Source organism: Pan troglodytes, chromosome 16 (genome assembly GCF_028858775.2).
Source record: "Pan troglodytes isolate AG18354 chromosome 16, NHGRI_mPanTro3-v2.0_pri, whole genome shotgun sequence".
NCBI lineage: Eukaryota > Metazoa > Chordata > Mammalia > Primates > Hominidae > Pan > Pan troglodytes.
The window spans coordinates 62,656,113-62,800,291 of NC_072414.2; the positions used below are offsets into that span (position 1 = coordinate 62,656,113).

The window sequence follows — 144,179 nt, forward strand, 5'->3', positions numbered from 1 at the left end:
ACTCCTGCAAGCAGGCACTGATGTATCTAGTCACCATGAACACCAAAAATTAACTAGAAACTCTTCCCTTTTTTACTTTGAAACGAGTCGGTCAAAGACATGAACATTCAGGTAGGGTAACAAGCACATGTGTGAGAACAGTTTTTAGGTCCTTGTCAGAGGAAAGCTGATAACACTGGAGAAAAAAAAATGCTCATGTTCTAAAGCTACAAGATTTTTAAAGCAGCAATGAGCCAATGCATTTATAGGAAGAGTAGAAAATTGTAAACTATAAAATTTGGTTAGGGTCAAGAGAAAAGGTTCGACTAAAAAGCCATAAAAAAGACAAAGCTAAATTCATCTGGAATTCTAGAACAATGCTGATACAGTTAAGTGATTATAGTCACCATAATATTAAAGATTTAAGATGTTCAATGCATGAATATTTGATTTTATTTCAAAAGACAATTATTTATAACACTGACCCTCTATCAAAAAGAATATGCTTTTCTGATGGGGAAGTGACAAAAAAAAAAAAAAAACTACACAGAACAAGAGTAATAAAGTTCTCAAGTAAGGATTGCACTCCAATAGGAATTGAGTGATTCTCTCAGAGAGCACTCATTACATCTTAGACAACGTCACTCTTCTTTCCTCTTGGCCATATGTTCAGGTCTCATAGTCTTTCTGAACACAGAATGGCAGTGGCCAGCATTGTCCATTATCTATGTTCCGCTTGTTTACTAATTAAAAAGCTTTGGTCTTCAGTGTTGTAAACGCAATTTCTGCTTTAGATATCAAAAGGTGAGTGAATGAGACAAGATTAGCTGAAGGAAGTACTTGATATTTTACTCCAGATAGCTGAATGAAAATGGGTATTCTCCCTTGTACTTTGGAGTCCATCGTTTCCTACTCCCAATGCTCTCACAGACAGTAAATATAATAGTTTAACTCGCAAATCTTTTACAAGGATGTTCAAAACAATATTCTAGAGAAAACTTTATTGATGGTTGAAAACAAAATAAAATACACATAAGGTTCCCTTCCCATCTCTAATATGGAAAATAAAACACTTAATATGAATACTCAGTTTTAAACTTTGCTCTAAGTTTTATTTTATTTTATTTTGAGATGGAGTCTTGCTATTGCCCAAGCTGGAGTGCAGTGGCGAGATCTTGGCTCACTGCAACCTCCGCCTCCCAGGTTCAAGCGATTCTCCTGTCTCAGCCTCCCGAGTACCTGGGACTACAGGCACCTGCCACCATGCAGGGCTAATTTTTGTATTTTTAGTAGAGATGGGGCTTCACCATTTTGGTAAGGCTGGTCTCGAATTCCTGACCTCAGGTGATCTACCTCCCTCAGCCTCCCAAAGTGCTGGGATTACAGGCATGAGCCACCACCCCCGGCAACTTTTTTAATTTATATTTTATTTTTTATTGAAATAGGTGGCCCAAAACTTGTGAAAGAGAACTCATGCTGAAGGACGACATTAATCATAATAATTAAAGAGACAGATATTGCTTATGTAAACCGTATAAAGAATTAAAAACAAATCCAATTCTGACTTTCAATGTTGTTTCAACACTGAAAAAATATGATGGCTTATTCTTTGGTATGAGAAGTCATTTTGATGGTATTTTTACCCTATTAAACAAAAATGGGATTTAAAAATCTGGTTCGGGATGTTCAAAGATAATTGCTAAGGCAAATTTTGCAATTTGAGAAAACCTAACTGCAATGATCCATTTATTCAGTTATTTGTTAATACTCAAATTAGTAATTTTCACTCTGAATGGTAAATAAAATGTTAATAAAAAATAACAAGACATATAAACTTTCCCTAATGAGATGCAGTTAATAAAAATGGTTGTTTACTTCAGAGTATTTACTATAAACATGTCCACTTATGTTATTTTATTGCTATCTATATACTCTTTCAGTTTACTGTATTACTGTACTTTTCTCTAAAACTTTAAAAATCTGTTATCTAAAATCAATTCTCTAATGCTAATTTTGCAGGAAAACTGTATTTCACATTATTAATCTCATTAATATAACTTTCCTATAAATAAGCATGAAACATTTGGAGGATGCATATATAATGAGTGCTTGGTTACTATAGTAGCAAATGTCAAACTAATTGCTAAAAAAAGTCTAAAGGTTTTCACACTTTGAAAAATCTAGTATATCATCTATCATTATTCTCCAACACTGTGGCAAGAATAGTCACCGCAAGTAAAAATTAAGATACTGTTGTAGAGATTAAGGCAATTTTATTATAAATTCCTGATATATTCCACCCCTGCCTGTTCTTAATCTAAATGTAATTTAGCACTGCAAACCATTTATGAAAATAAATTTATTTTAAAAGGCATAAAAGTTATTAGTGTAAAAAGAAAAAATATCTATACCTACAAAAAAGGCCAAAGACACTAATGAAGTTACCTCAGTAAAGATACTGTAACATGTAACTTGGCCAGCCAAGTTACAACACATTCCTCACAACTGTATTATGTCTCAAGGTTCTGAGGATCTGAAAGGTCTTTTGATCCACCTAAAAGTGGCCACCAACCAAATTAATTTCTCTGAAAGATATCTTTAAGCAATTATTTCAGCCTAACCTCGCTTCATATGGACTCACTCAGATGGCTCATGTTTTATTAGGGACTTGAAGGTTTAAAAATATGTAGTCAATCCAGGGCAAAGTTATGTTGTTTGCCTATTTGTAAAATTAACACATACAGAAAATAAGATTCAAACTGATATTGAAAAAGACTAACATATTCATCTAATTTTAAAAAAAAACCTACCAATAGAACAAAATATATTTTATTTTAATTATACCAGCACAGTAAGGCCCAGAAAGACCATGGAGTTGCACAAAGAATGTTCAGCACCAGCAAGATAAAACAGATACTGGCAGTCAGTGCTAACTGCTAGCACACAAGCCCCTGCCGCATTTGTATGATCTGGAGCAGAGCCTCCTGAACATCTTCATCCATGTGACCCTTCGGAGAAAGAAGAAAGAGGAGCATTATTTTATGTCATCTTTGTTTACATAAGAATTCTAAAGATAAAGCTTTTACAGAGCATAACTAGTCATTGATTCATCAAATGCTAAAACCTCATCATTGTGATTTCTAAAGGAATTACTGGAAAAGGGAGTACGGCCCTATCATGAAAATAAGATCAATTAATAAGGAGTGCACGGCCGGGCGTGGTGGCTCACGCCTGCAATCCCAGCACTTTGGGAGGCCGAGGTGGGTGGATCATTTGAGGTCAGGAGTTCAAGACCAGCCTGGCCAACATGGCGAAACCCCATCTCTGGTAAAAATATAAAAATTAGACGGGTGTAATCCCAGCTACTCGGGAGGCTGAGACAGGAGAATCGCTGGAAGCTGGGAGGCAGAGGTTGCAGCGAACCAAGACTGTGGCACTGCACTCCAGCCTGGGTGACATGGCGAGACCCCATCTGAAAAAACAAAAAGACTAGTGCACAACAGCTGCTCTAACTTCCTTTACCAGAAAACAAATGGATAAACCTCCCTCTTTCTCTTTTTTAATAACAGCCTTGGATGATAGGGGCAGCATAAGTTATAAATGAACAAAGTAAACTACAAGGAAATCTGTTGTTGTTGCTGCTGAGGTTTTTTGTTTGTTTGTTTAGAAAACTAACTGATGGCTGAACATGGTGGCTCACACCTGCAATCCCAGCATTTTGGGAGGCCAAGGTGGGAGGATCACTTGAGGCCAGGAGTTTAAGACCAGCCTAGACAATACAGTGGAGACTGTCGCGAAAACTTAAAAAAAAAAAAAAAATTAGCTGGGTGTGGTGGCATGTGCCTGTAGTCCCAGCTACTTGGGAGGTTGAGGGAGGATGATCACTTGAACCCAGGAGTTGAGGCTGTATGAGCTATGATTGTGCCACTGCACTCCAGCCTGGATGGCAGAGCAAGAATCTGTCTCCTAAAAAAATTTAAAATTTAAGTAATCGATTTAAAAAACCCATATTTATGTTTTTACGTAAATAAGATTATATAACACATACTATTTTGTAACTTGTTTTTTTATGTAGTGTCACAGAAATCTTTCCCTTGAGCTACCCAATTATTTTAAATTATTGTATAATATCCACTGCATGGACATATTACATTTCTTTACCCATTCCCCTAACGATGGACATTTAAGGTATTTCCAATCTTAATGGAAAGATTACTAGAGAAGAAATTGCTGGGTCAAAAAGCAGTCTCAATTTTTAATTCTGTTAAGTACTACAAAATTTCCCTCTACAGAGATTATAACAATCTGTACACTACCATCAATGGAGTAAAAATGCCCATTTCCCATACACTCTGGCTAACACGATAGACTATAATCTTGTGTAATATTGCCAGTCCCACAGGTGAAAAATGGTATGTTCTTATTCATTTGCATCTCCCCCATTACTGATGAAACCAAGTATCTTTTTTACATGCATGTTAGCCATTTATATTTTTTAAAAATACTTTAAACTTAAAATGGTGGCATGAGTTGATTAAATGCAACTCAATATGGTGGGCTTATTAAAATACTGCACCCCCTCCCAACACACACATTTTTTTTTTCCTGGAGTACTTAAATAGGTTTCAGCACAACACTTCCTATTAATATGAAAAGTTTTGCTTCCAAAATCTGTTTCTATAACAGCAGGATGTTTACATTTCAAACATTAGCCATAGTTGACTGAACTGAATTTCTCAGTTAACTTTATGACGCCAGAAGGCAAGACTATTTCTGATGTCAATTGCTTTTGTTATGTTTCATTAGGACACAGTAGAAAATAATTTCAAATTCCGGAAGTGCATATTATACAAAGTGGAAAGGCTTGTTAGTTTGCTGTATTTTTCATTAGGAGCAACCTCTTCCTCTCATGGCCAATACTAGTGAGTTTCTCAGCCTCTCTAATACAGATTTTCTGCTATTTCCCCACTTGAACTTCCTATTCACTGTCCCTCAATAATCTTCTCTAATAATTGCAATAAACTTTAAGATTCTAGTTTATCTCTGATTTGCTCAAAAGAGAGTAACTAAGATCCCTTGTTCTATCATATCATTCATTCTTTTTCATTAGTTTCCCCTCCATTTCCTATAGAAAAGGCAGGTCTGTTGATTTTAAGAATTTGATATCATAAAGTATCTTTCTTTTTATTATTTTATCTAGTTCTCTTTTTAAAATTGATCTTTTTTTGAAACTTTCTCTCAACATCCATCTTTCCCTTCTTCATTTTTTGTTTGTTTTTTTTTTTTTTTGCTTGTTTTTACAGTGTGGCCTAACACACTTCAAATACAAATAATTCCCAGGATCTCTGTCATTCTAAAATTTGTTTCTTTTAGTACATTTTCTTCCTGAAAAAAAATCTATTCTGAGAATTTTGAAGATGCTGCTCAATTTTGAAGATGTTTCTACAGGAAATTAAGCATAGTATCCTTTATATGTTAGTAATTTCTTAGTATGATTTTAACAATAACTTTCTCAGTACACCCCTGAAAAAGGGAATTCATAATGTTATTCCTTAATTAATCCTTGGCTTTACCAAGCCAAGTTAAGGCTTGGTAAAACAGATCATTTTTAATTACTACAATCCTATACACATAACACCCTGCTTGTCACTTTTGTACTTTTCTAGTATTCAAAGCCATTCCCACTCTCCTCTTAGATGACAGCCACACGTGGATGTCAAGGCATTATCTCCAGCTAGCAACACCATTAACGTGTGCTACCATCACATGTTACCAAACTGTCTATAAACTGAGTGACAAGCAGATGGAGATGACACTAAATTTAAGATGTTGTGTTGCCATATAGCTTTGTAAATTTTTCTGGGAGATCCACAAACAATGATTAAAAGAAACATAATTATTTTTAAATAAGCATAGGGGGTGCAGCTACTTTAAACATCAATTACTTTCACATAAATTTATTTGAAAATAAAAAATTATTATCTCTAAAGCAATATTCTTTCCAAAGGAGAAGTAGTTCTTTACCTGTGCAGCACTAAGAAGGTGTGTCCGATAAATTGCAATTACTTCTTGGTGCTGTCTGTCAGCATCCTAGAAATGTGGAAAGATGGACAGATGTGACTATCAGCATTCACATTTCCAAACTTTGGACAATGCTCAGGCTTCATGCTACAAAACTATTATTATTATTAAGGCGATCCTGCTACTTCTAACAACAAACTACCTTGGACCTACCAGATGCAGAATTCCAAAACGTAACAATATAAACTTCTGTAAAGAATGTGTGGCTAATGACAGTAATGCTACTTTCCCTAAGCAACATCAAATTATTGCTTTAGTTCATATCTAGTGCCATGAACTTCTGAAGACACTTATCACATGTCTGGATTATTGCAAACGCTTCCCATCCTGTCTTACTATCTCCACACTATATTCCTTACCATGCCTCTGAGACTAAGGTACCTATTTCCTCACATCACTTTTGGCTCAAAAACCTTGAGTGACACTTCTTTACATACATGAGAGAATCCAAATGCATCAGTTTGGTTCTCAATGACTTCCACAGTTTGGCTTCAAACATTAACTTTCAAATACAGCAGTCCCCTCTTATTGGCAGTTTTGCGATGAGCAGTTTCACTTTCTCTATTTCTGTTGCCCATGGTATAATACAATAAGATATTTTGAGATATAGAGAGAGACCACATTCACATAACTTTTATTACAACATATTGTTATAATTGTTCTATTTTATTATGTTGTTATTACTCTCTTACTGTGCCCAATTTATAAATTACTCTTTATCACAGGTATGTATATCTGGGGGGAAAACATAGCTTATATAGGGTTCATTCAGCAGGTCCTATCCATGGTTTCAGGCATCCACTGGGGATCTTGGAACATACCCTCAGTGGATAAGAGAGGGACTACTCTACAGGCAGGGCTTTTACTGCCCTCTGGCCATGCCACTTGTATTCCATCTCCACGCTTCTTTTACACTATTTTCTTTAGATGGAAGAGCCTCTACTTTCCTTTCACCTACCAAAATAGCATCTACGTTACAAGTTCAAGCCAGGTACTCCCTTCTTTAAAAACTAGCTTCTACCACACCACTAATCTTTCCTTCCTGGAAACCCCTATCACTTAGAATCTGCATTCTCAATTCTACATTTGACATCTCTCATCTTGTGATTTTTACTTTTTATGAATCTGTATTTTGCCTCTCTAACTACCCAGAACTCCTTGGGGACAGGAATGGCATACTTTCTTTATCCCACTTAGCACAGGGTCATGAACATAATAAACAATAAACAAATATTTCCAATTATTAAAGGGACACTATACTCTTTGGATAAGATCCAAATCCACAATTTGCCATCCTTAATCTGTAGGCCTACAGTGTTAAAAAATAAACACTAAAAAAAAAACAAAACAAAAAACCTTTCTTTGATTAAAAAATAACTCAAACAATTCTATGAAATAGGGAAACATCAGCAACAATTTACATGTGACTGGGCCGTTTTACTTAGCATTTCAATGTGTATTAGTGCATAATTAAAAGCATAGTCCCAGATACTCAGGAAGCTGAGGCAGTAGGATCACTTGAGCCCAGGAGATCAGCCTATAGCAAGATCCCATTGGAGACAAGCCTAAGCCACATAGAAGACCCCATCTTTTGACAAAATTCAACAACCTTTCATGCTAAAACTCTCAATAAATTAGGTATTGATGGGATGTATCTCAAAATAATAAGAGCTATCTATGACAAACCCACAGCCAATATCATACTGAATGGGCAAAAACTGGAAGCATTCCCTTTGAAAACTGGCACAAGACAGGGATGCCCTCTCTCGCCACTCCTATTCAACATAGTATTGGAAGTTCTGGCCAGGGCAATCAGGCAGGAGAAGGAAATAAAAGGTATTCAATTAGGAAAAGAGGAAGTCAAATTGTCCCTGTTTGCAGATGACATCATTGTATATCTAGAAAACCCCATCATCTCAGCCCAAAATCTTCTTAAGCTGATAAGCAACTTGAGCAAAGTCTCAGGGTACAAAATCAATGTGCAAAAATCACAAGCATTCTTATACACCAATAACAGACAAACAGAGAGCCAAATCATGAGTGAACTCCCATTCACGATTGCTTCAAAGAGAATAAAATACCTAGGAATCCAACTTACAAGAGATGTGAAGGACTTCTTCATGGCGAACTACAAACCACTGCTCAACGAAATAAAAGAGGATACAAACAAATGGGAGAACATTCCATGCTCATGGGTAGGAAGAATCAATGTCATGAAAATGGCTATACTGCCCAAGGTAATTTACAGATTCAATGCCATCCCCATCAAGCTACCAATGACTTTCTTCACAGAATTGGAAAAAACTACTTTAAAGTTCATATGGAACCAAAAAAGAGCCCGCATCGCCAAGTCAATCCTAAGCCAAAAGAACAAAGCTGGAGGCATCATGCTACCTAACTTCAAACTATACTACAAGGCTACAGTAACCAAAACAGCATGCTACTGGTATCAAAACAGAGATACAGACCAATGGAACAGAACAGAGCCCTCAGAAATAATGCCACATATCTACAACTATCTGATCTTTGACAAACCTGACAAAAACAAGAAATGGGGAAACCATTCCCTATTTAATAAATGGTGCTGGGAAAACTGGCTAGCCATATGCAGAGAGCTGAAACTGGATCCCTTCCTTACACCTTATATAAAAATTAATTCAAGATGGATTAAAGACTTAAACGTTAGACCTAAAACCATAAAAACCCTAGAAGAAAACCTAGGCAATACCATTCAGGACATAGGCATGGGCAAGGACTTCATGTCTAAAACACAAAAAGCAATGGCAACAAAAGCCAAAATTGACAAATGGGATCTAATTAAACTCAAGAGCTTCTGCACAGCAAAAGAAACTACCATCAGAGTGAACAGGCAACCTACAGAATGGGAGAACATTTTTGCAATCCACTCATCTGACAAAGGGCTAATATCCAGAATCTACAATGAACTCAAACACATTTACAAGAAAAAAACAACCCCATCAACAAGTGGGCGAAGGATATGAACAGACACTTCTCAAAAGAAGACATTTATGCAGCCAAAAGACACATGAAAAAATGCTCATCATCACTGGCCGTCAAGAGAAATGCAAATCAAAACCACAGTGAGATACCATCTCACACCAGTTAGAATGGCGATCATTAAAAAGTCAGGAAACAACAGGTGCTAGAGAGGATGTGGAGAAATAGGAACACTTACACTGTTGGTGGGACTGTAAACTAGTTCAACTATTGTGGAAGTCAGTGTGGCGATTCCTCAGGGATCTCAAAGTAGAAATACCATTTGACCCAGCCATCCCATTACTGGGTATATACCCAAAGGATTATAGATCATGCTGCTAATAAAGACACATGCTGCTATAAAGACACATATGTTTATTGCGGCACTGTTCACAATAGCAAGGACTTGGAACCAACCCAAATGTCCAACAATGATAGACTGGATTAAGAAAATGTGGCACATATACACCATGGAATACTATGCAGCCATAAAAAAGGATGAGTTCATGTCCTTTGTAGGGACATGGATGAAGCTGGAAACCATCATTCTCAGCAAACTATCGCAACGACAAAAAACCAAACACTGCATGTTCTCACTCATAGGTGGGAACTGAACAGTGAGAACACATGGACACAGGAAGGGGAACATCACACACTGGGGCCTGTTGTGGGGTGGGGGGAGGGGGGAGGGATAGCATTAGGTGATATATCTAATGTTAAATGACGAGTTAATGGGTGCAGCACACCAACATGGTACATGTATACATATGTAACAAACCTGCACATTGTGCACATGTACCCTAGAACTTAAAGTATAATAAAAATAATAAATGTAAACAAGTAATCAGTTATTATTCTATTTTCTTGATGAGAAAACCAAGAGCTAAAGGGAATGTTCCTTGCCACTTCCTTGTAAGTGGCAGGACTTAGACCAGACCTTCCAACATTAGCTTCTAAATCCAGGCACTTATCCTTCTATATAAGGTATAAAACCATAGGAATGCCTCTTTATTCACAAAGATAAAAGATTATTTTAAAACCTCCTTTAGTTTAGTGGACCAATATTTTAGAGAGCACCTTGCAATGAGAAAGATGCTGGATTTGGAGTCAGCCAGTTCCAGGTTTATACCCCAGCTGAATGACCCCAGGCATCAAATATGTTATTCTTTGTTTCCTTAAGAATTAAATGGAGGGAATAAACCTGCTTTGTGAGATCATGATGAAGATAAAGTTTATAGATAAAGTACATAAAATGTTTAATATGGTGCCTGGTGTATAGTAGGCATCAAATAAGTATTATTACACCACCAGTATAGGTAACTTTTCGTATATAAAAATAATCATATTCTTGGATCCGAACATAGCTACAGATCACTTTAATTTCTAAATGAGCCTTACAAACTAACTACAGGGAGCCAGCACATATTCCTGCAAAGCCCCGTGTGCCTGGTTACTCACGGCCAGCTGTTGCTCCAGAGATTTCACTTGGTGCTGCAGAGTGTCAATCAGCTGGCTCTGCCTCTTGGTGGGGTTCCCACTTGTGTAGGTGAGTTGGGAAAGGCCATTGAGTGCCTGTTTTAATCTTTCCACATCATTAAGCAGTTCAGTTATCTTTAAAAAAAAGTTGTAGGAGAAATATATTATTCACTTATCATGTACAATGAACATCTTTGTACAGAAATCATTCCTTTTTGGAGACAGAAGCTTTATCTTTATACACCAGAAAATTGAGGTATGAATATTGCCAAGACTGTTACCAAGGATGTATACAATATGTAATTTATAATTAAATCCCTCTCCAGAAATTATTTACAAAAGCAATACCAAATTAAGAATAAATATTACATATATCCTAAGATGTGAGTATAAACATAGTCTTACTTTTAGCTAACATATAAGCATCTACGAAGGCACATGAACTATCTTCCAGGTAACATACGGAACACAGGAAGGGAAGGGGGATTCCCAGCAACAAAGTGTGAAAAGTAAAAGGGTGTGGCCCGTGTAAGTCTAGGATTAACATATGTTCCTTTTTCCTTTCAAGAGTTGTATTATTTAAGACCACTTTGTTGTAGAGAGAAAAAAAACAAGGCGGCTTGTTTATAGGAATAGGAAGTGCCTAGAAACATAGCATTTTTCCACCCTGCTTTAAAGTCAGACAGAGTCAACTTGTATGAGCTTGGCTAATTTACTTTTCTGAGCCCTAGATTCCACATTGGTGAAAGGTGGACAATCGTTCAGAGTTAAGAAAATCAGGTTGGGCACAGTGGCTCACACCTATAGTCCCAACACTTTGGGAGGCTGAGGCAGGAAGATTGTTTAAACTCAGGAATTCAAGACCAGCCTGGGCAATATAGCAAGACATCACCTCCTCCCCCACAACATTTTTTATTGAAAAATAATAATAGAAAAAAAACAAAGAAAATGAAATGCAATTACATGCACCCGCTCAATAAATGGCAACAAGTAGATATTAATAATTAACTCTTATCTATTACTATATATATTCATAGGTACCTTCTGAACAAGCTTAGAGCATTTAAATTCTCTATCACAGAGATGGTGTGCCAGAGGACAGTATGTACAAGTACTTTCCACTGGGGAGGGCAGTCTGTGTCTGTGTTTACTCCACTGTATCCCCAGCACATGACATGCAGAAGGCATTTAATCATTACATGTTGAATGGATAAAACTGCAGCCAATCTTTATATGTCATATCCATAGTAAAAACTTTATGCAACATCAGTGTCAAAAATATTGTTGAGTACCTATTCTGTAAATTGTACCATGAGAATTAAAGATAAGATGGAAAGTTAAGTTATAAACCCTGCTAATAAAAACTGATTGGGAAGATCAACTACATAATTCTAACAAGGTAATATAAATGTTTTAAATGGATGGCAAAGCCACAGTAAAACATCCACCTTAGAGGAGGAACTGTTTACTATAGACTAGATTGGACAGTGAGGGCTTTAAGAAGGAGGATAGCATGTTAATGAATGTATAGGATTCAACTCAGTAGAAAGGAGGGAAAGGACATTCTGGGTGAGGGGATGTAGACTTTCTAGTCTGTAGAAAGACATGAGCAACAGAACATAAAATGAATTGGAGGGCTCAGTTTACTACTATGGGTGAGTACCGAGATCAACTCTAGATGCTCCCCAGTGTTCTTGGTTTCTTGCAGCCCAGAAAGAGAGCTTCCCCACCACCCTCTTCCCCATCTTTCACATGCCACAAACCCACTGGCTTTTGACTCTTCATGTATGAGACAAGTGAGCCTTAAGTCTCCCCATCGTTCCTGAATTCTTGGCTAGAACAGCTAAAGAAACAGAAGGAAAAATGCTTTTGACTTTTGTGTTACTTCACTTTTTTTTTCAATTCGGAATTTTTGCACACAAGTTGCTCAACTGGAAAGGGTCACTTTGTTAATACCTGTGTCTACTTTCCTGTAAGATTCTGTGGTAAAGAGCACTGCTCTGAGGTTTCCAACACATGGCCATGCAGACTACTTTGTACCTACCTTATTATCTTTTGCTTCTATTTGTTTAGCAGATTCTTGTATTCTTCTTTGTAACTCTGTGATTGTTGTTAAGGACTTATCACATCGTTCCTTCTGATCCTTAATTTCTTGCTCAATGCTGAAATGCAGTAATTCCTTCTCATCTTTTGCAGATATTTCCTTCTTTTTGGCATGCAAAACTTCCTCACATACTTCCTCATACTTTCTATTCAGATTGGCCAATTTTTCATTTAAGCTAGAAATCTGTGTCTCCAAATCACTTTTTGTTGCTTTATATTTAGACAAGTCAACTACCTCTCTAGTCTCTAATTTTTTTAATGCTTGTTTAGTATTCTGAACCTCAGACTGAAGTTTGGAGACTTCTTCCATTTTGTTTTGGCTTTCTTCTTCCTTTTCTCTCAAGCTGGCTTTTATGATTCCAACTTCTTTCTCAAATGCTTCTTTAATCTGCAAATGCTCTGCCAGGGGTACAGAAGAGTTCTTTTGATTCTCCAACAATTGATGCAGTTTGGTCACTGTCTGCTGCTCTTTCTCGTAACACCTTTGCATACTCTTCAGTTCTTCCTTTAGATTTTCAATTGTGCCATTAAGAGATTTTTTCAGAGCCTCAACCTGTTCCAATGGAACATGTTGTTTTTGCAAAAGATTTTGCACTGCAAGTATCTCAGAAGTCTGTTTGGCATTTTCTGCTACTAGCTTCTCTTTCACATTCTTTACTTCCGTGTATTTCTGTGACAAGTCTTTTAACTGTTTGTTTAGCTCGTCTGTTTTTCTGCTTAATGCTCTTTCCATTTCATGAGACTTCTCAATGAGAACTGTCTTATCCCTCAAATCTTTCTGAAGGGTAAAAATCTCCTTCTTTAACTTGTCATTCTCTTGCTTGTTTTTCTTGACTTCTTCTTCACTGACACTATACTTTCGTGTCTGCTCTGATAACTGGTCTTTTAGTTCTTTCTCTGTTGCTTTAAATTTTCTCTCGCACTCCTCAAAGCTGACAATTGGGGCGTATTTTACCTTAATGCATTCTTGTATTGTGTCGAGCTCCTTCTTCTGGGCTTTAATTTCGGCATGCAGTGTCACAATCTCTTCTTGGCCTTTTCTGTAGTTGGCCAAGATTTCAGCATTACTATCCTGCACCTTTCTCATGCTCTGACTTAGCGAGCTCATCTTTGCCTCGTGCTCTGCCAGGCTGATGTACTCAGCTTTTATTTGGTTCTGAGTGTTTTCCAGGTTTCTTTTTAATATTTCATTCTTATCTTTTATTTTTACAAATTCCTGATTTATATCTTCAAATTTTTTCTTCACATCTAATAATTCTCTGTTAGTTTTGGCTAACGTGTCATTCAGTGTCATTTTAACCTCTTCATGGGTTTTAACTGGCACATACTGATTACTCATCATCTTCTTCAAGTTAGTGTTTTCAGATGTGAGAGCGTGTATTTTCTCCTGGTCTTCACCACATTTTTTCTTAAGTTCAGACAGCTGTTTCTTAAGTTCAACAATATTGGATTTCAGAGCTGTTATCTCTTTTTCATGTTTCTCAGGAGGTACAAACACAGTTTCTAGGCGGCTTACATCCTTACTTAAGCTGTCATTTTCCAGTAGCAATTTCTCCATTTCCAACTTCTTTTCTGTATATTTTTGTGTTACATCTAAAAGCTTTCTATTAAGATCATCAATAATTGCATCATGTGACTTTTTCATGTCTTCACTTACTTTTAAAGGAACATAATGATTTTTCATTTCAATTGTTAAGTTATGTGCTTGCTCCTTGAGGAGCTTATTATCCAAATAAACTTTTTCAATTTCCTTTTGTAGTGTCTGATTTTTCAATGTTAACTCAGTGATCTTCTTCCCAAGTTCTCCTGATTTCTGTTCTAATCTGCTCTTAACCTGTTCATGTTCCTCTGGTTTGACGTGCTGAGCAAGCTTGGCCTTAACATTCTCAAGTTCTCTCTTTAACTGTCTAATTTCACTAAGTGATTTTTCATGTTCTCTTTCCATTTCTACTAATTTTTTTGCTTTCTCATTCACTTCATTTGATAATGAGCTCTTCATGTTTTCAAATTTTTCAGCTGGAATGGAAAGGGCCAACTTCGCTAACAATTCTTTTGCCTGGCCTTCCATCTCTGTGACCTTTCTTCCTTTCTTCTCTCGCTCCATTTCACACACACTAAGTTCCTTCTGTAATCGCTGATTTTCTTCTATCAGCTTGCCTTCATCCCTCTTAAACTCTTCTACTATCATCTCATTTTGTTTGATTTGGTTTCTTAATTTCCCCACTTCTGCTGAAGCACCTTCATATTTTACTTTCAAGTCTTTCAACTGATCCTTCAGTTCCTCGGTTAGTCTGTGATTCCCTGAGGCTGCTTCACTTGTTAAGTGTTCTTTAAGGGCAAGAAAATGGGTCTGCATTTGTTTAACTTTACCTTCTGACTCATACATCCTCTTCTGCACATCTTTTAATGCATCTTCTAATTGCTTTATCTGTTCATCTGAATCCTCCTTGACCCTTTCACATTCTAATGCTAAAGCTTTGCATTCTGCCACTTTGTGTGCCAGTTCATTTTGGAGCTTCAGTCGGTCTTGTTTTGCTGACTCACAGAAAGTTCGCATTGCTTCTAACTCTTTCTTTAAAATTTCATTTTCAGAGTATGACGTTTGACTGGGTAAAGATAGTTCCAGAGGTCTTAACATAGATCTGCTTTGCATATGGGCTGGTATACCTGGGGAAGTACACTGAAAAGAAAAAAAAAAAAAAGACATCAATCACAAAAGCCTAAATGAGACATTTACTATACTTATTTGCCAAACTTAGAGAAAGTTAGCACATCATCAGGAATCAAAGGGTTTTCAGATTAGGCAGTAAGATGGAAAAAAAATCACAATGCTGATTTTTGTGGTAAGGAAACAGTTCTGGATATGATTTCCTTAATACATTCACAACATTTTGAGAGTTCTGTTCACGTAAGTCTATTTCTGGCAGAACAAGGGAAAATGGCCATGGCTACTGGGTGCTATTTTGTCTTTCTTCCCCCATTCATTAACACCTACCCACAATTGAATATCATCAACTTTATCAAAACATATTTATTATTTCTATGTTTTATGGCACATAATGTGCTTAGAACTTTAAATTCTGAAGAAAACCATCGTATCCTTGAATAAAAACAAGTACTGCGATTTTAAATTTGCAGATAATTTCATAGAATTATAGATTTAACTAATAAGATTTTTGACTTCTGCGTACCTTCACTGTTAATCCAACAGAATATTCTCTGAATTATAAAAATACCACGAAAATAGACCCAGCTAGTTATCAGAGTTGTCAAGAGAATGATTGGTCACAGCCAGCACCAGGGAAAGAGAGTCTCCCAATAGACAGAAAACACCTGGAGCTGGTGACAGCAGCTTCCTGATAAGATCTCCGGAGCTGGGTGAGCAGGCTCAAGCATGCGCACTAAGAGGCAAAATGGTGGATGTATGACCTTCTTCAGGGAGCATTTGACTGGTAAAGGAAAATAGCCCCTAGAGAGCAGGTGCACAACCTTAGTAAAGGCACTACACATGTGGCCCCTCCTAAGTGCTGACAGGCCACTATGCATGCAGATAGCCTGCCCCCAAGAGAAGAATCAAGGGAGGAGAAATGCAAACCCCAAAACCAAGCCAGTGCATAAAAATCCCAAGCCAAGGGCTGAACAGGGTACTGGGATCTCTCAAGCCGCCCACTTGGCCTTCTTCCAAGTGTACTTTGCTTCCTTTCGTTCCTGCTCTAACACTTTTTAATAAACTCACTCCTGCCCTAAAACTTCCCTTGGTCTCTCCCTCTGCCTTAAACCTACTTCTGCCCCTCAGCCGAATCCTTTCCTCTGAAGAGGCAAGGATAGAGCTTGCTGCAGACCCCTACAGATTTACTGTTAGTTAAATCTGAACTGCCTTTCCCCTGGATCAAGAGGAAAAAAAAAAACCAAAAAATTATATTTTGAATTATTCATATCTGTCTTCCCCTTTATATGGGCAAATATGAAGAGTTAACTAATCACTGTTAATGAACAGAAACTTAGCATCAAATGCAATGAAACTATAATTCAAATCTCTTATTATAACCACTATCATCAAAAACACTCTAGAGGGCACCAGAAACAGCAATATCTGCTTTTATTAAACTCAAGAAAGCAGGACCAACTTGTCTTTGATAATGAAAACCTCACTCTATGTATATATACTTAATGTACAATGCCGCTTTCTCCTCTCTTTATAAAGGCACAAAAATTTTCTTTAAATGTTTTTTAAAATTAAAAAAAAAAACAGTTATTACCTGTGAGTCTGCCATATACATCTGACCTTGTTTAAGAAGCATATCTTCTTTTCCTAAATAAACACAAATAAATGACATTTTAACTTCAATATCCATACTGAAGTAGGCTAAACATTAATTTGATGTTATTTCCTTTATTATTCAAATAAAAGAGAAGCAAGAGGTACAACACAAAAGTATCCTCATTCTAAAATACCCATTTTCCCCTTATTATTTCTATAAACAGAAGTACCTACAATCTACTGAACAACAGATACTAGGTTGGTTTTATTTTTTTCTTATTTTTTTCTATGCTCTCTCTCAGCAGAATCACTAAAACTTTAGAAACATTGAGGACTCTTAAACTAGGCTACATGATAATAAAACATATATCTTATAATCAATCAAAACAAAAATGATGATTTAAATTTATAGCATAAATATTACTGTTGTAGGAGAGAATAGTTTAATAGTCACTAGGAAACAAACAAAAACAGATTTTCTAGAGAAACTGTTTAACATTGCAGAATAAAAACGATTATGTAGGGTCTAAAAATAATTCATAAATGTAATTTTAAAATGCCTACTTGCATTAAGACCGATTTCTCCAAATTAGAAAACTATGTTTATGTTCTTTCCATAAAAAAATGAACCCTAAATATCACAAGACAAATGTCTATGTCTACTAATCAACAAGGCAAATTTGGTAATTCATACAATATACAATTTTAAAATACAGGTAGCTAAGGAGAATCAGAGCTTCAGTAATTATCAGAATATGTTAGAAGTTACAATAGTCATCTTAACGTCTTCCTAGTTCCATGTGTTGATGAAGTTTAGCAGCAGGAATATCTTGTACAGTTATTCCTGTATAGTTAAACAAGTAAGAATAAACATTCTTCTTTGCTTGAACTAGGTGAACTGTAATGATGATCCATACTTTTATACTTACGGTTACTGAAATGACTTCCTGATCCTAAATGATCACTCTGAAATCAGAAGCATAAAATATTTTAGGGTGAATGCTGCCTCATTTTGTTAAATTCTGTATCTATTTTAGCTCTAAATCATGCAGTCATTAAAACTACATTTTTGACATTCTTGTTTCTCCAGAGCATTATTCTACTCAAACCCACAAAAAGAAACAACACTAGCAACACTTAGAGAGATCAGCTGGGAATAAAGTACTTCACTAAGCATTTTAATAAAAGCAGCCAAGTGTTTTAAGAAAAAACTTTATTGCTCAAAAGAAAAAAAAAAGTGAGCCCTAAATGAACTGAAACAACTTTCAAAGACTACTGTTTGCTACTGCTTTACCTCAAAAGGAAGGAAGTGGCCACATTCATGTCAATAACTCATTTTACTTTACCACTGTAGGAAGCAGAAACCCTACCTCATTGACTATGAAATATCAACATAACCCCTTCTTCCAGAGTTTATAAAATACCAAGTACTTTGAAAGTAAAAGGAGAGAGAGAGCAGGAAATGAAACTGAGGCAGAGACCTACACATAGTAATAAATCCATCAATCCATTAGTTAGGAAATAATAGAGAACTCTAGCTACAGTGAATCAAAATATACTGGGTTGCTCCTTTTCCCAAGTAAGCCAAATACAAAGAATCTAATATATAAATTAAAATACTACACTTCAAGGGTAAGAATAGGCCAGGCGCAGTGGCTCACACCTGTAATCCCAGCACTTTGGAAGGCTGAGACAGGCAGATCACTTGAGCCCAGGAGTTCAAGACCAGCCTAGGCAACGTGGTGAGACCTCATCCTTACAAAAAAATACAAGAACAAGCTGGGTGCGGTGGCTCATGCCTGTAATCCCAGCACTTCAGGAGGCTGAGGCAGGTGGATTGCCTGAGGTCAGGAGTTCAAGACCAGCTTGGCCAACATAGTGAAACCCCGTCTCTACTAAAAATACAAAAAATTAGCTGGGTGTGGTGGCGGGCACCTGTAATCCCAGCTAGTAGGGAGGCTGAGCCAGGAGAACTGCTTGAACCTGGGAGGCGGAGGTTGCAGTGAGCCGAGATCGTGCCATTGCACTCCAGCCTGGGCAACAAGAGTGAAACTTCGTCTCAAAAATAAATAAATAAATAACAACAAACACACACAAAAACATTAGCTGGGCAGGGTAACCCAAGGTACTCAGGAGGCTGAGGTGGGAGGATCACCTGAGCCCGGGGAGGTCAAGGCTACAGTGAGTGGTGATTGCACCACTGCACTCCAGCCTGGGTGACAGAGTGAGATCCTGTCTCAAAAACAAAACAAAACAAAACAAAAAACCCCAGAGTGAAATGAAGAGTAAGGACAGGCAGATGTAGTTCATATTTGTATATTTAGGTGTATCAGTCCTAAAAGCTACATACCAAACTCTGAAGTAGTTGACCATGATAAAACAGTCCACAATTCCATGACTAAATTAATGCTACCTCCATTAATCATTAGTGCCCCCACAGTATGAAAAAATACCTATAAGCTTAGTTAAGCTCTTTGTTCTATGGAATATTTAATACTAAAGTTTACAATAACTACTAAATGGCCTCATACATGTATTAGGGGGTGCTATGCACATAAGGAGTTCAAAAAACTTAATTTGGTCTTATTATCTCTATTACTCAAATGAAAACAAATATAAAAGTTGTAACATCAAATCAGTCTCATTCTAAAATATCCATTTTCCCCATATTTTTATACATACAAGGGAAATAGCTACATGTTAAGTTATTATACATAACTCATAACAGTAATTCCTTTGACAGTTAAGCTTTTTTAAGCATGTGAGATAATACAGCAGTAGATATTCAATGTTTGTAAATGATGAATTCTTAGTAGTTTGTTGGTTGGTTGGTTGGTTGGTTGGTTGGTTGGTTTTGAGACAGGGTCTCACTCTGTTACTCAAGCTGGAGTGCAGAGGCATGATCTCGGCTCATTGCAGCCTCCACCTCCTGGGTTCAAGTGATTCTCCTTCCTCAGCCACCCAAGTAGCTGGGATTATAGGCATGCACCACCTCGCCCAGCTAATTTTTATGTTTTTGGTAGAGATGGGATTTCACCATGTTGCCCAGGCTGGTCTCGAACAACTGAGCTCAAGTGATCCAATTGCCTCGGCCTTCCAAAGTGTTGGGATTACAGGCTGAGACACCACACCCAGGCAAATTCTTAGTAGTTTTTAATGGTTGCTGTTATAAATACTGGGTCACATACAAAGTGGGACCTGTAATTTTCTGTTTGAAAGTAAAAAATCATATCTAGCATAAAATTTCATCACAATGAATACGTAGTGACTGAGGAAAATGTCCCCATCATACTGAATGGGAACAGTTACAAAACAGGATGTACTATATGATCCCACCTGTAGAATGAGTATATAACACACAAATTATGTACAAATGTCTGAAAGGATTTCAGTCAGGTGCTAGCAGAGTTAAGATTATAGGTGTCTTTTGCATCTGCTTTCAGTTTAAATACACTTTCTTATTTTTCTAAAGTAAATAAGTATTTTTATAAGAAAAATAAGTTACTTTTATGACTATTGTAAGTTATAGACTTGACATTTTAGACAAATTGTTTGTCTAAAGCTACAGAAAAACATCTTTTTTTTTTCTTCCCCTTGAGACAGAGTCTCACTCTGTCACCCAGGCTGGAGTGCAGTGGCGTGATCTCACTCATTGCAACCTCCACCTCCCAGATTCAAGCAATTCTCCTGCTTCAGCCTCCTGAGTAGCTGGTATTACAGGCATGTGCCACCACGCCCTGCTAATTTTTGTATTTTTGGTAAAGACGGAGTTTTGCCATGTTGGCCAGGCTGGTTTCAAACTCCTGATCTTAAGTGATCCACCCACCTTGGCCTCCCAAAAGTGCGGGGATTACAGGCGTGAGACACTGCGCCTGGCCTATACCTTACACTTAAGACATGCGAAAGTCTAGCTCCTAGAAGAAATACATACATAAATAGTACCGAAATTATATTATACTTTGATTAATACTTAAAAGGCCCTGTATATACTCCTAAATTTTCTCATTCAAGTAATTCTAAGTGTAAAACTAGCATTGTAGTTAAAAGCACAACAGATGCTTGGGTTCAAGTCCTGACTCTGTCACTTATTATTTGTGAAACCCCTCATGGGTAAACCTCTCTGTGCCTCAACCTCCCTACCTGTGAAGTCAGGTAACAATAAAACTTATCACATAGAGTTGATTTCTTTTTTGATGTACGACAAGAATGCAAAGTACATGGTCAGTGCTATTAAAATATTAGCAATCACCAGTTTCACAATTAACCTAAAAAAGAGTCTTCAAATGTGAAGAAGATAGAAGCCACTACAGCTAGATCATTCTTTGGGTTATAAAATGGTGTTTCTGAATAATCTTGAAAATTCAGTCACATAAATATGTACACATATTAAGTGTGTATAATACAATGAATTTTTGCATATGCATACCTTTTGTAATTATACACAACCCAGATTAAGATATAAAACACTTCCAGGACACCAAAAGTTTCTTCACACACCTTACTCAGTAACCCCTCACCAAACGGCGGTCTCTATTCTAATCTCTAACATCATAGATTAGTTTTATCTGCTTTTGAACTTCATAAAAATAGAATCGTGCAGTATGTACTCTTTGTGTCTGACTTATCTCTTGCAACACTGTGAGATTCATACATGTTTTATATTATTTTTCATAATGCACACATAGTTTTTTATTTACAAAGAAGAATATTATTTTTGCTATGGTCTGAATGTCTGCCAAAATGTGTTGAAACTTAATTCCCACTGTGGTGGTATTAAGAGGTGGGGCCTTTTGGAAACTGACTAAGTCACGAGGGCTTCACTTAGGCTCCTTTTTGCCCTTTCGCCTTCTGCCAGGTGAGGATGCAGCAAAAGGCCCTCACCAGTCATGAACGCCAGAGCCTTGATCTTGGACTTTCCAGCCTCCAGAAATGGGAGAAATAAATTTGTTCTTTATAAATTTTCTTTATTTTGTTACAGCAGCACGAACGGACTAAGGCACTTTTTTAGTGTACTTTGGGGCTGCATTCACCAACAAAGACAAAAGATTCATGCTGAATCAGCTGCCTTCAGTGATGCCCAGTGATGAATCCTTTCTGAGATAATCCTGGACATATCATCATTCATTTATATGAATGCTTTTTATTATCATTATACTCACTGCAAATTTACAGGTAGAAATATGATGTTTTAAAAAGGTAAGGATGGACAATGAAGAGAAACTAGAATGACACTAAATGTCAATTACATGCTAGTCAATTTAAATGATCTCACTTAACCTTTATAACTATGTGGAGAAAGAGACAGTCACCTCAGTTTTGCCAAAGAGGCAACAAGTTTGAAGACTTTAAATAAGCAGCCCAAGGTCACACTATAAATAAGAGATTTATAATTCAAATTCAAGTCTGATGCCAAGAGCCTTACCATTACCCATTATGAATTACAGGAAATAATTTAACCTTTCTATACCTCAAAATATTTAAATCTATTTTTCAGAGCCTCAATAGTCCTTAAGCTTTCTTCATGTTGCTTTTCTTTAGCTGCCAAAAGGGACTTCAGCTTTTCTCTCTGAAATGAAACAGAATAAATAGAGTAAAATCACCCTGTGCTTGGAACTGGATTAAAAATGTGTTTTAGAAAACGTGAATTGGAATTACATTGAGGACTGGAGTTAATGAATTCTCCAACCTGGTGAACTTTAACTACTAATAGAGTTGATAATTTCTACAAATATACTAATGAAACATACAATATCTATAAACAAAATCATAAAAAATTCAAATCTCTGTTTTCAATCTTAATGTTTTCAGACATTTTCTTTATGTTTAGAATTTTATATTATTTTCAGGACAAGTTTCACAGAAAGTAAGACTTTCAGAGGCAATAACAACAAAATGCCTACAATAATCTATGCCACTACATTCAAAACATCCTTTTTTAGTCATGTATAGATTTTGAATTTCCCTTTAATAACCAGAAATAGAATCCTGGTCTCTATCTCAATTCAGGACTTAAACTTTTACTACTATATCATCTTCAATTCCTAAAACAATTTTAATGGTTTAAAATAAAATGTCATCCTACCTCGCTTTCCAGATCATCAGCAACCATAACTTCCTAAATTTAAAAAGAACACAAAATATTTTAATTCTTAAAAGCCTATTTTAAAAGGCATGAACTTGGCAAAGATATTTTAAAAAGATTGGCAGATGTCTTTAAGACTAGGGCCAAGGATATGAGAAGAAAATTATGTACAATTCTGTTGTATGAGTTGTCATTCATTCTTCTCACTATCCAAATTCAGAAGCACTTTTGATTCTCTTGAGAACCTATCAACCACCAAGTCCTACTTGTTCTTCGTCCTCATATCTTCGGTCTACTTTTTCCTCTCCAATCCCATGGCCCTAACTATAGTTCAGCCTTTTGCTTTTGCATATGTTCAATTTTAGGAAAATCTAACATAGATAGCAAGATATTAAAGTGATACGGAAAATTAGAATCACAAGGACACAGCTGTACCAATCACGCAGTTACTTCTTACTTTTGAAATGCAAATATCACATAAGATTTCACCTGTGGTAAGTCCTGTACCTAATAAAATGTATATTTAAAGAGCAAACTGATGATACTAGATTTCATATATATTCTACTTTCCCTCTAAAAAATGATTTATGGATATTTCTTGTATTTCCAATTTTTTTACACAACAAGGAATATATTACAGGTCACTGTTTCTGTGATTTTGCTCATCACAGTGTTCTCTGGAATGCCCTCTGATTCCCTCTTACTTCCTTCAAAATTCACCAGAAGTACCATCTCCCACAGGAAGTGCCCCCCTCAGAAGCGGCAGCCCACAGTGATCTCTCCTCACTTCCCTGAACATTCTTTACACTGTCCTTACTTGTTAGCTTATGGTACTTTAAATGTAAAATTTCATGTAAAAATCCTGGTCCCCAGTAAGATTTAACTCCTCTAAAGTGCAATGAGCTAATTTTACCTTCTTTAGCACAATCATTAACAATTTGCTATTGGTATAGTAAGACAGTTTTTTTATTTTTCTATTATGCAGATTTATTTACCTCATTCAGCTGTAACTGTAAACCATTGACTTTATCCAAAAGTATTCTTTGTTCTTGCTGAATTTTTCTCAACCTCTCTTTCAAATCTTCATTTTCAATCTCCAAATCCTTAAATAATAAAGACAACAAGGTGCCAGGCCAATCTTAAAAGAGCAAATTCTTAAAGGAGAAATTTTTAAAAGCAGTTCACTACCATACAGGTACATACATATGTAAAACACTAAGTACAAAAGATACAATAATTTCAATGATATGCCAATGATTTAAAATCTACAGATCAAAAATAAAATAGAAAATTACTATCCTATAATAGCTAATAAATACAAGTATATACTACAAGAGGGCAAATCATCCTAATTCCAATAAAGAAAAAATAAAAAGCATCTAGACACAGAAAAGAGCAAAAGAATATGCCATTTTAACTTTTGCTTAAGACCTCCCAAATTTATGAGACTCTTCTAATCCTTTTGTTGAAATAATCATCATTTTCAGTGCTCTGGTAAAAGATAAAGGCTCGAATTTAAGAACATAGTTCATTTTCTTACACTACATAGTAAAATAAGAAAACCCAAATAAAATGCTTTTATTATACTGAAACAGCTATTCAATTTATCATTTAATGGTGTTTCAGTCATAAAATTAATTATGGGTCCTTCCTCTAAAATAATCCTCATAATATTCTTTGGAAACTTTGACCAATATAAAAGCTAAAAAGTACTGTGTGGTTAGTTTAACAAAATTATTTTTCTCAATCAAAATAGAAAATACTTTAAGAAAAAAATCAGATTTAATTTACATTAATGATCATTTTTAATACTATAATTTTCTAAAATAAACACAAATGTATGGTTTACATCACAAAACAAACACATTTAAATCAAACAGTTATATAAAGTTGCTTTTTCTAATATATATTAAAACAATGCTTTCTACACCATACTTCTAGCGTTATATAATTAAATTTTATAATACTGGACTCAAACATTGATAACAAAAGTCAATTCTTAAAGAAGAGATTAGGCAGCCGGGTGTGGTGGCTCACGCTTGTAATCCCAACACTTTGGGAGGCTGAGGCGGGTGGATCACCTGAGGTCAGGAGTTCAAGACCAGCCTGGCCAACATGGTGAAACCCCCGTCTCAACTAAAAATACAAAAATTAGCCAGGCATGGTGGCACATGCCTGTAATCCCAGCTACTAGAAGGGCTGAGGCAGGAGGATCACTTGAACCTGGGAGGCAGAGGTTGCAGTGAGCTGAGATCATGCCACTGCACTCCAGCCTGGGCAACAGAGCCAGACCCCATCTCTAAATAAATAAATAAATAAATAAATAAATAAATAAATAGAAGAGATTAGGCAAAAAAAAGAGAATCACAAACAATTTTAACGAGCTTCCCTTTCTTTGCCCCACTCATTTCACCCATTCTCTTGCTTCCTCTCTTCTCTCTCAATCCCACTACAAATACTGGAATTGTTTTTAAAGGAAGATACCATTATTTTTTTCTTTTTACCTGAATATTTTGATGCTCCCTCTGATGTGACTTCGCATTTACTTCATCTTGCATGTGTGTCAAATTTCGCTTTGGTAAAACATAAGAAAACACGGGTCAGCAAGTTTAAGAATACAGAAAAGTATATTTTCCTCAATTGGCAATACACCCAGTTAGTGATTTTCAGTTTATCCAACATTAGCTGCACATAACACAAGGTGGCAGTGTTTCTATTTAAAACTCCAAAATGGAAAGGACCTTTAAGACTATGTTTTAAATAAATCAAGTATAACTTATTTAAAAATACTAAATAATAACAAATTTTAAAATATTATTAAGGATTTATTTTAACTAAAGTCACAAAATTTTAAAAAGAATTTGTAATAAATGCATAACAAAAGTTGGGCTATAAAGCACTGCATTGCCAACTACTCCTAAAAGAGCTCAATTTAAAAAAAAAAAAAAGGAAGAGGAAGGGGAAGTCACATTAATTTGTAAAGACAATACGGAAATTATTTACTTCTCCGAGCACCACCAAAATAAAATATCAAGAGGTATGGTAAGGAAGAGACAGACAGTCCCTCTGACCTGAGCAATATAAAAAGGTCTTTAAATAACTTGGTTGGGTGTATGTTCTGTTTTTGTAACTTACTGCTTTGAAACTTTATTCCAGCTTAGAGATTTGCTTTAACAAAAACACAACATAATTATTAAACAAGAGAATAACCCCCCTTTTAAAAAAACCAAAATGATCTTTAAATCTCCACAATAACTAATGTAGAAAGCTATTTATTTCTTCCTAATTAGGTTAAAAAAAAAAACTACTGTTTTAATTCTTCGAGATGATTTTCTCATGTTTTCTATTATTTGTTTACCTTTGCTTGATCAAGTTTTTAAACTATCATTCAAATGAGTTTGGATCTAGAACTAGAGGAACAACTCCCATTTAAAAAATATTCTATATCCACAATTTGGCCCTAACTATGTTTACAGCCTCATTCCTTCTACCAAAGGACTGTTCTTCAAGTGGAATCTGACATCTTCTCACAGCTCACCTGATCATACCACTTTCATTCTCAGCCTTCACTTCAGCATCCTCACCCACTGCCTCCACTATATCCTAACTCAGACATACTAAATCAACCGCATCCTTTAATTAAGATCCATCTTCCTGACAAGCCTTGTTATTAGCACACTAAAAGAACCTCTCTTGCACCTCTGGCTCCACTTAGCAGCGATCTGATCACGTGCACCACTGATTGGGGTGCACACGTCCTGCCTTCCGCCATCTGGTAGTCACTGGTGGGTACATATCCATAGTCCTTATCATACAAGGTCCTTCTTAATCTAGCCCTTTGTTACTTTAGCAGCCTCTTCTGCTCCCTCCACGATGGGTACATCGCTCCTGTCACACTTGTCTGCTGCTGCCCGCCCCATGAACATGTCTAACCTGCTCCCTCATCAGGGGCTGGGCACCTGCCCTTCCCTCAGCCTGTGAGGCTTCTCCCACAGACCTCCACCCACTCCCTCTTCATCCCTTAATTCTGTTTTGTTTTTCTTCACAGCATCTGCTATGATACTAAATATTCCTTTGCTTATTGTTCATCTCTCACTAAGCTAGGAGTTCCATAAGGGCAGAGACTTCGTACACTACAATATTCCCAGCACTTAGAACAGTAGTTGGCATGTCGTAGATGTTCAGCAGATATCTGTGAACAAACAACTGAGTGAGTCTTACATTTGCAACTATACTGTAGGCTTCTTGAAAACAGAGATTACATGTGCCTTAGTATTAAAAAAAAAAAAAAGTCCTATTTACAGCGTATATTTAGTAAGTGTATTCAATAAATGACGGAAACACAGTAATTAGGAGCAGTGCGTCTTTCTGTTCCTAGTAGAATATTAACTCCTTGTATTCACTTCCATATTTCCTAGAGCACTGAGCAGAGAACAATTCCCATGTTAATATTCAATAATTCTTTTTATTTTAAATATCTATATATTTCAGAAATCATTTTTCTCTGATTCTGTGTGAGATGGCTAGTACAGTCATAGCGGTGTACATTTTTTTTCACTCTACTCACACTTAGGTTATATGAGGCACAGGGAAGAAGGCTGGAACAGTTGCTCCAGATGGAAAAGTGTCAACAGACATGACCCATATATGAACATATTAATTCAGATGGATTGAAAAGGAAAACAAGCTTCAATATAACTTTCATGATAAGTGCAGCAAACCACCACGGCACATGTATACCTATGTAACAAACTGGCACATTCAGCACATGTATCTCAGAACTTAAAGCAAAATTTTTTTTAAATGTAGCTTTCAGATTCAGGTGACAGGTACAAAAATGACACAGGATGATGATCAGAATTGCTCAAGGTACCTGATTACTTTCTCTTCAGGGTTTGCAAATGCTTAGGTTCCTCTCACTAGAGAAAAGCTGAAAGCCTGGAAGGGAACAGTCAGCAGGAGAGGAAAGCTGCCTACACTAGCTTTTGAGCCACGGTACTGTAAACCAACCCTGCTTACTTTAACACAAATAGATTAGCAGAAAACATAAGACATTTCACAAACCGGGATATCAAAACAGGGTTAAATAGTAATTTAATAATAAATGTAGTGCAAAGCATGAATTATTTCAAGTGTTGTTATTCCGTAAAGTCCTCAATTAAATACACACAGAAAAAAAGACTGAAGAAGAAATAAAAACGCTAACAGTGGCATTGAAATCACAATATATAATCAGTTTAGAACTCTGTTTTCTTCATTTCTTAATTACACTGGAAGAATTTTCCCATAACAGTCAATATTTTGTCCTGTTATTAAGGGAGACTGGGGGAAACTGTCTATGATCTGCCAAGCTAAAGTTCATCATTTAGCAAGTCACAATGTCTCCTACTTGAAAAAACTGAATGCTCACGGCCCCAATCAGGAGGCTATCTCTTTCCCACTGGATACCTTCATTGAAACTGAGATCTAATGTGTCTCCAGCTAAGTGATAGTATCTTGATAGGACCTCATGATCTAAGTATCCAGAATCTACACGGGCTTGATTAACTGAGAAGAGAGATAGAACGCATTCAAACTCAGAATAGTTATGCTAACTATTAACTAGTTTTACTAAGCACTTTAAACTATACAATACATATAATTATTTAAAATTAAAATTAATATCTACCTGTTGCAAAGATGGCCCTTTCTTCCAAAGTTCTCTCCCTAAGATTTAGAGAAAAAGAGAAACAACAAAATGGCAGGTTAACTTGGGGTAGGTACGCATTCCCTAACTATACAATTGAGTCAATATTAAATAAATAAACTTTAGAGTTTCCTCTAAAGCTTACAACTTTTTAGTTTTATTTCTAAAATGTATGCTTGAAACAATAATGACATCTCACTTTTGCCTATCAAATTAGCAAAATTTTTATAACAATATTCAAGTGGGTAAGATTAAAGACTAAGGATGGGAGGCAGGTAAAAAATGGGAAATTTATTTAGGCTGGGTATGGTGGCTCACACCTGTAATCCCAGCACTTTGGGAGGCTGGGGCAGGAGGATCACTTGAGGCTAGGAGTTCAAGACCAGCCTGGGCAACATAGCAAGACCCCATCTCTACAAAAAAAATATAAAAAATTAGCTGGCCATGGTGGTACATGCCTGTAGTCCCAGCTACTCATGAGGCTGAGGCGGGAAGATAGCTTGAGCCCAGGAGTTTGAGATTGCAGTGAGCTATGATGGCACCACTATACTCTAGCCTGGGCAACAAAGGGAGACCCCATATCTAAAAAAAAGGAGGGGAAGAAAATTTAAAAAGCTCCTAAATTGGAAGGCAATTTGCCAACATAGACCACAGGCTTAAAGAAATGTGCATGCCCTGAAACTCAGTGATTCAATTTCTAGGAACCGACCCTAAAGGGTAATAAAAATATACTAAAATATTTATGCATAAGGACAGTCACAACCTTTGTGTATTAATGAATAATTATAAATAGCTTAAACACTACATGTAGAAAACTGCTTTATTAAATGAAACTTAAATAAATGGAATCTCATACACCAATAAAAATCATACTATAGAAAAACTATTTTTGAGGGAAAGGCCTTCAAAATAGGTTACATAAAAAAGTAAGCTACAATTCAGATTTACAGGTGAATTCAATTTAATGGGAAAAGACTAGAAGGATATTTCTCAAAATGTTAACAGAGGCTTCTCAGTGGTAATGAGTGACTATTCATTGTGCTTTTCTGTATGTTCCTGTTTTTTTAAAAAAAAAACATAAAAAATCATGGCATAGGCATTTGGTAAATATCAGCTGACTATTTTACATACATGTTTAAACAATGATTCTTTAAAACTTCGTAAGTATAAAAAGTTGGGAGGTTCACCCCTTTTCATCAAAAAAAAAAAAAAAAAGTTAGTAAAACACTTGACTCTTCCTTCTCAGTTCTGAAGTTATTCCAGTGTCTTAGTGTTCACTGGATAAACTAGATTATATATGCAACACACACTGCCTCAAAGCAAGTGACCATAATGTAAGTAAGCAAATCCATGTTGTAGAGGGAGATGAACCAATACTGTTTATCAGTAAGGAATGTTTTGCTTCTTATAAACTGTAGTTCTACTACCTAAGTCTTTTAAAAAGTGGCTCTTTGTTAATGTGGACTTTTCTAGTTACAGAAAACTGCTGATACCTTTGTTGGTATTTTCCGATGCAGTCTTCAACAAGGTTAGAATGTCCAGATTGTCACCAATTCTTGCATAGTAAGAACTATCATGGCCAAGCGCATCCAGCAAGCTTATATCAGCACCATTTTTAATTAAGACTTCTACTGCATCTCTGCAACCATATTCGCAACCTAGCATGAGGGCAGTTCTAAATGGAAAAATGGAAGAGCAAAAGACTGAGAAAACTCCAAGGAAATATTGCAGAAATATTCTGCCCTATTGTTGAACACTGTCTTAGTGTTCACTGGATAAACTAGATTATATATGCAACACACACTGCCTCAAAGCAAGTGACTATAATGTAAGTAAGCAAATCCATGTTGTAGAGGGAGATGAACCAATACTGTTTATCAGTAAGGAATGTTTTGCTTCTTATAAACTGTAGTTCTACTTGAACACTAAGACATGCTCCCTTATTGAAGAATAGACACTACTTTAAGAAGTCATGCCTGTTACAGATATAGATTTTACTTTATATTCATTGCATTTATAAAAACATTTGCTTTGTCTTCTATATCCTTATATCCTTTAATTACTTCTACTACCAAACCAACCTCATTTATTCCACTTCTTCAATGCCCTACACGTAAATAATCACCACAAAAATTTTCCACAACTGATACTGTCACCCCATGTGATCAAAACCCAACTTTTTCAGTCCCTTCATGAACTGAACCACATCATGCAAACCTCCCCTAAGAATCCCTTCTCCTCCAAGAGAAGTATCAGATTCCATTCCTGATGTTCCTGCTTAGAAGAACCTTGATTCTTCTACCTGGAGACCTTCACATCTTCAGACTACAACTAACGCCATGCAACATGGATCATTGCTTTATTCTATTGCAATAGAACCACTGGCACTCAAACATCTCACAGTACATCAGCAAATACTAATCATGCAACAAAATAATTGTCATGAAAATCTAGAAGGACCCTAGAAATTATTTTGTCTAATCCTCTATTTTTTAGGATGGGGCTAACCAACACGTAATGAAATGAAATGACATATCCTATATTTAACTCTGTCTTCAATTGTGAATATTGGATCTCTTAAGGAAACTGACTCTTGCCTTTTCTCTGCTATGTATGCTGTGTTTCTCATATTCAAGCCTTGTCCCCCAACTCCCCTGTAGTTGCTGATAAAGAAATTCTGTACAAAACAAGCATTAACAATGTTTTTGTTATTTAAAAAATGCTACATATAAAACAGGAAAAAAAGAAATATAAAGTATTAGAAACTAAGGTTATAAATTATGTTGAAAACCATCTGCTATTTAGTCTATACAATATACACTGCCCTGCTTCATTGGCTTTTTGTGAATGCCCAATGAAAAAACATAGATAAAGTGCTTTGAAAAATGTGAGAGCTATAAAAAATATAAAGCACTGTATGTAGATCAACCAGATTATCCCTCTGTGATCCTAAAATTAAATTTAACTTTTTTTTTTTTTTGAGACAAGAGTCTCGCTCTGTTGCCAGCGCAGTGGCATGATCTCAGCTCACTGCAACCTCCGCCTCCTGGGTTCAAGGAATTCTCCTGCCTCAGCCTCCTGAGTAGCTGGGATTACAGGCACGCACCACCACATCTAGCTAATTTTTGTATTTTTGGTAGAGATGTGGTTTCGCCATGTTGGCCAGGCTGGTCTTGAACTGCTGACCTCAAGTGATCCACGCCCAGCTGTAAAATTTAATTTTAAAATCCAATTTTCTTCATCATGCTTGGAATCAGATGATAGTATCCACAAAAACAAAGTAATATTAAAAAGCCACTTCTTAATCACGTCTTTTTTTTTTTTTTAAATATTTAAAGAGGTTTATTCTGAGACAAATGTTAGCAACCATGGCCCATGACACAGCCTCAGGAGGTCCTGAGAATGGGTGCCGGAGGTGGTTGAGTTACAACTTGGTTTTATACTTTTTAGGGAGACAAAAGTTACAGGCAAAGGTATAAATCAATACATATAAGGTATACATTGGTTTAGCTCAGAATGTCAGGACATTTCGAAGTAGGGGCTTCCAAGTCAAAGATTTCCTGATTGGGAATTGATTGAAAGCATTAAGCTTTGTCTGGAGAATTGAAGTCAATATAAAGAAATGCTTGAGTTAAGATAAGGGGAGTTGTAGAAGCCAGGGTTCTTTTTTTTTTTTTTTTTTTTTATACTTTAAGTTTTAGGGTACATGTGCACAATGTGCAGGTTAGTTACATATGTATACATGCGTCATGCTGGTGTGCTGCACCCATTAACTCGTCATTTAGCATTAGGTACAGAATTTCCTCCTTTGAGATGCATAAAGAAAACAATTACAGCTATAAAATCTGACAACTAAAGACTATTTTTTATACTTTTATACTTCTAATAAACTACAAACAATAGAATACATGTTTGGAAGAATAAAATTAAGTCAAAAGAAACCAAAATTTTTTACTAGTAACTACAAAAATCCCAGAAATTTTAGTTTAATTTATTTTAATACTTGAATTAAATGGAAGGGGTGTGTTTCAGATACTTTGTGACCATAAACTTCAGAATTGTAATACAACAAGCACCATGATACATTAGACCTACAGACAGAGATAGGGAGAATTCTGGATAGAAATTATTAGAGCACACCAACTAAAATAGTATCAAATACAGAAGCAAAAATAAAGCAAGGGACCTCTGCAGTACAGAAATGGACAGGTTCAGAGTAGGAGATGGCACTGTACCCTGGCAGAGTAAGGAGAGAAAACACCTTGAGAAAATCTATACTGACACATGTCAAGTTCCAGGACACTCAAGAACCACTTTACTCAAAAGATTCACTAATGAAGAAGTAACTACAGATGTACTTTTTAAATTCTTCTCCTATGTATCTTACTTGCACCCATTTCATTAAAGAGTTTTTTAAGCTTAAAGCACCTGGGATGTAATTCCTCTCTCCTTCAGTTCTTTGATCCAAACATAAGGCCTAATCACTGCTTTTATTCACATTAACCCTGTCATCTTCCTCTATTTCCCTCTCCTTCTTTCTTCAGCAGACTCTGAAGAAAACTGACAAGTAGATGTTAATTCCAAGGAAAAGCAAGCCAGGGAAGGGGAGAACCCACAGGAAAGAAAGGCCAAGTCAGAGAACAGAGCTGCTGCTTTGACTTGGCCTTTCCATCCCTGTGTATCCAGCTGGTATCTGGGAGCCATGATAAAAGAATTACCTGTTTTGTTTGTCTCTGGAATTAACATCCGCTCCTCTATCTATCAGCAGTTGACATATTGTTGGCCTACTCATCTGAGTAGCCAGAACAAGTGGTGTCCGCCCGTCCTAAGCAACAGGAAAAATAAAACAGCATTAAGACAACAGATCTCCCAAAATGTAGAAGTTAGAATGCATGAGTTGAAATGAGAATAAACATAAACTAACTTACTACATCTTTGGCATTCACAGAGGCCCCATGGTCACAAAGCAGCTGTATGCTAGAAGGACAATCTGCCATTGCTTTAAGGAACAAAAGAAAATGATAAATGGTGAACATCTGTTGGTAAGACACATGGTGTTTTTCTAGGTCCATATAAGGAATAAGTTCTTCAATTTCTAAATTACCAAGCTTCACATCCTTCACTCTTAGTTTAGCATTATAAGCATCAATTTTTCATCTGAAAATGGATTAGACAAGATTATAAATTGTCTACAATTTATTAGGACCAAGGAATAACGTCAACCTTGTAGAAGACAAGAACACACTACTATTCTAAGGATAAGCACAGACAATAAAAATCAAAGCTAAATTTTGTACTTACAGTATATTTTTAAACATGGCTATAACTGACTTGATCCTTGAAGTGTTGGCTCAGTTTTTTTAAAGAATCATATCCATTTTTTATAGAATAGTCACAGTAAGTAAAGTATGAATCATACAATTCATATTTCTCATAAAAGCAGAGATTGCAATGTCTACCTTTATGCAAAGTAAGGTCATTTTGCTAATAATTATAAAATCACATTATGCTTCTTTGACTAACACTATAGTTCATATTTATATTAGGAAAAATTATTGTTAAATTCATAAAGTAGGATTATGTTTACAATCCCCATGAATTTTTTAAGCCTTATGAGTTGACATAAATTATAAGCACAAAAAGTACTGACAAAGTGAGCATTCTTTTCTTATTGGTGAAATAATAGAATTAAACCAAACATAAGAAAATCAAGTGAATTTTCACTTTTCGTCTCTAATCCAGCAAATCTTTTATATAAAATGTATCATCAGCTTTAAGAAAAAGATAAACTGAACCTGAATACATTAATTCAGGAACTGTAAAATTAGCGACCCTTTAGGTCCAATTATAAATGAGAATTTAAAAATGTAAAGCATAATAAATTCCAGAGTTTACAGATTACTAGATCATGAAGAACCGCTTAAAGCCAAAAAGAGAAAACTGCATACCACCCAGAAATCCTAGACTTTGAGCTAGATGAAGTAAATGAGTTTGTTTATATATCCTCTCCTTTGGGAGTATGTGGGAAGTAGGGGCTTTGGAGATATTTGGAAGGCCAGAGAGTTGAACTGTAGCAGAAAATGCAGTATTTTACCAAAATTTGTTCTCCTCTTCTTCTACTATAGAGTAGGTTTCGGAATATGACTAGTCACCTAGAGAATTTATTTCTGAGCCTCCCTTGCAGATAAATATAGCCAATTGATTTTGCTCCTATCAGTAGAATATGAATGGAGAATAATCTACTACTTCCAAGTCTGAGTTCTAGACTTTGGGCATGTATTCCACTAGGCTCTCTCCTCCTTCCTGCTAGCTAGAATACGGCTACGACCACAACTCTGCTTCGACCTTGCAGTTAAGGAAGATACTCACAGGTAAGTGGAGAAACAAGATAGAAAGAATTCAGTTTTAAAATGACCATGAGTGACCTGTCAATATATATCACTCAACAATTTTTTTAATAAGCAGCTGATATTGGAGTTCTTTTGTTATAGCAACTTAGTTTCCATCCTAGCTAATGCATCTAACTAATAAGTATAAAGATTTCAATTGGTCAAGTTGTACCAGTTTTCAAAGCAGGGATAATAAAATATATGGTTAACTTACAGGGGTCATTGTGAGGCTCAAATGATAATGGAAAAATGCTTTGCAAATACAGTAATACCCTTCTATATTAAAAAAAAGAAATGCATTGTGCGAGAAATTATCATACAAATAAAATACAAAAAGCAAAATTTTTAAAAATTAAGGTATAAAATTTTGAAGGAAATTTGAAGTGTAATATGTCTTCAGTGCAGACCACCTTAATCTACTGCATATATTCCATATACATGAAAAGAGAAAGTAGACTGTTTTTTTTCCTTTGGCCTTATAGTTAAATGTAGGAACATCAGACTTAGCAAGAGGTCAGGCTATCTTACATTCCAAAAATACCTAAATATATAACTTTTTTCAAAGTACTTTCTTTAAGACACGTAAAGAATAATGCAAATAAATTTAGACACACAAGTATAATAAAATCTCTAAAAATCAGTATAAATCTCTTTTAAAATATAGCACATTACAGTGATATGAAATTCAGCACTGACATCTCTAAAGGAAAACAACTACCACCATTAATTAAGAAATTATTATGTGCCAGGCACTACTTATGATTTGATTATATTTATTAATACTACTTATTGCAGTAGTATTATTAACTTCATTTTGCAAATGAGAAAAAAGAGGTTCAGACATGTTAATTAGGTAAACATAGTTTAAGGAAAGTCTTCTTCCCATTTCTCCAATTCCCAAAGATATGAAACACACACACGCACACACATTCTCTCTCTGTTTCTCTCTCTCTCTCTCTCTCACACACACACACACACAGCTTGGAGCTCCTTGTGAGCAGGATTATAGTTTATCTACCTTTGTACCTTTAGTATCTAGCAAGCTGACTGGCCTGTAAATACTGACTGAATGAATCTTTTTAAGCGGTATAATCTAATAAATCTCTAATTTGTGCAAACAGGTTTTTAATATTCTTTGTTTCTCCATGAATTATATAAATATCTATGTGTTAAAACCCTGAAATTAATTCAAATGACTAGACATTTTAACAAATATTTGTATCCAAGGGAAACCACTGCTCACCTGCATCGTGAAGTGCAGTTCTTCCCTGCAGGTCTGCATGCTCAGTGGGACAATTGTACTGTTAAAGTAAAGAAAACTTAGTAAAGTAGGAGAGTTTTATTTTAAAATTAGATATCCAGACTCAGATGAACAGCTGTTATTTAATCTTAAAATATTCCACTTATCAAAGAAGCTAAAGACTATCAGACAATCCATGAAATATTCTGACATGGAACAAATACAGTAACATTATATAACTAAATTAACAATATTTCACCAAACAGGAAACATATGGTACATTATAATGAATGGCATGAAATACAGGAAAATATGTATTGTTTGGGGTTTTTTTTTCCACCAAGAATTAAAACTTGAGATACTGAATCAGAAAAGCAGGTGAGTTCTGCTATGAAACTTAGTGAATATGTTTATAAAAATGTATGACTGAAATATTTGATGGGAACTTTAGCCAACTAGTTAGAATTTTGTGGTTATCTGATTAAAAATGTAATAATATTATGTAGTATAAGTTATCTGTGTTTGAATAGAAATATACAGGTCCTATGTTGTATTACTTTATCTTCCACGATAGTCTAGACAACAGAAAATTCCAACCTTCAGCTATGTCAACAGGAAGGTCAAGCCTTTGTTATTTATTTTTAATACACTGAGTTATGCAACTCAATTCCCTCAGTTTTTGCTCTTTATTGTTCACATTCCTTCACAAATGATGGAAAAAATATGTAAGCTCATAGTCAAAGTTAGTTTACTATTCTCTTTGATCTAAAATTCCAAAAACACATTAAAAGTACATCTATGATTTGTTGTCAAAATAATAAAGCTAAAGTATTAACCACTTCCACTACCTGTAGAAGTTTTTGTAGGCACAATGCATGTCCATACTTAGCAGCCAGGTGAAGAGCATTTCTCCCTATAAATAATTTAAGATACATGTGAAGGATTATTTTCTTCATATGTAAATTGAGGACTTTTATAGAAATATGATTCTTTTTTCCCAAAACTAGTTGACAACATACTTAATCTGTAAGTATACTTTCAGTTTCCAAAGATGTTTCATCTAGCTTGATATTTTAGTAAGAGATGATATACGTACCAAAACAATGAAGGTAGAAAGAAAAACTAATTATAGAAATCTATAACAAGCAGGAACTTTGTTGTATTCACTACTACATCCCCAGCATGTAGAACAGTCCCTAAAACACAGCAGATAATTAAATACTGGCACAGAGAAAAGGGAAAGGAGAGAAAGACAATGAGGAAAGAAGAGAGAGAAAGAAATACCAAGATTTCACATTACATATCCAAATAGGCAGTGTGGACACTGAAAAATTGAGAAAGTTAAGAAGCGTAAGGCATAGAAAGGGTATTCCTTAACTGATTTTTCATGCTTTGGCTAAAATTCAAAGTTTATTATGTAATTCTATCTCTGAAAATCAGACAACTCATGCAAATATAATTTGTATAAAATGTGCGTTTTAAAGGAAATGCCAAAGGGGGTAGGGAGGAGAGGTTACCAGGTAATCTGAAAGGTTAATTCTGAATACCAGAAAAGAAACTTGTAGGAACTATCTACCTCCAAACCCTATTTTTCCTAATTATATTTCTTTATACAAACACCTCTTGGATGGTGAAAGATATAAGGATTTAACCAGGCTATTCCAACTTCTAACATTTAATGCTCTTAATTTCCCTCTAATCTCACAAACTTCTTTTCTTTTCAATTTATTCTTTTAGAGACAAGGTTTCACTCTGTCACGCAGGCTAGTGTGCAGCCTCATAGCTCAGTACAGCCTCGAATGCCTGGGCTCAAGCGATCCTCACAGCTCAGCTTCCAGAGTAACAGGGACGGACTATAGGCTCGTGCCACCATGTGGAGCTAATTTGTTTAATTTTGTGTAGAGACAGGGTCTCACTGTATTGCCCAAAGTGGTCTTGAACGCCTGGCCTCAAGCAATCCTGCTGCTTTGGTCTCCCAAAGTAATAGGATTACAAGCATGAGACATCACACCTGGCCACAAACTTCTTAAAATATAATTTGGGGGCCGGACACTGTGGCTCACATCTGTAATCCCAGCACTTTGAGAGGCCTAGGCAGGTGTATTGCTTGAGCCTGGGAGTTGAGACCAGCGTGGGCAACATAGTGAAATCCCATCTCTACAAAACATATAAAAATTAGTCAGGTGTGGTGGTGTATGCCTGTAGTCCCAGCTACTCAAGAAGGCTGAGGGTAGAGGATCACTTAAGCACAGGAGGTCAAGGCTGCAGTAGCCATGATTATGCCACCACACTCTAGCCTAAGTGACAGAGCGAAATCCTGTCAGAAAAAAACAAAAACAAAAACACCATAATTTGATTTCACAAGTAGACCTTTTTGCTAGAAGAGTAATTTATGTTTTATTCATCTTGGAGGGATAAATAAATTGGCTTTCAACTCTCTGGTCACTTCCATGTAGCTGACTAACCAGGTTGCAGAACAAAACATAGTGAGTCCAGGTCTTTCAGGTTTTTCAATAAGTACAGATACAATACATTCAACCACACCCAAACATCCTCTAATTACAAGTCAATCAGATGTGATCATTTCAAATTTCAATTTGCTCCTGTTCATGGACAAGTGTCCCAGAAACATTTCACATTGTGAAAAGTGACTAAAATAACTGTCATTTACATGTAAAGTAAGAGATAGCATGGAGTGGAGATGGTAGGGTTAGGCACAGTGGCAACAGTACCTGGTGTTCAACAAAATGCTACAGAAACTTGGTCACATAAAAATGTCAGATCAGGGATAAGGAAATATCAAATCTAGCCACTTGAGATACGGCAGCAAAAAATCAAGGAAACACCAGATCTAAAGCATACCAACATAAATTACAACACAGGTGCATACCTGGTAAGACCTAAGTAACAAATATCTCAAAACTGCACTAATTTGAAATCTGGTCATTTTAAATACACTTTAATATTAAACAGCACTTAAGATAATACACATAAAGATGTGTATTCACATTGTTCAAATATCTACATCTGGATTATAACAGACATTATAGCAATTGAGAAAAGACCCTTGTATTCAATAAAGGACAACTCTAGGGACAAACATTATAAAACCTATCAAATGAAAATATAAATAGCAGCAAAAACAAAAGACAGAAGAGTTAAACACGGTATGTTGGGGTGCAATATATGAAATAATGTCTGCTGAGCTTGGGGAAGCATTTGAGCTTGATCTGCAAAGAAAGAAGGCAAGCAGAAGTCACTAGATTAGCCACTAGGCAAAATGTCCAGAGCAGAAAGAATACAGACAAAAACAAGAAAGATACCGGTTTGAATTGGAATCCACACAATAAATAAAGTCTTAAGAGCTCTGAAGAGGTAAGGTTAGTCCAAAATTTCTAAAAATAAATATTCTTCTACATCAATGGAAAGCATATATAAGCAATAAACACATTTCTTTGTTCACTCAAAGGTAGCAGATAAATTGAATTTGGTCTTCTTAGAATCTGATGTATTCTTAAGTAAAGATTTACCTCACTAATTCAATTGTGATCTGTCTCCCTCTCCCTCCCTTCCATTTCTAAACACAATGCTGGGTAAAAGTAATGTATTTATTTGCCCCTACATGGAATCACAGGATAAAAAACTGTAAAAACTAACAAACAAAAGCCTTTTAGTTCTGGGTCAACTCCTGTATTTAATAGAAAAACAAAGTATAACTGCAAACAACTAAGCTGTCAACAGTCCCAGAGAAGTGAGAATGTTTATCCTGATAGATAGAAAACTAGCACTCTCATGGAACAAAAGAGATAGTTATATTCAAATACTTAAAGGTCTACATTTGATGTACAAACTTCTTTGATGTACAAACCTTTGTTGTAAGATTTTAAAGGACAGACAAAGGTACAAATAAGTGTAAGCAGAAAACTGAGTGAGAAATATATTTCAATTCTCTATAAAAAATGATTTTTTTATAAATATAGCTAGGCACAGAATGGGTTCCTTATGAGGCATAATGGTTAAGAATACAGATTCTGACTGCGACTTAGCTACTGAAGGGCCTTGGGCCAAATTATTTAACAGCTCAGGGCCTCAGAACTTCTCTGGGTTCTGAGAGAATAAAATGAATGAGAATAAAATGAATGGGTAAAGTGCTTAGAAGAATAGCTATTAAATGTTATATACATGTCAGCTATTCTTGTTATTATTGTTGTCCTTGATGATAATGCTGTTAGGTGGCAGTTAGTTCTCCATCACAAGAAACATCCAACCAAATGCCAAATGGTCCCTAATGGTTCTTCAAAATCTGAGATTCTAGGATTCTGTAACACTACTAGGACCTGCACTAGAATTCAGGTCTCCAACTGCTCGTCAGTAAAGCAATCCTTTCTCCTAAATTCCCTATACTTGACCTCTCCCACAATACCTCAGAAGTAAACTCTTTCTCAACTATTTTAAAAACAGAAAATTGAGGACATCTCTCTTTATATCACATTTAGGTCTGAATAAAAATGTTAGCAGTGGACAATGTTTGTTTTCGCTTTATGTTTTATAATTAACTATGGAGGCAAACATACCTGCAGTGTCACTGGTTGTAATATCAACTCCATGTATAAGGATGACATTCAAACACTCAAGATTCCCCTTTGAGGCCACAACATGGAAGCTAAACAAAAAAAAAAATATATTTGTTGTGCTAAGGAAACAACCAAAGGTCACCTTAAATGCTACATTAATGTCACCCTTTTTCAACACACACACACGCACACAAACACACACACATTTTAAAGGCTACATTAGAACACCTATATATTTAATTAAAGTTAAAAAAAGAAACCTATCTCATTTACATAAGGGGCCAATACTTTCTAAAAAATACCTGCTTAGAACCAATGAAATATACTAATGTGCAAAAGCCTTAATAAGAGAAAATTTATACTATAATATCATTAACTCTAAAGTTTATAGCAAAAGCATTGCTGCTTGGATCTTAATAAATGCACTGAAAATTTTCTATCAGATTATTTTATTTAGTTTCAAATAGTTTCATTATTTTATTTAGTTCAGCAGAATGCTGAGGCCAAAGACAGATCCAAACACTTACCTCTTCTCTTTAGAATTATCAAACTAAACCTGCTTAGAAAAGCCTTCAAAACAGCAAGCTAAACTACCCTTAAAATCACAAAAGAATCAGCGCCTTCTTCCCAAACATTACCAACTACCAACTAATTCTTCCTTTTGTTCAAAGGCCTGGGCTTGTATGATTGGCTGAAGTTTCACATGAACAGGAATAACTGAGTAAGTTTCCTAATAAGGCAAGTTAAAGTTAAAAAACTAACTTTAAGCCATCAAGTATTCAAAATGCTAGTTAACAATATTTCATTATTTATTTAGTCATCTAATATTTTATTAATCAACAAACATTATAGAAATATTTTGTGTGCAATGAGAACTGACATTCTGTAAACCTATGAATTATGCTGAGTTTAACAAAAAGAACTGCCACTGACATTGAATATTACTCTACAAATCCAAACAGGTAAATACAATAGTTGCTGGCAAAGGATGTCGAACTCAAGTAGAAATAGAACTGAGGCCTTAAGTAAGTGCAATAACCATTCTAGAGATGCCAGGAAACAAAAAATGTGAAAGTGCTCAGCAGGTGCCAGGATACAGATACACTCTTGTAGCCCACTCTCAGCAGAGGTCTTCCCTGACCACACCATTAAAATTTTTTACATTTTCCCATTCACCAAAACCTTAGTACTCCTAGTTCCCCCAATCCCTGCCTTTATTATTCTATATAGGATTTAATATTTTGTAATAGAATAAATTCATTACTTTATTCTTTATAGTCTATCAATCTCTTCCCACTCAACTACAAACTCAATGAAAGCAGGGATTTTTGTCTAGTTTTGCTTCCTATTACATCCCCCGAACCAATAACAGTGCCAGTCAAATGACAAACCCTCAAATATTTGAATATCTGCATGCTTGGAGACAAAATCTGAAGATAGCTTACAAATTCGTTTCCAGATATTACAAGACTCAGTCTTGCGACGCTATTAGTATTACGATGGATATAAATGCAAACTATAGACAAAGCACTACCAAGTAAAGCAGGTTTGTGTACAATCCGAATTAGAAAGCTGTTTCTGGTAAAAGGAATATAGTATTCTTAAGAGTCAGGTAAGTTCTCCTTCTACTAAATTAAATCGCTATAAGGCTGAGTATCTCTGCCTTATAATCTCTCTGCCACAATGAAACTGGGAATTATACTATGCAATGCACCATTAGAACCTTTTGAAGAATGCTAATTTCCTTTAGCAAAGGTAGTCTCCCAACAATCTTAGAGATATCATTGTTTTGTTGTTTGCTTGTTTTCATTTCTTAGCTCACAAAATGTGGAAGACCTCTTTCTTCAAAAGAGGTCAACATTATAATGATGATGTACAAAAGGGCAGAAATCACAACAAATCTACAATGCATTAGTAATGCTGATGTGCTATAAATAGATGTGCTTTGGAAAGAAGATACATCAATCATTAAAACATGCAAAGAATTGTATAGGAAATATGAAAAATTGCTTTATAAAAAATACTATTTTGCAATTTAAAAATCAACTCTATGTTTTCTTCCTTTAAAAACAAGACATGGACTTCTATAACAGGAGATATATGTAACCTGGACAAATGTTACTACTGAGGACAACTAGAAAAGCTGCAAAAAATATGAGACATATGCTTAAAGGTGTCAGTGAGCTAACAAAATAGTAAAAAGTTACTAGGCCAAGATGCAAGGTAGGAAGAAGGCCCAGAGAAGTGAGCTTAGTATTTCAGGCCACTTTTTCCCTGGGAACATTTGCTGATTCCAGAGAAACAGGAGACTGAACAGCACTTTGACAGCCTTGAGGAAATGGGGAGACACAAACTGGAGTCCACTGTTCTCCAAGTAGCAATGGAATCCTTGGTGAACCTTCCCCAACTTGGATTGGGCCCTGGAAGGGCTGTACCTTAGGAGAGAGGCGAACGGAAAGAAAACAGATCCTTGTGGTAACTATGGCTAGGCTTCAAATATTTCATTTTTGAAACCAAATTGAGCTCAAGAAGCACATGTTCTTTTGTCTTAAATTTAGAAATAAATTTCAAAATTAAAAACAATCATTTGAAACAAATTGTTTTTGTAATTGTAAATACAGAAAATAATTTGTAACATGTCCCACACTTGACTAAATACAACATGCTTTAATTAAGAATACAGTTTGTGTGTGAGTAAAAAAAGGGAAATACTTTATTCTATGAATCCTAGAAAGAATTCTACTCTTGGCTGGGCACAGTGGGTCACGCCTGTAATCCCAGTACTTTGGGAGGCTGAGGTGGGCAGATCACCAGAGGTTGGGAGTCCAAGACCAGCCTGACCAACATGAAGAAACCCCGTTTCTGCTAAAAATACAAAATTAGCCAGGGGTGGTGGTGCATTCCTGCAATCCCAGCTACTCAGGAGGCTGAGGCAGGAGAATCGCTTGAACCCGGGAGACAGAGGTTGCAGTGAGCCAAGATTGTGCCATTGCACAACCAGCCTGGGCAACAAGAGCGAAACTCTGTCTCAAAAAAAAAAAAAAAAAAATCTACTCTCTATGATGAAAACTTCAAGACTAACACTCCTCAAATAGTTCAAAAACTAAAGTTCACAGTTCATCAAATTACACCATTATAACTGACTATTTAATGTCACTCAAAATTGAACCTTATATCAAGAACTCCAAACAAAAACTCAAGCCACCAGTCACTCAAAACATTCAAAGTATGAATGGGCAGAACTGATTTCAGTGATATAGGTTTCACTGAAAAGTTCCATCCCAAAAAAGATTCACTTCATCTTTTAACATCTTAGCATTTGAGAAAAAAGAAACATGAAGAGCAATATCACTTTTGGATATTAAATTTTCACAATTTATGCTGTGAGCCCTATAAATAGCTTAAAATTCAGTAATGGGGCAAGATTCAAAATAACCAGTGTTTCCATAGCTATCAAACTGCTACTTGATAAAAGTGAAACATTATGAACTTGAAACCTTTCCAACTTTATTGCTCTTAAAAACTACTTAATTTATAGTCCTGCTGTTATCTTTACTATATTTAATATCTAAGCATTCCAAGGCAGTGACCCATATCACACATTAACTATTCACTTCCTAATATTCATTTCTATATTTAGTATCTGGTTTCCAGTTATAATATTCTGAATAAATTCATGCAAGTAAAGACTGAGAAGAATTTTAGGAAATGAGACTTTTCACCTCTAACTTTGAAAGGGTTCCCAGATAAGGTTTTAAATGCTATAAGTATAGAGGGTCATAACAGGGACTAGATCTACCCTTTAACCCAACTGCTCCCCACCTACAACAAGGAGGAAAATAATGAAGATTTGAGACGGGGAAGGGGAGAAGACAGACACATCGTTCATAAGCATATATACAAGCCAACAGTTCTCCTCAGTAACAAAAAAACAAAAGGGTGGGATTATTACCTGTATCTCCCTAAGCCACGGTAGTTATCCTGCCTCCTTTCTGCTCTAAGCATTCTCATTTAAGTGAATTACCCAAGTATAAAAATGGATTGGGGGTTGGGAGAAAAGACAGGGTAATTTACAGAACTCTTCGAAGACACAAAGCTTGGGTTCACATTCCAGCTCTGTGACTTTACCTGAAATGAGACCAAAGTATTTAACCTCTGTAAACTTTTTCCCACTTCTTTTATCAGGCTGCTTCAAAGAGCAAATATGATAAGGAATATAAAAAGGCTTATAATGAAAATGCACCAAATAACCACAGGCTGTGGTTTGCCACTGGGCCTAAACAATTCTAGACCACTGGATAGTATTCTAGTGTTCTCTCTCTAGACTGGAAATATTTTAAATTGAGAACAATTATTAGTTTGTTTGAAAGATTTTATAGTGCAGGTTTTGGCAGAATTTCTTAATAAGTAAGTTGATAACTACAATTCACAAGTTTCATTTGTATCCCAAGACTATCCAAATTCCCTTCAGACATGCTTTTATCATCAATAATACTTACACAGATCTGCCTTCCACATCTAGTTTGCCTGGATTGACCCCCTTTTTAGCAAGGATTGAGGACACTTTTTCTACATCCCCCCTTTCTGCTGCTTTCATCAATCGGTCATCATATTTATTCCAATCTGCTGCATGCTACAAAAAGGAAAAAAAAAGTAAATATGGCATACTACATTAGTTAAGATTTTCTAAAGAAAGAAAAAAGAGAGAAAGGAAAGCAGTACTGCATAATACATCACTTATTTTCCAGTTGCATTCCAAATTTCCTTCTCCCTTCTGTGCTAACTTCATTAGGAGAGCAGAGTTATAAAATCTTCCCAAAACACATGATATACAAGAAACATTTAAAATTATACTTTTGAGGGAAAGCATGTTTCTTTTGTTCTCTGTCCAGTTCTCTTTGCCTTTGAGGCAAAAAAGGAAATCAATAACTACTGAACACCTACCCTGTACCAGGCACTAAAGTCCCAATCAACCCTAGTAAACTAAAATTATCATCTCCATTTAGCAGATAAGAAAAGCCAAGGCCCCAGAGACAGTAAATGTCTTAAGTGTTCAAAAGCCCAACCATGACTTCTATAGTTCCAAAATCAGTGTGCTTTTCCCATACCCTTTCAGATTTCAAATCACACTTTTAGATTTGGCTCTGGTTACATAGCTCCTAGGACTCTTAGATGCAGTGGAATTCTACATACATTTTAAGAAACTACCCACCCCCCAACACAGACATTTATTTAAAAAGTACTGTTGGAAATATATTTATTGAGGCAAATTTTATATATATATATATATACACACACACACACACACATTCTATAGAGAAAGCAATTCATTATGTTTATATATTAGAATAAAATTAAACTTTTACATAGAAAAAACTAAAAATGACAGACTCTAAAGTATTAACTGCTTAACATCTAAAAATATTAAGATTACAGGTTACTTTCATTTTCTCCCTTTTTACATTCCACATGTATTGTTTTTATAAAAAATAGGTTTTTTATTTTAATAAAAATTCTGTGTATGTGTATTTAGATTAAAGGTGGGGGTTTTAAGAAGGATGTCTCATATAACATACATTTTAATCGTATCAAGGTTACCTCTAACTTTAGAGAAAATACATTCAAGGTATTCTGAAGCCAATAACCTAGATCTTTTCTCAATAAGCATAAATGTCAGAAGATAGAACTAAAATACATGTTACTTAAACAGGTGAGATTTTAGCCTTTTAAAATATTATACCAATTTACTAGTAAATTCTGTGCTAAATCCAGTATTATTTCTAGAACAAAAAAAAATCTGGATATTTTTCACTTAACTTACAAAATGAATCCTATGGCCACAAATACCCTAACAAATCTGAGAAAAAAACTGAATCACCTGTATATCCTCTAAATGTTTGATCAATATAATTTTATATCTACTATTCCCTATAAACCAAAAAAGAAAAGTTAAAAAAAAATCACCATCACTAACTTTCTTGTTAAACAAGTAATGTAAAATTAAATACTTGATGTAGAAAATGAATATGAAAACTGAATATGAAAAAAAGACAAATACATTAAAATTTTAACTCACTTCTGAAATTTAATATTTTAATGGAACCTGGTTCAAGTACCTACACAGATTTCAGAATTGTCTCTAAATTACTTAAATTTGGTGATGAACCTACTTCCTCCTAACTTCAAAAGTTTAAACTGCCAACTATGAGTACAGAATAACCCTACCTATGGGCTCCAAGTCTAAGCTACATTTTACGCGTCACCTTTCTTAAGCTTTAAAACAAAAACAAAACAGTTTACTGACTCTAATTTGGGGAGTGGTCGTGGACATAAGCTTACAAGACATTGTGTTTTCAAATGCCTAAAGGATTAAATCATGTTTAACACACAAATGCTTGTTCTAGATTTGATTAGTCTATCCTTACAATTAAAACAATCTCCAGTTTATTTCCAAGTAAACTTGCTGGTGGAAAAAAGAGCCATTTAAATCACCACAAAGTTGTAAAAATCAAAAAATAAGGCTTTCTTTAAAGATAATTAAATGTGATTAAAGTCTCACATTATCATATGATTTTCAGTTCTACACCAAGCACCATTTTCAGCTCTGATTCACTGTCAGTTAACAGTAACACTGTACAATTATTAAGATTTTATCATGTGCTTTTTAAACCCAGAGAAAGAAAGAACTTTTGTTTACTATTACTAACCCCAATCTGCTAATCAACTTAATCAAGAAGAAAATAATAAAGCAAACCAAATTAATAAAACAGTAGTGCATTTTAAAAGAACACAGTTCAGAAAGTCTAACCAAGAATCTTTTGTTACACTAGACTACTGGGATACCTACTCTGTTCTTAGGAGTACAAGAAAACCAACAGTTCATCATAGACAGGATTTAGTTTCTTGTTGCTAATGGCAAACTACTTTGCATTAAGTTACAAATCTCTGTAAGCTCACAAAGCAAACTCTCAGACAAACTCCTGACAAGTGACTCAGTCCCTCACATGCTGTGCTACACTTAGCTTGGATCTCTAACGATATTTTCTTCGTCTTCAGGATCCTTCTCCGCCTTCATAACGCTCGAATATTATCTTCCTTGCAATGCAGAACTTAAGAGCAGCCCCAAGTCAGGTACAGTAACTCTATCTATTTCTTATTCTTTAGAAGCTAGCTATCTTTCAAAGTTGTCCCTTTGAGGGACCCCACTGGAAAACTTGAACAGCACTCTGCATCCTGCTGCCTCAACACTGCAACACAGACGCTGCAGTGCATGATAAAACTGTCCACATCCGAATTGTCCGGTAAACAGCGTGGAGCCTGTCTCCCATTGGTTGAGTTCTATTTTAGATTCCATAGGACTTGACAGCTGAATGATAGAAAGGAGCAGCTAAGAATATATTGTAAATGCATGCTTTTCCTCTGAGTAATAAATTTCAGGTCTACTGGGGAAAATGACTCAAACATATTGTAAAACATGCTTATTATATAAAAACAAATTGTGTGACATAATGACAACATTTTAAGAGACAAATTTGGTTATTCCACAGAACAATATTTAAAACCAGTTTCAGTCTTAGGATCATCTAACATGAAGTTATAATAGCCCTGACAAACAGAATATAAAATTCTATTTTAAGCAAACGTGTCACATTTTAATTTAAGGAAACGCACACACAGTAACACTTTCAAATTTTCTCCATTTTATTTTGTACCCCTATCAGTCTCTCTGCATACAACCAGGTTTCAGCTTACAACTGCTGCCAGTCTGTCTCCTAGCATGTTAAATGAGAAGAGCCAGAGGCACTGCCAAAACATTAAATAGAATACATCGTGATGAATACTTTTCAACAAATTTTAAATTTAACTCTGTACTTTTAGTTTCCAAGTTTAGCACCCTGCCTAATATAACAAGTAAATATTTTATCAGTGAAAAGTCAAATTACCTGGATTCACTGGATTAAAAAAAAAAACTGGTTAAACACTAAAGGAGGCAAATACACATTAAACAACGAGCTAGACTATTAAAAAAATATCCATTTGGGGACAAAGCAGATAACTTCTCTGCATTCTCTACAATAGCATACTTGTATCAACATTTCTTACATTACCAAGGCCGGTGCAAATTCAGGGTGGTTTTTTTGTGGTGGTGGTTGTTGTTGTTTTTTAACCATGTTCTCATTACCACAATAGCATGAGAATAATTTACACTTCCTCTAAAAAGACACATTTGTGAAAATTGTTTCATGGGAATGCAAAACATTCCAACACAAGTGTTTACAGGAAGGAAGTAGCTGCTATATTATAGATCATGCTGCCAGTTAAAAATTCTGCTATGTACCTCCACAAGAAATCTGTTTCCTACTAAATTTACAACATTAGGCCCATATTCTAATTATAAAATATATAAGGGTCATATACCATATCTCATTTTTGAAACAATGATTATTTTTTCCCCCAAACCACGAGATATCACAATGGATTCATTTGGCTAAACCCAGAGACTCCGCCCAGTCTATGTCACCATTCTTTGAGGAAATCTGTGTTAGAACTCAGACCTTGTCCTTTGGGTAACAAAGCAAGCACATTCTTTCTAGAAATAGGACAGCAAAGGTGAAGGAAGAGGGAAAACAGTAACAAATAACTAAAGCCATATAAGGAGCGGCCCATGCTCAGGAGATAGGATTGTGTGTCCTAGTATTATGGATGTCCTGAGCTGCCTGCCACCTCCCCAGCCTCTGTGGCTTAATCTTCTGTGCCTGCTTTCACACCTTCCTTCATAGCTATTTCCCAAGAGCCCTACGCAAATTCCCACCTTTGCTGTCCCCTGTACCTATAAGGTTCTTCCCTCCCCTACTTTCAGCTTCTTCTCCAATGTCACTTCCTCAGAGAGGGCTTCTCAGACCTCTGCATCTAAACGGCCCCGTGTCCCACTCTACCCCACCACTCTTTATCCTTGCACCGTTTTACTTTTCTGCAGGGAGCTCATCAGTATCTGCCATTACATCAGATGTTTATCTGTTTATTAGCTTACTGCCTGTCTCCTCAGCTCCCCTCTAATTTGACTATATCTAAGGTTTCTTCTGTGTCTGGTTTGAAACTATAAAACTAATTTTTCAATAAGTAACTTGGTAGTCAGTCACTAGATTCTCACCCATCTTAAGAACCAGAATCCACATCTGCTTCATGAATCCTCTTTCCTCTTGGACTAAATTGTTAAATAGGCTAGATCTGTAACACATATTTACCAGCAACATTGTTCCCCAGTAAACTATCCACATTCAGATAACAAATATCTATTGACCTGAGATGAGGGCAGTTAGCCCATGAGTGGTTCAGCTGATTGCAACTGAGCAAACAGATCCTACTGCTCATGGTCGATAAAAGATCCTTCTTCACACATACTCCTGCATATCCCACACCGCAAGTCTTTCTTTACCAGCCTACAAATCCACTGGACTCCTCAAAAAGCACTTTAGTTAAAACACATGTTCTTCAGAATTTTGCCTGACTCAAAAGTCTACCTGCTGTATGTATACTAGTGGGATAATTTATTTATACTTTCTAGGCACCAGTGCTCTCAACTACAAAGCAAGGATAACAATAGAGAACCTATATGTGTAAAATCAAATAGCTAATAGATATGAATGATCTCAGCACCATGCATGGTAGATGTTTATGCCCAAAAATGGTAGGCACTGGCGAGAGTCACAGGTGCTCCTGCTCCTGGGTCAGAGTTACTCTTAAAAGAAAAACTTCAGCTGAATTAAATTTAAAGTTGTTTAATTGAGCAATGAACCATTCAGAAATCAGGCAGCCCACAAAATCACAGCAGATTCAGAGAGACCCCAGGGATGCCTTGTGGTCAGAACAAATTTATAGATTAAAAAGGGAAGTGATGTGTAGAAATCAGAAGGGAGGTACAGAAATAGCTGGATTGGTTACAGGATGGCGTTTGTCGTATTTAAATACAGTTTGAACACTCAGCAGTGTATGAGTGGTTGAAGTATGTGACTGCTGGGATTGGCCAAGACTCAGCTATTGTTACGGGCGCATACTCCTAAATTAGGTTTTCAATCTTGCCTACCTATTAAGTTAGGTTATGGTTCATCCACAAGGACTCAAATATAGAAGTACAGAGTCCTTCTCAAGGCATATTTAGTTTGCTTTAATATCACTAATCAGAAAAACACTCTTTAAAAAATTAACAAAGAAGTGGCCGGGTGCGGTGGCTCACGTCTGTAATCCCAGAACTTTGAGAGGCCAAGGCAGGCGGATCACCTGAGGTCAGGAGCTCGAGACCAGCCTGACCAATGGGGTTTAGTAGAGAAACCCTGTCTCTATTAAAAACACAAAATTAGCCAGGCATGGTGATGCATGCCTGTAATCCCAGCTACTCCAGAGGCTGAGGAAGGAAAATCGCTTGAACCCGGCAGGCGGAGGTTGCAGTGAGCCAAGATCGCAGCATTGCACCCCAACTTGGGCAACAAGAGCGAAACTCCATCTCAAAAAAATAAAATAAAATAAAAAAATAAAAATCCAACCAAACCTCTAGAAGTAACAATTTACAAGAAATACAGGGGACAGAGAAATATAATAAACTATATCACAAAGATTGCATCACAGGATGCAAACAGAAAGATCTACCATCGAGTAAACCATGGTTTCTTAAGCAAAATACGGCAAGATTAAAAAGACAGAATTTAACCTATAAATTAAAAGTGACTTCAGAAACCTATCAAGCAATCATAAGTCACAGAACTTAAGTACCCTGATTAAACAAACTATATTTATAAAAATAAAACAATTGAGAAAATATGACTACTGACTGGATATTGGATGGCATTAAAGAATTATAGTAAACTGAGATTTCTGATGTGATAATCTTATAATTATTTCTGAAAATCCCCATGTTTTAAAAATACATACTGAAATATTTTTAGATCAAATGAATCAAGTGATAAGATGCCTGGTATTTGCTTGAAAAATCATCAAAACAATCAGAGGGCAAACCTAATCTAATAGCACATTTAAAAGATTATACACCATGATCAACTGTATAATCTTTATTCCTGGAATGCAAGGACGTTTCAATATATGAAATTCATTGTAATATACCACCTTAATAGAATAAAGGACAAAAATCACAATGATCATATAAGTTGATATAGAAAAAGCATTTGACAAGACTCAACATCCTTTCATGGTAAAAATACCCAAAAAACTGTGACTAGAAGGAAACTGCCTCAACACAATAAAGACCATATATGAAAAGCCCACTGCTAACATTATACTCAACTATGGAAAACTGAAAGCTTTTCCTCTAAGATCAGGCAGAAGACAAAGATGCTGCTCTGGCCATTTCTATTTAGCATAGAACTGGAAGGCCTACTCAGAGAAATTAGGCAGGAAAAAGAAATAAAAGACATCCAAACCAGAAAGGAAGAAGTTGAAATCATCTCTGTTCTCAAATGCAATGATCTTATTTGTTAAAAAAAAAAAAAAAAACTCTAAAGATTACAGATACAAACATACTCATACACACAAACAAAACAAAAACCTGTTAGAATAAATTCAGCAAAGGTGTGGGAGAGAGTACACAAAAATCTGTTGCATTTCTATATAATAACAATGAACAATCCAAGACAAAATTAAACAATTCCATTTACAATACCTTCAAAAATAATAAAATACTTAGGAATAAGCCTAGTCAATTAGGTGAAAAATTTGTACACTAAAAATGACAAAACATTTTTGAAATTAAAGAAGTGACAAATCTAAAGACATCCCAGGTTCACAAATTTGGAAAACTGAATACCGTTAAGATGTCAATACCACCCAAGGCAATCCAGAGATCAGTGCAATCCCTATCAAAATCCCAATGGCATTTTTGCAGAAATAGAAAAGTAAATCCTAACATTCATATGGAATCTCAAGGGACTTCAAATAGGCAGTCTTGAAAAGGAAGAAGAAAGTTGAAGACCTCACACTTCCTGATTTCAAAGCATATTATGAAGCTATAGTAATCAAAACGTGTCATAATGGCATAAAGACAGACATATAGACCAGTGGAATAAAGTAAACAGCCCACAGATAAACCCTCATGTACTAGTCAAATGATCTTCAACAAGGTGCCAAGAGCACTCAATAGAGAAAGAACAATCTCCTCAACAGTGTTGGGAAAACTGGATAGCCACATGCAAAAGAACAAAGTTGGACCTTTATCTTACATCAGATGCAAAAAATGACTCAAAATTGATTGAAGACCTAAACATAAGACCCCAAACTATAAAACTCCTAGAAGAAAACACAGGAGAAAACTTCGTAAATTGGATTTGGCAATGATTTCCTGGATGTGACACCAAAAGCTCAGCTACAAAAGCAAAAATAGATCAATGAAACTATATCAAACTTCTGTGCAGCAAAAGAAACAATCAACAGAATAAAAAGGCAACCTACAGAATGCGCAGAAATATTTGCAAATCATATATCTAATAAGGGGCTAATACATAAATTACATTTTTAAATTACTATGACTCAACAACAACAAAGATTTTAAAATGGGCAAAGGACTTGAATAGAAATTTCTACAAAGATAATACACAAATAGCCAACAGGCATAAAAAGATATGTTCAATGTCACTAATCATTAAAAAAAAAAGCAAATCAAAACCACAGTGAGATATAACCTCACACTCATTACGAATGCTAACATCCCAAAATAAGGAATAAGAAAAGAACAAGTGTTAGCAAGAATGTGTAGAAATTAGAACCCTTGTGCACTGTGGGGATTGTAAAATAGTGCAACTACGATGGAACACATATGGTGATTCCTCGAAAAATTATAAATAGAACTACCATATGATCCAGCCATCCTACTTCTGGGTATATATCCAAATGAGTTGAAAGCAGGGTCTCCTAGAGATATCTGCATATCCATATTCATAGTAGCATTATTTATAATAGCCAAGAAGTGGAAATAATCCAGATGTCCATTGATGGCTGAATGGATAAACAAAATGTGGCATATGCATACAATGGAATACTATTTAGCCTTAAAAAGGAAGGAAATCCTGTCACATGCTACAACATAGATGAATCTTAAAGACATTATGCTAAATGAAATTAGCCAGTCAAAAAAAGACAAATACTGTATGATTTACTTACATGAGGTACCTAAAGTAGGCAAATTTACAGAGACAGAAAACAATGGTGGATATCAGGGCTGTGGCAGGAGCAGAGGTGGGGAGCTATTGTTTAATGGGTATAGAGTTTCAATTTTGCAAGATAAAGTTTTAAAGATCAGTTGCATAACAATGTGAACATACTTAACACATGAATTTAAAATGGTTGACAGTAAATTTTTATGTTTTCAGTATAATTAAAAATAATAATAAAAACATAAGTGCAATCTCTCACAATACCATCTTTTTTTTTTTTTTTTTTTGAGACGGAGTTTGTTCTGTCACCCAGGCTGGACTGCAATGGCACAATATCAGCTCACTGCAGCCTGCAACCTCCACCACCCAGGTTCAAGCTATTCTCCTGGTTCAGCCTCCCGAGTAGCTGGGATTACAGGTGCACACCACCCACACCCGGCTAATTTTTTTGTATTTTTAGTAGAGACAGGATTTTGCCATGTTGGCCAGGCTAGTCTTGAACTGCTGACCTCAAGTGATCTGCCCACGTCGGCCTCCCAAAGTGCTAGGATTACAGGTGTGAGCCACTGTGCCCGGCCAGCCTATTGCATGATTAATACTAACAAATATTAATTTTTTAAAATCAATCAGGGGTTTGTGAGTATAGATAAAACAAGATTGGCCACAGGTTAATAACTGTTAAAGCTGAGTTACAGGTTCATGAGAGTTCATTATAGTAAACTATTCTCTCAAGTTCTGTAATTTCATTCACCGTTAATAAAATGGCTGATGTATACATATTTAAACTGCAAAACATCGTTATCACCAATGCCTTTCACTGAGTCATCAATGTGGCAGGAAAAGCAGCACGTCCTTTCCACTCTAATCCTTTAACAAAAGATATCTCTCTGCTTCAAAAGAAAGTATTAACATATCAACATATCTTGGTGAGTCCACAGTCATATACTTACAAGGCAAGCCCCATAATATCAAATGAAAGCCTTCTAAAAAGAAGCAGTAAAATTTTTGAGGGGTATTAATGTTTACCATATATTATAACAAGTACATTTCTACAGTCAGTTATTATGTTGGTTTGAAAAAGAGACATTCATCCCATTCAGAAAGCAGCAAGCCAAAGTATCTATGGTAAAAGACAAAATATAGTTGTTTCTAGAGAACAAACATTTTAACACAAATCAGTTATTTCACTTGGTAGATCTAACTGGATAACGTTAAACTCTAAATCAACATAAAAGAAATCACAAGTTTTGACATTGACTCTCATATTAATATCAATTAGAAATTTGTAACTATTCCAGATATATAAAATTTGAATTTGCAAAGTAATGTATGTTTAGTGTAGAAAGCCTAGAATACATTTAAGTGTATAAATGAAAACAGAGATACCCCATAATTCCACCATGCAGAAATAACCATTATTAAAAACTTTACATCTAGACTCTTTTCTGTTAAAAAGTCTAAACAAGATTTATTTAAGCCTATGAGTCCAATACTGAATATTAATTTATTCAATATTTAAGACAGAAAGTCTCCTAAGAAATTTGTAGATGCAAATAAGTAAGTAGACTTTTAACATATATGCAAATCCATATGAAATACCTTATACTGTTTAATGGCTAGTCAACAAATCATAGCTAAAATGATTAGGTAACTAGTTTTAGCCTAAAGGTAATTTATATAGGATGATAGCAAAACTTTGATAAAAAAACTGCTTAAAGCCAAGAGGAGTCATCCCGAACAAACGTATCTAATTCACTGATCTTAATAATTTTGGTGTCATGGATCCCTTTAAAAATCTAATGAGGCAGGGTGTGGTGGCTCTCGCCTATAACCCCAGCACTTTGGGATCACTTGAGCCCAAGAGTTGAGACCAGCCTGGGCAACATGACGAAACTCTCTCTCTACAAAAAACACAAAAAAATTAGGTATGGTGGCACACACCTCTAGTCCCAACTATTTGGGAGGCTGAGGTGGGAGAATCACCTAGTCCTGGGAAGTCGGGGCTGCAGTGAGCCAAGTTTGTGCCACTATATTCCAGCCTGTCTGTTACAGCAAGACCCTGTCTCCAAAAAATAAATAAGAATAAGTAAATAATAAATCTGAGGAAAGCAATGGACCCTCTTTTTATTTATAATTGCATATAAGCACTCTGTGAGATAGGAAAAACCAAACTTTTCCCAACTCTCACACTCACCACAAAATACTTCCGTGACCAAATGCAGAGAGGTTTTCCCCACTTACAGAGCAATTCTCCAGCACACAACATCTGGGTCTCCTACAATTTAACTCATTTTTGACACTAGCTACCTGGAGATAGTGTCAGATCGCACAGACCTACAGACTCAGTCCCATAAGACTGTCACTCCCACCCTTCAGATGCCAACTGCAAGCCCCAGCTTGTGACCTGTGCTTCTGACCAACTGCCTGTAAATCAGGGTTCCCATGACCCATGATTAAGTTGCTAGAGCAGCTCACAGGACTCAGGGAAACACTTTACCTATGCTTACTCATTTATTGTAAAGGATGTTACCAAGCTTGCAGATCGAAGCGATGCAAAAGGCAAAGAATGTGGGAAGGCGTGAAGGGCTTTCTTGACCTCTCCTGGTTCACCATCCTCCAGGTGCCTCCACATGTTCAGCAACCAGGAAGCTCTCTGAACCCTGTCCTTTTGGGGCTTTCACGGAGGCTACATTGCATAGGCATGACTTTTTACATCACTGGCCATTGGTGATCAACTCAACCATCAGCCCCTTTCCCCGCCCCTGAGGCTGGAGTGGGCTGAAAGTTCCAACCCTCTAATCATGGCTTGGTCTTTCTGGAAGACCAGTCCCCATCCTGAAACTATCTAGGGGCTCCCAGTCATCTCATTAGCATACAAAAGGCACTCTTATCTCTCTGGAGATTCCAAGGGTTTTAGCAGTTGTTTGCCAGAAACCAGAAACAGGGATCAAATATATCTTTCTTGTTACATCATAATATCAAAAGCACATATTCAGAAAAATTTATATTTATTTTCAAAGGGTTCATTGACCTCCTTTGCACAATATAGAATCCATAAACCCCCAAAATAAAGTTTTAAACCCTAATATAAGGAGAGGCAGCAAAAAAATGTGTATTTTACATAATGTTTATAAAATAAGTACCAAAGAACTGCCAGAAGCCTGGATAATTCATTTGTTCAATAAAAATTAGGCCGGGCACGGTGGCTCACACCTGTAATCCTACCACTTTGGGAGGCCAAGGCGGGCAGATCACTTGAGGTCAGGAGGACAAGACCAGCCTGACCAACATGGCAAAACCGTCTCTACTAAAAAAAAAAAAAAAAATTACAACAACAAAATAATTACTAAACACCTATGCGCAAAGGGATATAAATATTTCACTCAACATTCAAATATGTATGATCAGTTGATAGTGCCAAGCCCCATTTACAGTGCTAGATATACCAGGGGAAAGAAAATAGACATGATACCTGGCCTCAAGCAGGTGACAGGAATTAAACCCAGTTACTTTCTTCAACTGATCTCAAAGTATAATAAGGCAGACAAGACAGATACATATATAAACATGCACAAAACAATTACAGTATACTATAACACCACCACAATAATTATGTGTGAAATACTGAAATAGTTCAAAAGAGGGAAAGTCAGAAAAGTTCTATAGAGATGACTAACCTATCTATTAAAAGGTAAGCAGAAAATCACCAGGTTTGAAATATCATCACAAATTTAGGAAACGACAAACACAACGTATGGCCTTTTATGGTCTACAAAGCACTTTATATTCATGATATATGTATCAATTAAAAGCTACATGCAAATGACTCAGAAACACATCTGCAACCCAGGCTCCTCTAAGCTCCAGGCATATATATATATATATCTCTCTCCATATACCTTCTTCATGATTCTTCTTGAGTGTTTTAAAAGCACCTACATGTCCCAAACCAAAAACATGCTCTTCCTCCTGAATTCTGATCCTACTCCAAGTTTCATTAATACAGCAAAGACACCAGAATCCATCTGGTTGTGTGTAGACAGAAACCTAGATATTAATCTTGACACCTTCCTTTCCTTGGTCCCCATCACCAAATCCTGCTGATTTTACCTCCCCATCTTACTGAAATCCATCTGCTCATCTCCATGTCCATCAAAGTTACCCTATTCCAAGTTAGTACCATCCCTCACCAGGATGGCTGCATTTATCTCCTAAATGGTTTGTTCTCGTTCATTCTAGCCCCTTTCCTTGTGTTCTCCACACTGCGGTCAGTAATTTTTCTAAAGAGGAAACCTAATCATACCACCACCACCACTTCCCTATATCCTGTCTCACCTCAGTTAAAATCCTTTCAGTAGCTTTCTATTGCTTGTAGGATAAATACAAAGCTCTTTAATGGAGCCCAAAAATCCCTGCACAGTGCTGCCCTCACTTGCCTCCTTATATCATACGGAAAGTTAACCCTGTTTCTCATTTTATACATGCAGAAATGGAGTCACTAGGAGATTAGGGGATTTGGTCTGCTATAAGGCAACTGTAATTAGTTGCAGAATGATTAAAGAATCCTGTTGTTTTGACTTCTTGTCCAGTGCTCTTTGTACTAGTTAAGCTATTTCCATTTCTCTAATCATCTGGAAAAAAATCTTCAATGTAAAAGTACCTTTTTAAAATTTCCACATAATAAACTTAGATATCCTTTATAGCAAAAAGGATGAAAACTTCCATATTTGCATATGCAAACTTTTATGAAGCATCTACTACTGTCAGGCACGGAAGACAGCCCAAGTCTCTCTTCCCATGGAACTTGATGTTCTAATGAAGGAAGATAAGTAAGCAACCAAGGAAAACAAACTATCACGTAAGAATAGGGAAGGAGAGCCGGGCGCAGTGGCTCACGCCTGTAATCCCAGCGCTTTGGGAGGCCGAGGCGGGCGGATCATGAGGTCAGGAGATCGAGACCATCCTGGCTAACACAGTGAAACCCCGTCTCTACTAAAAGTACAAAAAATTAGCCGCGCGCGGTGGCCGGCGCCTGTAGTCCCAGCTACTCGGGAGGCTGAGGCAGAATGGCGTGAACCCAGGAGGCAGAGCCTGCAGTGAGCCGAGATCGCGCCACTGCACTCCAGCCTGGGCGACAGAGCGAGAAAGAATAGGGAAGGAGATGTGATGAAAATGCTGAGAGTTGACTGTTAGGTTGGGTAACTGAAAAAGGCTGTTGTAAGAATGTGATCTTGACGGTGATAGCCGAGTGACAAGGAATTTACATCCCAGACAGTGGGAACAACTAGTGAAAGGAGCTTGGATGTCTGAAAGAAGGCCAATGTAGCTGATGCATAATGAGTAAGACAATCCCAGGATGAGATAAGAAGGCAGACACCACCAGATCTATAATATGGGATTCCTCAGTTTTATCATAAACATTTTTCAAAAGGGACTTCTTGAAGGATTAAGGCAACTGTAGTTTCATGAAGTTCTTTTGGTCACTTTGGAATCAAGTCTACAAAAATAACTCATCCTGACATACTATTTTTTTTCACTTCCAAGAATTTATATTGAGCAATATTACCAGCTGAATCTTAACTTGCTTTGAAATGTTTATAAGATGAATCAATTACCTTAATATAATAGATATCTTATATACCTCACCCACTTCAAACCTAGAAATCTAAATAAACTTTACAATGAACCATGCTAAAAAAACTACCATAAAAATAGCACTCCCCAAAACAGAGTTTCATAAAGTCACCATCCTCCAGATAAGGCTCCAAGAAAAGAAAGTCTTCTCCAATGGGAAAAATATATATCCTAAATAAAACTAAACATCACTGATGTTTAGGCAAATTCCCCCAAAACACCTGATTAAAAAAGTACACAGGCTTCTATAGTACCCTATAATTACCAACATTCTCTGTTACACAAGCTCTATCACAATTCAAAACAGCAGACAGCAAAGCTTACGAAGCATAAACATTCCTTGAAGATTAGGCTGCACAATTAAGAACTGTTCTACAGTTCACTGGATTGATGATGGCTAGAAATATTTCCCCCATTCCATTTAGTCCAAAGGTTATTTATTACTCCCACTTACATAACAGCAAATTAGAGCTTATGTAATAGAAAAGGAAAAGAATGTTAAAATATACCGGGGAAACAAAAGCTGTACAGCCAGCTTCTTTCTCCCTGACCCCTGACTCTCTTCTCTTTATTATTTCCCTTATCCTTAGTTAATTATGCCTCATTCACTTCTGTTATCCTTCCACTGTATGATTTGAAAGTATGTAGTTTGGACTCAATGGAACAAACAGAAGAAAGGGAAAATTATATCCTATCAATCATTTTCCTGACCAAGGCAAGAACAGGCTTAATCTCACTTTACCGGATTCTTCTACATAAAAATATAAAGGACAAAAAAGATGATGATGTTTTAAATAATAAATCTAACCTCTTCAGCATCTAAGGTGGCCATGAAATCTGAAAAAAAAAATTGAAGAACTGGAGTCAGAAAGACTCAGAAACCACTGCTTTGCCAAGATTTCCTAACCACCCGGTTTGATTCTATTCTAGTCTGTTGTACAAATACCAGACTGTCTACCCCTCCCTAATGCAGGTATTTGTTACTTTATTAGAACTGTCTGGGCACTTAAAACAGTTTATGTAAAATATAGACAAGATGTGGCTTCTCCACGTTTAACAGTTATCATTTGTACTGTAATATTACTTATTTTACCCTTCCTCAAGAGGAGATGCATTAAATTACTAAGTAAATATATACATAGATCTTAAACAGAACAAATTATAATGTGTATCATACAAGAATGAAGCTTTCAGGCTGGATAAGATTTTGTTTAATATTCCCTTAAAAATACTACACAATTGGTTATTTGGAAAAAAAAAATTTTTGTTCCTTGGTGTTTTTTGAAAAGTGTATTCAACAAGAGTTCTTAAAAAGCCTAAATGTCGTAAGTAAAATTTTTTAAATATAAAGCTAAAAACCAAGGAGGGTCACTGTGCCTTCTATCCCTATATATACCAATGAACACAGTAATAGTTACGGTGAATTTTAACAAATATTTTTGCCAATGTTTGATATGTATCTCAAAACAGGAGAGTTTTAGAAAGCTATGTTTATTCTCAACAAAGTAAAAGGCAAAATAGATACACTTATTAAAGAGCCTCTGATGGGGTTTGATTACAATAAAAACAAACAAAAGATATTTTTGTACCTTTGGCTTTGTAAAGAAATATTAATTAAACAAAAATAGGTTCGCTACAACTCAAAAGACTCTTCAAGTACTAAACTGAAAACAAACATTACACTATTAGCCAATATTTTTATAATGTAAAATGGGAATTATAAGGTTATATATATAAAAGCAGAGGGTTACAGGAAAGCATATGTTTTTGTAAACATATTAAAAGTTAGCTGCTCTTCCTTTTATTTATTAAATGAATAATACTTCTGCACCAATGCGTAACTTTCCCCCAAACGCAGCTATTTCACACAGGATTTCCTTCCAGTGAGTCTTAATATATGTCTCCCATATTAAAAATACATGGCCAAATTAATAATGAGAAAGAACGTTTGTTCTCATATTTAGATCTATAATAAAAACACAGCATTATAAATAAGGATTATATTTCAAAATTGTTTAGAAAAAACCTCTTAAGTGTTGTATATACACAATTCTTAAACTTGAAGAACCCTTCAAGTTAAGTCAATCTGTTATTTCTACTTTCCAAATGGGATATAAAGGAACTAATTTAAGGCGGTGGATGATGCAGTGGATGATGCAGCCACTATCCATTTCTTTCACTGCTATAAGCCCAGCCCTTTGCAATGTGATTGTGCCACTCCTGTCATCAAGAAATGACATTTATTTCCTCATCCGTTGAATCCTTGAATCCGGCCTGGACTTGTAACTTAATTTGACAAATACAATGTGGCAGAAGTGACCTTTGTAGCAGATCCTGCTGCTTCTGCTCTACTCTGGGAATGCTGCTAGCACACTGTGAACAAGCTAGCCCCCTTGAGGGTAGGAGAGCATGACAGAAAAAGAGCCCAGCCACCCAGCCACGCCAGCAAGCATCATGTGCCAGACATTATCAGTGCTGCCATTTTAGACCATCCAGTCCTCGTGCAGCCACCAGACGACTGCAGCCACATGAGTGACCCCAGACAGACCAGACCGGCAGAACAACCATGTAGCAGAGTCCAGCCCAAATTGCTGACCTACGAAGTCATCAGCAAATAAAATAGTTGTTATAAGCCACTAAATTTAAACCTAGGACTGCCTGAATCTAGAGCCTAGATTCTCTCCACTAACTACAGCTGCAAGTATTCTTTGGTTTAGAAATACAAACATCTTACCTCTTGTAGTCTAATTCAATTTTATAGATATAAGAGCAGCCAAATTGAGAAATAATAGTTTATAATTTTTTTATCCATTATCTAAAAATAGGGGATGAGCTGGGAACAGAAATGTCTTTTTACCCTCCTAAAAGAAGGAAAATAGATACAATATTAATAATATTATGCTGATAAAATTTTATTAGAAAAAGTACTTTTTCCTCTTTCTCAAAGATATGCAAGTATTCATTTAAAACCTAACAGTATTCATCTATGTTTTATCAATAAAAGCTGAACTCAGCATCTGATCTAAAAGACAATCTGAATGGCCATGCAATAGAAACTAAGAAGTTAATAATTTTTATTAATAAATTTGTGGCTTCAAACAACGAAACATGGCTGGGCACAGTGGCTTATGCTTGTAATCCTAGCATTCTGGGAGGCCAAGGCGGGCAGATCACCTGAGGTCAGGAGTTTGAGACCAGTCTAACCAATATGGAGAAATCCCGTCTCTATCAAAAATACAAAATTAGCCAGATGTGGTGGCGCATGCCTGTAATCCCAGCTACTTGGGAGGCTGAGGCAGGGGAATTGCTTGAACCCAGGAGGCGGAGGTTGCGGTAAGCCGAGATCACACTATTGCACTCCAACCTGAGCAACAAGAGCAAAACTCTGTCTAAAAAACAAACAAACAATGAAACACTGCTACTACTGTAATGTCTAATCAGTATACATTCACACTTGAATGGAAACACTAAACTAGGCATGGACCATAACAGAGCAAGAACCATAAGAGCCTTCTCTATGTGTAACCTTTAGAGTTGGCAAACTTTTTCAGTAAAAGATTACATAGTAAGTATTTTAGACTTTGCAGGCCATGTGGTTTCTGTTTTAACTATTCAACTCTGCCACTGTAAACTAAAACAGCCATAGGCAATATGTAATGAATAAGCATGGCTGTTTTCCACTAAAGCTTTATTTATAAAAATGGGCAGTAGGCCACAGTTTGCCAACCCTTGTTTCAGGTACTCACTGAACTTTGGCAAGAAGACACTTAGTTTATTGGCTCTGATCAAGCTAATCTGCATGCTGCCTTCTCATAAAACCTACCAGAAAGTACTCTCCATACTCATATTTTACTATCTGCAAAATTGCACAATGTATATGTGATGGTTAAATTTTGTGTCAGTTTGGTTCTGCTATGGTGCCCAGCTGTTTGGACAGATACAAGCACAGATGTAACTGTGAAGGTATTTTGTAGATGTGATTAACATCTATAATCAGTTGACCTGAAGTAAAGGAGATTACCCTCTATAATGTAGATAGGCCTCAATCCCTTAAAGGGCTTAAGGGCAAAAACAGGATTCCCAGAGAAGAAGCAATTCTACCTCAAGACTGTAACATGAAAATCCTGCCTGACTTCCCTGCCTGCTCTACAAATTTCAGATTTGCCAGTACCATAATCACATCAGCCAATTCCTTAAAATAAATTTCTTTATACACACACACACACACACACACACACACAAACACACACACATATATATCCTATTAGTTTTATTTCTCTGGATAACCCTGATTTACATACTAGGTTAGTATATCCTTACATTTAAAAAGGGATATACTCTGATTTTTTGGTACATCAACAGAAAGTTATGATATATTGTATTACTATTTGAAATTGTTTATTCTCCTGCTTCCTTACAAGGTGAGAGAGAGAGACAGAGGAACGGGGGGGAGGGAGGGAGAGGAGGGGGAGAGAGGGAGAGAGGGAGAGAGGAAGGGAGAGAGGGAGAGAGAGAGAGAGAATATGTGTGTGTGTGTGTGTGTGTGTGTGTGTGTGTGTGTGTGTGTGTGTTAGGAGTTGACATCCCTAGGTTATTGCTTTGGGGATCAGCCATGTGATATGTTTGGCCAATAGAATGTGAATAGAAGTGAGGTACAATGCATGTTACCAAAAGCTTTAAGCAGCAATCTGAGTTACAGCCAGCCTTCTTGCTGTAGTACTTTGTGAAGAGACTGGCACATATCTTACGAGGGCTGTTCCTTCAGCCTTGGTTCCCAAATGAGAAAAAGTCTGGAGCAGAGCCACAGGTCAGGGCAGAACTGAAGTTGAATCACGGTCTATAATATAAAGTTAGTGGGAAATATAAGTTTGTTATCTTGAGAAGCCACTTAAATTTGGAGGTAATTACTATAACATGGCTGAACACTGCAAAATTTGGTACCAAAAGTGGGGTGCTACCTTAACAACAGCTACCACCAAAAATAATTTTAAAATATGTGATATAGGCTTTGAAACCAGGTGGCAGAAAGCAAGAAAACTGTTACTGGAGAATGGAAAAATAGCAACCCACATAAAGTGGTGGTAAATAAAACTGTCACATAAAAAATTGAATAACTTGGCAAAAAGATTATAAAAGCTGAACTTCAGTTGTCATTAAGTAGATTTAATAAAGTACCATTAGATTAGCTCATTAAAGGAAAAAGAAATCCCCCAGTCATAGGAAGGAGGAAGGAAGGGAGGAAGGAAGGGTAGAAGGAAGGGAGGAAGGAAAGAGGGAGGAAGGAAGAAAGAGAAAGAGAAGATGAAGAGAAGGAGAAGGAGAAGGAGAAGAGAAGAGAAGAGAACAGAAGAGAAGAGAAGAGGCTCAGAAAAGGGGCCTATGTGCAAGTAAGGATAAAAAAAGAGAGAACCTGAAATTCCTGGACTTGCAAGGTAGAAACTCCCAACTATTTCCCATTTCCAACAAGTAAAAAGTGTTTACAAAGGCCAATTATGACATAAACCCAGGGCAAAGACCAAATCATAAGTGTAGCCATCATAGTGTCTAAGACCTTTGAATTAATGCTGCCCCCAGTAAATCCACTCAGTGGAACAAAATGGCTTGGTGGGGGATTCCCCCGACAGGCAGCCTAAGAATGTGGACCCACGGAAGCTCAATAAGCTCAAGATACCTGTACTGAAAACCAAAGTAAAATGCACATCTCAACGAGTTGAGGATGTAGCTACTGGCACATGGCTCTGACTGAAATCAAATAGATAAAAAGAAAAAATACAACCACCAAAACATCATTCTGTTTGAATTAAGGAAACATTATTCTTCTAGATTACCTTTGGGCCCTTGATTTTCTATAGGCAAGAAGTGGGTTGAGAAAGGTGTTCAACCCTTATAACACTCCCTGACCAAGAAGAGCATATCCTCCAATACTCCGTTCAAAAGTAGACAAGAATGATATATTAAAGGAAACACCTTACAGAGTACCCACCCAAGAATCATGGAAAACAACAAACTGGGTGAATAATCGAGGAAAATCCCCTAGGGCCAAGAAAAGTTACCCTTGCTACATTTATCCAGTAAGATTTTCATTGCTAAGGACCCACAATTGTTATGTGCTTCCTTTCTTCCCCCTTATTTATTTATAAATTGTTTGAGATACAGGGTGATATGGTTTGGATCAGTGTCCCCACCCAAATCTCATGTTGAATTGTAATCCCCAATGTTGGAGGTGGGCCTGATGAGAGGTGACTGGATCATGGAGGCAGATTTCTCCCTTTGGTGCTGTTCTCATGAGATCTGGTTGTTTAAAGCATGCAGCACCTCCCCTCTTTCTCTTCCTCCTGCTCCAGCCATGTAAGATATGCCTGCTTCCCTTTCTCCTTCTGCCCTGATTGTAGTTTACTGAGGCCTCTCCAGAAGCAAATGCCACTACGTTTCCTGTCCAGCCTGCAGAACAGTGAGCCAATTAAACCTCTTTTCTTTATAAATTACCCATTCTCTGGTATTTCTTTATAGCAATGTGTGAATGGACTAATACACAGTGTCTTGCTTTGTTGCCCAAGCTGGAGGGCAGTTGTATGATCATGACTAACTGCAGCCTCAAACTCCTGGGCTCAAGTGATCTTCCCACCTCAGCCTCCCAAAGTGCTACTACAGGCATGAGCCACCATGCCCCACCCATTCTTCCCCTTTCTTAACAGGAATGTTTATTGTGGATATCCTGTCTCTGTTCCACTACTGGGAGAGATGGATGGCAGAACTGGTATTTTAGTTCATTGATCTCTGGATCAAGAAAATCTACATAGATAAAAGACGTAGAAATCCTAAAGAGGTTTAGACTTCAAGACTAATGTTATTGAAGGAAATTCTTAGAGTATTTTCCTTGAGGAAGAGATAAATATATTTTGTATGCCGAAGCAAAGAAAGTCAATATTTGTGATCAAGAGGACAAACTGTGGTAGATTATATTACTGTTTGGTATTTACCAGCCCTGTCTTTGAAGAATATGCGCCCCTGCACCTCACTGACTCTGCACCTGACCATGTGACATGCTTTGGCAGTCATGAAGTACTCCACTCCTGAGCAGAAGATTTAACAGTATCACAAGTTACAGCCAGCCCTGAATTCTGCTCACTACCATGAAAATGGCAGGTAGAGACAGAGGATGCTCCATCATTCTGGATCTTAGGATGAAAATGTGGAGTGCAGCCACTTGCACAGTCAGCCCAAAGCCTACATGTGCCATAATGCTGACAAACCACCAAGATTTGGAGATTGTTTCTGCAGTGAAGTTGATTAATACCGAAATCAAATGAAACAAAAGGTTAAAGGGGGAGGAATGGCGTTACATACAAGTATAATTCTGGTAGTTGAATATAGTGTGAGATGCCTTAGGTGGCAAAATGAGTACAGTTAGTGAAGTAAAGAACGCCCACTCCCATTCTGTTTCTAGAATGGCTATGGGTGTGGGTAAATATAGATTCTTTAAAGGATAAATCAGTTCAGTTTGGTTGTTGGATGTGATGGGTGGCAAAATATAAAACTACAGTTGCGGCTGGGCGCGGTGGCTCACGCCTGTAATCCCAGCACTCTGGGAGGCCGAGGTGGGCGGATCACAAGGTCAGGAGATCGAGACCATCCTGGCTAACATGGTGAAACCCCGTCTCTACTGAAAAATACAAAAAAATTAGCCAGGTGTGGTGGCGGGTGCCTGTAGTTCCAGCTACTCGGGAGGCTGAGGCAGGAGAATGGCGTGAACCCGGGAGGCAGAGCTTGCAGTGAGCCGAGATCGCGCCACTGAACTCCAGCCTGGGCAACAGAGCGAGACTCCGTCTTAAAAAAAAAAAAAAAATTACAGTTGCAACCCTAATAAATAAACTTTTTTTAACCCAGCGCTTTGCACAGTCCTCAACTATAATCAACACAGGCTTTGATTACCATCTTCATAAAAAGAAAAGAAACTTAGAGTAAGTTCAGTCACCTGCCAACATTACACAGTTACCAAGGAATAGTTAAAACTCAAACCTGAGATTATCTAATTCTAAACTTTAAATTTTTTCTATACCATGCTGTCAAAAAACAAGGGTACAGATTATCTGGTAAACATTCAGTTAAAGTGGTTACCTGATTTTATACCATTTGCCCATTAGATGCAAAAGAAAGGTGATTCCATGAACTCAGTTCTAAGTCTGAATCCTATTTAAAAACATTCTGTATCTCTATTCAGTAAGTTCTCTTAAATTTAGACTATACTAATTCAGAATTCTGAAAACTCAGATAAGGGATGGCCTATATTTACCTTTTCGATATGAAAAATATTTCCCAGGCAAATTAATAATGCATTCAAATGATGGGTGATGCAGTTTGGGCATTTTAAACACTTTATAAACCCCTTAACGGCCTTCAAACTCCTTATATTTACTATAAATGTCATTTTTATTATACAATAACATATAGTAGAAAAATAATACTAATACAAACTCAAAAAAAGAGGAAAGGAAGGCAAGAGGGAAGAAAGAGGGAAAAGACAATCTAGCAAAATCACTTTTTTTTTTTTGAGACAGGATCTCACTGTGTTGCCCAGTCTGGAGTGCTATGGCACCACAGTAGCTCATAGTGGCCTCGATCGCCTAGGCTCAAATGAGCCTCTCACCTCAGCCTCCTGAGTAGCTGGGACTACAGACATGTGCCACCACACTGAGCTAATTTTTTTATTTTTAGTAAAGAAGAGGTCTTGCTATGTGGCCCAGACTGGTCCTGAACTACTGAGCTCAAGCAATCCTCCTGGCCTCCCAAAGTGCTGGGATCTGGCCTGCAAAACCACCATTAAAACAGTAACTTTATTTTTTGTTGTATGTCTTTTCAAACTTCTTTTCAATATCTAGACATACATTAAACTTTTAAGTCAAAATGAGAACATACTATACACATATTCCACTTTAAGGAATATTCTTAATATGAGTTCACTGGAATTGCTTACTGATGAATATTCCTGACTGAGCATTTCAAAGCTCATTAAAATCTCAATCTTTCTGGCTCCCTCTGGTGGCAACTAAGAGAAGCTATTTTTTTTCTTCAATTCAGTTTGAAAAAAATTAAGGTGGCACCACTCAGAAGCACTAACTTATCATTACTAAAAACATCTTTAAGAACCTATCTGAATATGGAATTTGTCCAGAAAGAAAAAAATGGACAATTTTTGAGTGAATTTCTATTAACCAACAGGGATTTGACATCAGAAAAACCTGGACAGAGTTCCTGACTTGACATTTGTTTGCTAGTTGACCTTGATCAAGTTACTTAGTCCCCCTGAGCGTCAGTTTCCTCATTTTAAAAATAATGCTAATAAAAACCACTTCATTTGTTATTAGAGTTAGGGTTAATATATGTGTACTCTGAAAATGCTCCACAGTACTGACACAGAAAAACAGTAAACAGCAGGTGCAGCGGCTCACGCCTGTAATCCTAAACTTTGGAAGGCCTAGAATGGAGGGTCGCTGGAGCTCAGGCATTTGAGACCAGCCTGGGCAACACAGTAGACTTTGTCTTCACAAAAAATTAGCCAGGCGTGGTGGTACACATCGGTAGTCCCAGCTACTCAGGGATACTCTTATAATAGACTTATTGTTCTTAAGACCAAAGTCCTTAATGACGTCTAAGATCCTCCATGGTCTCGCCCCTCCTTACCTCTAAAGTATAATCTTGAAATGGGTACTTTCCCTCTAGCCTCCAATCTCTTTTCATAGCGAAGTTCTTCAAAATTACCAAGTTCCCTCACAGAGTACCAAGGTACAGTGCTACTCCCTTTGTGCTTCTTAATCCTAACTCATTTTTCAGATCTCATCTCAACTTTTTCCTTTTTTTTTTTTTTTGAGATGGAGTCTCGCTCTGTCGCCCAGGCTGGAGTGCAGTGGCGTGATCTCGGCTCACTGCAAGTTCCGCCTCCCAGGTTCACGCCATTCTCCTGCCTCAGCCTCCCGGGTAGCTGGGACTACAGGTGCCCTCCACCACACCCGGCTAATTTTTTGTATTTTTAGTAGAGACGGGGTTTCATCGTGTTGGCCTGGGTGGTCTCGATCTCCTGACCTCATGATCCACCCGCCTCGGCCTCCCAAAGTGCTGGGATTACAGGCGTGAGCCACCACACCCGGCCTTGAACTTTTTCAAAGAAACTTCCTCTGACTCCCCAGATTTTGTCAGGACCTCCCTGTTATATATTCTGGTATATCTCTACTTCGTACACTTATTACATAGAGCTGTAGCTTTATATTTTAAGTGTGTTAGCTTTCTAATCCTGTCTCCCCCCACTTTTCTGTCTACAAATTTCTCAAGAGCAAGGAGTACATGTTCGAGCTTAGCACTCTATTTGTCTACATAGAGTAGGCACTTAAGTATCTGTTGAGCAACTGAATAAACTGAAATTAACAAATACTGCAATTAAAGAATTCTTTCTAAACCTACTTCACATAAAAGATGGTCATGGAAATGTAAAATAATATTCCAAATACTATGCTCCATATTTCTTCTCAGGCTATCTAGTGTTCATAAAGGCTGATAGAAAATAATACTCAGAAATATATTTAACCCATACTCACAGAAAAAGTTACACCCTTCAGAGAAGAAACTTTAAGAGCACAGAACCTAAATATATAGATAGTCCTTTAAACATCTCAGTTTTAATTTTTTTTCAAATTTTAGTACATATGTGGTTTGCTTTCTGTAGCAAATATCTAACTGAAAATGTGTCTGAAAATGGAGTGTTTTTAACTGTACTACACAGTTTTACTTTTCAAGGAAAACTGGTGAATGAACTAGTACAGCTAACAATCACTCGCTAAAAGGTGTGCTTCATGGCTTCCTTGGAAGGTATGCACTGAACTATTTTAAACCAAGGCACACTTATAATTGCCTCAAAGAGTGTGACCTTTTTATAGATTAAACTCTTTCTCTATATAGTAGGCATCCCCAAGCACATAGTAAATTTTCATCCCAAATGGCTTTGTTCTCTATTCATCTGCACCAAGCCAGAAAAAAAAAGATATCTAGAAATCCCCAACCAAAGAAAGTTACAAAGTTTGCAATACTCTTGCCCAGAAGTTTGAGACCAGCCTCAGCAACATAGCAAGACTCTGTCTCTACCAAAAAAAAAAAAAAAAAAAAAAAAAAAAAAATTTAACTAGCCAGGTATGGTGGCAAGCACCTTGTAGTCCTAGCTACACCAGAGGCTAAGTTGGGAGGATCACTTAAGCAAAGAAGGTTATGGCTGCAGTGAGCCATCACCATGCTGCTGCACTCTAGCCTGGGCAACACAGCAAGATCTCAAAAAAAAAAAAATCTTCGTTTGATGGAATATTTGATAGATTTATCTGATAGATTTTTGGTAAATCCTATGACTCCAAAACAGCAATTATTTTTCCCCAAAAGCTGCATAATGATATAAAAAATCTAAAAATTAATTTCTTCCCCTGTTAGGTTAAAGGAAAATAGAGTTTAAAATATAGCTCATATTTATAATAGAATAAAATCCTTGAGGATCATCTTGTCCAGGAAAAGTAAATATTGGTACTATATGTGGCCTCCCTCCCATGGTGAATATGGATAAATCAAGCTTAGCACTCTTTCCTCTGACCAAGAATGTCCACAGACCTCCCAGGTTCTTTAGGATATGGCACTACTCAGTAATATAAGAAAAGCATAGTCATTTTAATTGTCAGAGGGAACATTTGCCATCAATGGTTGTGAAAGGAAGTAGCCAATACTTTAGGAAAACTTCCCTTCTCCCTGTCTGAAAAGAAAATCTTTCAACTTTCACAGTGTCCTTCTAACCTTAAGGAGGACCTCTCACGGTGGATCTCTTAATTCTCCAGTCTCTAGGAAGGCAGATAGAACTGTGATCTTATTAATAATATGTTTCCTATGTTATCATTGAACCAAAAAATAAAAACCAAGAGTGGGGATACAAATGTACCTGAGTGAAAGTAGAGGTATATTAAGAAGGAAGGTTTTCAAGAATTCTGGCACTGGCCATGCAGAAACAATCCAAGGAAGATGAAGGCGACACCAAGTCATCAAGATAACTTTGCTAGAAGAAAGAACCTGAAATGTACCCAACACATAGAAATGATAAACACTGAGGTGATGGATACCCTAAATATCCTGACTTGATCATTACCCACTCCATGAATGTAACAAAATTTCACAGGTACCCCATAAATATATACAAATATAATGTATCCAAATAAATAAATAAATAAATAAATAAAAATAGGATGACTTTAAACATCTGAATCTTATTCATTCCCACTGTTCTGCTTGCATCTTCTCTAAGCAAGCTTCCGACAAACTTGCTTTCCTACAGGAAGTGACTGGATGGAAGTATCCAGCCCCTCAACCAGCTATTTAGTTCTCATTATACATTAATAAAATGATTTAATACATCAGTGAACTTTCAGGGTAACTCAGCACCCCCAAATCCAATCAAGATTGAGTTTCTGCTTAAATAAGCCTAAGGTAAATTTACCAAGATGACAAAAGGCCTTCACCTGGCAACAAAGGATTGGCTCTTCCCCAACAAAACTTCTCAAACTTTTACAAGATGTATATCTGAGCAGCATGGAGGAAACTGTTTAAAAAAAAATGTAAACAGCACTGATTTTCTCATTAGCTTAGAATTAGAAGCATATTCTTTGCTATTCGTGTATAAAACTAAATCTCTCTAAAATACAGATCTTAAAAATATGTATTCACGACTTTCTCCACTTATTTTCATTTCATTTGGCTTTACTTTTTCTTCTGAAATAGAAATAAGATCACAAAGCTCAGCATCCTGAAAAGGTTTTAAGATCACATGTTAAGAAATAAACACTCAGAAAACTAATGAAAGGGAATAGCCGAAAAATTAACAGCTATGGGATGTGGTATTAGAGAAGACATTTTTTCTTTATATGTTCGGTACCTTCTAAATTTTCTACAATAAATATTGTTCTGTTCAGCCTCCTTTATTTGGAAGGAACAAGTACCCGTCCAATTTATTTGTGATTTATCACAAAGTTATACAAAGAATCACAAAGGAAATCTCACAGAAAATAATGGGAACCACAACTGAGCTGAGCCCTATAAAGTCAGGAGCTGGAGGGTGGCCTGGGAGTCAATTCTGTTCTGGGAATCTCAAGCAGAGGATGAGTGGTGATGTGGCCAGTGCTCAGCCATGCACGCTGCTCAGAGCTCTAATCCACATGCTCTTCCACTCTCACTATCAGCTGGAAACATTCTTTTTTGCCTCCATCTTAAACTCTAAATTCCTTTCATTTTAAGTATAAGGCTGTAGTATAAGAAGGTTAGAAAAACATGCAGTTTTTTCTTAAGGGTTAAATTTAATGCTTTTTAGATTATATAAGGAATACATAATCACAGCTTTTAAAAAGATCCAACAGTATAAAGAAGGGTATATAAAAAGGAAAACCTCCTTCCGCCCATTCCTCTTCCCTGGCATATTTTGGGGAGAAGAGAAAGTAATCTATGACAGAAAAATTTATAATTAATGCATGTTTCCAAAAATCACAAAAATATTATTTAATAAACCACAATATCCTATAACTTTTTTCTCATTTTATTAAATTAAAAATTGCTGTATAACCAGAAAATAATCAAAAAGCAAAAATAGTTCACTTTAAAATTACTTGATACTGCATACTGCATAAAAAATAAGAAGCACTTTAAAATTGATTGGTTCTATTTTAAATAGACATTTTTATTAACTTTACTGTCCATGGAGTAGATATGTTTACATTAACAACCTATTTATAAATTATATAAAATGCCTCATCATTGTAGAAATATTTCAATTCCTATTAAACTTTTTATTTGTCTCGTTCAGGTTTAATTGGTTAAAATTAAAATAATTGTGAAACTGTTCTCAAAAACTAAAAACACCAAATAAACATAAGGCAGTGATGTTTAATGTATTAATTACTAAATATCTTAAACTGTTCTAGAACTTCTACTTAATATAGCCAGTAATCAGTGGTTTTCAAACCTTTCTAATTTTAAAAATTTTCTTAAAAGCCTTGAAATGAAGAAAGAAAGAAGGGTGGCTCTGTTTGAAAGTAGGGCCTCTTCACTGCCTATATTCTTTCCCTGAACCACCTAAGGCTCTTCACAGAGCAGCTCAAAGTGTAGTAGACAAACCGTTTTCATCAAAATAACCTGGTGCATAACACTAACCAAACTAACCAAAACAGCATTGATACTGGTACAAAAACAGACACACAGACTAATGGGGAACAGAAGATAGAACCCAGAAATAAAGCCACACTCCTATAAACATCTGATCTTTGACAAGGCTGACAAAAATAAGCAACAGGGAAAGGACTTCCTATTCATTAAATACTACTGGGATAACTGGCTAGCCATATGTAGAAGAATGAAACTAGACCCCTACCTTTCACCATGTACAAAAATGAACTCAAGATGGATTAAAGACTTAAATGTAAGATCTAAAACTATAAAAATCATAGAAGAGGCCAGGCGCAGCGGCTCACGCCTGTAATCCCAGCACTTTGGGAGGCCAAGGCAGGCAGATCACCTGAGATCGGGAGTTCGAGACCAGCCTGACCAACATGGAGAAACCCCATCTCTACTAAAAATACAAAATTAGCCAGGCATGGTGGTGCATGCCTGTAACCCCAGCTACTCAGGAGGCTGAGGCAGGAGAATCCCTTGAACCCAGGAGGCGGAGGTTGCGGTGAGCCGAGATTGCACCACTGCACTCCAGCCTGGGAAACAAGAGCGAAACCCCATCTCAAAAAAAAAAAAAAAAAAACATAGAAAAAAAACCTAGGAAATACCATTCTGGAAATCAGCCTCGGCAAAACATTTACAACTAAGTCCTCAAAGGCAACTGCAAAGAAAGCGAAAATTGAAAAGTGGGACCTAATTAAGCTAAAGAGCTTCCACACAGTAAAATAAACTCAAGAGAGTAAACACACAACCTACAGAACAGGAGAAAATAGTCACAAACTATGTATCCAACAAAGGTTTAATATACTAAATCTATATGTAACTTAATGCAACAAGCAAAAAACAAATAACCCTATTAAAAAGTGGGCAGAGAACATGAACCGACACCTCTCAAAAGAACACATACAAGTGGCCACCAAGCATATGAAAAAATGCTCAGCAACACTAATCAGAGAAATGCAAATCAAAAACTGCAATGAGTTACCATCTCACACCAATCAGAATGGCTATTATTATAAAGTTAAAAAATAACAGATATTGGTAAGGCTATGGAGAAAAGGTAATTCATATATACTGCTGGTGGGAATGTAAATTAGTTCAGCCACTGTGGAAAGCAGTTTGGAGATTTCTCAAAGAACTGAAAATAGAACTACCATTCAACCCAGCAATCCCATTACTGGGTATATACTCAAAGGAAAATAAATCGTTCCACCCAAAAGACACCATACTTGTATGTTCACTGCAGCACTATTCACAATAGCAAAAACATGGAAGCAACTTAGGTCCCATCAAGAGTGGACTGGAAAAAGAAAATGTGGTACATATATACCATGGAATACTACTTAGCCATAAAAAAAGAATGAAACCATGTCTTTGCTGCAGCTTGGATGCAATCAGAGGCCACTATCCCACGCAAATTAATGCAGAAACAGAAAACCAAATCCCACATGTTCCTGCTTACCAGTGGGAACTAAACACTGAGTACACATGGACATAAAGATGGGAACAAAAGACACTAGAGGGCAGACAGAGGGATGGGGGGAAGGGCTGAAAAACTGCATACTGGGTACTATGCTCAATACCTGGGTGACAAGATCAATCATACCACAAACCTCGGCAACACACAATACACCCAAGTAACAAACATGCATATGTACCCCTGAATCTAAAAGTTGAATTTTTTAATGCAGATTCATAAACAAACACCATTCTAAATCTAAATCCATCTCTAAAAGTGTTGTCTAGGAATATATCTGAGAACCTAACATTCCTAAACCCCTTAAATATAGGAAACTATTTTAAAGAGTCTGAAGAATTGATGTTTACTCTCAATTAAAAAAAAAATCACCACTAACCAAACTGGGATTATACTAATAGTCCTCCAGCTTGCTTCTTTTTACATATTTTGACATCTTGGCATGTCACATATATGTAAATATGGACAATTTGCACATTCCAAATAATAATTTACAATTTCCTACAACTAGAGAAAACAATGTATTTTTGTTTGTTTGTTTTTGAGACAGGGTCTTGCTCTGTCACCCAAGCTGGAGCAGTGGTGCAATCATGACTCTCTGCAGCCTCGACCTCCCAGGCTCAAGCGATCCTCCCACTGCAGCCTCCCAAGTAGCTAGGACTACAGGTGTAAGACACCAAGCCCAGCTAATTTTTTAATTTTCTGTAGAGACAGGGTCTTGTTATGTTGCCAAGGCTGGTCTCAAACTCCTGTGCTCAAGTGATCCTCCCACCTCAGCCTCCCAAAGTGTTGCGATTACAGATGCAAGCCACTGTGCCCAGCTGAAAACAAAGATTTTTAAAAAAGAAATGAATAACAAAGGTTTTTTTTATACTTTTGTAATTTCAAGATCTTTTAATTGATTTTCGAACTTAATGTTGGGATTATAATAGTAATATTATACTGATAGATGTCTTTAAGGGAAACACCTCTGGTGTGGAAACTGAAAGTTAATGGCCAGATTTCTAAATGGGTTTAATTTTCATGTTTTAGAAATAGTAACACTTAAAAACAAGTTTGAATGTTTCACATCATATTTTACATCAGTCAAGTAGCTGTATATAAAGAATAATTTGAATTTGGCACAAGTAAGTAGTTTCCATACTTCTTAGCATGCTTCAAGTATTTACGTTTATAGTCAGATTCTTTATAGCAAACTACTCTAAAAATTATATTTTATTATACTACACAATTGGGATAAAATATGTTATACTGATTTTAATAGAATGCTTAAGTATTCAACATGCTTTTTTTGGGGGGTGGGATGGAGTCTCACTCTGCGGCCCAGGCTAGAGTACAGCTGCGCGATCTTGGCTCACTCTAACCTGCACCTCCCAGGTTCAAGCAATTTTCCTGCCTCAGCCTCCCGAATAGCAGGGATTACAAGCACTCACCACCACGCCCGGCTATTTTTTATATATATATTTTTAGTAGAGAGGGGCTTTCACCATGTTGGCCAGGCTGGTCTCGAACTCCTGACCTCAAATGATTTGCCCACCTCAGCCTCCCAAAGTGCTGGGTACAGGCGTGAGCCACTGCACCCAGCCTCAACCTGGTTTTAAATAATATTTTCTGTATTTGAGAAATTATGGAACTTAAAGTTCAACAACTTTATCATTTTAATGTAAGCCTGCAGTCATCTATATTGACGTGTTTATTCTAATTGTAGTAAATAAATGCTTATACTTGTAAGCTCTTGGCTGATGGTGACAGAGCTCATGACCTTTGCTTATGGCAGGGCTTGGCATTTTATGTAACCGGAGTTTCAGTTTACTAGTTATCAAATGCTAACTCAGGACACTCTTTGGTTATAAAAGGTATGAGGGTGTCTCGTATCCATCCTATTATTTTTTTGAATTTCAAGGATATTGAAAATGTTTAATAATGAGCAGATCTGAGATCCAAAACAGTTATAATGCTTTAAAACCATTACTGTTCTGAGCTGATAACTTAATTTGAATAGGTGGCCATCGGGGCTGAGTGTTTGAAACCAAATGTCTTAGGAAATTTCTGTCCCTTTTAAGTGTAACAGTACCCTACTTGGGAACTATTCCTGTATTCTCAACAGATTAAAGAGTGGGCAACTTCATCCGTAGTATTATAAATGTGTACATTAAAGAATAAAAGATTGTGTTGTTTTTCTTGAAGTCTAAGTCTTAAATTTTATATTAAATTCTAACAAGTTTTATTCAGTTCTAAATTTGCACAGTATTTTTTCCATATTTAAAAACTTGGCTGGGCACAGTGGCTCAGGCCTGTAATTCCAGCACTTTGGGAGACCATGGTAGGTGGATCACCTGAGGTCAGGAGTTCAAGACCAGCCTGGTCAACACAGTGAAACCCCATCTCTATTAAAAATACAAAAAATTAGCCAGGCATGGTGTCGGGCACCTGTAGCCCCAGCTACTCGGAAGGCTGAGGCAGGAGAATCGCTTGAACCAAGGAGGCAGAGGCTGCAGTGAGCTGAGATCGCGCCACTGTACTTTAACCTGGGTGGAAGAGTGAAACTCCATCTCAAAAACTAAAATAAAATAAAATAAAATAAAAACACTTGTTAGTCTATTTGCTTATATTCATACAATATAACTATTGCTATATATAAGACATTTGGATTTTTTGAATGTCATCTGTACCTCAAGCATAGCCTTTTACTTCAAGTAGAAGTGAAGCATCAGCCACAGTACTTACACAGACACCAAACCACATTTCCAGGCCCACTCTACAATTCAATAATTTGCTTGCTTAGACTTTTCCAATAATAGAGACAACACAGCCTTACACATTTTTGCAACTTGTGATTCCCTCCCTACATCTTTCCGGGACTTCCCATTAATGTTTTGAGGGGAAGATGAATTTTTAAATAGACCCATAAGTATATTATTTTTTAAAAACCAATTTTTCTATTTTATTATTTCTTAAGTAAAAGACTATAGAAAAAGGCAAAAGAACATTTTTTAAATATCCTGGAATAAACTTCATTTATATTAATCAGTAAAAATCAGAATTACAATCACTTATTTTTCTTCCGGTTTCTGCATCCTGGACTATTATAATAATCTATTAATTGGTCTCCCTGCTTCTGCTTGTACCCTTGCCTCCCCCTACAGTTTATTCTCCACACAGTTGTCAGAATATTCTTTTAGACCATGTCAGATCATGTTACTCCTTTGTTTTAAAACCCTCCAGTAGTCAGTATTCTTGCCATAAATGTTTAACCTAAACCTAATAACTAGTAAGTAATCAAACCCAAATTGTAGGAAGTTCTTTTAAAACAAAACAAAACACACCTGGCCTGGATTATTTAGATTGGCATTCAAACACAATCCAAAATCTTCACCTATACATGATCCAGACCCCTAAGAGATCACTGACAATAATCTCCTTCTACTTTCTCCCTCTTGCTCACTTTAATTTTCATGGCTTTAAAACATGGTTTTAAAACATGAAGACAAATAAAATCTCATCTCGGGATCTTTTAACATGCTATTCCCTCTATCTGGAATTATTATTTATTAGAGGAAAAAGCAGAAACATTTATCCAAAAAAAAGTATTCTATGTCTATTGCTGCAAAACTGAAACAGTGATTTAAAATAGCTATGATTTATTATTGCTCATGACTCTGCAGGTCAACTGAGCAGTTCTGCTGGGCTGGGCCAGGTATAGTAATCTCGGCTGGTTCATCTCATGCATTCATGCTTGTGTCTACAGTCAACTAGTAAACAGGTTGGAGGTTAGATGGCCCAGCATGGGCTTGTTCCCAAGAAAGAATGGAAACCTGAAAGACTTTTTGAGATGCAGGTTCAACATCACTTCTAACACATTCTATTATTCAAAGCAAGTCATGAATCCAACCCATATTCAAGAGGTAGGGAAACAAAGTCACATTGCAAAGACTATGGATCCAGGCAAGGGTAGAGAAATAGGGCCATTTTGTAATCAATCTACCATCTCTTAAGAGGACTATTTTAAAACAGTGGTTCATCTAAGATGGGAGAAAATGAAATGCACAAAGGATAAAAACTATACTTTATAAATCCTATAAGGCAGGGTTTCTCAATCTTGGCACTACTGACATTTTGGGCCAGGTAATTCTTTATTGTGAAGAGGTTGTCCTGCACATTGTAGGATGTGCAGCAATATCCATGGCACCTCCCTACTAGATACTAGCAATACTCCTCAAGCTTAACAACCAAAAACATCTCCAGACATTGCCAAATGTCTCTTAAGGAACAAAATCACCCCTAGTTGAGAACCACTGTTATAAAGGGATGAATAAAGGGATGAATTAAGGGAAAGACAACTCGGTCTTACAAACTGGCTTTATATTGGCAAGAATATAATTGCTTTAAAAGGCTGTTAAAATGATTCTAAAGTGCAAACTTTATTTACAGGCATGTATGATATATACCAAATTTTCAATAGCTGACATATTAAAAATTCAAAGTTTTATTGACAATTCCTAGGCCACTCTCAATTCATATAATTTAATAAAAAACATTACCATACTCTTGAAGTCAATATAAAAGAAGATAATGGTGTCAGATGTTAAACTAAATTAATACTCCTGGCTCTAGATTTTGATATGTGGTGTATATATAAGCCCCAGATTGCAATAAACAGAGTTGTTTCTCTCTAACTGCCAAATATAAAATTCTGTCTTACAACTCTATCTCATCTCCAACCCTTCTCTTCCCAGTTCATGCATGACCCTGGCAATTTGCCTCCCAAATCCACTTCTCATTCTTATCATCAATAACAAATGTAAAACACAGCACAGAAAACTGCTGTAAAAAACAACAGCAGTAGAAAGTATTAATTTTTTAGTAAGTACAACAAATCAAAATATACCTTAGAGAACTTTTTTAAGTCAAAAAGTTAGAAAACCTAGAGTAAAAAGCAACCAAGAAATATTTGTTAATCTAAATTGTTTCCACAATACTTATGTTGTTATGAAACTCTATATATAAATCAAACTACTTTAAATACATAATACTGTGAATCTTATAATATTGTAAATTGTAATCTTGTAATTTGTGAATATTATAAACCAAATATTCTCTAACATGTGCAAATCTGTGATAGCACTGGCCAAGTAAAGTCATATATACAAGAACCAATTTAAAAACTTTCTTTTGGGCCAGGCACAGTGGCTCACACCTGTAATCCCAGAACTTTGGGAGGCCAAGGTGGGAGGATCACTTGAGCCCAGGAATTCGAGATCAGCCTAGGCAACGAAATGAGGCCTTGTCTCTATTAAAAAAAAAAAAAAATTCAATCTATCAATCAAAAAATCAGCTGGGCATGCTGGTGTGCACCTGTGGTCCCAGCTACACGGGAGGCTGAGGCAGGAGGATCGTTTGAGCCCAGGAGGTCAAGGCTACAGTGAGCCATGTTTCCTGCCACTGCACTCCAGCCTGGGTGACAAAGCAAGACCCTGTCTCAAAAAAAAAAAAAAAAAGCCCTTCATTATGGAGTTTTAGGGCAAAAATAATAGTTTCTCCCTTAGAGAAAATAAAATGGGGTAACTTGCTAACACAGTAATACACAAAAGAGCTGGGCTGGCCGGGCGTGGTGGCTCACATCTGTAATCCCAGCACTTTAGGAGGCCCAGGCGGGCAGATCACAAAGTCAGGAGTTTGAGACCACCTGGCCAACATGGTGAAACCCCGTCTCTACCAGAAGTACAAAAATTAGCCAGGCGTGGTGGTGGGCACCTGTAGCCCCAGCTACTCAGGAGGCTGAGGCAGGAGAATCGCTTGAACCTGGGAGGCAGAGGTTGCAGTGAGCCAAGATCACACCACTGCACTGCAGCCTGGGCAAAAGTGCTCAAAAAAATAAAAATAAAAATAAAATAAAATAAAAATAAAAAGGGGGGGCTGGGCTGAGAGTAGGGAGAGGAAAGTGCCTACGGTGCAAAATATATAAGGAGGGACTCACTGTCAAGGCCAGGCAATAAGCCAAAATGTGAGGCAAGAGCCTGCTGTTCTCACTTCACCTCCAGTCCAGCAGGAACTGCACTTAACAGCAGGCAAATAACACAGCAGGCTGATTTCTGCACTCCCAAGGTCTGTCCTGTACTAAGCCTCACCACTTACATCTTACTCTTCACTATCTCTGTGTCCCTTCAAAGAACCACAAGGCCTATCTACATGTGCTAGATCAAACAGGGATCTGGGGCATGTGCTGATTCCCTGTTTGATACATGTGCTAGTACCAAACAAGGAACTGGGGAGCCCAGCAGAAAGAAAGGGTCATCAACAAGCATACAACTGGGATACTTGCCAAAGTTTTGAAACTATGAAGGTGGAAAAGAGGGGCATTCCAGGAAGTTTCCAAAACTCTGTCCTTTATAAAGTTGGCTTTGTGTTTAAAAGTAGTTTCTAATTTAAGCATGTGTATTCACAATTTCAATGAAAATGTTAATCATTTTTTTCTAATTATTGCTATTTAACTGAATCAATGTTATTACCCATGAACAATGAAAAGCAATAGTATACTATGTGATTAAAACGTTAGTTTTAATAAGTCAGTAAATGCAAAAATGACTACAGAATAGGGTTTCATCCTCACAATGCAAAAGTATTCCTTCACTACTTTTGGTCCTCTTTCAGGAGTATCTTCAATACTAGCAGTTAGAAGCAACCACAAGAAATTTCACCTTACAGGTTAGAATGAACAACAAAAACCTACCTGATAGCCTCCATGCATTAAATGAGATAATTTGTCCTAGGATACACACAAACACACCACCACACCCAAAAGTGTTTACAATGGATCATAAGTGTAGTTCCTTCCTCTTTTGTGACTCACCCTTTTCCAGGATGTCAAAACAGTTCAACAGCAGGAATGTAATTAGATATGAGCAATTAGAAAACTTGCTGATCTATTTTCTCAATGTGCATACAAAAAAAGTTCTGATTAATACAGCCTAACTTACAGAACTCCCTGCAATACGGTTCTTTCATTAAGGCTAAATTACTTAACATGATTATAAGTAATAATAGGCACAAATCCTTTCACATCTTCATTTTAAAGGCCATACATAACATAAGCAACTTGAAACCCATCTTTCCAACTGCCACTTCTACTACCTCCACACATAATCTATTTTCAAAAGCTATTTCCTCAGCAAACTAGTCAACTGGTGAGTGTCAAGGAATGTAGGATTTTTAGTTTATTACCTACAGGTTTTAAATAACATTTATCTTACTGACATATTTAGTAATTACATAAAATTAAGGAAAACACGTTTTTCACATCTAACACTTGACAGCAAGAGTCTTTTAGGTACATGAATTTGCATGTTCCCAGTAATAAATTCCCAAATAAAATTAAGTTCTTAGTTTTACATAAATGTTTATTATAAGTTGCATTAATATATTTTAATTATAAAAAGGAGTATCATAACCAAAAAATGAAAAATAAAAAACATTTCATAATTCTACCATAACTCCATAACTATGATCTTTGTATATCCCCTGCAGGTCTTTTCCCATGTGAATGTTTCATATGACTATTATCAGGTTGTACCTATAATTTTTATTTTGTTTTTTTCACTCATGAGATTTCCATTTCTTCCATAGCATTTATTCACATGGTTGCCAAGTGGCCTTGCATATCAATTTTCTATCGCCATATAACAAACCACTACCAACTTAGAGGCTAAAAAAACAACATTTATTTAAAATTTTTCAGTTCTGTAGGTCAGAAGTTTAGGTGGAGCTGACTGGGTTCTCTGCTTGGGGTCTGATCTCTCAAGGCCAAAATCAAGGTGCCAGCCAGGCTGGGTTCTTGTCTGGAAAAGAATCTGCTTACAGGCTCGTTTGGTTGTTGGCAGAATTCAGTTCCCTTAAGGTATAGGACTGAGGTCCCCGTTTCTGATGGGTTGTTAACCACAAGCCTCTCTTAGTTCAAGACCTCTCACATTTCTTCTCACATGGCCCCGTCCATCTTCAAGCCAGCAACAGGAAAAGTCCTTCTCATCTTTCAAATTGCTCTGACTTGCAGTTCTGCTTTGAGCCAGAGAAAACTTTATGTTTTTAAAACAGCACATGTAATTAGAATAGGCACACCTAGGTCTCCTTTTTAAACTAAAGTCAAATGATTAGTAACTTAATTACATCTGCAAAATGTCATTTGCTATGTAACATAATATAATCATGGGCATATTTCCTCATCATATTCAAAGTCCTGGGGATTCAGGTGGAAAATTAAGGCCATTTTTAAAATTCTGCTTACCACATCTCTGGATGTGTATTTTTCACTGCGCGTTGCAGTCAAAAAGCTTAAAGAGCATCTAGCCACTGGACTAGAAAACTTTAAGGTCACTTCCAGTCCTAAAATTCTAAAAATCTAACATGTAAAGCTATTTTTTTAATTGGAAAGGAAAAACAATTATGCAAATTTCAAAGTTAGTTAAATCAAAAAGGGTGCTGAAGATTTTCTTTTCCTAGTTTAAAATAAAAAGGATATGTTTTAACAAAATTGTCATTTTGGGAGGGCCAATTTCTAGTCCCAGTAAGAGGCTGAACATCTAGAGAAGAATACAGCATGAAAGTGAAAATAAAAGTTGGTGCCAAATCATAATGCCTAGAAAAGCCAAAAGCAAAAGACTCTGAACCAGTGGCAATTTCCACACTACAAAACTCCAGTTTCATTTTAAGTATAAAGATTAGAAAAGGTAAATAGGCCAAATGAAAAACTAGGTCATAAACAGACTGTTCCACCCAAGGTTCATTAACAAAAACTAGGACGGCAGGGCACGGTGGCTCACGCCTGTAATTCTAGCACTTTGGGAGGCCGAGACGGGTGGATCACGAGGTCAGCAGATCGAGACCATCCTGGCTAACACGGTGAAACCCCGTCTCTACTACAAATACAAAAAAAGTAGCCAGGCACAGTGGCGGGCGCCTGTAGTCCCAGCTACTGGAGAGGCTGAGGCAGGAGAATGAATGGCGTGAACCCGGGAGGCGGAGTTTGCAGTGAGTTGAGATTACGCCACTGCATTCCAGCCTGGGCGACAGAGCAAGACTCTGTCTCAAAAAAAAGAAAAGAAAAAAAGAAAAACTAGGATGAATGATACAAACCTTAGGCTGTTGGGTCTCTTAACATACAGGGATCCAGCTGACTGCCTTTGGTATAAGACAGTCCCCATCCCTACCACATAAATCTAGCGGAAGGAAGGAGGGAGGGAGAGAAAAAAGTACCTCACATATACCCGATGCCTCATAAATATTTGTTGAGTAAAGTTATAAGATAATAGACTATAAACTTATTAGCCTTCAGAAACTTCACCTCCCTAGCCAAAGAGAACTATTTCTAAATTTCAGCTATTAATGGAATAAAAGCTACCTATACCAAGCAAGGCTGACACTGAATCAAAGGTAAGACAGTCTGCAAGAGGGCTGGATAATGGTCCTCAGGGGTGACAGAAGAAAATGGGAGCAGGCAGTGTTAAGACCAAAAAACAGTCTTAACAAATATTAGTAGAATTGAATTTTGCTGAAATTTTTAGCTTCAAAGTAATTACAACTTATATAATGGCAAATATACAAGTAGATACAGTGTCCTCAACAGAATTCCCAAGACTTGTTCTCAGCAAAATTAGTCAGGATTCTGCCTACTGGTATTAACCAGTAGAAAGAACACTTTGATAGCTATGAGTGATACCATAGAATGAGAACCTCATAACAGCCATACAGAGAATACTAACCATAGCTCCAACTCTCCATCAAATACACAAGTGTAATGTTTTCCATAGCTTACAAAACACTCTTAAGTCTAGAGTTCTCATTCATTGCTCTACTCTATAATAAAAATTTACTGGGGAAAAATATGTATTTTGACCTAGGAATACAACTTACAAGGGATGTGAAGGACCTCTTCAAGGAGAACTACAAACCACTGCTGAAGGAAATAAGAGAGGACACAAACAGGCCAGGTGCAGTGGCTCACACCTGTAATCCCAGCACTTTGGGACGCCGAGGCAGGCGGACCATGAGGTCAGGAGATCAAGACCATCCTAGCTAACATGGTGAAACCCCTTCTTTACTAAAAAAAAAATACAAAAAATTAGCCGGGCGTGGTGGTGGGCACCTGTAGTCCCAGCTACTTGGGAGGCTGAGGCAGGAGAGTGGCGTGAACCCGGGAGGCGGAGCTTGCAGTGAGCCGAGATCGTGCGTGCCACTGCACTCCAGCCTGGGCAGCAAGACTCTGTCTCAAAAAAGAAAAAGGGAAAGAAAAAAAAAGAGAGGACATAAACAAATGGAAAAACATTAGTCATACACAGGAAGAATCAATATCATGAAAATAGCCATACAGTCCAAAGTAATTTACAGATTCAATGCTAGTCCCATGAAGCTACCACTGACTTTCTTCATAGAATTAGAAAAAACTACTTTAAATTTCATATGGAACCAAAAAAGAGCCTACATTGCCAAGACAATCCTAAGCAAAAAGAACAAAGCTGCAGCCATCATGCTACCTGACTTCAAACTATAACATAAGGCTACAGTAACCAAAATAGCACGGTACTGGTACCAAAACAGGTATATAGACCAATGGAACAGAACAGAGGCCTCTGAAATAACACCACACATCTACAACCATCTGATCTTTGACAAACCTGACAAAAACAGGCAGTGGGAAAGGATTCCCTACTTAATAAATGGTGTTGGGAAAACTGGCTAGCCATATGTGGCAAACTGGCTAGCCATATGCAAAAAACTGAAACTGGACCCCTTCCTTACAACTTATACAAAAATTAAATCAAGATGAATAAAAGATTTAAACGTAAGACCTAAAACCATAAAAACCCTAGAAGAGAATCTAAGCAATACCATTCAAGATATAGGCATGGGAAAAGACTTCATGACTAAAACACCAAAAGCAATGGCAACAAAAGCCAAAACTGACAAATGGGATCTAATTAAACTAAAGAGCTTCTACACAGCAAAAGAAACTATCATCAGAGTGAACAGGCAACATACAGAATGGGAGAAAATTTTTGCAATCTATCCATCTGACAAAGGGCTAATATCCAGAATCTACAAGGAACTTAAACAAATTTACAAGAAAAAAACAAACAACCCCATCAAAAAGTGGGCAAAGGGTAAGAACAGACACTTTTCAAAAGAAGACATTTATGCAGCCATCAAACATCTGAAAAAAAAGCTCATCATCACTGGTCATTAGAGAAATGCAAATCAAAACCACAATGAGATACCATCTCATGACAGTTAGAATGGCAATCATTAAAAAGTCAGGAAACCAAACAGATGCTGGAGAGGACATGGAGAAATAGGAATGCTTTTACACTGTTGGTGGGAGTGTAAATTAGTTCAACCATTGTGGAAGAGAGTGTGGCAATTCCTCAAGGATCTAGAACTAGAAATACCATTTGACCCATCAATCCCATTACTGAGTATATACCCAAATGATTATAAATCATTCCACTATAAAGACACATGCACACATATGTTTACTGCAGCACTATTCACAATAGCAAAGACTTGGTACCAACCCAAATGCCCATCAATTTTAGGCTGGATAAAGAAAATGTGGCACATATTCACCATGGAATACTATGCAGCCATAAAAAAGAATGAGTTCATGTCCTTCACAGGGACATGGATGAAGCTAGAAACCATCATTCTCAGCAAAGTAACACAAGAACAGAAAACCAAACACCACATGTTCTCACTCATAAGTAGGAGTTGAACAATGAGAACATATGGGCACAGGGAGGGGAACATCATACACTGGGGCCTGTCAGGGGGTGGCAGGCAAGGGGAAGGCTAGCATTAGGAGAAACACTTAATGTAGATGATGGGTTGATGTGTGCAGCAAACCACTATGCACATGTATACCTGTGTAACAAATCTGTATGTTCTGCACATGTATCCCAGAACTTAAAGTATAATTTTCAAAAAAAATGTATTTTGTCACCTTTACACTGTTCCATCTCACTTGTGCTGTATTCAGCTATTCAACTCAAAATTACTTTGTGCAGAAACGAATGGTGTTTGTTTTTTCGGTTTTTTTTTTTTTTTTTTTTAGATGGAGTCTTGCTCTGCTGCCAGGCTGGAGTGCAGTGGCGTTATCTTGGCTCACTACAACCTCCGCCTCCCAGGTTCAAGCAATTCCCCCGCCTCAGCCTCCCTTTTAGGGGTTATTTTTGGGAGACAAGGTCTTGCTCTATTGCCCAGGCTGGAGTACACTGTCATGATCATGGCTCACTTCAGCCTCAACCTCCTAAACTCAAGGGATTCTCCTGCCTCAGCCTCCCAAGTAGCGGGGACTACAAATGTGCACCACCACACCTGGCTAATTTTTTTTAAGATGGGGTACATTTCCATTTATATTGTTCTAAAGCTTTCAAATATTTCCATTCTTCCTAGTAGCTACAATCTCTGGTAGGGTAGAAAAGCAAGTGGTATTGGCCCCATCTTGTAAGAGAAATAATTGAAACTTATTGAGATAAAGTGATTAGACCAAAGTTTTTCAGTAGCAGTGCCTGGACTGAAACCAAAATTTTCTGACATCCTGTCATCCTTGATCTTTCTGCCTATTGAATATCTCTACTTAAATAGTATTGACACTAAAATGAAAGATGACATTTTTTAAATTGCATCAAATTTCTTTTTATTTATATAGAAAAAAATAAAATAGAATAATTTATGTCCCAGAGAAACACTAATCTTATCTTAAAAATCTGACTGAAATAATATATTCTTAAATACAAGTCCAGGTGATTCAGTTTAGAGAAAATGAATTCTCTAATTCATATAATTCTCAAATATTCACGAATATATGCTGAATTTTTTGTTTACGCTTTTTATGCAACCTAGTGCCTGGCATAGTACTGTATGTATACACCTACACCAAGCTAGGCTGACACTGGACCCAAGGTGGGGCAGTCTGCAAGGGGGCTGGATAATGGTCCTCAAGAGTGACAGAAGAAAATGGGGGCAATTTAAATGGCTTAATATTTAATTAAGAACTTCAATAAATTTCAATTCTTAGCTGTAAAGAAAAGTCAAAAAAAAATTCAACCCACAAACAGGAAAGTATTTACTTAGCAGCAGAATACAGAAATTGAGCATCTCTCTAAGTGTAGTCTATACACCACTATGCACGTGACCCTCCTGCTGGCACAAGGACAAACATGGGTGACACAGTCTTCTGGCAGTTCCTTCTACAGTTCCAGAGTGTTCTGCATCAGTCTGCAGCAGGGACAGATGCAGCAGTGAAGCCTGGGGCATGAAGTTAGAAATTAAAAAGGAATAAAAGCCCAACAGAAGCCAGCTCCAAAGCTCCGGTACTTGGCTCACCCTAATGACAGGACAAATTTATAGAGTGCAGGTCCTTGCATACAGCCTGCAGTCACATGCCTGCACACCAACATTCTCTTCCTACCTGCCCCTACCCCTCTCTTTCCCTGTTCATTCTACCCCTCCCTTTCCCTGTTCATTCCCTAGAGATGCTCATCATAGAAATGCTCTCTGTAGCTCAGAGGAACACTAGGCTCCGACTTCATACACTGTCCTGCATACAGTTTCCTTTCTAAATAAATGTACTGATATTTAAGTGTTTATAAGTGAGATATTTAAAAGAATATTCCAATTATTAATAGCACCAGTATTTCATGGATGTGACAAAAAATCAAGATAATGCCTTAATATTAATGAAGTTTGTAAAAAAAATTATTTCTTCCAGCTCTGCTTCATCTTCACAAGTCCTATTACCCTTAAGTTTCCTCTTAAAACTAACTTTAAAAGTTAGTTTCAAATATCACTCCTATTGTAGATACATGCTATAGTATTTAATGGTAAAATATCATTCTACAACTTCCTTCCAAATGGTTCAGTGAAAGATATGAGTGAGTGTGCATTTATTATGCTTTTATTATACATATATAGAGTGAATGCACCAAAATGTTAACTTTCGGATCTAAGTAGCATGCAGGTGGATCCTAGTTCATTGTGCTATTCTTTCAAATGTTATGTATGTTTCAATTTTTTCATAACAAAAAGTTGGAGAAAACAGGGCCGGGCGCGGTGGCTCACGCCTGTAATCCCAGCACTTTGGGAGGCTGAGGTGGGCGGATCACCAGGTCAGGAGATCAAGACCATCCTGGCTAATATGGTGAAACCCCGTCTCTACTAAAAATACAAAAAATTAGCCGGGCGCGGTGGCGGGCGCCTGTAGTCCCAGCTACTTGGGAGGCTGAGGCAGGAGAATGACGTGAACCCGGGAGGCGGAGTTTGCAATGAGCCGAGATCACGCCACCGCACTCTGGCCTGGGTGATAAGCAAGACTCCGTCTCAAAAAAACAAAAACAAAAAATTAGCCAGGCGTAGTGGTGGGCACCTGTAGTCCCAGCTACTCAGGAGGCTGAGGCAGGAGAATGGCGTGAACCCAGGAGGCGGAGCTTGCAGTGAGCAGAGATCGCACCACTGCACTCCAGCCTGGGCGACAGCGCAAGACTCCGTCTCAAAAAAAAAAAAAAAAAAAAAGTTGGAGAAAATAAATTAGCTACCTGCTAAAAATCTGTGCTTATAAAGATTATTAGCATAGTAAGTTAAACTTTCAAGGGTATTTATCAAACATCATCATCAGAACATTGAGCTATTCACCCGAACTGAATATAAATATGTGCACTTCAAAAAAAATAAAATAAAAACACTAAATTGCTAACATACAGGAAGATATGGACAGTGCTCTCTCTCTCCCTCTTACAGCGTAATTACCATTCAATCAGGGACTGAACAGTGCATCAAACCCAGGACATTTGGAAATCACAAGGGGCTAGCAGGCTGGGTTTCTGACCACGTGTCTGTTGACTGTGACTTTGTAAGTCACAACTTCTTCAGGGTTTCAGGTGGCCTGTGTTTCTCCAACTTGGGCCCTCCTCTCCATCCCTTCCAGCATTGTAATGATGCAGGCCCTCACTAATTCTTGCCTATAATATTTCAGCAGCTTCATAACCAATCCACCTGTCTCCAGGCTAGACCCTCTCAAATCCATCCTCAACAGAGCTACCACAGTAATCCATCCAAAACACGTTTGATTTTGGAATTTCCCACTTCTGGAACCACAGGAAAAAGTCCCAACAACTCTTGAAAATGGCCATTTTTAAAGCTATTCCAAGATCTATCCCCAAACCTCCTCTACTTCCTACTTCCCACCCAATCCCCTTGCTATTGTTCTAGGATCCTCCCTTGCTATTTTTCTAGTATCCAATTTCCCCCTCACCCAGCTCTGAGCTCCGTGATATTTCCTCTTCTCTATGCCTTTGCTCTTGTTGTTAACTCTGAAAGAAATTTAACCTTTCCTAGATCACTCCTATCCACTTCTTTCAAATCTCAAGAAGCTCACCCTGGCCAGGTGCGGTGGCTCACTCCTATAATCCCAACACTTCAAGAGGCTGAGATGGGAGGATCGCTTGAGCCCTCAGGCATTCGAGACCAGCCTGGGCAACACAGTGAGACCCCTGTCTCTACAAAAAATAAACAAAATTAGTCAGGCATGGTGGCGTATGCCTGTAGTCCCAGCTACTCACTTGCTGCAATGAGTCAAGACTGTGCCACTGCACTCTAGTCTGAGTGACAGAGCAAGGTCCGGTCTCAAAAAAAAAGGTCACCCTGCAGATTGGTGTCTCAGGAGCTAGAGAAGAGTAGGTGGAAAGCAGTTGCTTAATGGATACAGAATTTTCTTCTAGAGTGATGAAAATGTTTTGGAAGTACGTAAAGATGGTGGTTACACAACAATGTGAATGTATTAAATGTCATTGAATCGTTCACTTTAATATGACTTATTTTATGTTTTGACAATCTCATCTCAATTTTTAAAAGACAGCAGCAGCAGCAGCTTATCCTACAAAAAAAAACCCTCAATGACTCCCCACTCTTCTGCCCCAGACTAGATCAGTACCTTGTACAGTCCTCTATCACAGCACTTATTACCTTATATTATCTGCTCATGGAGGTCCCCCACAAAACTATGAGCCTTTTCTTATCTTCCTCATCTTCTCACCCTGCAGTGCTTAGCCCAAGTGCTCAATAAATTTTTTTCATAATTGAAAAATAGAGATACCACTTATCTCCCTCAGGAAAAGGGCTAAAGCAGATGGACTTTTGAAGATCTAGGCTATATAAAAGCCTATTAATTGGAAAGGAAAAGATTAGGAAGATTGCTGTCAATCTGGTTATAAAGGACAACAATGGCATGACTTCTGGTAAGACTTTTCAGTTAGCAATATAAACATGTATTGAGTTACCTATATAAAGCACCGTATTAATATACAAGCCTTTAATATGCCTTGTATCATTTAATGCTCACAACTACTCTATGAAATAAGTATAACGATTAATCCTATTTTCCAAATGAAGAAACAAACATATTTAAGTAACTTGCCTAAGGTCACAAAGCTGGTTACCAGGAGTGGCAAGGCTCACACCCAAGACGTGCAGGCTGCAGAGTTTGACCCTGTATCATCAATGTGCTAACCTGCACCTTCATGCTGCTCCAGGTATGGTTTCAAGAGCTATGAATGGACATTCTCTGGCCCACAATTTGTCTTTTCTAAGACTGAGAAACACTTCATTTTCTTTGTTTACCTACTTATACATGGCCATGAATGCTATTTATATTTCATAAAGTGCTTTTTTAAAATATAAAATGTTAATTTTTAAAAAAAAACAAAGAGAAGAATCATTTAAAAAGGATTTGTCATTTAAAAACCTCTAACGTGGCCAGGCACAGTGGCTTATGCCTGTGGGAGCCAGCACTTTGGGAGGCCGAGGCGGGTGGATCACCTGAGGTCAGGAGTTCAAGACAGGCCTGACCAACATGGAGAAACCCTATCTCTACTAAAAATACAAAAAATTAGCTGGGTGTGGTGGCGCGTGCCCATAATCCCAGCTACTCGGGAGGCTGAGGCAGGAGAATTGCTTGAACCCGGGAGGCAGAGGTTGCGGTGAGCCAAGATCACGCCATTGCACTCCAGCCTGGGGCAACGAGAGCAAAACTCCATCAAAAAAAAAAAAAAAAAAAAAACTTCTCACGTGTAAATCAGGAAGTGTTTGTGGGCTATTCTTATACACGGCTGAAAAGATCAGAGTGTACTGGCTTTACTACAACCACACCCACAGGGCCTCCCCACTGGGACTCATTTTCAAAGTACCTCAACATCTGCACAAAGTAGGCACCCTGCTAATGCGAAAACCATATGAAATAACAGCATGCTGGAAGAAAAGTTAAACACTCCTACTTTTTTAAAAGTTTAGAAAGCATGATGTATTATATGTGTTCTTGTTCTCTCTCCCCTCCCCCCCACCACTTATCTCTCTCTCTCTCTCTAGAGCTCTCTTGGAATGTCTCTCTCTAGTAAAGAGAAAATGTCACAATCTGGTAAGAAGAAAATTAACCAAGAGTCAATGAGAAGTTTTTTTTTTTAAATGATTTGTGCATCTGCAAGGGAAAACCTTACTACAGAGGTAATATAAAAAACCTTGACAATATATAAATATGGTCAATATTAAAAACGCATCATCTCCTCAAAAGTGTACACAGTTGTAGATACACACACACACACCCCTCCAGATAAAACCAAGGATGACAGTATAATATACTGGGTAAGTATACATGCATACAAAGCAAAATGACAGAAGGGGCAGTGTGACAGTATTAATATCTAACAATGTAGAATTCAAAACAAAAGTTATAATGCAACAAATTAGAGGCTTTTATACGACAAGTTACACTCTACAATGAATATAAAATAGCCAAGAACCTTAATGTATCAATTATCACAAAATTAAATACATGAAACAAAAACTGTTTTAAATATCAGGGAAGGTAACAGAAGCACAGCTATAGTGAGACAGACATTACTCTAAAGCGACGGCTGGCCAAGTAGCAAAAATAAGGATGTATAAAGCTCTTACAGATCAACATGAACAGGGCATCAGCAGAAAAAATGGTCAAAGAAAATGAACAAACAATTCCTAAAACAAGAAATGAACGCAGCCAATAAGCACAGAAATATGTTCACCCTCCCTGGAAATCAAAAACATGGATTAAGCCAAACTATTTTTTTCTATCACATTTAAAAATGTTTTAAATAACAGAATCTATTATTGGAAGGATATCAGGAATGCAACAATTCCACGTATCTCTGGAGGGAACACAGATTGGTTTTGGAATTTCCCATAAAATGCCTCCTTTCTCCCCTTCTCCAATTTTTTTGTATATATGGCTTAAGGTGTAAATCCCATAGCATTAAATTTGAAACATCAGTTCACAATGGTAAGGACATGGGTTCCAAAGCCAGGCTACCTAACTCTTCACTTATTAGCTATAGTGTCTTGGGCAGGTAAATTATTTAACTTGCATCTGAAATGATGGCAATAGTACCTACTTCTTACGGTTGCGGTGAGGATTGAGTTACTAGCACTTAGAACAATGCCTGGGAAATACATGCTCAATAAATCTTGGCTATCAGCACATGGATTTCTCACAAGCAGTTTCTTTCTAAGTAACTCACTAGCATTTACTGAGTACTTCTAATTGGGACATTTGTATGTGCTCAAATAATTTCAAATTACTTATAATTTTTTTTGTTGCTGTTGAGACAGAGCCTCGCTCCGTCGCCCAGGCTGGAGTGCAGTGGCGCGATCTCGGTTCAATGCAAATTCCGCCTCCCAGGTTCACGCCATTGTCCTGCCTCAGCCTCCCGAGTAGCTGAGACTACAGGTGCCCACCACCACGCCCGGCTAATTTTTTTGTAGTTTTTAGTGGAGACGGGGTTTCACCGTGTTAGCCAGGATTGTCTCGATCTCCTGACCTCGTGATCCGCCCACCTCGGCCTCCCAAAGTGCTGGGATTACAGGCGTGAGCCACCGCTCCCAGCCCATAATTTTTAAGTACAAAGTTTATTAGAACAAAATATAATTCAAAAAATTATACATATATCAGCCAGGCATGATAGCTCACGCCTGTAATCTTAGCACTTTGGAGACCAAGGTGGCCAGATTGCTTGAGCCCAGGAGTTCAAGACCAGCCCAGGCAACAGGGCAAAATCTGTGTCTACAAAAAATACAAAAATTAGCCAGGCATGGTAGCATGTGCTTATAGCCCCAGCTAGTCAGGAGGCTGAGGTGGGAGGATCACCTGAGCCCAAGGAGGTCAAGCCCACAGGGAGCCGTGATTGTGGCACTGCACTCCAGCCTGGGCGGCAGAGTGAAACCCCCATCTCAAAAAAAAAAAAAAAGTAGACATATATCATTGCTATAGAATCAAGACAAATAAATGCAGAGTGAATAACAAAGAGAGAGCATGGTATATTTATCTATTTATTTATCTTGAGACAGGGTGTAGCTCTGTCACCCAGGCTGGAGTAGGTAGGTGCTACAGTGGCACAACTGCACCTCACCATAGCCTCAACCTTCTGGGCTCAAGTGATCCTCCTGCCTCAGCCCCCTAAGTAGCTGTGACTACAAGTGTGCACCACCATGCCTGGCTATTTTTTTGGGGGTGGGGTGGGGGGTAGAGACAGGGTCTTACTATGTTGCCCAGGCTGGTCTCAAACCCCCAGGTTCAAGTGATCCTCCCACCTTGGCCTCATAAGTGCTGGGATTACAGGCATGAGCCTGTACAGCATTTTAAAAAAGAGAATCAGTGGTTTATGGCATAGTTAATGGGGCGATTGGTTCTATTTGGTTCTAGTTATCAACTATATTTGGTTTTCTTTTTGGAGGTGGAGGGGGGAGATGGAGTCTCACTCTGTCACCCAGGCTGGAGTGCAGAGTGCAATGGCTCAATCTCAGCTGACTGCAAACTCTGCCTCCCAGGTTCAAGCAATTCTCCTGCCTCAGCCTCCCGAGTAGGTGGGATTACAGGCACGCGCCACCATGCCTGGCTAATTTTTGTATTTTTAGTGGAGACAGGGTTTCATCATGTTGCCCAGGCTGGTTTCGAACTCCTGACCCCAAGTGATCCGCCCACCTCGGCCTTCCAAAGTGCTGGGATTACAGGCGTGAGCCACTACGCCCAGCCTATATTTGGTTTTCTACAATGAACATGTATGACTTTTGTGGGACAGTCATTTATCCTAACTGGTTGAGACATTCACCTGCGCTCTCTCAAGGATACCTGGCCAGGTCCCATTCAATTACAGACAGTCCCCAACTTATGATGGTTAGACTTAGGATTTTTTGACTTTACAACAGTACAAAAGCTACATGCATTCAGCAGAAACTGTACATACTTTGAGTACCCATACAACTATTCTGTTTTTTCACTTTCAATAGAGTATTCAGTATTGAATTCATGAGATATTCAATACTTTCTTATAAAATAGGCTTTGTGTTAGATGATTTTGCCCAACTGGAGGCTAAGTGTTCTGAGCATGTTTAAAGAAGGTTAGGCTAAGCTATGATGTTGTGTAGGTTAGGTGTCTTAAATGCATTTCAACTTACAATATTTTCAACTTAAACTGGGTTTACCAAGACATAACCCCATAATAAGTCAAGGAGCATCTGTATAAAAATACAACTCATCGATCCTTTGCCAGTGCCTTTGGTCACTCAGCTACATCAGTTCATCTTCTGCATATCATCTTGGAGACTGTATCATTTGAAAATAAGTCAATGTCAACAATATTTAGGATTTCTGACAATAAAACAAAGCCAACAGACAAAACTGTTTGTGTGACTACAAACAATCCAATTTATTCTTGTGTTTTGGGGCTACATTTTTAAGCCTGGAAGAGACATTATCTTTTCTAACGATATAAAAGCTATATAAAGCTTTTAATTGTATTATGATTAAGGAAAATAAGGCAATGAGTATTATATCCTATTGTTCCATTTATAATTTCAGGCAGCGCATTTCAACCATCCATTTTTAGGCAAATTCCCCACAGAAATCAATTTGACTTCCTTTGCATAAATAAGCACGTGCAGGTGGAAATTTCAATAATATGCTGTATCCTTTAGGTGGCAGGACAAACATTTGCAAAACTGTAACAGGACAGTAAAAGTTTCCATATGATAGTGATGAAACAATACATGTTATAACGTTCAAATCTATTATTCTTGGATCTAGTTTACCAAAGATACAAACATAAGTTAAATAGGGCTGATAAAATCAAAATTTTGCTGGCTATTAGCTAATTCAAGAGAGGAAGGGAGAAGCAGAAAGATGAACTTATAAACTCACTAATAGGATAATTTCTGAAGATGAAATTTTCATGACTAGTCAGTTCTCTCTAAACAGTGATTTAAACTTGTCAAGTAATTTAAATTTTAATTCAAGGTTAAAAAAAAAAATGAATGAGGCCGGGGGCAGTGGCTCACGCCTGTAATCTCAACAATTAGGGAGGCCGAGGTGGGTGGATCGCCCGAGGTCAGGAGTACAAGACCAGCCTGGCAAACATGGTGAAACCCCATCTCTACTAAAAACACAAAACTTAGCCAGGCATGGTGACAAGAGCCTGTAGTACCAGCTACTCGGGAGGCTGAGGCAAGAGAATCGCTTGAACCCGAGAGGCAGAGGTTGCAGTGGGCCAAGATTGCGCCACTGCACTCCAGCCTGAGCGACAAGAGGGAGACTTATTCTCAAAAATAAAAAAAAAAAAAAGAATGAATGAAAACCTTCCTTTACCACAATCCCCAAGCTGCACGCCCTCTAACTCCCTATTTTCAATAGAATTCTTATTTGAAGATTTGTCTATGCCTCATCTGTGCCATCCTCTACCATAAAACCAGAATTAGTTTCCAAATCTGATGCTCCCTCAGCTGTATAATTTCACAGCTCCATACCACTGCATTTGCTCTTCTTTTGCTTGGAAAGCCACTGAAATTGTCTTTCTGGCCCAAGCTCACACTCTACCTTTCAACCTTTTTATGGGCTCACTCTACACTCTTTGTGCCCCCACAGCAATTTATACCGACTTCTATTATAACTCTTAACATGCCATATTCATTTATTTTTTATATCTAGCTCTTAAAATTCTTGAAGGCTGTGACTAGCTCTTTCTAATTACAGTACAGAAATTTTAGGACATACGCTAAATACAACAGTATCACAAAAGTGAATAAGCATCATGAACCACCCAGCCGCAATTTTTTTTTTTTTTTTTGAGATGGAGTCTTGCTCTGTTGCCCAGGTTGGAGTGCAATGGCATGATCTCAGCTCACTGCAACCTCCGCCTCCCAGGTTCAAGCAATTCTCCTGCCTCAGCCTCCCAAGTAGCTGAGACTACAAATGACCATGCCCAGCTAATTTTTGTACTTTTAGTAGAGACAAGGTTTTACCATGTTGGCCAGGCTGGTCTCGAACTCCTGACCTCAAGTGATCTGCCCACCTCGGCCTCCCAAAGTGCTGAGATTACAGGCATGAGCCACTGTACCCAGCCCCAAATGCAGTTACTAACTCAAGACCAATCCTATTGCAACTATACCCCCAACTTACTATCCCCACCCACCCAAAGATTATTTTGAAGGAAATCCCAGACTCCAAAATATTTCTTTGAAAGATAAAGACTCAGCCGGGCGAGGTGGCTCATGCCTGTAATCCCAGCACGTTGGGAGGCCAAGGCAGGTGGATCACCTGAGGTCAGGAGTTCAACACCAGCCTGGCCAACATGGCAAAACCCTGTCTCTACCAAAAATACAAAACTTAGCCAGGCATGGTGGCGGGCAGCTGTAATCCCAACTACTCGGTAGGCTGAGCCAGGAGAATCACTTGAACCCGGGAGGCGGAGGTTGCAGTGAGCAGAGATCACACCACTGCACTCCAGCCGGGGCAACAGAGTGAGACTCCATCTCCAAAAAATAAAATAAAGAAGGATAAAGACTCTTTATAAACACAGCCACATTACTACCACTGTCACATTTAAATGTTTCAAATAATGCGATATCATCAAGTATCCAGCTGATGATTATATTTCCTCGATTGTTTCATAAACTTTTACTTTTTACAAGTAGTTAATCAGGATCTAAATAAAGTCCATCACGGCAATTGGCTAGTATGTATTTTAATCTCTTAAATCTCTTGTAATCCACAGGTTTCTCCTCTTTTTCCTTTTCTTACAATTTATAATTTTTAAGAAACCATTTCATTTTTCCATAGATTTCCACAATCAGAATTTTGCTGATTGCATCCCTATCTTCCTTTGTTCCCTGTATGACAATAATCAAAATCATGGTTATAGCTAAAGGGTGATTATTTTGGCAAGACTATTAATAGGTGGTAATAAGTATTTCCACCACAAGATATATTATGCCAGCTTGTCTTTCTTTTTGAGACATTAGTAGCCTCTGATAATCATGTCTATAGACTCTAGATTCATTAATTCATTAGGAGCTGTAAAGTTATGATATACTAACTCTATCACCCCTTCTTCATATATTAGCTGGGACAGAATACATGATATACTAATTACATCATCCCTTCTTCATCTATTAGTGGCAGTAAAGTACACCTAAAACAGACACTTCCTCTTATCAGCTATTTGGCTACCTTGAGATACAGTTCTCACAGGAAATGCACAATAAATGTTTTATTATTTCCCTTTATTTTCCTGATCTTGAAAGAATGCATCACTTTCCTAGCATCCTCCAAAAGTCAAGAGTTGTTTTTATTTTTTTGGTCATCATTACAAACTCATGGATTTAAGGATTTCAGTGCACTACAGTTGCTATTCTTACTGATGATCAAACTGTCCCATCTTTGGGCAACTGAGAGCCTCTTGGAGTTGGCTCCAGAGTCCTAATCTTTGACAGCCTCTTTACACTCCAGCATGACAAGGGGACTCCAAGTTCATCCTTCACACTTTCTGCTTTCAACTTGGAATTATCCATTTCTTCGAAGAGGACCTAATTAATCCATTATTGAGCCTATGTGTTCCATAAATGTTTTCCAAACTAAATAAGGCAACTGCTGAGCAAAGTCTACTTCCTGAACTAATCATTTTTAATTTGAACAATGCATATGATGCACCATAAGTATATATAATCATTACACCATCCTTATTAAAAAACTAATTAAAATCCTTTACTCATCACCTAAAGTTCCTGGACTCATTATGCACCAAAAGACCCACCAAACCACTCTGCTTTGGTATTACAATAAAATTCAGCAATTCAAATCAACATAATGTTCTGAATAAACTTGCTGCAGGGTGAGGGTTGAAATCAAAAACTATAAAAGGAGGGTTTCTTTATTGTAATCCTCCTTCAAGAAGCACAAGAAATTCAACGCAGGGATAACCATAGGAAGTTGTCTGAATACAGCTTTAATTAAGGTAAGCATTTTTAATTTAAGGTTGGAATAGTTAATGACAATGAGTAAACAGTGCTTAAGTATCATGAGTTTAAACTAAACATAACAATTTCTTATCTTATTTACATTTCCCAAAAGTCGCTGTTATGAGAATAACATTAAGATCTTTTCAAATGCACCCAAATCCCTCAGTGGAAAACATAAAGCCCTCATTCTCAAAATCAACAACTAAAACAAAATCATGTTTAATCCTTTATGCTTTCTAAACATCTCAAACTAATGTTATTAGTGGAAACAGAAAATGTTTTTGAAGATTTTTTTCAGTTGCTATATTTGTAACTCTAAATTCTTTTAGAAATACCAGTATTTTTTCGCAGTGCTGAGGCATTATAGCAAGATGCTTTAAAACATATTTAGTTCTGATTTATAAAATTCACTGCCCCATTTTAAGAGCAGCCTAGAGAAAAGGCAGCAAAAATAATCACTACAGAACCTCTCAGGTCAGAGATTACTTCTACAATCAAAGTACTCTGCTACGACTTTTTGTTTGTTTGTTTTTGGAGACAGGGTTTCCCTCTATCACCCAGGCTGGAGTCACAGTTCACTGCAGCCTTGACCTCCTGGGCCCAAGTGATCCCCTCACCTCAGCCTCCCAGGCAGCTAGGACCACAGGCATGCACCATCACGTCGGGCTAATCTTGTATTTTTTGTGGAGATAGGATTTCACCACGTTGCCCAGGCGGGTCTCGAACTCCTGGGCTCAAGCAATCCAATTTAAAGTGGAATCCCCTTCTAAAATGTCTGCTTACAATATTTGTTTGCAGCACTTCTACTACTTCTGGAATTACAGTCCCTTAATTTATATTAAATTTCCTAAACTAGGTGAAAATGGAACAAGCATATTCTCACTATACATATAACTGAACACACAATTAACCAGATCTGGTACAGTATTTATAGTCATCTAATTATCCCTTTTAGAAATCCAAAGCTCCAACTTAATAAGTGATTAAAAATAAATGTAACAGGCTGGGCACGGTGGCTCATGCTTGTAATCCCAGCACTTTGGGAGGCCAAGGTGGGCGGATCACCTGAGGTCAGAAGTTTGAGACCAGCCTGGCCAATGTGGTGAAACCACCTCTCTACTAAAATACAAAATGAGCCGGGCATGGTGGCAAGTGCCTGTAATCCCAGCTACTTGGGAGGCTGAGGCAGGAGAATTGCTTGAACCTGGGAGGCAGAGGTTGCAGTGAGCCGATATCACGTCATTGCACTGCTGCCTGGGCAACAAGAGTGAAACTCCATCTCGAAAAATAAATAAATAAATAATAAATGTAACAATAAAAACACTCTTCATTTATGGTTAACAGATGCAGCCATCTCCAGATTTGCTAGTAAAGGACTAATCCACAAATGTAGTTTATCCAGAATTTGTAATTGTGAACTACATTTATATGTGTACAAACATTCCCATTTAGTAAACTCTAAATTCATTGGCATATTTATAACAATAGTACTATTCAGAATATTTAAAATTACTACTTTTGCCCATAATCTGCACATAATTCTAATTTAGCATGCTAAGCTAATATGCTGTATTCCACATATTATGTAATAAAATATTGCATATGTCACATACCTCAGTCTACTGCTGTGTCTTCTTCAGATAATAAGCTTAAATACACAAAGGAAATTATTTATGAAATAAACATTTTAAAATTTTATCTCAAATCAAAGTTGTGCAAAGTAAATAGTGACTATTTCCAAAATAATTAAATGAACAGTTTAAGACCCAAATTAAGTACCCATAGAGGAAAGAGAAGAAAGATGTACTTTACACCATAACAAGTATCTTATGTATCAAAGACTTAAATGTAAAAAAAGAAAAAAAACTAGAAGAAAGTTGGGGAGGGGGGTTGTTTAATATTAAATATCGCAGAGCGGAAAGGCCAAGATATTACATAAACCTAAAAATCATAAAAGGTTATAAATTCAATTGTATAAAAATAACCACCTTCTCTGCACAGCAAATGCCACCATAAAAATGTCTTAAGACAAATAGCCAATTAAGAAATATTATTATTCATATGAAAAGGGCTAATTTCCCTGATATAAAGTATATACAAATGAATAGGGAAAAATATCGACAACCCAATAGAAAAATGGAAAGGATAGGCCAGGCGCAGTGGCTCACGCCTGTAATCCCAGCACTTTGGGAGGCCGAGGCGGGTGGATCACAAGGTCAAGAGATTGAGACCATCCTGGACAACATGGTGAAACCCTGTCTCTACTAAAAATACAAAAATTAGCCGGGCATGGTGGTGCACGCCTGTAGTCCCAGCTACTCAGGAGGCTGAGGCAGGAGAATCACTTGAACCTGGGAGGCGGAGGTTGCAATGAGCCGAGATGGTCCCATTGCACTCCAGCCTGGCGACAGAGCGAGACTCCGTCTCAAAAAAAAAAAAAAAAAAACAGAAAAAGAAAAATGGAAAGGATAAACTGTTCTTACCTATCAGGCTAGCAAAGGTCAAAAACTTTGAACAGACTTCTATTAAAAGCTTGGAAAACATTTCTCATATGTTGGTTCCATGATGCATGAAAGGAAACTTGACAATATCCTTCAAAATTACAAATGCACATATCCTTTAACCCAGCAATTCACTTTTAGGAATTAATCCTACAGGTACAGACACACACTTGAAATATGAATATTAATCACAGAATTGTACATTACAGCAAAAGATATGAATGGGGAGGCTCTATTTACAGTTTTAAAAAAAAAAGGCCAAGATATGAAACAGCAGCTACAGTGTGCTAGCATTTCTATAAAGGGTGACTATATTCATATTTGCTTGTATATGCTAAGCTCTCTCTGGAGGAACATGCAAGCAACTGTATCATCAGTGGCCTCAGGAAGTGGGGGCAGGGTGGCTGAAGCAGGGGTTAGGGAAACACGGTGTCGATATTTTGTTGTAAATATTTTTATTCCTTTCCAATATTAAACCATGTGCTATATTACCTATTCAAAAAATAACTGTTTTTAAAGGCAAAAAGAAAAAAAAGAGTGGCCCAATCATACAATAAATACATATACATGTGACCAAATCTGGGATTATGGTTTATAGATTGAAAAGCAGAAAGGATCTATTTCTCCTGTACATGTGTTTTATTCTATCAATGCTTGGTTTGGTTTTATTCATCACTACAGTTTTATTTTAAAATTTTACAGAATTCATTCTAAGTTTTATTCCTCATTACGCTTTTATTTTTAAATTGTACAGAATTTATTCTAATATTTAAACAGAAATGTTTGCTTTTTCTACATAAATAGGTTAATATCATGTTTATCTTTATTATGTCATTTTGAGAAAAATAGAACGCTCAATTGAGTGCTAAAGATTTAAGCTTAGAGATATGCACTTTATGTTCCAAATGCATAAAATGCAAACTATCATGCTGATAATACCTACTAAATACTCTGCATTTCTAGAAAACTGGATAAAATTAAGGCATATAAACCTCCAAGTGGGATGTACATCCTTAGTGCAAATCAAACACAACCAGGGAAAACAAAGCTAATAAATCTAGAAACTTGTATCTTCTATAAGGCTAAAAACACAACTTGCATTACAGAAGTAGAATCTTAACTGTAATGAACTCCAATATCACTAAATGACATTTCTGCCTGTTACTTTTTAAAAAAAAAAAAGTGAAACAAAGTAATCTGTTTTCTATGAGCTTATAAAACGACTTCATACTTTATCAAAGAACATCGATTATGTCATCTGAATCTACTCTCTTTTTTTGAAATAGGAATTTAAGTCTAGTTAGTTCCTCCACAATTTCCTTTATGTCCAAGTAAAATAATCCTCGATATAGGTGGAGAGAAAGGCACAACTCTGAATTAACTCAAAAAAGCAGAAGCAGATTAATTAGTATTCTGATAAAAAGAATATAATCCTTTGGTAAAATCTGCGTTGAATTGTAAAGGTTCATTTTAATTACCCCAACTAGGTAACTGTGCAGTTGGAGCATAACAACTCCTTTACGTTCGACTCTTCCAAGACTTTGTAAGTGGCACTTATTTTAATGATATAGAATTTTGATGATATCGCCATTCTTGTAACGTGACAAATTATCTAAATCACAACATCTGCGGTCAGGCTGTTTTTCAAGATTTCTGTTCTCCTGCCAACTAAAGAGGCCCTGACTACTCCTTGGCGCGCACACTGAGGCCGCGCTGCAGGTCAGCACCGAAAGCGCCCCGCACGGATCCCGCCCCACAGGTGCGATTTACACAACCCACATCACCACCACCCCTCCCAACTTCACCACCTCTAGGGTCACCACCCTGTGGGGTTTTGTCTTTACGACTAAGCCGATTCCCTCTGCCTCGCTGGGGAATCAAACTTCCCAGTGACAACGACAGCGGCCAGCACGGGACGTCCACCAGCCCGGCAGGGCTTGACGCTGTCTCAGACCCGGGGAAGGTCCGGAGTCCGGGCACGGTGGCGCGGGGTGCGCAGCCCTGCCCACCTGCCCTACCTGGTGCGAGCCCCGGCCCCGGGGACTGGGGAGCCAACACGGCCGAGCGGGCGTGGGCAGCAGGGCGAGCGCCGGGAGAGGAGAGCGACGAGGGGGGTCAACGGAAAGAGCGGAGTAGGGGTGCCAATTGAGGAACTTTGGATTTAGGAGGAGGGGGCCAGAACCGCCGCACTGAGGTTTCTTCCAGAAGTTCGGAGGCTTGGGAGAAAGGGGTGGGGAAGAGACCCGTAGAGGCTCGGGTGCGGCGGCGGGGAGGATCCCCGGGGTCTCTGGGCTGACGGAGTCTCCGGCCTCAGAGAGGAGTCGCCAGGGCCGCCGAAGCCGAACTGGCAGAGGAAAAGCAGAGGAAGGCGGCGCGCTAACTCGCCAGCAAAGGAGGGCTGCGCTGCTCCCGGAGCGGAGCGCCTCGCAGCCCGGGCCGCGGGACTCACCGCGCTGGCGGCGGCGGCGCCAGACGACGCGGGGCCGGGCACGTCCTGCCTCCTCAGGCGGGACTTGAGGCTCTTCATGGCTAACTCCTGCCTGGCCCCTGCGCGAACCTTAAAGGCTGCAGAGTGCCAGCGCGCAAGGAGTAGACAGCAGCGGCTGCAGCAGAGGCGGCGCGGGCTGTACCAGCCCCACCTGCCCGCCACCTGGGGGCCCCGGGCAGCAGACGTCGACGGGCCTGAGGCGGGGCTCCCCTCCCGTAGCCAATCGACCCGCTGCCCTGGCGGGGGCGTGGCAAACCGCGACCAATCGGAATGCGGGAATGGGGCGGGACTTCCCTTTTAAACTGAGTAACACCCTTCCTCTCCCCGCTGGAGGAAAAGTTTGGGAACTTTAGCCCGGGAAGGGGCGGAGGAGGTGGGCGGCCAGAGGCGTGGAGATGCGCGCAGGCCGGGCTCCAGGCCACCGGCGCCCGCCCACCCGGAGCTTAAGATCTAGAGAGAGCACGGGGTCCCGCCTTTGCCACCTCTCATCTTCCCGGACTCCCCTCCTCTTTCCACCCACGCGCTCTTTACCAAGTAAAGTTCCTTCCCTTCCGTCTGGTCTTAGAAATGACTCTTGGTTACCTGCACATAGAACAGCTTTCAGGAGCAACTTCTTTTCAGTCTCTTGTTTTACTACCAAATCCTGGTGCCTGGAAACCACCACACGCATCAAAAATTCCAGAAATAAACAGTCTCTAAGAAATAAGGTGCTGATTGTGCAGAAAAACGTACAGTTAAGAAAGACCTTGAAAGACGTTATAGTAAGTTACAGTACAAGTTACGTGCTCGATTATTTGTTGAGTGAAGAATTCGCCGTATTGGAAGCAAAGGGACGGAATGGGGGCGGGGCGGGAGGGAGGAGAAGAGGTGCCATCAATTAAAAATGACTCCCACAGCCAGTGATTTAAGTTGTCAAAAAAAGTTACGCCCTTTTTTCTTCAAAAAGGTTTTTTGTTTTCTGTAGAAACACATTACATGTAAACGTATACGATGAAGTTAAATCATCTTACCTAGAAATCTGGGTTAGTAAAAATTACTTAAGAGGATGAAGAAACAGGAAGGTGCTCAGCACCCAATAATTTGCTGTTCGTGTGACATCTTCAAAAGTCTTCTTTGGAGTCATTTTTCCCCCCAGCAAAACGTTTATCGTAGCATGCATCCATTTGAAAAGACAAACGGTCCACATTTTCTGACTAACAAAGGACTCTTTTTTGTCTGAAAGGTCAGTTGCTCTCTTTAGAGTTTCTTTATAGTAATGCAAGGTTTTCTTCAAATACTGTAAGAAAGTTTTCAGAATTTCTTGGAGAGACAGCATTCAAAGACTGTGTTAACCCTATACAACAAGTAAATAACAACTAACTACCCAAAAATATTATTAAATTTCATCTTGATTAGATCTTTGGAAGAAAATTTTCTTTGATTCCTCCCCCTTCCTCTAGATCTCCAGTCATTTAGTTCTTGTTGGCTCTTTAAAGTGTCTGTGTATGGTCAGTTATTCTGTTCTCACTGCCACTGCAGAGCCAAAATTACCTCATACCCGGACTATTATTACAGAAGCTTCCTAGCCAGTCTCTCAACCTTCAGTCTCTTAATTGTCCCATCACCAATAAATTATCAGCCATCATCAATAAGTCTTACAAAAATAATCCTCTTGCTCAAAAGCCTTCAGCAGCTAATGAATAAAATCTAATTCTTGGCATTTAAAGCTGTATAACGTGGACGCGACCCTGTTCTCTAGCCAACACCGCAAGCGAATTACTCTTCAGCCCATTCTCCAAACATGGGTCATGGCTTTCAATTTCCACATCTTTATGCATACTGATCCCTCCCCCAATAATCTTCTGTCTGTCTACATTCGTCTCAGAAAATCCTACTCCCCCAAGAGTGATTGGTAGGGGATGTCGGGGGCTTCTGGAATACTGTACTATTCTCTGTGGGTGCTGGTTACATATCTAGTGTTTTCAGATTGTGAAAATTCAATGAGCCTGTACTGTATGCAATATATTCTCTTTTATGTGTGTGTTATGCTTTAACAAAAAGTTTGTTTTTAAGTGTATGTCCCTTCCAAGTGCCCTCCTCTCTATAGAACCTTCCCTGATCAAGTAACTGGAAGTGATCTCTCCATCCTCCAAATAGTTACAGCAATTATACCTCTCATATGATACTAACACATATGAGCTGAGCAAACCTTATTTCATTACTGGACTTCAATTTACTTAAAATTAGGGAATAACTGACATATATTTGAATTCCCTAGAATGCTTAGCATGTTATAGGTGTTTAATAAATATTTCTGAATGAATTGATGCATTCTTATTGACTACTATAGCAAATTATGGTTGTTTGTTCTATGTATTTATGTGACACAGGATTGGGATTCCCCCTATTGTGAACACAGATGGAATGATCTGAGGCTATGGTCCTGCTCAAATATTTGTGTCTCAATCAACTCCTTTCTCTGGGCTTAAGATAAGCACCCATTTACCATCTAGTCCTCTGACTGAATCTTAAATGTTAATTGCTTACAAGAGCACTGTCTCAATAATTGGCTCTTGAGTTATTAATTGCAGTGTTATGTTGTACTGGTTGTCTCCTGTAACATCCAAGTTATCATAGTCCTGGTGACTGGCCTCCTTTTCTGTTGTTACTGGATAAAGCAAAGGAAACAGACAGAACCACAAGTATAGTTTGCATCAGGTTCCAAAAATGTTGGGCAAGTTATTTTTATGAACTGTCTGGATGATGTCCCCATGGTGTCCGTGTCCAGTGGCCTTTATGGATTTTTCCAGCCTAGAAATTTGCTAGCTGATGTCTGCTTATTCCCATTTGAGAGCAGCTAAGTAAATAGCACTGGTCTGAATATTCAGTAAAGCTTTTTTACATTGATCTGGAAGCTGCCTATATGAAGTAAAGTCACTATTATTAGCATTCAACCAGACAGGTTGGGTTTTATTTTGTTAACTCTTATCACTATTATTTATTTTTATCTTCCCTTCAGAGCAAAGGGCACTTATCAAACCTAGATGACCTTTTGTTTGTTATCACACTGAGCCTATATAAAATACTTTTTTTTGTTTTACTTCTTATTTTTTCCAATATTTATTTATTTACAATATATACCAGGAAGGGTAATGCATTTTTTAAAATTACTTTACTAGATTATATATACACATGGTAATCTCAAATAATACAAATGGAGCAAGTTGATCTGCTTACCACCCCTGTTTTGATCCCTGCTGTCAAGGAACTTGTGTTCTGGATTAGATAACAAATGTGTAAGCTGTATGCTAACACATACAGTTTAACTGGACAACCGCTTACTGAATTGTGTAGTAAGATTGCAGATGGTATTTAGGGAAGGAAAAGATCAACAGATAAGTTTGCCTGAAGGGAGGCTATCCAAGGTTGAGTATCCATTCAATGAATACCAACAGGTGAGAAGTAATACCAGATAGGCAGAGGATACCCAGGGGACCTGCCAGAACAGGGAAGAGAACACAGTCGACAGATGCTTACTGATAACTCAGATGATGATAACGGCAAAAACGATGACAAATATGATTTCTCAGAAAAAGAATAAAGAATCCACACACAGGGCCGGGCACACTGGCTCACGCCTGTAATCCCAGCACTTTGGAAGGCCGAGGCGGGTGGATCACAGGGTCAGGAGATCGAGACAATCCTGGCTAATATGGTGAAACCCCGTCTCCACTAAAAGTACAAAAAATTAGCCAGGCGTGGTGGCAGGCACCTGTAGTCCCAGCTACTCAGGAGGCTGAGGCAGGAGAATGGCGTGAACCTGGGAGGTGGAGCTTGCAGTGAGCCGAGATGGCGCCACTGCACTCCAGCCTGAGTGACAGAGCAAGACTCCATCTCAAAAAAAAACAAAAACAAAAACAAAAACAACAACAATAAAAAAAAGAATCCACACACAGGCCTGGCATGGTGGCTCACACCTGTAATTCCAGGACTTTGGGAGGCCAAAGTGGACAGATCACTTGAGGTCAGGAGTTCGAGACCAGCCTGGTGAACATGGTGAAACCCCATCTCTACTAAAATACAAAAATTAGCTGGGCGTGGTGGTGGAAGCCTGTAATCCCAGCTACTGGGGAGGCTGAGGCAGGAGAATCGCTTGAACCCAGGAGGCAGAGATTGCAGCGAGCCAGGATAACGCCACTGCACTCCAGCCTGGGTGATAGAGCAAGACTTCATCTCAAAAAAAAAAAAAGAATTGACATACAAAGTCTAAAATTTACACATAAAATGAGTCCTTTTCAAACATAAAGATCTCCTTCCAGACAAGCTTTAGTTATGAATTCTATATCCAATGACTTCCCTCTTCATTTTCAGAACTTCTTGCTGTGCCGAGTAGCCCTGGGGACCCAGTGAACAAAGCCAGTGAATAATTTCATGAAGGGGCCCATGACATCAGTCATTCTCTCAGATGCCAAAGCAAATGGCTGGCAGAACCACGTGTGGCCACAGAGTCATGAGGAAAGGCACTTCTACCCAGAAGTCATAGGCAGCCCAGGAAATGAGAGACCTGAGGCAGTTCTCACACCCTCTTCTCTTGCCACATTGAAAACTAAAACATTGCATAAAAGAGCTTTAAAAAAATAAATAGGTCATCTTCGGCACTAACTTTAAAAGAATCTGTATTTTTAGTAAGCTCACCAAAGGCTGCATCTTAGAAAACTAGAATGAGAAGAAGAAAAAGGGAAAGAAGATGGTGTCTGCTCCACACTCATGTAAGTTTTCTTAGTTACTCAGCACTAAAATTTCAAGTGGTATCAATTCCTTCTTACAGAAACAACTTCTTTCATCTCCCCTGTTGAGGATTGTTATGCGTTTAGCTATAGCAATCTTGAGTTTACCACTTATCTTCCAAAGAAGGCTGCTTTCTACCTCTCTCTGTCTTCCTTGGCATTTACAGACTGTCATTCACTTATGACATATCGAGTGTGCCATTAGTTTCGATACTGAAAGAAAAATTGAAAAAACAGGAAGGATCATGGTTAGGAACAAAACTAGACTTCCCCAGCATAATTGACCTTATACCTAAAAGCAGTTGAGATAACCACTGTGTTTTCTTCAGATTCAGGTTTAACATCAAGTCTTGATTACACACAATCCAGAAGTACCCTTAGCTTCACTTTAATGATAAGACTGATGGCCCTGAGTGCTTATGGTTGAAAGGCAAAAAAAACCTCTTGATTGCCTCTTTTAAAACAGGCTACTCAGCCTGGAGCCCAGATAAACACCAGGAATTTGGTTCTGGGATCAGTAACCATCTGACTCCATAGTAAACTTTCCTGGACCTTGGAGTTTTCTTATCTTGGCCAGGATACCAGGATATGTGCAATGAGCCGAAAAACTTTCAAAACTTCAGCACTGTCAAATAAGTTGGATAGAAAAGTTCCTTGCTTTTAAACTTAAAATATGGCAGATAAAGGCTATCTCTATAGATTTTAAATGATGGTTTTACTTGTCCTGCTTGTATTTTTTCCCCTCCAGATTTCCAAGGAGACTTTAAAAATTCTGGCAAGGTGTTCGATACTCTTAACTGAATGATCAGTTACGAGTAAATTACATGGCTGGTTCAATACCACCAGTTACTCCATCACAACCTTTGCTACTCATCCTAACAGAAGAACACGGCAGACAGAATAAGTTAAGATAAATCTCACTTTCGGGCCCAGCACGGTGGCTCACGCCTGTAATCCCAGCACTTTGGGAGGCCGAGGCGGGCAGGTCACGAAGTCAGGAGATCAAGACCATCCTGGCTAACACGGTGAAACCCCATCTCTACTAAAAATACAAAAAATTAGCCGGGCGTGATAGCTACTCAGGAGGCTAAGGCAAGAGAATGGCGTGAACCCAGGAGGCGGAGCTTGCAGTGAGCCGAGATGACACCACTGCACTCCAGCCTGGCCGACAGAGCGAGACTCCGACTCAAAAAAAAAAAAAAAAAAAAAGATAAATCTCACTTTCAAATGTACTTGGGAAATGACCCGAGCTTTATGGTAGATGATGAACAATGACTTTACAGTCATTTAAATTGAAATTGCTATTGACTACATTGGTTTCAGTTATGGGAAAGGGAAAGGGAAGGTCATAGGTAAAATCTGGATATAGAAATGTTATAATAAAGTTATATATAAACATTTTTATTATATTTTATATCATATAAAATTATCAATAATATATGTTTCAAATGTGCTATTTGGAATTCTTTCATCAAATATCCTTATAAATTAATACATCTTTAAGTAAATCCTGATTTTTACATTAAAAAGGAACCCATATAAGTGTAGATAAAATGTGTATTTTAGGCCAGGCACGGTCACGTCTGTAATCCCAGCATTTTGGGAGGCTGTGTCAGGTGGATCATTTGAGATCAGGAGTTCAAGACAAGCCTGGCCAATATGGTGAAACCCCATCTCTACTAAAAATACAAAAATTGGCTGGGTGTGGTGGTGGGCGCCTGTAATCCCAGCCACTCAGGTGGCTGAGGCAGGAGGATTGCTTGAGCCTGGGAGGCAGAGGTTGCCGTGAGCAGAGATTGCGCCATTGCACTCCAGCCTGGGCAACACAGCGAGACTCCCTCTCAAAAATAAGTAAATAAAAAAGAAAAGTGTATTTTAAAAGGTTAATTTAAAAAAATACTTACTGCATGATATAATACATGGTTGATTGATTGATTGTTTTTTTTAACATTTGATTACCAAAAGAACCATTCCCTTCCCTTTCTGGAAGGAAATAGTTCGTGAAAATTATTTTCTGCATGCTCCTTCTTCAAAACTACTTGAATCAATGTTTGTTTTCATTAAAAATTAAAATATAATTTTGTACCCAATTGTTAAGTAATACTTAACTCCAACATTTATTTGGCAGAAATATTTAAATTAAGGTGCAATTCTTATATACAGTAGCATTATTCTGCATTGCATTTAGGCCATCAGGACTATTTTAATAGCATATTTTATTCAAAGAGATTTGTCCACTCTTATGTCTTCATGGATTAACCAGGTATATATATTCTTTACATCATCTATATCTATTTAGTACAAATATCAAAAAATATTTGATAATAATGAATCAGTGTATGCTTTCCCTCTTGCTGTTTTATGAATGTTGTTGCCACAAACAAAATATTTAAAGTAGCCAATAAATTAAAATACCAACACATGCTGAACTTCAAAAGAGCAACATTTTAATTTTGCCAGGCTAGGGAGAAGCATGTTTTATGCTCCATAAACTTCAAAACCCTCCCTGGACCTAAACAATAATTAAGAACAGTTCCTTTGAACCTTAGAAGGGTGTAGTCCATGAATTTACTTGAGATCAAGACATCGCATTTTAAGGCTAAACTAAAAGGCGTATTTCTTCTACTACTGAGACATTGAGCTCTAGGAGAACAATAAACTCTCAAGATCCATGAACTTTTTGGCTCATAACTCTGAAGTGACACTCATCAAGTCAACAAATACAAAAAAGCCTAAAACCCCTAACACCCAGAGGGTTGAGCTCTTTTTAGGCAAGTCAAACCCCAGCTAAAACTACCTTGGGGAATTCCCAAATATGAATCACAGCAAATCACCTAACAACAATAGAGGTTGCTCATAAACTCTTAGAGCCAGAGAGCTCCCATTCAATACTACATGACTCCAAGTCAACATTCCTTGACAGGTAGCTGTGCGGTCTATGCCAGAATGTTAACACTTTGAATGCTTTTGTTTAAATCACAATTCCATCCAGAAAGAAATTGAGGCAACTTGTAACAAATTTCATTACCATGCTTCCTGACAACAAAGGGAGGAAATCAACCTCAGGAAGGAAGAACTTATGTTCACTATTGGAGATACCGTGATATTCATCCTTGAGTTTGAAATTTGGCTTTTAGCTTCCTAATAGCCAAGGCAAAACAAAAAATAGAAACTGACAGTGACAGCTTTGAAACCAGAAAAGGAAAAGGCACTGAACATTCTCAACAGAGATAATGCTTTCCTGCTGCTACATTCTGCAATAAATTTCTCATATGAGTGTGCCTTTACTTACAGAACAGTGAGCAGTGGAATAGATAATACCCTCAACAATTAGAAATATCTTTGTTGGGTGTCCAGAGTGTTCATTCCTCCAGCAAGTATTGGTTATCAGATGATGTGTGAGATGATACTGAGGAATCAGCAGGGAACAAGTAAACAAGCAAATAAGTAAGCGACCAAGATCAATTCAGAGAATGGTATATGGGGAAAATAAAAAGGGCAATGTGCTAGAGAACAAAGTGGCAGGCAGGGATGGGGAGAATGATTGTAGATTGGGTAGTTGAGGAAAGTCTTTCTAGAAAAGTGACTTTGAACTAAGGTCTGAATTACAGAAAGGAGCCTGTCAAGCATAGATGTGGAGCCAGAACACTCCAGGCAAAGAAAACAGCAAATACAACGGCCCTCAGCAGTGTGGTATGGCTTGGCTTGTTGCAGGAGCATACTGAAGGCCACTGTGGCTGGAGCATAGTGGGAGAAGAATATGGGCAAGAGGAGGTTGGAGAGACAGGCTGGGGCCAGCACAAAGAGGGCCTAGTGGACCAAAGAAGGATTTCGAATTGTGTTCTGATAGGAAGCTAACGAAGTAGGGGATGATGTGATCTTATTTATATACTAAAAAGATCTTTCTGCTGCTAGGGAGATAACTAATCATAAACGACCAAAGGGGAAAGCAGGAAGGCATGAGCAGGACTGGGATATAGTCTAGAAATAGAGCTGCCTCACTGGTAGACTGGATGCAGGGAGTAAGACATTAAGAATCTAGGTAGTAAGATATTAAGAATCTAGGGCGCGGTGGCTCACGCCTGTAATCCCAGCACTTTGGGAGGCCGAGGCGGGTGGATGGATCGAGACCATCCTGGCTAACACGGTGAAATCCCGTCTCTACTAAAAATACAAAAAATTAGCCAGGCGTGGTGGTGGGCGCCAGTAGTCCCAGCTACTTGGGAGGCTGAGGCAGGAGAATGGCATGAACCCAGGAGGCGGGGCTTGCAGTGAGCCAAGGTTGCACCACTGCACTCCAGCCTAGGGGGCAGAGGGAGCCTCCATCTCAAAAAAAAAAAAAAAAAAAAAAAAGAATCTAGGTAGATGGTGCTGCTTACTGAATGGGGATGACTATGGGAGCTATGTTTCCAAGGGAAAGTCAAGAGTTCTGTTTGGTCATATTGGTTTGAGTCACCCACTGAGCATCCAAGTGAGGATATATTAAGTAGGAGGCCTAGATAGCAAGAGTGAAATTCATTAATTTGGAAGTTATGGCCAAATAAATGTAATTTAAAGCCATGAGGCCAGATAAAATCTGTCATGGAAGAAGAGGGCCAAGGGCCTAGATGTGGGTACTGCAACATTTAGAAATCAAAGAGAAGGCTGGGTGTGGTGGCTCATGCCTGTAATTCCAGCACTTTGGGAGGCCAAGGTGGGTGGATCACCTAAGGTCAGGAGTTTGAGACCAGCCTGGCCAACATGGTGAAACCCTGTCTCTACTAAAAATACAAAAATTAGCTGAGCGTGGTTGTTGGCACCTGTAATCCCAGCTACTCGGAACGCTGAGGCAGGATTGTGTCACTGCATTCCAGCCTAGGCGACAGAGCAAGACTTCATCTCAAAAAAAAAAAAAAAAGAAAGAAAGAAATCAAACAGAAAAAAAAAGGTACCAGCAAAGAAGACTGAGAGGAAATGGCTAGAGAATAGGCAGGAACTAGACAATGTGACACAGCAGCCAGGAGAGGATGGTTTTTCAAAGATCAACCCTACCAAATACCACTGAAAGATGGAGAAGCCCAGAGACAGAGGAGCGACCACAGGGTTTGGCAGCATGGGTGTTATTAATAGCTTTCACCAAACAATTTCCATCACTTTTGGGGAGAGAAGCTAATGAAAGTAGACTGGAGAGACAATGGGAGGTGATAGGGTGTTCTGAAGGAGAGCAGAGAAATAGGGATAGCAGCTGGATAATGACAAGACATCAGTGGAAAGTTTTTTAGTTTAAGGTGGGAGAAACTAAAACATTTTTTGTAGGCTGGGAGGAGAATGATCCAGTAGAGGGGAAAGGACTAATGAAACAGAGAAGGGGACATCTGTAGGAGTTAAGTCTTTGAGGACAAAGGGAATTTGATCCCTCAGTTAGGAGCTTGGACATGTCATCTGCAGTAACAGGATAAAGGCAAAAAGATGCAGGTACAGATAAGTGTACGGTGGTATATTCAGTGGAAGGAAAAGAAGAAGGTCCAAACTGGCCTGCTTCTATTTTCTCATGAATCATGATCATGACTTTACAGGGAGATGGGCAATGAAGAAACACCACTTTTGGAAATTTGAGGACAGATAAGAAGATATGAAATAGCCAATATTTTTCAGTCTTACAATTCCAAAATATCAACTTGGTCTGCCTAATCTATGAAATACCCAATGTGATTCTGAGAGTGTGAAGAATTTCTCAATTGGTAATTTCTCAGTCTTTCTACTAGCAAAGGGATTAGCTTGTACAGGGACTGCCAATATCTAAGCCATCAAATAGTAAATGCTTAATTAATGTTCCTAAGCTATAGAAGGATTGGCCAAAGCATTTCTTCACCAAAGCATTTCTTCACCAAAGCACCACATCTCACCCTTTTCTGTATGTATACCCCATAGCACAAAGTACTGCTATTACTATTACTACACAATCACTAAAGTTTATTGAGATATTACCATGTGCCAAGCACTGTGCTAAGTTCTTTACATGTATCTCTTTTAATACTCCCAGCAAAGAAATGAGCAATATATACTACTATTATCCTAGTTTTATGAATGATGAAGCTGAAGCTTCCAAACGCTAAGTTATATCAATATTAAAGACTGGGCTGGGCACGGTGGCTCACTCCTGTAATCCCAGCACTTTGTGAGGCCGAGGCGGGCAGATCACGAGGTCAGGCGATCGAGACCATCCTGGCTAACGTGGTGAAACCCCGTCTCTACCAATAATGCAAAAAATTAGCCAGGCGTGGTGGTGGGCGCCTGTAGTCCCAGCTACTCAGGAGGCTGAGGCGGGAGAATGGCGTGAACCCGGGAGGCGGAGCTTGCAGTGAGCCAAGATCGTGCCACTGCATTCCAGCCTGGGCAACAGAGCGAGACTCTGTCTCAAAAAAAAAAAAAAAAAAAAAAAAGACCACATGCAGTTGTCCATGAAATGGGAAGGACAGATAATTAACTATTATCAATCATGTCATGTAGTTATGAGTGGAGTTGTATAAATAAGTGTAAAACCAAAACCTAGTAAGGTATTTATGCTTGTAAATAGTTTGCCCATATAGAAAAAAACCAAGACTTGATTAAAATGATTTATACCTATAATGATTCACTATTGAAAGTTAAAATAGGCTGGGTGCAGTGGCTGACACTTGTAATCCCAGCACTTTTGGAAGCCAAGGTGGGGGGATTACTTCAGGCCAGGAGTTCTAGACCAACCTGGGCAACATAGTGAGACCCCATCTCTACAAAAATAAAATAAAATTAGCCAGGCATAGTAGCACACACCTGTAGTCCCAGCTACTGGTCAGGGGAGGCCAAGGTGGAGGATCACTTTAGCCTGGGAGGCTGAGGCTGCAGTGAGCCGAGATCATGCTACAGCATTCCAGCCTGGGTAAAAGAGTGAGACCCAGTCTCAAAAAAGAAAAAAAAGAAAATTAAAATACTTCAGACAGAAAGTCCCAACTGAAAAATGGAAATTTGGGAAACCCTGTTGACAGAACAAGGTCTATTGAAGAAGAGACTCAACCAGTAGTATACTGGTAACCTATTAGACAGCTGTTTTTTTATAGGTGGGAATTGGGGGGCTAATTTATAGCAATCGCCAATTTCAATGGTATAAATACTTACACCATGGAATTCAAACTGTCAGTGTGACATTAGTCATCCCTCAAAAATTCTTGAAAATCTACCAGTCAGCTCTTGTGAGTCAGTTCCAGCACTCCACTGGAAGAAGCTAATATGAACCCTCTGGCACCACCAGACCTCATGTTCCCTTGGGTATGTCTAGCAAGGATCACTTTGGGATCTCAGAACTGCAGTCAGCCTGAGGTTTTAGCCCTTCTCCTATGGACCAAACAAATGAAGTAAAAAAGGAACACCGGGCATGAATTATGCTGATTCTAATGTATTTTTGATATTGGAGTTAGGAATAGGTATGAGAGACCATCTTGTTTCAGTCTTTGCTTTTTGCTTGTGTTTTCTCTCTTTTTTTCCAAAGTATTCAAAAGATTAATTGAATAAAATATAATCAGATATTAAAATGAACATTAAAAACTGGATATAGAGATTGTCAGAGTGGTCACTTCTGTGTTTCAACACGCTTGTGTGATTCCATGCCTGTATTCCTAAACAGTGCTTACACAGCTTCCCCATGTGAGCGCCTGAGAAGTTGGTGTTGATTTATTTGATAAGTGACTGAGTTTTGTGTATGAAAACAATTCACGCATAGAAATTTAACTTAATGCCATCTTAAACAAAGGATTCATTGACCTAATTTCAAGCTCATGGGTGATTGTTACGTGAACTTTCAGAATTATGTCTTTCCAGTTTCATTCTTGATTCACAACCAAACAGGTATGGTTTAGACTGTAGGATTGAAACAAGGGTCTACGGTAGAATCAAGTTTTCTTTCAGACTTGTCCCACAGATTTTTAAAAATATCAGAGCTCCTGGTGTTATATGAACACTGCATTCTTTTGTCACCTCCAACAAAAAAACTAATCAATGCTGCCTAAAATTGAGATTCTAGATAAATATCTCAAAAAACAAATGAATAACAAATAATGTTATTAAAAACAGGGAAAATTTAAGCAACATGAGAACTTATGACAGAGAAAATTAATTAATTTATTTATTCATTAAATATTTGCTGAGTATTTACTTACTAAGTGCCAGGCACTGTTTAGAATCTTTGGGATTCATCATTGCCTCCAAAGGACAGAGGTTCCTGTTTTCCTCGGATATATCCACATGACTAATTGCCTTACCTCCCTCAAATGTCTTTTTTTTTTTTTTTTTTTTTTTTTTGAGATGAAGCCTCACTCTGTCACCCAGGCTGGAGTGCAGTGGCGTGATCTCAGCTCACTGCAACCTACGCCTCCCAGGTTCAAGCGATTCTCCTGCCTCAGCCTCCTGAGTAGTTGGGATTACAGGCAAATGCCACCATGCCTGGCTAAATTTTTGTATTTTTAGTAGAGATGGGGTTTCACCAGGTTGGCCAGGCTGGTCTCAAACTGCTGACCTCAGATGATCCACCTGCCTCGGCCTCTCAAAGTGCTGGGATAACAGGCGCGAGCCACCATACCTGGCCTAAATGTCATTTTTTTATGGAGTCTTTGACCTATTCTGCCTTCCCCACCCCTGCCGCTTCTGAGTCCCCTAATTTTTTTTCCATAGCACTGGCATACATATCACCTTCTGAAACACTAAACTGATTATATATAGTGTATCAAAAAGTTATAAGTGCTAGACTGATTGGAACAGGGTGAGAAAGGGTAAGAGAGGGAGGAAATGACCCAAGAGATATAGTAGGAGCAGGAGTCTAGATCATGTAGTGCCTAGCAGGGTATCAGAAGGGCTCAGGCCTTTTATTTGAGGGGCATGGGAAACCACATCATCGTTTTGCAGTAATCCAGGTGAGAAGCAATGGTGACCAGACCAGGTTAGTAGCAGTAAAGAAATGATTGGATTCTAGACAGATCTTGAAGGTTGAGCCAACAAAAATTAATGCGAAATGTGAGAGTCAATTATGCATCTGAGCGCCTGGAAGGACAGAGTTGTCATTAACTGAGATGGGGAAGGCTGTGGGTGGAGAGGGTTGTGGGGAGGAAATAGAGAAGATCAGGAGATTGGTATCAGCCATGTTTATTATGAGATGTCTATTACATATCCAAGTGAAGATGACAAGTAGCAGGTTTGAGAAATGATTCTGGAGGCCAGGAGGGACATATAAGATGGAGAGATAAATGTGGGAGTCATCAACATACAGCTGGTAGGAGACTGCATGAGGTCACCAAACGAGGAAATATAGAGGCCAAGGACTAAGCTCTGGGAAACTCCAGTATCAACCAATTGGAAGACAAAGATCCTATAAAAGAGAAGGAAAAGTGCCATACAATGAAGAAAAAGGAAAACCAAAGGGTATGGAGCCCTGGAAACCAAGTAAAGTATATCAAGGAAGAGCTCATGGTCAGCTGTGTCACTGCTGCTAATCAGTGTGCTGGGTGAGGACTGAAATTACCATTGCATTTAGCATGATGGAAGCCATTGGTAACCTGGACCACGGGCAAGTAGTGTTGAGGGGGAAGTGAGAACAAAAGTGACTCATTGGCTTTAAGAGGAAATCGGAGGAAAAGAACTGGAGACTACATTAATAAGCAACTTCTTCAAGTTTTGCTGCGACGGGGAGGGAGGAAATGAGGCAGAAGTGGTGGAGAAATTTTTCTAAGATGGGAGATATTAACAGAATGTCTTCAAGCAAATTTTATATACATGGTTACAGGTACACACCCCAACTTTAGCACTTGTATTATTCCATTTACATGTTTGTCTCCCCCAATAAATTGTGATAATATATACATTCTTCCAGCCTGGGCAACATGGCAAAATTCCATGTCCACAAAAAACACAAAAATTAGTCAGGCATAGTGACATGGGCCTATAGTCCCAGCTACCCAGGAGGCTGAGGAGGGAGGATCACCTGAGCCCAGGAGTTCAAGGCTGCAGTGAGCTGTGATCGTGCCATTGCACTCCAACCTGGGTGACAAAATGAGACCTGGTCTCAAAAAAAAAAAATATTGAGAACAGGAACCTTTTTTTACTCAAACTTTACACGCCCATAGGCTAACCCAAAGTACTCGTTTTGTATCATAGCTGCAGCAAACCACCAGAAATTTAGCAGCTTAAAACAACACAGCTCTGTAAGTTAGAAGTCTAACACAGTCCTCACTGAGCTAAAATCAAGCTCTGGCAGAGAGTTCATTTGTTGCCTTTGTCTGCTTCTAGAGGCTGCCCTCGTTCCTTGGCTCATGGCTCCTTTCTTGTCTCCAAAATCAGCATCCTTCCAACTCTCTGACCATGTTTCCACAGTCACATCTCTCTCTGACTCTGAACTCAGCTAGGAAAGATTTTTTTATTTTAAGGAGGCAGGTGATTAGATTGGACCCACCCAGATTATCCAGGGTAATCCCTGCATGTCAAAGTCCTTAATTTAATCACATCTACAAAGACCCCTCTGCCCTGTATATGGTAATTTATTCACAGGTTCTGGGGATTACAACATGGACATCATTGCATGTCATTATACTGCCTATTATATCTGAAGACTCACACATAAATAAACAAATGTCTGGAATACAAACCTTATATGTTTTTTCTCTCATGGCCATTTGTCATACTGCATTCCAAAGGCCTGACTTCCTTAAGAAATGTAATCTCTGTATGAGAGCAGAAACTGTTTCACTTTTGTTCTTCACTGTATTCCCAGCACCTAGTACAAGACATGAAGTAGATGCTTAATAAATATTTGTTGAGTGACTGAATGAATAAATAAGTGAGTAAACCTATTCTATCATGTGAGCTGCCCTAGCCGATCTCTTCTTTGGGCTCAGCAGATAATCTCACTCCCTTAATGGAATGTGGCTCCTTCTCCAGGAGCGGGGTCAGTTTATCTTCCCTGCCTTGTTACTTCTTTCAGCGTCTGAGTCTACCTTTAGCACATCTTTTCCCTGAGGCACCCACTGAGTTCATGCCATCTGCTGTGCTAATTCACATTAAGCTGTCAGTGACATTATGACGGAAGGACATGTTTAATTTTTATAAACATGGAAGGACATACTTACTTTTTAAATTAATTTTCATAAATGTAATATATACATGGCATTGTCAACCCCGAAAACCTGAGACAGGTCTCAATTAATTTAGAAAGTTTACTTTGCCTAGGTTGAGGACATGCGCCTCACAAGGTCCTGACGACACGTACCCAAAGTGGTAGGGGCAGAGCTTGGTTTTATTTCTTTTCTTTTTTTTTTTTTTTGAGATGGAGTCTCCCTCTGTCACCCAGGCTGGAGTGCAGTGGCGCGATCTCGGCTCACTGCAAGCTCTGCCTCCTGGGTTCAAGCGATTCTCCTGCCTCAGCCTCCCGAGTAGCTGGGACTACAGGCGCCCACCACCACGCCCAGCTAATTTTTTATATTTTTAGTAGAGACGGGGTTTCACCGTGTTAGCCAGGATGGTCTCGATCTCCTGACCTCGTGATCCGCCCACCTCAGCTTCCCAAAGCGCTGGGATTACAGGTGTGAGCCACCACGCCCAGCCCCAGAGCTTGGTTTTATACATTTTAGGGAGGCATGAGACATTCAATATGTGTAAGATGTACATTGCTTCAGTCCAGAAAGGTAGGACAGCTCAAAGCGGGGAGGGCGCTTCCAGGGCATAGGTAGATAGGAGACAAAGGATTGCATTCTTTTGTGTTTCTGATTAGCCTCTCCCAATGAGAGAGTCAGATATGCATTTACCTCAGTGAGCAGAAAGGTAACTTTGAATAGAATGGGAGTCAGGTTGGGCCTGGCGTGGTGGCTCACTCCTGTAATCCTAGCACTTTGGGAGGCGGGCGGATTACGAAGTCAGGGGATCGTAGACCATCCTGGCTAACACGGTGAAACCCCATCTCTACTAAAAATACAAAAAAAAAAAAAGTAGTCAGGCGTGGTGGCAGGCACCTGTAGTCCCAGCTACTCGGGAGGCTGAGGCAGGAGAATGGCAAGAACCCGGGAGGCGGAGCTGGCAGTGAGCCGAGATTGCATCATTGCACTCCAGCCTGGGCAACAGAGCGAGACTCCGTTTCAAAAAAAAAGAAAAAAAAAGAAAAAAAGAATGGGAGGCAGGTTGGCTCTATGCAGTTTCCAGCTTGACTTTTCCCTTTAGCTTAGTGATTTGGGGGTCCCAAGATTTATTTTCCTTTCACAGCACAAAAAGTTTTAAGTACAAAAGCACATATATTGAAAAGCAAATTGGTGTTCGCTCCTGTTCCTGATACCTAGTTTCCTTCCAGAGGCAACATCTTCTACTCGTTTGTTTGCTTGTTTTTGTTTATTTTGAGGGAAGAAGTCTAATCTAATAGGCATACTCTATGCACGTGCAACTTTTTTATATAAACACAGAAGCCTCCTAAAAAAAGAAAATCCCTTTTCTACACCTTGCTTTTTAATTAACAGTATCAATCTTTCCAACAGCGGCTTAGCATATCATTAAATAGAGGTATAACAACTTAGCAAACCTTTATAAATCAGGCCCTCAAGCGATGACTTGAGTGTGGCAGAATTTCAGCATTCGAGGCAGAGAGAATATGAGCAGTCCTGTGTGTGGGAAAGGCAATGGAGACATCTGTAGTGTTGGTGGGGCACTTGGAAGCCTAGATACGTGTCACAAGAAAATCTCAAGGAAAACAACGTAGACAGGGTTGCAATGACTAGAAGGGAGCAGGAATGCAGATGCCAGAAGAGGGAACGCCAACAAAAGGCAAAAGGAGTGGGCGCTCAGGGCTCTTCACAGCCATCTGCACCCAACCTGTCCCGATGCCCCGATGCATCTTCTTTTTCTTTTTCTTTTTTTTTTTTTGAAATGGAGTCTTACTCTGTCACCCACGCTGGAGTGCACTGGTGTGATCTCGGCTCACTGCAACCTTCGCCTCCCGGGTTCAAGCAATTCTCCTGCCTCAGCCCCCTGAGTAGCTGACATTACAGGTGCCCACAACAATGGCTGGCTAATTTTTATATTTTTAGTAGAGACGGGGGCATCACCATGTTGCCCAGGCTGATCTCAAACTCCTGACCTCAAGTGATCCGCCCACCTCAGCCTCCCAAAGTGCTGGGATTACAGGCCTGGGCCACCGCGCTTGGTACCGATGCATCTTCCTCTACTTCTCTGAGTGCCTCGCCCCTCTGAGCAGGAATGTTTCCTCTCCCAGCCCCTAGCCCTAAGCAGGCACATTCCAGGACCTTTGCTCATGTCCTCTTGCTTCCTGGGATGCATTTGAAATCATTGACACACCCTCCCTCCTAAGCTCTCACCTGTCTAGTTCTCTGGGTCACCTTGCTCTACTGGTACTTCTGCTACCTCTCTGAACTTTCTTCATTCTCTAAATTCATTAGTTAGGGCTACCATAACAAAGTACCACAAGCTGTGGCTTAAGCAACAGAAATGTATCATCGCACAGTTCTGGAGGCCAGAAGTCTAAAAGCGAGGTGTTGGCGGAGCCATGTTCTCTCTGAAAGGCATAGAAGAGAATCCTTCGTTGCCTCTTCTAGCTTCTGGTGTTTGCCAGCAATTCCTGGTATGCTGCCCTTGTGGATGGGTTGCTCCAAGCTCTGCCTCCATCATCACATGGCTGTTTCTCTACATCATCTTTTAATAAACATGTCTTTTTCTCATCTTATGAGGACACCAGTCATATTGCATCTTACTGCAGTATGACCTTATCTTAACTAATTATATCTGCAATGACCCTATTTCCAAACAAGGTCACATTCACAGGTACCAGTGGTTAGGACTTGAACATGTCTTTCTGGGGGACACAGTTCAACCCACAACACTTCCTATAAAACAGTGGTCTACAAAATAGGGCGGGACCCCTCTCAGAGTGTATGAGATAATCCTTTGAGAAAAGGGAAGAAATTTCTATTTCTACTTTTTTTTCTAAAAGATAAAAAAATTAAGCATTAATAATATTTAATATGTGGACTGATAACGGTGGCCTCTCCTGTATTCTGTTTGTCAGAGCCCCTTGTCATGCCCAGTGAGTGGTGAAAGCTAAAGGAACAGTAGACTTTCCTTAGCACTGAGGGGATGACAATGGGGCCCCTGATTCTTGTTCAATTTCAGCATGTCGCCACATATTGCAATTGGAGTGCTTTCGAATATCACTAATGTGGCTACTTTTACGAAAACAAGACCTTTAAATAGTAGACTGTTTACACTACTTTGTACTGAGATGAAGCATGATCATAAAAGTACTTTAAAATTCAACTTAAACTTGAGGTTGCACTCTATTTTACAAAATTACAAATTTTCCAATTTTGCTAGTCTTTTTTCATGATGGCAAATAACAATAAGTAGTATGCTACCTAGCAAATGGTATGGAAAAAACAAAACTTCTGAGTGTATCCCTTCAAGATAAATGCAATATTTTAACAATGAATAAGAAATAGATTTTTTTTCAAAAGGCACTCATGAGGAGAGCATATTGAAAATGGAGATTTGAAAATGTTTCCATTGTTACATAAAATAACCACGTTTCTTTCCAAAACTCTTATAGCCTTCCATTTCCAGCAATAAGGAAGACAAAATGACCTTAAAATTCTCATGCTGGGCGGGCACAGTGGCTCATGCCTATAATCCCAGCACTTTGGGAGGCCGAGGCAGGTGGATCACCTGAGGTCAGGAGTTTGAGATCAGCCTGGCCAACATGGTGAAATCCCATCTCTACTGAAAATACAAAAATTAGCTGAGTGTGGTGGTGGGCACCTGTAGTCCCAGCTACTTGGGAGGCTGAGGCAGGAGAATCACTTGAACCCGGGAGGTGGAGGTTGCAGTGAGCCGAGATCATACCCCTGCACCCCAGCCTGGGCAACAGAGCAAGATTCCATCACAAAAAGAAAAGAAAAAAAAAAAAGAAAGAAAGAAAAGAAAAAGAAAAATGAAAACTATCACGCTATAAAACATTTAGTGATGTTGAAAAGAATAATTATTGCTAATGAATAACAGAGTTTCTAAGAAAGTCAGGGCAATTCCCAGGGCCAAAACCAAAGAAGGAAATAAAGCCCAGAGCTGCCAGTGCAGTCACTGCAGCTTCCTGGTAAAGCCTGGAGGCAGGAGACACCACCTTAGGGTGGTGCCTTGAGGAAAGGTACAAACAAAAATAAAAATTTCTATTTCCAATTATTTTCTTTCTAAAAAATGCAAAAAAAAATCGCTTCTCTAATATTTCATATGTGGACTGATACCAGTGATCTCCTTTGCATTCTATTTGTCAGCCCCATGGCATGCCCTGTAAGTAGTAAATGCAATATTTTACAGATATATTTTATCAGGTATTTTATCAGAAAGCTGAGTCTTCTGTGAAAGAACGCCCTGGAAAACATCCACCTGCCAGCAAAGGGACACCTGGGGAAGAGTATCAGTGGTGGAGTCACAGCTCACTGCAGCCTTGACTTTTCAGGCTCAAGAGATCCTCCCACCTCAGCTTCCCGAGTGAGTGATTAGCTGGGACCAAAGTGCTGGGATTACAGGCGTGAGTCACTGTGCCTGGCCGGTATTTCAATATTTCACTTAAACAATGTGAAGAGCAGAAGTTGAATATTATAGCAGCAAATCCTCTATACTACCAAATGCTTAGTCCACTGATATGGAAACCACAGGTTCATCTAAATGATGGAGAAGTCTGTAGAATGATGTTTCCTTCAACAAAGCCTTACAGGATCCAGCAAGTCTTTGAAGTCATGCATGCTCATCTTCCTGGCATCTGTCCTATGCGCATAACACATCTGCAACTGACTGGCTCAGTTCAAACCTAAGGTTAGCAAATTCAGAGCCAAGGGACCAGTTAGTCTATGTTTCTCATTCTGTAGCCACATCTTAGCCTATTCCCATTGCACTTTACATACAACTTCTACCCATTGCTAAACATTCTTCGCTAACTTTACTGCCAGGCACAAATCTTTCTTTGGCCATTTCAGCCTATGGGCCTTTTTCCCTCCTGTAAACTTTCATCACATTTTCTGTCACTCACCTGATTTTTGATAATATTTGGTTTGATATTGACTTCACTGGATCTTATTTCCCCTCCAAGTTACTTGCTGTCATCAGGAAGCATATTGAAATCTTTGGCATCTTTTATTTATTCTTTTAGAAGCTTAGACCCACCTCTGTCCTTGGTATAGATGTTTAGTTATTATGTAACTATTATACTAATCATATAATTATATATACAATATAGATATATGATCATATATGTACATGATTATGACATGTTTAAAGTTTTGAGGTGAAATGCCATCCTAGCCAAGATTGGTTTCATTCTGAAGAAATTTGTTAATTATTGAGGAATAGAGGTGAGGAAGGTGTAGAAGAACAGACTAAGATCATATCTAACCTGTACAATACAACTTACTCACTTCTTTCATACATTAAGGTTAAATTTCAAAGAGTCATATAGCATAGAATGACAACATGCTGGTTATCGATTTATCACTTCTCATCTTCACACCCCCTCTCCACTTCCCGTGCTTGTGATACTGGTGCTGAATCCCAGAAACATTTCTCTTCACGTGATGACATAATGTTAAGCTTTGTCAGTGGAGGGTTCTGGAGGGATACTGCAGGAGAAAGGGGCTTCTCTTCCTGGTTCTCAGGTGCTTTCTTTTCTTCCTCCTCCAGTGGCTCTCCTGTGGTCAAGGGTGGGACTCACCCCCAGCAAGTTTCACTTTAACCCCACAGGCAGCTTCTGGCAAGTTCCACAAGTGTCCTGGTTCTTGCCTGCCAACCCCAGTCTGTCACACCCAGCAACTCCCTCCACCATTCATTGATGACAGCTATACCTTCTCTGTAAGGTCTCTGTCTCTGCATCGGGATGGAGACTCTCCAAATTTGTCCCTTTCTTGGGTTCTCTGTTTCAGCCCTAGGGTGGACCCTAAGCTGCTCCCTCTATCTGCTAGTCCTGTATTCTTCAGAGTTCACTTTACCCTTTAATAGCTAACTGCCTGCCATTAGTTAATAATTTTTTTTTTTTTTGAGATGGAGTCTCGCTCTGTCACCCAGGCTGGCGCGATCTCAGCTCACTGCAAGCTCCGCCTCCCGGGTTCATGCCATTCTCCTGCCTCAGCCTCCCGAGTAGCTGGGACTACAGGGGCCCGCCACCATGACTGGCTAATTTTTTGTATTTTTAGTAGAGACGGGGGTTTCACCATGTTAGCCAGGATGGTCTCGATCTCCTGACCTTATGATCCACCCGCCTCGGCCTCCCAAAGTGGTGGGATTACAGGCTTGAGCCACCACGACCAGCCAATTTTTTTTTCCCCAGATGGAGTCTCACTCTGTCGCCCAGGCTGGAGTGCAATGGCTCAATCTCGGCTCACTGCAACCTCTGCCTCCAGGTTTCAAGCCATTCTCCTGCCTCAGCCTCTGAGTAGCTGGGGTTACAGGCACGCACCACCACGCCCGGCTAATTTTTGTATTTTTAGTAGAGACGGGGGTTTCACCATGTTGGTCAGGCTGGTCTCGAACTCCTGACCTTGTGATCCACCCACTTCAGCCTCCCAAAGTGCTGGGATTACAGGCGAAAGCCACCACGCCTGGCCCTAGTTAATAATTTTTTATGTTAAACTTTTGTTCCAAATACTGCGTGATTGCTGTCTCCTAACCGGACCCTGAAGGATACAGATAGAATCAAAAGGAACCATTTTCTACAATTCCATCACCTTATAGGTGAGGAGATTGAACCAGAGGTGCAGGGAGAGGGACCAGAAAAGCAAATGTCTTGCCTTTCACACAGTGAGAGGTAGAGTTAGAGGTGGAAGCCATATCACCTAGTAGGCAATATCAGCAGTGGCTACACTATACGCACATAGCTCAATGGCTGGAATATAAGACGTGTTGCATAGAAATGTGTTGAGTGAGTGAATTAATGAATTATGGCTCTGAGGGCAAGGTTTGGTTGGGGAAGTTCAGGGAAGAGGAAGCATGAAGGTGAGAGTCTTTCATAATGATAAAGTAAGTTATCAGTGAGATAAGAAAACTATGCAGGAGAGACCAAGATCTCTTGGCAGATAATTTGCCAGTTACTTCTTAATGGAACAGACTAACCCAGCAGCTTGACTTCAGCCCATAGATGATCTGGTGATTTGGGGTTGATTTTTTTTTTTTTCTTTTCTTTTTCTTTCTTTCTTTTCTTTTTCTTTTTTTTTTTTTTTTTGAGACAGAGTTTCACTTTTGTTGCCCAGGCTGGAGTGCAATGGCATGATCTTGGCTCACTACAACCTCCGCCTCCTGGGTTCAAGCGGTTCTCCTGCCTCAGCCTCCTGAGTAGCTGGGATTACAGGCACCTGCCACCACACCCGGCTAATTTTTTGTATTTTTAGTAGAGACGGGGTTTCACCATGTTAGCCAGGATGGTCTCAAACTCCTGACCTCAGGTAATCCACCCACCTCGGCCTCCCAAAGTGCTGGGATTACAGGCCTGAGCCACCGCACAATCCCCCCAGTGACTTTTCAGATCACCCAGGCTGCCCAAATATTTACCAGATGGAGGCAGCTTCCCTGGAAGGGTTCCCAACCTAATTGGTTTGTGGCATCCAAGAGGAGGCAGCTCAGCCTGTCGTGGGCAACATGGTGAAACCCCATCTCTACTAAAAATATGAAAAATTAGCCGGGCGTGGTGGCAGGCACCTGTAATCCCAGCTACTCGGGAGGCTGAGGCAGGAGAATCGCTTGAACCTGGGGGGCAGAGGTTGCAGTGAGCCAAGATCGCACCATTGCACACCAGCCTGGGCGACAAGAGCAAAACTCTGTCTCAAAAAAAAAAAGAAAAAAAAAAGGAGGCAGCTCTCTGTTGTGGCCAAAAATCAATGGCAATAAAGGAGGCCCCTCCAGAATTGGCCCCATCTCCCACCCACTCTCTTGAGATCCCCACAACCCACAAAGCAGTGGTTTGGATTTTGTAATTAGCAGTTTGTCTTTAACAACCATGGTTTTAGCATTGCGGGTGCCAATACAGTTTCTTTGAGGCATTGGCCAGGACCCAGGCGTTGCTCCTAATTTCTAATTAAGGCAGGTTCAGATAGTAAGCGAATAAAGATCAGTCTAGCATTTCAATTAGAACAGGGTGGTGTAATGGATTCGGCTTGGGCAAACTCCTTTTAGACAAATTGTTTTGACAAGTTCAAGAAAAAGGAGGGGATTCTAGGAGTAACAAGATCAAGTGGAAAGAACACTAGCCCTGAAGTCCAGCTCTTAGAGGTCAAGTCCCAGCTCTGCTGCGAACTAACTGATTGTATGATCCTGGCCAACTCACTTCACTATTGAAGCATCAGTGCTCTCTTCTGTGAAAGTTTCACCTAAACAATTTCTGGACCCCAGCGACATCTTAAGAGATCATGGGATTCAGGGCACATCTCCTCTTCATCCACTGCCACCTTCAAAAAATTGACTTCTGTATGTTTCAGAGTAAATGTTGTTCTTTAAGAGTAAGGGTTTCACAGCCAGGTGCATTGCCTCATGCCTGTAATCCCAGCACTTTGGGAGGCTGAGGCAGGTGGATCACTTGAGGTCAGGAGTTTAAGACCAGCTGGCCAACATGGCAAAACCCTGTCTCTACTAAAAATACAAAAATTAGCCAGGCCTGGTGGCAGGTGCCTGTAATCCCAGCTACTTGGGAGGCTGAGGCAGGAGAATCACTGAACCTGGGAGGCGGAGGTTGCAGTGAGCTGAGATCTCTCCACTGCACTCCAGCCTGGGCTACAGAGCAAGACTCCATCTCAAAAAAAAAAAAAAAAAGTAAGGGTTTCACTTTGTGCCTATCTTGGAGCAAATGACCAAAAGTGTTTCTCTTATGCATGTATTTGTTCAGTTACTCTCTGAGCACCTTCCAGGAGTTGAAAGAAGTGCCTGAGTACTAATCCTTTTTCAGGCTCACACACTCAAACCCCTCTACATAGTTTTCCAGCTCAGCAGCATACTCTTAACTCCTCCTTTTCTGTACTCATAGCAGTCAGCATCTGTTCAACTCATTTCCTAATCTATCCCATAACCTCTCCTTCACTCTGAAGTTTAGCCATTAAATTGTTACCTCATTTCTCAAAGGCATTTGCCATATCTCTAACCAGATGTGAGATCTGAAGGGCAGAAACTGGACTCTGCACTTCCTACCTCCCACAGAATCTAATTCAGTGTCCTCCTCATGGGTAGTGCTCAATTAATGGTCCTTAATTGATGGGTCCATTAGCATTGTGGGTGTACAAAGGCATATAAGTGGACGTTCCTGTCCTCAGGAAAGATTCAGTGTAATTGAGGGAGATGGTGAGACCTGAAGAGTTAGGTGACAGTTGCAAGCAACAACACCAGGACTGTGATTCATTGTCAATAAATGCAATAGGTCAGTGGTTCCCAACCTTTGGACCCTAGACCTCTTGTAAACTATGGGTTATGCTAAGCATCACAAATCCTTATATCTGTAAGATAACTCAGACATGTCTCAAATGGTAGTCTCCTCCCCCCTTATCTATGGTTTGGCTTTCCGACGTTTGTTACCCACAGTCAACCAAGGTTTGAAAATATGAAATGGAAAATTCCAGAAATAACCAATTCATGAGTTTTAAAACGTGCACTGTCCCACTTTATCCAGCCTGGGATGTGGACCCTCCCTGTGTTCAGTGGATCCACACTGCAGACACTACCTGCTCATTAGTCACTAGATAGCCATCTCTGTTATAAGACGACTGTCACGTATCACGGTGCTTGGGTTCAAGTGACTCTTATTTTACAGGATAACAAGGCCTTGAATAACGTTGTCCTCTTTTTTTTCTTTTTTTTCTTTGAGTTGGAGTCTCACTCTGTCGCCCAGGCTGGAGTTCTGGAGTTCAGTGGCATGATCTCAGCTCACTGCAACCTCCGCCTCCCGGGTTCAAGCAATTCTCCTACCTCAGCCCGGAGCAGCTGGAATTACAGGCACTTGCCACCACACCTGGCTAATTTTTGTAATTTTAGTAGAGAAACCTGTCTCAAACTCCTGACCTCAAGTGTCTACCTGCCTCAGCCTCTCAAAGTGCTGGGATTACAGGCATGAGCTACTGCACCCAGCCTCTGTTATAATGTTGATAAGAAAAAAAAAAAAATAGATTCTTGTCTGGGGCCGACATCTGTGTGGAGTTTGCTTGTTCTCCTCATGTCTGCGTGGGTTTCCTCCCACATCCCAAAGATATGCACATGAGGTGAATTTGCAAGTCTACCTCATCTCAGGATGAGTGAGTGTGGGTGTGAGTGTGGGTGTGGCTGCACGCTGTGAGATAATGGCACCCTCTCCAGGGTGGGTTCCCACCTTGCACCCTGAGCTGCTGGGACAGGCTCCAGCTACCCATGGCTCTGAACTGCAATAAGAATGTAAATAATTATCTTACTTGCTTTTAATAATGTTTCTTAAATACATGCATAGCTCACATTTATTGTAAGGTTTAATATGAGTAGTTTGGCGTATATTTAGAAGTTTGATGACAGTTTTGTCACCAGAAATATGCTGAGGGAACTTAACTATTGTTTGTGTCATTAACCTATGGTAAAATTGATTTCCTTATATGTTGTTTCACTTAAAGTCCTAGTTTCTTTTTTTCTTTTTTTTTTGAGATGGAGTTTCGTTCTTCTTGCCCAGGCTGGAGTGCAGTGGCGCAATCTCGGCTCACCACAACCTCCGCCTCCTGGGTTCAAGCGATTCTCCTGCCTCAGCCTCCCAAGTAGCTGGGATTACAGGCATGCGCCACCATGCCTGTAATTTTGTATTTTTAGTAGAGACGGGGTTTCTCCGTGTTGGCCAGGCTGATCTCAAACTCCCGACATCAGGTGATCCGCCCGCCTTGGCCTCCCAAAGTGCTGGAATTACAGGCATGAGCCATGGCACCGGGCCTAAAGTCCTAGTTTCTGAGAACCTATTGATGATGTTAAGTGAGGACTTACTGTACTTAATGGCCCCAAAGCATAAAGAGTAGTGGTGCTGGCAATTTGGGTATGCCAAAGAGAAGGCATCAAGTGCTTCCTTTGAGCGAAAAGATAAAAGTTCTCCACTTAATAAGGAAAGAAAAGATATTGTATGATGAGGTTGTTTAGATCTATGATAAAGGCCAGGCATGGTGGCGCACATCTGTAATCCCAGCACTTTGGGAGGCCAAAGCAGGTGGATCACTTGAGGCCAGGAGTTTGAGACTAGCCTGGCCAACATGGCAAAACCCTATCTCTACTAAAAATGCAAAAAAATTTAGCTGGGTGTGGTGGTGCATGCCTGTAATCCCAGCTGCTCAGGAGGCTGAGGCATGAGAATCGCTTGAACCTGGGAGATGGAGGTTGCAGTGAGCCCAGATTGTGCCACTTATCCCAGCCTGGGTGACAGATCAAGGCTCTGTCTCAAAAAATAAAATAAAATAAAATAAAATAAAAAATAAAAATACCATGATAAGGAGTTTGTACTAGTTTGGCTGTCACACACCAAACTGCAAAAGTTACTGCCACAGTGTGTGGTAAGTGCCTAGTTAAGATGGAAAAGACATTAATTTTTGTGGGTGGAAGACATGTACAGAACATGTTTCAACTGATGGCAATTGGGTTTGGTATTATCCAAGGTTTCAGGCATCCATAAAGGGTCCTGGAATGTGTCTCCCACAGATAATGGGGGGACTATTGTACTTATTTTTCAAATATATGTTGTGATTGGCAAAATATATAGCCTCTTAAAAGCCTAGGATTTCATGCTATCCTTTGTTAATCGTGAACATTTAAGACAGATGCTACTCTTCCTGTCCCAGGAACTTTAAAGCTGTGGGTTATAACACAGACATGGCCAATTCCATGAACCATACCACACACAACCAGTCCCCCAAATGGCAAAAAAAAAAAAAAAAAAGGTATAAATAAACCCTGATCACAAACATGTGAATCTCTTAAGGCGGTGGACGGACCTCAAGTTCCTGAGGAACGTGTGCTTCGAAGCACAATAAGAAGGGTCTGAAGAAGATGCAGGCCAGCAATGCTCATGAGTACCAGAGCCAAGGCTATGGAGGCCCTTGTAAAACCCAAGTAGGTTAAGCCTAAGATCGTAAAGGGTGTCAGCTGCAAGCCCCATCAACTTGCCTGCAGTGCCCACCCCAGGCTTGGAAAGTGTGCTCATGCCCACATTGCCAGGAGTCTCAGGCTCTGCTGACCAAAGGCCAAGGCTCCAAACAAGGCTCAGACCACGGCTTCAGCTCCAGCCTCAGTTCTGGCTCTAGCTCAGCCTCCCAAACGTGCTCAGGCACCCGTGAAGGCTCCCGAGTAGAGGCCTGTGTCTGCCAGAATGAGTACAGAAGGACTGGTGTGACCTCTGGGCTGCTGTCTGCTTGGGGCTGGTGCCCTCCTGTGCTATTTGCATGAATAAACGTGAGGAAAAATACATACATACATACATACATACATGGTAAAAGAATAATTATGCAGGTTCTGTGAACATTTTTTGAAGTTAAAAACCATCATGCTCAAATAGAGTTTGTTCAAACTACTGGCATAGATGGCTAGAATTTAGAAAACAAAGTGAACACTTTAGTCTAGGTGGTTCAATAGATTTTTTTTTCCCTGCAAAAGGTGGGATTTGAACTCAGCTTTGAATAATGAGTAAGTTTTTAACAGCAAGGATATGTCTGAGGTTCAACCCATTTCAGGTGTCCCAATATATATGAAAGGAGAAAGCTTCATACCTACATGTTATAATTCTCTTCCTGACAGGCATACCTCAAGATCAGTTGAATTGGAGCACAGCTGGATGGAGGCCTCAGGTTAATTAACTTCCTTTGAGAGCATCCAGAAAATTAGCAAAGACATGAGAAACCATTCACTCAGGACGACCAATCAGCCAGGACACTCCGAAACCTATTAAATCAGATTTTTAATCTTCTAAGCCTGTAGACAACTGTGTGACATCAGCCACATCCTCAAATCTTAAGGGAAACACGAATACAAGAATACATGTGTGCAAGGAATCATGCATAAAAGGATTGTGCCTTCAGATCAAGTCCAACTGTTTTTATTTGTCATCAAATGTGAACGGATATATGGGTACTAGTCCCAGGAATGCCATAAACTAGCAGTGAATCACTTCTTGAATAAGCCACCTCATTCTTCTAGACTTTGATCTGATAAAGGGAGGGATTGGACCAAAGAATCTTTAAGGTCTCTTCCTACTAGCATGTTTCTGCCTTTTGGATGATGACTATGATGAGCAGAGCCATCTGTTCCCAAGGAGCTGGCTGGTGCCACTGCTCTACCCCTGTGTTCTAGGAGAAGTGGATAGAGGATTTGCCGAGGGAGGTGAGCAGAGGAAGAGATGACTTCCTCATTTGATGTGGAATAAGTCTCAATAGGCTGTCATTTCCATAACCATTTCATAAAAGTTGTTTCTTTGCAAGAAGTAAAGCTTCACTTTCTCCCTTTTTTGACCTGTCCCTTTAGGCTAAAATTTGCCGGTGAACCTGATCCATCCCTCCCTCCCTTCCTTCCTTCCTTCCTTTTTCCTTTTTCTTTCTCTCTTTCTCTCTTTCTTTCTTTCTTTCTATTTTTGAACTTGATTTCACTCACACAAGAAACGCTGCCTATTCACTCCCTACACTGCTGGGAGGAAATCATGTAAGATGACCCAGCTCTTTCAAAAAATATTATGGCATGAAAGATCACAATGCTTAAAAATGTTCATAGCCTTTTATCTTATAATCTTACTTCCAGAAATCAATCTGAAGAAAGTAATTCTAAATGTCATTACAGATTTAGGCATGAGGATGCTTATCATTGTGTTGTATAACTGCAAAAACTGGAAGCAACTTACACTTCCAGAACAGAGGAATGGTGAAGAAGTCATGGCATGTTGAAATGATGAAATATTGTGTTAACAAATGGTGTTCGACAGTTTGAAATAGAGACTTGAAGACCACTTATTTCGAAAAATGGTAAGTCAAGAATATGAGACACAAAATTAGGCTGGGCGTGGTGGCTCAAGCCTGTAATCCCAGCACTTTGGGAGGCTGAGGCGGGCGGATCACCTGAGGTCAGGAATTTGAGAACAGCCTGGCTAACATGGCAAAACCCCGCCTCCACTAAAAATGCAAAAATTAGCTGGGCGTGGTGGTGCATGCCTGTAATCCCAGCTACTTGGGAGGCTGAGACAGGAGAATCCCTTGAACCCATGAGGCAGAGGTTGTAGTGATCTGAGATCTTGCCATTGCACTCTAGCCTGGGCAACAGAGCGAGACTCCGTCTCAAAACACACACAAAAAAAAAAGAAAAAAAAAGAAAAAGAAAAAAGAAAACTCACAGGGCAGGAGACCCTACCAGGAAGATAATTGTGGGGCTCCCCTAGAAGCTCTTCACCCGTATGGGTAACCCTGAAGAGATGGAACATGTGCACACTCATTAGTGGATCCATGACCTGCCAAAGTGGCCCAGGCAGAAGGTGCTCTGCTGTGCTTGTCACTAAATTTAGACTACAGGTGGCAGGAAGGGCACAGGAGGAAGGATTAAAGATCCAAGAGGGCGGCTGCTTAGGACGTTTTAGGAACCTAAATCTGGGTTGTGCTGTTGAGTGGAAACACCAGTTCCAAACATCCCAGCCAGCTGGTGTGGCACTGTTTGTCCTGAGAACTGGAGGTGAACACTCCCTTGTCCACACAAATACCCAGCCTGCGCACCACCAGCAGGAGTCTGCTGAGACCAGGAGCCAACTGGCCAGGCAACCCCACTAGAGACTCTCGGAGTGCTCTGCTTGCTCTTGTAGGCTGGCTGATCCCAGCTGCTGGGAAGTCAGATCCCACAGGCAGACGTTGCAGGCAGCCTGGACAAAGCCTGGGAAACACCTAAGAGAACTTCTCCTTCATTCAAACATCTGGCATAGAGGTGAAGTGTGAGGGCTCTGGAGTGAGAGCCCTCATACTATTGTCTTCCAGCTCTTCTACTAACTAGGCTGGAGGATAAACCTTAGATAAGCTGCTTGATTGCCTCACTTTCCGCAGTTAGCATGGAACCTTGGACCTGACATATGGTGGATGCTTGACAAATGCTGTCGAATGAAGGACAAAGAGTAGGATAGGGTGGGCCTCATCAAGCAGACCCCTGAGGTAGGTTCACAGGGGCTTCTCCCCTTTGGGAAGAGACACATGGTGTGTCATGCATGGTTCCCTGCTCTCCCACACCCCTTCACCGCTCAACTAAGAGGGAATCTCCTTCTATCCATGCAGGCATGTTTCTGGCTTTCCTCTTGGTGGGCAGGCACACATCCACAATCTAGGCCACAATTAGGCATGGCTCAGTTTTGTCAGGGTTTGGGGCTGCAGAGTCCTCACCATCGGTTGGTGGGAGCTTCTTTCCTACATCGGTCTCACAATCTTGCTTCCTCTAACATATTTCCATCTTAGCCACAATGTTATTATATTATCTTTAAGAATGTAGGAAAACCCTCCCCCCTAATTCCCACCACCCCTACTCTGCCTCTGGTCACAGGCGATGGAGTCCAGGCTTGAGCCAAATGTAACCAGCCCACAAGGGTCAAGAGGGCCCCAGGGGGCCTTAAACATACAAGGAAAAAATAAGAGCACACCAAGGCCCTCCCAAGGGGCAGCCGAGAGAATGTTGAAGCCCACGCAGAAGTTCTTTAACAATTGAGAGGGGGTGGGAGAGCCTCCCTCAAGGGTGACTGAGAAGGATAAATAGGAAAACCAGCATTCAAAGGAGAGGATGAGGGAATGGAGGCTACCCCCAAACACCCAGGGTGAGCGGTTACGCGAGATCTCACAGTTCACCCACAGCTCTCTCTCATTCTAAATCTCTCTGTGACCTCTGAAGCTACAAGTTTCTCTACTTTTAACCTCTTGAGCAGAGACAGAGGCATGTCAGGCGTGAACCACAGTAACCAGTTCACGATGGAAATTCAAGGAGAGGGAAACATCTCACAAATTGCTGCCCGGGCTTTGTGGGTGGAGGGGCTGAGGGAGGGTGGGGACGGGAGATGGGGTTTATCCACCAGCTGATCAAGCCTACCAGCAGCAAGTCCTCCGGGTGTTGGGGATTTGGGGGCTTCTTCCCAGGCCAGTGTAGCTAATTTAAGTCATCTGTGTGCCGAAATTCAGTTAAAATGGAGTTTTAGCAGAATTCTTCATGTGGATGCTGTGGTTAAACAGAAATTCCTTTTCAATGATGTTTGAACAGTGAGTCAAAATAAGGCCAGTAATAAGCTAGTGATGAGTAACTCCAGGACAGAGCAAGACCTGGGTGGAGAGGATGTTTATATGGAGCACACGGGCCAAAGTAGAAGGGAAATGATTCCTTCTCCAGGTCTCTTAGCAGGAGGTGGCCTCTTGCTCTCCTCCCACCCACCCCTGTTCTATAGGGATTATTGTTTCCTTACAGAATTCCTGAGCCTGATTGAACTTCAATGATCATAGTCAAGGATCTGTCTTTTTCAACATAAAATTTCTTTTATCGCTTTTTCTTATTAAAAAGTACCACTGCTCCACAGGCGCGGTGGCTCATGCCTGTAATCCCAGCACTTTGGGAGGCCGAGGTAGGTGGATCACTTGAGGTCAGGAATTCAAGACCAGCCTGGCCAACGTGGTGAAAGCTCATCTCTATTAATAATACAAAAAATTAGCTGGGGGTGGTGGTGCACACCTGTAATCTCAGCTACTCGGGAGGAGAGAATCTCTTGAACCTGGGAGGCAAAGGTTGCAGTGAGCTGAGATTGAACCACTGCATTCCAGCCTGGGCTACAGAGCAAGACTTCATCTCAAAAAAAAAAAAAAAAAAAAGGATTACTGCTCATTACAGAAAAATCAGAAAATACTAATACAAGTAAAAAGAAGAAATGTTAAAGTATTCATAATCTCTCTTAAACATCACTATTAATGCCACTTTAGATTATTAGTATGCCTTCCTAGGTAAACATATATATATATGTAACATATTTGGGTATATATAAAATATATGATACACACAAATGCACTTTTTTCAAAGAAAAACAGGTCTGTCCTGTAGTATGGCTTTGTGCTGTATTTCTCCTCTTTTACCTAACATTTCCTGTGGCTGTAGATACATTTGCCAGCATCATTTAGTGGCTGCATATTTTCCTACCACCTGAAGTACTAAGTTGATTTAGCCAGTTCCCTGTTGTTGGACACTTAGGTTGTTGCAACTTTTTCTCGATTATAATTGTAATGAACATCCATGCAGCTAAATCTCTGCATAAATTATTTTTTTTCATGCCTCAGGTTTATTTGTACAAATAGCACAGGAGGACACCAGCCCCATGCAGATGGCAGCCCGGGGGCGGGGGGGGTCGCACCAGTCCTTCTGTCCTCACGTTGGCAGACAGAGATCTCTACTCTGAAGCCTTTGTAGGGGGACTGGGCACCTTTGGGAGCCTGAGCTGGAACTGAAGCCGGAGCTGCAGCCTGGGCCTTGGTTTGATCCTTGGCGTTGGCCTTTGGCCGGCACAGCCTGAGCGCCTTGGCAATGCGGGCACAAGCATGCTTCCCAAGCTTGGGGTGGCCAATGTAGGCAAGCTGATTGAGCTTGCGGCTGACACCCTTTGGGATCTTGGGCTTAACCTCCTTGGGCTTTACGAGGGCCTTGATAGCCTTGGCACGTGCACTCGTGGCCTTGGCACTGTTGGCCTGCATCTTCTTTAGGCCCTTCTTGCTGTGCTTCTTGGCAAAGGGCATGTTCCTCAGGAACTTGGGATCCACCCCCTTTAGAGACACCGATCTTTGTGACTGAGGTTTCTTGATACCATTTCTGTGCCGTTTTTGGAACTGGTCATGTGTGTTGTGGTTCTTGGACTTGGCCATGTCTGCACCGTAAGCCATGGCTCCCAAAGCTCCTAGAACCAGAAGAGCTTGCATAAATTCTTAACCCTTTCATTGGATAAATTCCCAGAAGTTAAATTGCTAAAGCTCCTTCATATTTATATGTTGGGAAAAATAAACCCAGACATTGGCCTAAAACACTGAATTAACACTAAAAGGTTACCACCCTTCAGTGGGGAGTTGGACAACCCATGCCAATGAGCTCCAGGGGCCGTGCTGTTTGCTCTGCACAAGGAAGAGACTCTCCATCCTCATGTGACTGTTGCAGTTACCAGCTGTGAAAATGGAAGCCACAATTATAACTTCTTGTAAAAGCAAGGGCTCTTCATTAAAAGCCATCTATGGGAGTTACCCATCTTCTGGATCCTCAAGTGTGGGATACTTTGGAACGCATGTACGTATATCAGACCTGTCATACTTACCTTCCTTTAGCATGTGTGGACATTGCATCCTTCTTTCTCTTCTCTTTGCATACCTTCTTCTGCTGCTGGCCACAGGTGAACGGTTTTTGGAATTCTGTAGGAATGTCCTGGCCCATTATCAAATAGTGCCTGCTTCTCACTTAACACCTCTGCCCTTGAGGATATTTGGAGTGCAATTCAAAGGCCTCAGAACAGAAGCACAAATTGTCATATCTAGTAGAAAGCAGATCAAAGCTGCATGAGGTGGCTCACACCTGTAATCCCAGCACTTTGGGAGGCCAAGGTGGGCGGATCACTTGAGGTCGGGAGTGCGAGACTAGCCTGGGCAACATGGTAAAACCCTTTCTCTATTAAAAATATAAAAATTAGCTGGGCATGGCAGCAGGCACCTATAATCTCAGCTACTCAGGAGGCTGAGGTACAAGAATCTCTTGAACCCAGGAGGCAGAGGTTGCAGTGAACCGAGATTGTGCCACTGCACTCCAGTCCAGGTGACAGAGTGAGACTCTGTCTCCAAAAAAAAAAAAAGAAAAAAAAGGAACAGGTCGAGATCCCCACCCCCACCTTAGAAACACAATTTAAACTGAGTCAGCTTGTGGCTAAATCTGTAAGCTAATAATCCTCCCCCAAGGAGAATGGCGGCTGGGTGAAGGGTTGCTGGGGCAGGTGAGGATTTGTAGAGGAATACAAGTGGGGCTGTAGCGGAAAGAGGAAGGTGCACATTGAAGTTGAAAGAGAGTTGGCTTGGGAGTGAGGAAAATGGGTTCCAGTTCTGCCAACGACGTGCGGTGTGTCTTTGAGGAAGTTGCCTCCCTACTCTGCTCCTGTTTCTTCATCATTTAACCAGGTGCTACCATCCCGTCCTGTTCTCACTACTTTGCTCTTTTCCTCACTCATTTAATAATTTTCTAGTAATGTGGTTCAGAGCATTGCTTCATGACTTTTGACAGTCTTTTACACTTTCTGAATCTTGTAGATGGGCTGCCCAGTAACTGATTGCATCTGAATGCCTTGGAGAGTTAACAAGTCAACCTCTGGCTTTCACTATTGTCAAAGCCCTTCAGTTTCCAAAGCCTCTCCTATAGCAGCAAGCTCTCGTTTATAGGTGAACATGCTCCCTTGCTTTTAAAGCCTAGAACATGGGGGCCTCCGGGAGCTAGGAATGTCCACCTTATGTATACCTGGAGAATTCCCCCACTTCTACTCACTTTCTGCAAGGCCTTTGGCCACCAGGAACTAGAGAGTTGGCAGATAGATTTCATCCAGCATGCCAGCCTAATCAAGTGGTGGTAGCTGCCTCCACGGTCATACTGAAAAGCACTCTAAGGCCACTTCCATTCTCAACCAGAAAGATTGCCACGTCTGCCACGAGCAAGGAACATGGGGAGGAGATGCCATTACTGCCATTTCTCGCTCTTCCTGACCTAGTTTATGAGAATCAATAAATTTGCAGATCTCAGCTTTCCAATAGGTTCCTGTGCTCCAGGGCGGGGATACAGAAAATCATCCCTCTTAGGGAACATGAGCTTGAGCAGAAGATGACCAGTACTGTAAAAGGAGGTGTGCGTCTCACTCAAAACCGTCTAGCAGCATGGAGGTGAGGTGTCTCCTCTCACCTGGACACTGCATTTTCTCAAACTGTGTTTCACCCTTGGTTGGTGGCTTATCCTCCCCAAGCCTTCTCTGGATGTTAATTTTAACTTTTATCCTGTTTTATTTTGAGTAGGTAAGGTGAGAACTCACAGTGAAAGTGGCTTTGAGCCTCTGTTTTCCAGCAGGAGAAACTAGCTGGACCACTATGGGCTGGAAGTTGGGACTTCAAACACAATCCATTATTTTCTGGAAGGAAAATGTTTAGAAGCTAGCACCGAGGGCAGGGTTTGATGTGTTCTCCTCATTCTTTTGATGTGAGTGGAAAGTAAAAGAAGTGTGGGGTAGTTATTAGAGGAACTCTAAGGTGGGGAGCAGAAAATTCCAGAAGGATTTGTTTGTTTGCTTGTTTTGAGACAGTCTTGCTCTGTCACGAGGCTGGAGTGCAGTGGCACGATCTTGGCTCACTGCAACCTCCACCTCCCAGGTTCAAGCAGTTCTCCCTGCCTCAGCCTCCCGAGTAGGTGGGATTACGGGCACCTGCCACCATGCCCGGCTAATTTTTGTATTTTTATTAGATATGGGGTTTCGCCATGTTGGCCAGGCTGGTCTCGAGCTCCTGACCTCATATGATTCACCTGCCTCGGCCTCCCAATGTACTGGGATTACAGGCGTGAGCCACCGCTCCTGGCCTCCAGAAGGGTTTTGAAAGCAGGCTTCCTAGAACTGGAGCTAGCATGCATCTGTGTTCGTGGCAGTGTGGTCTACAGGGCAAACCAACGCGTGGAATCAGGAAGCCAGAGCTCTATCTTCAGCCTTGTCACCCATTGAAGAAGTCAACTCGCCTGTCTGGGCCTCAGTTTCCCCATCAGTTAAAACATGCCCTGCCCACCTCAGTTTTGGGAATAATCTGATGAGAGAAAGGATGTGAATATTTCTTGAAAAAAAAAAAAAGCTAAAGAGCTATATAAATGGAAGGCATGATTGTTTGTTTTCCTAAGTGAAGCTGTCTCTTTGCCATCACTGCTGGAGAGGCTGTTTGGATTGTAAGTATTTGCCCTCTGAACTTTCATTCTGGACTGGAGCAGCTGTGGGTGGCAGGAATGCAGAGAGGGAGGAAATATCAGAGTTAGCAAGCCTGGGCCTCAGTCTCAGAGTTGGCCAAGTTTCTAGGGGAAAAAAATAATCTCAAGTAGCTCTTTGTGGTCATGAAGGATACACTTATGCAATTGTTTTCAATATTTTAAGAGTCTGAAGAAAAGCTTTAAGGAACACTTATCCCAATGGAAAGCAATAGAGTTCCTCATTCAACCTAGACCGAACAAATCTGCATAAAATGGCGAATAGAAGAAATTATCGAAATAATTCAGCACTCCCCTTTTTTCTGGCACACACACATACATAAACACGAGGATTATTTCACCCACAGTGATTCCACTAGGGCATTTGGTGTGTTCTTCTTCCCCCTTTCCAACAAGTTAGAGCTTTTCCACTCTTCAAAGCTCTTCCCAATTGCTTTGTCTTTTTATACTCAGTGCCAAGCACAGTATAGTAAGCACTCAGGAAGTTTCTGATAAACAAAATACCATCCTGTCTGGGGTATATCTGACCATAATGGCTCCCAGCAAATCATGCCTCTCTCAATCCATGTGCTTATGGAGTCCCTTTCACACTGACTCTGGGCTCCAGCACATAACTTGCTTTGGCCAAATGGACCTTAGCAAACACATTATTTTTTTTTTTTTTGAGACAGAGTTTCACTCTTGTTGCCCAGGCTGGATTGCGATGGCGCGATCTCGGCTCACTGCAACCTCTGCCTCCCAGGTTCAAGCGATTCTCCTGACTCAGCCTCCCTAGTAGCTGGGGTTACAGGCATGTGCCACCACGCCCGGCTAATTTTGTGTTTTTAGTAGAGGTGGGGTTTCTCCGTGCTGGTCAGGCTGGTCTCGAACTCCCGACCTCAGGTGATCCGCCTGCCTCGGCCTCCCAAAGTGCCGGGATTACAGGCATGAGCCACCGTGCCTGGCCAACAAGCACATTATAAGTAGGGACTTGAAATGCACTTATACACTGAAACATAAATATCATGTGAAGAAGTCTAAGTGAGCCTGCTGCAGATACCTGGCCAGCTCTAATGACGAGCCATGTGAATGAGGCCATGTTAGAGCGTCCAGTCCTCACCAAACCACCAAATGATTGCAGCCAGACAAAGTCAGCAGAATTGCCCAGCTGAGCTCAGCCCAAATTGCTAAACTTTAGAATCATGAACAAGTAAAATTGTAGTCTTAAGCCACTGAATTTTTGTGTGTTGTGGAGTAATAGATCACTGGGATGCCACTTCTTTTTAGAAAATTAATAGAAATCTTTAAGTCAGTAATGGTAAATATTATGTTATAGCTCATCTATCAACTTTGGTAGTGTTTTTTTGGATGACTGCCATAAGAAGAATTTGAAGGCTAAATTAATGGAAAAGAAAGGCAGCTGGGTGCAATGGCTCACTCCTGTAATCCCAGCATTTCGGGTGGCTGAGGTGGGTTGATCACCTGAGGTCAGGAGTTTGAGACCAGCCTGGCGAACATGGTGAAACCTCGTCTCTACTAAAAATACAAAAATTAGCTGGGCATGGTGGTGCACACCTGTAGTCCCAGCTACTCAGGAGGCTGAGGCAGGAGAATCACTTGAACCTGGGAGGCGGAGGTTGCAGTGAGCCGAGATCATGCCACTGCACTCCAGCCTGGGTGACAGAGTGAGGCTCCATCTCAAAAACAACAACAACAATAAACAAACAAAACAAATGGAAAAGAAAGCCAAATTCATTAGTGGTGTGTGCAAAGAACATGGGCAGGAGTGGAGACAATATATATGCTAAATATCTGCCATTCTTGTTCCATATTATCAATCACAGGTCAATGAATTTAAAAAGCAGAACTATTTTTTTTTTTTTGAGATGGAGTTTCGCTCTTGTTGCCCAGGCTGGAGTGCAATAGCGCATTCTCAGCTCACTGCAACCTCTGCCTCCCAGGTTCAAGAGATTGTCCTGCCTCAGCCTCCTAAGTAGCTGGGATTACAGGCACCTGCCACCATGACTGGCTCATTTTTGTATTTTCAGTAGAGATGGGGTTTCACCACGTTGGCCAGGCTGGTCTCAAACTCCTGATCTCAGGTGATCCGCCCACCTCAGCCTCCTAAAGTGCTGGGATTACAGGCGTGAGTCACCACACCCGGCCAAAAAAGCAGAATTATTAAAGTTGAGTGTTAGGTGGGCCAAGACAACTGGTAAGGAATTTTTCCAATGAGTTAGGTCACATTTTCCAGAAACAGTGATAGTGAAGGCAGAACACCTTGAGTAGATGCAACCAGGCATTATTTATGTCACTGGAGAACACAATTATATACTGAAGAGGCTCACAATTTGGGACTATTTGGTCGACTAGCAGGTTACCTGGGGCAGTGTGAGAGTGCGTTTACCATGGCTCCATGGTGTCATCAGCCTCGTAGGTCCAGAAACTCAGTGCTGTTAGTGCATCCAGAGCTGATTGGACTCTTGGGAACAGACCTACAAGAACCATGTTCATGAGAGACTGACAGCAAAATGAAATGCAAAGATGTCCTGGGATACGACAATTCTTATCTGCTCCCCAGACTAAATTAGTCATCAGAAAGGCTTGGTCCTGTGAAAAGGATGGAATGAAAAGAAAGGAAGTGGGAAGACTCAGAGGGAATGTTTCACATGAGTCAAGAAGACCGGATGGAGCATCTCTGCCCCACAACAGT

The 144,179-nt window shown here is 39.0% G+C and overlaps 2 protein-coding genes across 7 annotated transcripts; both read right to left on the bottom strand.

Annotated features, from left to right (window-relative positions):
- Positions 1 to 2,792: 2,792 nt before the first annotated feature.
- UACA (uveal autoantigen with coiled-coil domains and ankyrin repeats) lies at positions 2,793 to 104,931 on the bottom strand. Of its 6 annotated transcripts, XM_063795222.1 has the most exons (20): positions 104,673 to 104,898; positions 101,336 to 101,370; positions 45,368 to 45,501; positions 40,869 to 40,957; positions 37,143 to 37,207; positions 36,298 to 36,355; positions 33,594 to 33,664; positions 33,384 to 33,490; positions 30,159 to 30,340; positions 28,648 to 28,685; positions 25,484 to 25,552; positions 23,975 to 24,082; positions 22,980 to 23,012; positions 22,365 to 22,463; positions 17,827 to 17,863; positions 16,896 to 16,948; positions 12,578 to 15,316; positions 10,516 to 10,668; positions 6,004 to 6,069; positions 2,793 to 2,987 (listed from the first exon to the last, which is right to left on the bottom strand). In XM_063795222.1, the coding sequence occupies exons 3-20, from the start codon at positions 45,463 to 45,465 to the stop codon at positions 2,916 to 2,918; spliced, it is 4,137 nt and encodes a 1,378-aa protein (XP_063651292.1). In that variant the 5' UTR covers positions 45,466 to 45,501; positions 101,336 to 101,370; positions 104,673 to 104,898; the 3' UTR covers positions 2,793 to 2,915. The 6 variants fall into 6 exon arrangements, with proteins under 6 accessions (XP_063651292.1, XP_001174957.1, XP_001174955.2 ...); XM_001174957.6 differs by lacking the exon at positions 101,336 to 101,370 and having other exon boundaries at positions 104,673 to 104,931; XM_001174955.6 differs by lacking the exons at positions 101,336 to 101,370; positions 104,673 to 104,898 and adding an exon at positions 47,716 to 48,197.
- Positions 104,932 to 137,775: 32,844 nt separating this feature from the next.
- On the bottom strand, positions 137,776 to 139,002 carry LOC101059589 (large ribosomal subunit protein eL29-like). Its single transcript, XM_016927700.3, has 2 exons — positions 138,816 to 139,002; positions 137,776 to 138,407 (listed from the first exon to the last, which is right to left on the bottom strand). The coding sequence occupies exons 1-2, from the start codon at positions 138,841 to 138,843 to the stop codon at positions 137,776 to 137,778; spliced, it is 660 nt and encodes a 219-aa protein (XP_016783189.1). The 5' UTR covers positions 138,844 to 139,002.
- Between the last annotated feature and the right edge of the window lie 5,177 nt (positions 139,003 to 144,179).

What these genes read in the sequence shown, in the direction of transcription:
- UACA (XM_001174957.6), bottom strand. Translation starts at nt 104,750, where the DNA reads ATGAAGAGCCTCAAGTCCCGCCTGAGGAGGCAGGACGTGCCCGGCCCC. An exon ending in AGGAAGTCATTTCAGTAACC is followed by an intron (nt 16,949 to 17,826) that starts GTAAGTATAAAA and finishes GTGTTTATTTAG; the next exon opens with GAAAAGAAGATATGCTTCTT. An exon ending in TAGAAGCAAAAGATAATAAG is followed by an intron (nt 10,669 to 12,577) that starts GTAGGTACAAAG and finishes TTTTTTTTAAAG; the next exon opens with ATAACTGAACTGCTTAATGA.
- LOC101059589 (XM_016927700.3), bottom strand. Translation starts at nt 138,843, where the DNA reads ATGCAATGTCCACACATGCTAAAGGAAG. An exon ending in TCCACACATGCTAAAGGAAG is followed by an intron (nt 138,408 to 138,815) that starts GTAAGTATGACA and finishes TTCTGGTTCTAG; the next exon opens with GAGCTTTGGGAGCCATGGCT.